Source organism: Thalassophryne amazonica, chromosome 11 (assembly GCF_902500255.1).
Source record: "Thalassophryne amazonica chromosome 11, fThaAma1.1, whole genome shotgun sequence".
NCBI lineage: Eukaryota > Metazoa > Chordata > Actinopteri > Batrachoidiformes > Batrachoididae > Thalassophryne > Thalassophryne amazonica.
In genome coordinates this window covers 78,256,368-78,378,263 of record NC_047113.1, presented here as the reverse complement: position 1 = coordinate 78,378,263, position 121,896 = coordinate 78,256,368, and the positions used below count along the sequence as shown (strand labels likewise).

Below are 121,896 nucleotides of genomic sequence, written 5' to 3'. Positions count from 1 at the left end.
GCAGGAGCGGCAGCTAGTAAAAAGGAAAAAAGTCACAGAAAGCCCGCCTGTCCATGCTCAAACTTTACCTCATGCAACTTTAAATACACCTTTGAAAGCAAGAGCTGAAAGTTCAATATGTATTTTGGTTACTTTATAAGTTTTATAGGCTCTCATTTATAAATTGTTTTGTGAATGTGTTGTTACCAGGAATTAGCCACATCCCAGCTTGTTCAGCTTAGAGCACTGAGTATTAGCATAGCAATGCTGCTAATGTTCTAATCAACATGAAAAGATCGTAAAAATTGCTGTTTGTTATTGGCGGCAGCTAATGGCCCAGTCACACGGCACACGAGGATTCCTGAATGAAGGGAAAAAGTAAAAAAACGTCACAATTCCTTGACAAAAGGTGGACGAAAGAGCTTTTACCACCGAACAGTCTGTGAAGCAAGAGCGCAAAATGGACGAAAGAGGAACCTAACAAAACCGAAGCTCACGATCTCGACGCTTTAAGGAAACACGCCTGGAGCCACAGATGGAGCAGTGTGTGTCCGCATCTCTGCGTTCCAGGACTCGGCACTGGGACGGAGCTCATAGCGCCCAAGTCCTGGAGAAACTGCAAACAGAAGCTGTGGAGATTTGTGCGCACGTCAGTGGACCACCTGCTCTGGTTCCTTGTCCAGAACAAAAGAGGAATCATTTCCATCATCATCAGAATCCTCACGGTCTGTCGGCACGCTGCGCGCTCCGTCTGGCTCCAATTAAAAAAAAAGTGCCCCGTGGTCACCGCTGTATCACAGTATTATGTTCTAAGTCATATACATTGATTTATAACAGAAAACTGTCAAAAGGGAGAATAAATATAAGTGTAAAGATGATTGAATATATCAGAGCAGTAAATTAATCAGTGCGCGTGAACGCGTGCATTGACTCACATATGCGGTTATTCCATCAGCTGATCACTGATCCACACCATGAATTCTGCCTTCCAGAACAGCTCTTATATCATCATTTTGGTTCATCTACCCATTGCCACATGTACAGAAGGACTGGATTGTCCATTCCTACACTCATATTGTTACATTTAATACAAAATAAAAAGTGCACGCAGGAGCTGCTGCTGCTGCTAATGCTGCATTCATGTAACGTCGGAACATACACAACTTTTTTGTTGTTTCAAATTCAACAGTTGCTTGTGGCAAAATAATAATTATATCCACACAAAAGATTAATTCTGGCCTATGTACGTACCTGAGCCCATTGAAGCTGCCCCCCCACACAGATAAAAAAAAATCCAAGCAAGCAGGCTGAGTTTGCCCTGTAATTTCCAACGGTACATGAAGCAGCAGCAGCCTCAGTGCTCACAAACCGGCTTCTGCACTGTGTGAAACATTCAGCCGGTCAAACGAAGTTAAATTAAACAATAATGTTACAAAACAACACAAACGATTAAAAAACGTCAAGAACGACAGCAAAATGAAACAGACGAATTGAGGTTTTCGTTGCCCTTCGTTCAAATTTTTAAACAGTTTTAAAAATCCTGGCGAAGTGCCCGCTGCAGGAACAAAGCTGCACGAAGGTTAAACGATGCCAACGAAAGTCAACGAAAGTCCAGATTTCTTGTTTCGTCAGGGCTTCGTCACCCTTTGGTAAGTGCCGTGTGACTTGACCTTAGGTTGACTTTGCATTAACGTTCTGACCATTTTGTAAGCAAAGAGCTGATGCAGTTTTTTCCCTTTCTTAATTTCAGTTTCACTCATGCTTTTCATTGAGCTTCTCAAGACACAATACTGAAAATTGTAAGCTGTGAAGAGGACCGTAATAAAGGAGCAAGACGCTCAGCTTCCTGGCTCATGAGAAACGAGTTTGGCTTGCTGTTGATCTGCGTTGACATATATGGTGTACCGAACACATAGGGATAACAGTATACAGCGCCTCTATGGCGATTCATTTTTAGCAAATATGATTTGTGTGATTACTATTAACAGAAAATGCTAATTTTGAAAATAAAAATATTAGGGTTTTTTTTTTTTTTACTACCACTTAGAATAACACTATTATACCAAAAATTTACAAGAGGTCCCATTTAAAACAAACTGAGTGAAAAATAACTGAACAAGAACTGTGACTTCATAAAAATTAAATATTCTTATTTCAGACAGATGTTGACTGTAGTTGTCCTGAACTGTTTATCCTGTGCTGTTTTAATAGGCGTTGGAGTTAGCGGGGTTAGCGGGGTCACGGTGACCTCACCTGCTCCTCCTCCTGTTTCTTCATCAGAGGCTTGTGCTGCTCCTCCCCAGCCATCCTCACAGACTCCTCCTCCTCCTTCCTGTTGATGGGGTCCTTCTGCTTGGCCGTCAGCTCCTCCTGATCTGAAACGTGTTCAAACGTCAACCCCGCTCTGGTTATGGATCTAGGTTGTCACCTGAAGCAGCATCTTGCTCGCACGCACGCACGCACGCACACGAGTGTCGTTTTTATACCGTGTTGAGTTGAGATCAGTCTGTGCTGGTGCTTTTCCCTCTTTCTGCTTAGCTGTTGCTTCTTGGACTTTTCTCTACGACAGCCAGAACAGCGTCTCCGTCTTCCCCGACAACACCATCCTTAGGTGACCTGTGGGTATTGATCAGTTTTGACAGACAGCTCCTTGGTTGCAGCGGTTCAGGATCAGGATTCTTTGACTCAAGTGTCAAACTTCTCTACAGTCTCAGTTTTGACCAGTTTAAAACGAGACCGCCTCACTGATGAGTTAAAAACGGGCCCGCCTCACTGACGGTTTTAAAACGAGACCGCCTCACTGACGGTTTTAAACGAGACCAGCCTCACTGACGGGTTTAAAATGAGACCGCCTCGACTTCCAGTGCAGCGACTCATGGAGTAGGACGCGTTTTTCTTAGCTCCTGCAAACTACTTCTACAAAACCAATCTTAGGCACACTTTCCTTCATCTTTTTAATCTTTTTCCTTTTTTTTGTTTTTTGGTGTGTGTTTGCTTCGCCACCATATCTTCAATTTACCGCCAACCTCTTCCCGGTAAAGATGCCTCCAAAACAAGCTAAGCTAAATATACAGCCGTCGCAGCCTTCTCCTCCCGCTCCATCCTCGGCTGGTGGTGGCTCGTGCTCCCCCTCCTGCTCGTTCGAAGCCGCAAACGGCGGCTCTCTTCCCCATGACTTCAAGGCCGAATTGCTCTCGTCAGTCAGCACCGAGATGTCGGTTATTTTTAAATCTGAGCTACAAGCGGCCCTGACTCAAAATTTATCAAGCATCAAGGATGAGCTCCAGGCTGTGAAGTCCGAGCTATCTGCTACCATTACAAACATCCAGTCTGATGTCCGCACTCTGAAGGGCACCATAGGTGAAATGGAAACGTCGCTCTCCTCCTGCACTGACATCTCTATACTACAAGCTAAGGTGGATTACCTGTCAACGGAACTGACAAGACTGGACACTAAATGCGAGGACTTGGAGGCAAGATCTCGGTGTAACAATATACGGTTAGTGGGGATCCCTGAGGATTTTTTCACCTCTTCTATCAATACGGCCGTCTCCTCTCTGCTAAAGGAGGCATTTCAGCTTGAGAAAGAGCCCCTCGTTGACCGCTCTCACCGCACTTTCCAGCCGAAACCGGGACCCGGAGGGCGCCCCCGCCCCATCGTTGCTCGTCTGCATTATCATATGGACTGTGTGGACATACTGCGCAGAGCCAGGGCCCAGCAACCGATCAAGATCGGCGACATGAACTTTTCCATCTTCCCCGACCACACTCAGAAGACGGCTCGCGCCCAAGCTGCCTTTAATGATGTCCGACCCCAGCTCCGTGAGATACCGGGGATTCGCTTCCCAGCGCGCCTCTGTGTTACACACAACGGTGCAGTGAGAGAGTTTAAATCACCAGAAGAGGCCACCGCATTCATCAGGTCACTAGGCACGAAAGAACACTGAGAAAATATGCACAACACGGAAGTGGTGAACTGATATTATTTTGCCGATTCATACACGGTCGTTTTCATGCCTTTGCAGGTGCTTGCTCTCCCCCCCCCCACACCCCCCTTTTTTAAATTTATTCATTTTCTTTATTTATTTATTCATTATTATTATCATTATTATGTTTTCTCTTTCCTCTTTTTTCTCACTTTTCCATTTTCATGTTAATTTCAGTTCAATTGGACTTGCATTAGTTGTGCCTTGTGGTAAATTGTTGCTAGGTTTGTAGGAGCTCAAACCGAAATCTGACTTAACCATTAGTCAAAAAACCATAAGTATTTGTCTTAGAGATTCAACTCCTTGTGGAGTTAGCACTGGGTACTCCATCGTTTGGGGATGGGGTCATTGTAGGTGCTGTGGGGGTGGGTGGGAGGTGGGTTGTTCTATCTTTGAGTGTGTGTGTTGTGTGTATTTTTTTTTTTATATACTCCTTTCCTTTGGGTGGGTCCACATTCAGTCTATGTCTATGTCCAGGTAAATAATGTCTACCAAAGCTAATACTTATGGTACTGGGTCTTCTGTGAGATTTTTGAGCTGGAATATTAAAGGTATGGGGAAGTCCAGTTAAGAGATCTAGGATATTTACTCATATGAAACGTCTTAAAGCTGATCTAGTGTTTCTACAAGAAACCCACATGCGTATCAAAGACCAGGTCAGACGTAATGTCCCTGGGTTTCTGAGGTGTTTCACTCAAATTTCAATTCTAAAGCCAGAGGGGTCGCTATTTAATTGGTAAGTCAATTCAGTTCTCAGCTTCTAAGGTTATATCAGACAAAGATGGTAGATACTTGATTATTGTAGGCACACTATTCCATGTTCCCATCCTATTATTTAATATATATGCCCCCAATTCTGATGATCCACATTTTATGAATAGGCTTTTTTGAACGTCTTCCCTCTTGAATAATAATCTCCTTATATTTGGTGGGGACATGAATTGTGTAATTGACCCCAATCTAGATCGTTCTAACCCACGAACCCTAACCCTATCTTTAATGTCAAGATCTCTTTCTGATTCATGTCTAGAAATGGTTGCATGATCCTTGGAGATTTTACAACCCCCAGACCAAAGAATTCTCTTTCTTTTCACAGATGCATCAATCTTTCTCTCGGATTGATTACTATTTTAGTGATGCCAATTAATTCCCATGTACTTAATGTTAATTACCACCCTATCGTATTTCCGATCATTCTCCTCTTTCTTTAGATATTCAGTTTTCCTCACAACCTCGCTACTCAACACCTTGGAGGTTCAATTCATTACTTCTTTCAGATGATGAATTCAATAAATTTATTGCAGCTAAAATTGATGATTTATTGCTATTAATCAAATGACACAGAACCAATCACATGTTACCTCCTATGAGAATCATTAAAAGCATACTTACGGGGACAAATAATCTCCTACTCCGCCCATTCTAACAAATCTCGAAAAGCCAAACTACAAGACTTCTATCAATATCACTAAAATAGACCAACAACTCGCCACTTGTTCCTCCCCAATTTACTTAACAACGTGTTGACCTACAGACTGAATTTATCACCACTAATGATGCAGAGATGGCTTCTTCCTACGCTCACGCTCCATATATTATGAACATGGTGATAGGGCACGCCGGCTTTTAGCTCACCACTACGACGCCAGGCAGCCTCACGTATGAGTCCCCAGATAAAGGATTCAGCGGGCACACTGCACAGTGATCCCACCACCATTAATTCTGTTTTCACTCATTTTACTCCTTTTAATTTAAATCTGAATCTCCACCTGATACTACAGAAATGAATCTATCCTAGATAGTCTTAATTTCCCAGTGATAAACCCAGTTTCTCTTAAAGAACTTGACTCACCATTGACGGTAGAAGAAATAAATTTCGCTATGAGATGCATGCAAAACAACAAGGCTCCCGGCCCAGACGGTTTTCAGTTGAGTTTTTAAAAAATTTCAGGATAAATTGTCCCCATTATTGCATGCTGTGTATATGGAATCACTTCAATTGGGAACTCTTCCACCCACTTTAAGACAAGCATCCATAAGTCTCCTCTTAAAAAAATAAGGATCCGGATCTCTGTGCTCCTACAGACCTCTGTCATTGATAAATGTGGATGCTAAGATCCTGGCTAAAGTCTTGGCCAATCGCCTGGAAAATATTGTACCATCTATTGTTTCACCTGAGCAAACTGGATTTGTTAAGGGGCGGCAGCTCTTCTTTAATGTTCCTACACTTTTAAATATTATCTATTCCAGAACTACTGCAGTAATACCCGAAGTAGTGATCTCTACACTGAAAAAGCGTTCGACAGGGTTGAATGGGACTACTTGTTCGCTGTTCTAAAGAAATTTGAGCTGGGTGACGGGTTCATTTCGTGGATCCGTCTCCTTTACACATCTCCACAGCTAATATTTCCACCAATAATATCCAATCAAATTTTTTCTCTCTTGCCCGTGGCACCAGACAGGGTGTCCTTTATCTCCCCTATTGTTCGCAATAGCCATAGAGCCTTTGTCAATCTTTTTGCGCTTGTCCTCCATTTTTACTGGGATTACTCGACTGGGCACAGAGTTTAAGCTATCACTCTATGCCGATGATTTATTGTTATGTCTCTGATCCGTCTATCCATTCCAAAAATTTTATCTGTTTTTCGGAGATTTGGATCATTTTCGGGCTACAAGGTGAATAGCTCTAAAACTGAATGCTATCCTATTAACGCTTCAGCATTACAACTCAAACAATCCGATATTCCTTTAAATTGAGCATGTCTGGCTTTAGGTATCTAGGGATCAATGTAACCAGACATTAAATTCCCTTTTTTCTGCCAACTTCTTGCCTTAATGTCTAAAGTTAAATCTGATTTCCAAAGATGGGGAGCTTACCTCTTTCTTTAATTGGAAGAATTAATGCATTCAAAATTAACATCTTGCCCAAGTTTTTATTTTTAATTCCACTGTCTCCCACCTTTTTTTTTTTGCCTAAACAGTTCTTTAATACAATTGATCAAACTATTTGTCACTTCTTATGGGGTGGAAGGTACCCAGGATCCGCAAATCCACACTTCCAGAGATGTAAATTCAATGGCGGATTGTCTCTTCCAAATTTCCAATTATATTATTGGGCTGCACTATTCACAAGACCTCATTTTGGTTCAGATCAAGTAGATTTGCCATGGTGCAATTTAGAGGCACAGTCTTGTGATTCATCCTCCCTTATCGCTTTGCTTACCTCTTCTATTCCAATCCAATCTCTCTCTCTTTACAAATAACCAAGTTGGTTCATTCCACACTCAAAATTTGGTATCAATTTAGGAGGCATTTCAATCAAGTCTACCTCTACTTAACTCCTCTATTAAGGAATCATTTTATTTCAACCTGCGATTACAGATTCAACCTTTTTTGCTTGGCACAACAAAGGACTGAAACGTTTTAAAGATCTTTACAAGGATGGTATTTTTCGGCAGCTTCTCAGATCTCTCAGTAGATTTAATCTTCCACCATCTCATCTTTTCGTTATTTTCAAATTAGACAATGTGCTAGGACTTGTTTTCCAGATTTTCCCTCTACCACAAGTCTACACTGGGAAGATCTTCTAAGCCATGGACCCACTCCAGAAGTTACTCATATCTAAAGTTTATAATCAGATTTTGTCCTTTGATTACACACCAGTCACCAAAGTCAAGGCTGCCTGGGAACAAGAACTGGGCTTGAATTTGGAAGATAACTGGTGGGACATTGCTCTTAAAAAAATTTATACAAGCTCAGCTTGTGCTCGTCTCACCCTTATACAGTTTAAAGTACTGTTCAGAGTCCATTATTCCAAAGCTCGACTCTCACAAATCTATTCCACTGTCACTGACAGTTGCGACAAATGTCAAGCTCCATTTTGCAATTTAACTCATATGTTTTACTCCTGTTCCTTGCTGTCTCGCTTCTGGCAGAACTACTTTGATACCATGTCAAAAATATTTTCAAAGACCATAAAAATATCACCCCATGTTGCCATATTCGGGCTCCCTGTTGGGAAAGTGTAGGAACACGGACCCACAACAGGGGCGCAAATGAACGGACAATGGAGAAAGTCAAATCACAAAGTTTTACTGTTGTGAATTCACACAACAAACACAACAGATTACAAATACAGCAGTAACCGAATTCCAATGGTGTCGTGTGGGCAGGCTCGACGATAGGAGACGTCTGTCCGAGTCGAACCGGAACCACCCGATTTCCTCTGCCACCGAACCCCGGGGATACTGGAGCCGCCAAGTCCCGAACCCCAGGTGGCCACTGCCTCCGCTCGTCGGATCCGGTACTGCTGGCAAGGAACAGAAACAGTCAGGTGTGGGTGCGGCTGCACCCAGCAACACACAGGGTGGAAACACCACCTCCACCTCTTGTCAGGAAAATATTGGTAAGTGCAGGAGTGTGAGTACTTATCAAAGAAGTCCAATACAGTCTCCCGCTGTACTACTCACTGTCTGCTATCCAACACACAAGCAACAAAGTATTATCGTCAAGAATACAATTGGCTGAGTACGTTACCTCCTTAGTAGAGCGATATCTCGGCAATGAGGTGGAGATGCCGTCCTGCTGATATACCTCCCTGTTGATTGATATCAGCTGTCTCAGGTGATGGGTGACAGCTGTCACCCTGGCTGCTCCTGTGAGGCGGCAGCGCCCTCCAGTGCCTGGAGCCCGCACTCCAGGCAGGGCGCCCTCTGGTGGTGGTGGGCCAGCAGTACCTCCTCTTCAGCGGCCCACACAACAGGACCCCCCCCCTCAACGGGCGCCTCCTGGCGCACGACCAGGCTTGTCCGGGTGGCGACGGCAGAAGTCGGCCAGGAGGGCCGGGTCCAGGATGAAGCTCTTCTTTCACCCAGGGAGCGTTATCGGGGCCGTACCTTCCCAGTCCACCCATATACTGAAAACCCCGGCCCATTCATGTCGGACGTCTAGAGCGCGGGCGCACAGTCCAAGGCCGGCTCGCCGTCGGATGATACCGGGCCGGAGGTGGTGCAGGACCCGGAGTGCAGAGGGGTGAGGTGTGATGAGGTTGATCTGGAAACATGGAATACTGGATGAAATCCGCAGTGAGGCCCGGAAGCTGAAGCCCTCACTGCTGCGGGATGATGACTTGAGAATTTTAAACGGACCATGTATCGTCCCTGTAGTTGCGGGGAGTCCACTTGTAGGGGAATGTCCTTGGTGGACAACCACACTTCCTGCCACAGGACGATACCGATGGGAGCCGGGGTCCGCCGCCGGTCTGCATGGGTCTTCAACAAAGCAGAACGGCGGCACACGCCACACCCGACGGCACTTCCGTAGGTGGGCCTGGACCGAGGGGCACACCGACCTCTCCCTCAACCACCGGAAACAACGGGGGCTGATACCCCAAACACACCTCAAAAGGGGAGAGGCCGGTGGCTGATGATACTTGACTGTTGTGGGCGTACTCGATCCAGGCCAGGTGGGTACTCCAGGCCGTCGGGGTGCGCGGCTGTCACACAACGAAGGGTCTGCTCCATCTCTTGGTTGGCCCGTTCTGCTTGCCCGTTGGTCTGGGGGGTGATACCCGGGACGAGAGACTGACCGTGGCCCCCAGTTCCCGGCAGAAAGCTCCTCCAGACGTGCGAGGAGAACTGGGGACCGCGATCGGAGACGATGTCTGATGGTATCCCATGCAGATTGACGACATGGTGGACCAGGAGGTCCGCTGTCTCCTGGGCCGTTGGTAGCTTCGGGAGGGCCACGAAGTGGGCCGCCTTGGAGAATCGGTCCACTATCGTGAGGATGACGGTGTTTCCCTGGGACGGCGGAAGGCCCGTGACAAAATCCAGGCCGATGTGAGACCAGGGGCGATAAGGCACGGGCAGCGGCTGTAGCAATCCCGATGTCTTGCGGTGGTCGGCCTTGCCCCTGGCGCAGGTGGTACAGGCCTGGATGTAACCCCGGACGTCGGCCTCCAGGGACGCCCACCAGAAGCGCTGCCGGACGACTGCCACGGTTCTTCGCACCCCAGGATGACAGGAGAGCTTAGAACCGTGACAGAAGTCCAGAACTGCAGCCCTAGCTTCTGGTGGGACGTAGAGTTTGTTCTTCGGTCCGGTTCCGGGGTCCGGGTCTCGTGTCAGGGCCTCCCGGACGGTCTTCTCCACGTCCCAGGTGAGGGCGGCCACGATAGTGGACTCCGGGATGATGGGATCCGGGGGATCCGACGACTCCGTTCTGACTTCATCTTCATGTACCCGGGACAAAGCATCCGATCTTTGATTCTTGGTCCCGGGACGGTAGGTGATCCGGAAGTCAAAACGGCCGAAGAACAGTGACCAGCGGGCTTGCCTGGGATTCAGCCGCTTGGCGGGTCCTGATATACCTCCAGGTTCCGGTGGTCAGTGAAAACCGTGAATGGCACGGACGTTCCCCTCCAACAGATGTCTCCACTCCTCAAGAGCCTCTTTCACCGCAAGGAGTTCTCGATTGCCGACGTCATAGTTCCGTTCGGCTGGGGGTCAACCTGCGGGAAAAATAGGCACACGGTGAAGGACCTTATCGGTCTTCCCGCTCTGGGACAGCACGGCTCCTATCCCTGAGTCCGAGGCGTCCACTTCAACCACTAACTGGCGACTAGGATCGGGCTGCACCAGAACGGGTGCAGACGAGAAGCGCCGTTTCAACTCCTTGAACGCAGCATCGCAACGATCCGACCAGGTGAAGCGAACTTTTGGCGAGGTCAGGGCTGTCAGGGGCTAACTACCTGACTGTAGCCCTTAATGAACCTCCTGTAGAAATTAGCAAAGCCGAGGAACTGTTGCAACTTCCTACGGCTCGTGGGTTGGGGCCAGTCTCTCACCGCCGCAACCTTGGCCGGATCAGGAGCGACGGAGTTGGAGGAGATGATGAACCCCAGGAAGGACAAAGACGTGCGGTGGAACTCACACTTCTCGCCCTTCACAAACAGCCGGTTCTCCAACAACCGCTGCAGGACCTGACGTACATGCTTGACATGGGTCTCAGGGTCCGGAGAAAAGATGAGTATATCGTCTAGGTATACGAAGACGAACCGGTGCAGGAAATCCCGCAAGACATCATTAACCAACGCTTGGAAAGTCGCGGGAGCGTTTGTGAGACCGAACGGCATGACCAGGGTACTCAAAGTGACCTAAGGGGTGTTGAATGCCGTCTTCCACTCGTCTCCCTTCCGGATCCGAACCAGGTGATACGCATTTCTAAGATCGAGCTTGGTGAAAATTCGGGCTCCATGCAGGGGCGTGAACATCGAATCCAACAGGGGCAACGGTATCGATTGCGAACCGTGATTTCGTTCAGTCCCCTGTAATCAATGCATGTGCGAAGTCCGCCGTCTTTTTACCCACAAAAAAGAAACCTGCCACCCATCGGGGAGGTGGAATTCCGGATCAACCCGGCGGCTAACGAGTCCCGGATGTAGGTCTCCATTGATTCGCGCTCAGGCCGTGAGAGTTGTACAGCCTACTGGACGGGAAACTCACTGCCCGGAATCAAATCAATGGCACAATCATACGGACGGTGGTGGGGAAGAGTGAGCGCCAGATCCTTGCTGAACACGTCGACAAGGTCATGGTACTCCACCGGCACCGTCTCCAGATTGGGCGGGACTCTGACCTCCTCCTTAGCCTGGGAGCCGGGAGGAACCGAGGAACCTAGACACACCCGATGGCAGGTCTCGCTCCACTGAACCACTACCCCGGACGGCCAATCAATCCGGGGATTGTGCTTCAACATCCAGGGAAATCCTAAAACCACACGGGAGGTGGCAGGAGTCACAAAAAACTCGATCTCCTCCCGGTGATTCCCTGACACCACCAGAGTTACAGGTGGTGTCTTGTGCGTGATTGGAGGGAGTAGGGAGCCATCTAGTGCCATAGGGAGCCCTATCTCCCTGGCCCATCTGCTGTCTAACAGATTCCCTTCAGAGCCCGTGTCCACCAGTGCTGGGGCCTTCAGGGTTGATTCCTCATAAAGGATCGTAACTGGGAGTCGTGTGGCAATGTGGGTGTGTCCCACGTGAATGTCTCGGCCCACCCCTAGCCCAGTCTCTAGGGGCGGGCGTTGGTGTTAACCGCTCGGGGCAGTCTCTCACGTGGTGCTCTATCGAGCCACAAAACAAAACATACTCCGCGGGCCCGCCTCCTCTGTGCATCTGGTGCCCTAAATGTTGCCCTGCTCGTGTCACATAGCTTCGTCAGCAGGGGGAGCTGTAGCCACACGGAGCGCGGGGGCCGTGGAGCGTGGGGAAGGCGGAGCGCGGTCGAACCGGAAGGGGAGAGGGACGGCGCGTGCCGGCCACGCCCTTCGTCTCGTTCCCGACGACGTTCTTCTAACCGGTTGTCTAGTCGTATGACAAGATCGATGAGCCCATCTAAATCCCGCGGTTCGTCCTTAGCCACCAGGTGCTCCTTGAGAACCAAAGACAGTCCGTTTACGAAGGGCGGCGCGGAGGGCAGTGCTATTCCAGCCGGACCTCGCAGCCGCGATGCGGAAGTCGACTGCATAAGCAGCTGCACTCCGGCGCCCGTCTCATTGACAGCAGCCACGGCTGAAGCGGTTTCTCCTCTATTAGGGTGATCGAACACTGTTCTGAACTCCCTCACAAACCCATCATATGTCTGAAGGAGCCGTGAGTTCTGCTCCCAGAGCGCTGTAGCCCAAGCGCGTGCCTCACCGCGAAGCAGGTTTATTACATAAGCTACCTTGCTAGCATCAGTTGCGTACATGACGGGACGCTGTGCGAAGACGAGCGAACACTGCATAAGAAAATCCGCGCACGTCTCCACACAGCCTCCGTACGGCTCTGGGGGGCTTATGTAAGCTTCAGGGGAAGGTGGGAGGGGTCGTTGAACGACCAGTGGAACGTCACTGTTACGCACAGGGTCGACGGGAGGGAGCCTCCTGAGGACGCCTGCGCGCCCTGTTCTTCCATTGGCCGTTCAACAGCCGGTTGACGCCCCTCGGGATCCATGACGCTGGCCGAGATATCCTGTTGGGAAAGTGTAGGAACATGGACCCACAACAGGGGGCGCAAATGAACGGACAATGGAGAAAGTCAAATCACAAAGTTTTACTGTTGTGAATTCACACAACAAACACAACAGATTACAAATACAGCAGTAACCGAATTCCAATGGTGTCGTGTGGGCAGGCTCGACGATAGGAGACGTCTGTCCGAGTCGAACCGGAACCACCCGATTTCCTCTGCCACCGAACCCCGGGATACTGGAGCCGCCAAGTCCCGAACCCCAGGTGGCCACTGCCTCCGCTCGTCGGATCCGGTACTGCTGGCAAGGAACAGAAACAGTCAGGTGTGGGTGCGGCTGCACCCAGCAACACACAGGGTGGAAACACCACCTCCACCTCTTGTCAGGAAAATATTGGTAAGTGCAGGAGTGTGAGTACTTATCAAAGAAGTCCAATACAGTCTCCCGCTGTACTACTCACTGTCTGCTATCCAACACACAAGCAACAAAGTATTATCGTCAAGAATACAATTGGCTGAGTACGTTACCTCCTTAGTAGAGCGATATCTCGGCAATGAGGTGGAGATGCCGTCCTGCTGATATACCTCCTGTTGATTGATATCAGCTGTCTCAGGTGATGGGTGACAGCTGTCACCCTGGCTGCTCCTGTGAGGCGGCAGCGCCCTCCGGTGCCTGGAGCCCGCACTCCAGGCAGGGCGCCCTCTGGTGGTGGTGGGCCAGCAGTACCTCCTCTTCAGCAGCCCACACAACACTCCCAGAAGACCATACCAGGTTTACCTCAATCCAATTAGATATTTTAGCTTACACTTCTCTATTGGCAAGACGGCATCTTCTTCTTCACTGGAAGTCAACTAAAGAGCCCTCTAGTGCTCAGTGGCTCAATGACACCATGTCTTTTTTAAAGCTGGAGAAGATTAGATATTCAGTGAAAGGTAACTCTGATAAATTTTATAACAAATGGCTTCCCTTTTTAACATTCTTTCGCTCTCTCAACTCTTTCTCTCATGATTAATGGACCCCCTCTCCTCCCCTCCCTCCCTGTTAAAAATATTTTTAGTATTCTCATAATTTCTTGATTATTATTATTATTATTTTTATTTAATTTAATTTTTTTTTTTTTTTTACTTCACTTGTTTTGTCTTTTCATGTTCCGGTTCCTGTTCAAACAGAAAACCTTAGGAGGCAGATTATCATATGCATTATTTTTCATTCAATGTGATGCACAGTATTTCTACTATACTGATTGTGCTTATTGACAGCTGCATTGCAGATGTGATCTGATCATTATAATTTGGACATCAGTTCCTGTGCCTTACCTCCTAATAAAAAAATATATATATAAAAAAATAAAATAAAATGAGACCGCCTCACTGACGGGTTTAAAACGAGGCCGCCTCACTGACAGGTTTAAACGAGACTGCTTCACTGACGGGTTTAAAACAAGACCGCTTCACTGATGGGCTTAAAACGAGACCGCCTCACTGATGGGTTTAAAACGAGACCGCTTCACTGACGGGTTTAAAACGAGATCGCTTCACTGACGGGTTTAAAACGAGACAGCTTCACTAAAGGCAGTGGTGGGCACAGCTAACCAAAACGTTAGCTTCGATAAGCGTTAATCAGCTAACTGACACATTATCTTTTATAATGCTAAACCAATAAACTACCTAAAAATTTATCGGAAGCTACAGCTAACCGCTAACTTTCAATTTTGTCTCCCGTACACTCTCAGCTACTAACAAGCCGATTTTGAGTTTAAACACCGCCAAAGCTTCTAACAGAATCAAAGGCGATCACAAACCCAAACACAGCCAATGAGTCAGCGCTTCTGTCCTTGCGAACCCTGCCCCTGCTGTAGGGAAGCATCATTTACCTTGACAGCATACAGTGGTCCAGCCGCGAGGCAGACATCTTGAAAAGGAAAGCAGGTTTGACTTATGGTTTTGATTTATAAATCAAATTAATCCGGATAGATTAACTACATTAATCTCAACTCTTAAAATGTACAAAATATAACACACATCGGTTAATTTAAAAATAATGGATGGATGGATGGATGGGATTTATTGTCATTGTCATTATAAGTGCAACAACGAGATTACGTCCACACTCAAATTGCCACAGACAAGATACAGCAATTAATCCACAATTATTACTTGTTTACCGTAATAATGGCACACATCAGAATTAAGACAACACATATACATTTGACATTGTTTATGTGCACTAAACTTGAAACAGTCCGTTTTCCGAATTGAGGCAATGTGAGTGTGTGGTAGCCGCGACAACATGTAGTCGTGCCGCCGCCAACTAAGGGGGAATGGGACCTACCACAGCTAAAACTGCGCAGCCCCTGGAGGGGAAAAAGAGTGGTGTGAGTGGGGGCCGGGATGGGGTGTGTGATAGGGACAGGAGGAGGGTAGGGGGGAGGTGGAGCATGCTTTCAGTCTCTGTCCATGTGTGAGACAGTTTCTGTCCGGGTTGTACTGGAGTTAGAGAAGATAAAAGGCAGACAAACGTTCACCAAGGCCGTAGAAATTCTTCTGGAGGAAAACACGGGGCATTTTGTCTTTCAGAGGCTGATAAGCCTGCCATGTTTATGGCTGAGCAGTGAAAAACACTTTAACAGCTTCACATGAACAACCAGAACCAAATTATGAATACGAGGTCTATTAGAAAAGAAACCGACCTTTTTATTTTTTTTCAAAAACTATATGGATTTGAATCACGTGCGATTACATCAGACAAGCTTGAACCCTCGTGCGCATGCGTGAGTTTTTTCACGCCTGTCGGTTGCATCATTCGCCTATGAGCAGGCTTTGAGTGAGCACTGGTCCACCCCTCCCATCGGAATCCTTTGTCTGACTACTTGCTGTTATATATTCACTTTGTACATTTTAAGAGTTTACATTAAGTGTAGTTATTCTATCCGGAATAATTGATTTATAAATCAAAACCATAAGTCAACCTACTTTCAATTTCAAGACCTCTGGCTCATGGCTGGACAACTGTATGGTGTTAAGCAGTAATGACTTTTCTTTCTTTATGGCAGTCTGGTGGCCAGGCCCCTTCTGCTGGGGCAGAGCTGAGCTCAGCTACACTTAGCTACCTCACCTGCTGCAAAATACATAGCAGACAGGAGCAAAAGGGATTACAAATGTTTTTCAACGTGACTAGCTATGTAAAAAAAACAACGTTAGCAGTCTAAAAGTTATTGGAACTAAATTTACCAGAAGATAATTGGTCTGCTGATGGTTTTTCAAAGTTATCTGGAAAGCTAATCAGCTAATGAAAATGTCAGCTTCATAATTAACGGTTAGAGGATTAGGGGAACTGTGCCACCACTGACCAACGGGTTTAAAACGAGACTGCTTCACTAACAGGTTAAAATATCAACAGGTCCCTCAATTATCGGTTATATGTCATCTGTTAAATCTTAATACAAACAAAACTTTCATTATTTAAACCTGTCACACAAATAAATGGACTTGTCTCATCATTAATTGGGGGGGGGGTCAGTTGCTTTTTTGGCTTTTATGAATTTATTTTAAAAACTGCCTTCTCAATATCATTGAAATGAAAATGAATAAGTAAAAATATGTGCATACAAGTAAACTAGATTCTAAACTGTTAAAACTAATTCGACAACCCCGCCCCACTTCCTTCAGGCTACGCCTCCAAACACAAGGGGAAGGCACACACATGTTTGTCTGAGGGACAGTGGTGTCCCAGAATAAAACAGTTTTTTCTTCCTGTTTCTAGCTGTCTTGTCTCTGTCTGATCTGCGGCTGTGCTCTGAAATGTGAACCTTGCGCCTCTAGGGAGGAGCCAAAGCATGTGGGTACACTTATAGAACGCTCACCACTAAACAGAAGACAGAGCACAATATGAAACAATGGACATTTTTCTATCATAAAACAAACACAAAATCAATGTCTGCTGGTGCAACGCTTCGAGTGGACAAACCAACCCAAATGAACAAACAGGAAGCAACTTTTGTCAACCAACAAAATGCGTGAAAAACAAACTCACCCTTTCTGCATGCCGGGCGGTGTTTTGTCAGCTCTGGAACCATCCTTTTCTGAGGAGATGAGCAAACATTAGTTCTTAGTTTTGATGAAGGGACTAGAAGCAGGACTGGCTGTCATGGACTCAGACAGTTTACAATATGTTTTTGCTGCAACGTCTTATTTTACTTTATTCCCTTCCATCTCCTCCTATCAAAGCAGTTTTTTTTGCTTGTGTCAGATGTAGATGTTCAGCAAACATTTCTTTTTGGGTAATAATTTAAAAGTGAAATGGGCTGTGCTGAACCTGGCCAAGGCGTGCACGCTACCGATTGCTCTATCTATAACTGGTACCGCTAACCGAGATGGTAATCCTCTTAACTTGACACTACTTTACTTCCAATAAGCTAATATAAAACTTTTCCAGATGTTTGGTGACCACATCTGGAAATCTGAACAGACATAAACAAACTTAAACATACAATTATAACAAAACAGTTCCCACTGTTACGTGAAACCACATGACCTACTGTATCCACCATCAGGTGGGCAGATCCCTTCCCAGCACCTACTTAGCCACAGAGAGGGCCATTCACACATATTCATACAGACAATTTTGGTTCTGAGAGTCTACATTTGAGTTGCAAGTCTCTGAAATATAAAAAGAAATCTGGATCGAACCCTTGTAACAGTGGAGAGGTATTTGGACTCCAGAGATCCTGTGTTGTCACGAGCATCAGCTCTGGGTAGGGCCATCCTTGGTAAATTGGTCTCAGGTGAGAAGAAAGACAAAGAGTGATTCACAAAAAAGACCCTCGATCAACACAACAATCTAAACAGTCACCATGCCTGGATTAGTGAAACCAGGGCCTGGGGGCGACACCTGGTAGCCGGGTCAGTAGCCATGGGGGTCAGCACCCTGTGGGCTCACCATCCACAGGGAGAGAGAGTAAAGCAACCATTTGCTCAGTGAGGCCATACCAAATGGTACTTGACTCTTGGAACGTCACCTCTCTGGTGGGGAAAGAGCCCAAGCTAGTGCTGAGTGATACCAAGTAGAAATAGTTTAGCTCACCTCTACACACAGCACTGGCTCTGGGACCAAACTCCTGGAGAGCAGCTGGAGTTTCTCCTTTCTCTTGTACAGGATGAGAGGTACCAGGTGGGTCTGGGGATAGCCATACGTCCCAGCTCAGAGCTGTTATTTTTGAATTTCCACCAGTGAACAAAAGGGCTGCCTCAATGTGAGAGAGAACTCTGGCCTTTGTTTCTACATCTGCACCAAACAGCAGTTCAGAGTATCTAGCCTTCTTGGAGAGCCTTAGTGGGATCCTGGGGAAAAAGTCCCTGCTAGGGAGTCCTTACTTCGACTGGGGGACTTACACTGGCAACTACCGGTATGTAGAAATTTGGAGTGGAGTGACTGGGATAAACGACACTCCTGATCTGAACCAGAGTGTTGTATTGTTCGTGGATGTCTATGCTGGTCACAGATTGTCCATCACAAACACCTTGTTCAAGGGCGTTCAGAAGTACACTTGGTACCAGAGCACCCTAGGTCAAAGGTCAATGATCAATTTTATAATCAGACTGTCTTGGACACACTTGGGTGAAAAGAGAGGCGGAGCTGTCAACTGGTCACCACCTGGTGATGAGTCAGGTCAGATGGCAGGAAAAACGTTGTGTGTGTGGAGTTGGGAGATGACATGAAGAATTACTTTTGGTCAGTCTCAAAGTGGCTCTGGCAAACAATCAGACAACTCACGAAAGTGAGGCCATTCTGACCTACTTACGGGGACAGGGCATGTAGTCGGATTTGCTCAACCCTCACACCAATGTTTCGGTGGCGAGGAAGATGGTCTCTTGATCTTGAGATGGTGGATGCGGAAAGGGCTGTACAGACCCAGTCTTGATGTGCACCATTTCTGACAGACCCTGCACTTGGTTGCTGAGATGCCCTCTTGGAGGGGGTCGGGATGGAAGACTCGGGCAGATGTGGTGCCATCTTCCTGACAGAAGTCACTGAAGTAGTCAAAAAATTCCTCAGTGGCGAGTGACTGAGAACAGATGAGATCTGCCCTGAGATGTTGAAGTTTCTGGATGTGACTTTGTAATGGTGCCCATACACCATCACATGGAACGGTACCTGTGAAATGGCAAACTGTGGTGATAGTTCCCATCTTTATAAAAAGGGAATGGAGAGTGCGTTCCAATTAGAGAGGAATCACACTTTTCAGCCTCCCTGGGAATGCTTACACAAAAGTACTAGAGAAGAGATTTAGACCATTAGTCAAACCTTGGATTCAGGAGGACCAATGCAAGTTCCACTCTGGAAGCGGCTCTTTACCCTCACATGGATGCTAGAGGGGGATTGGGAGTATACCCAACCAACCTATATGTATTTTATGGACAGGAACCCGGGAGGTGTCTTGGGGGGGGGGGGTACGGTGCACTGGGACCACTGTAGCCACAATATGGTTTCTATGGGATCAAAGTAGAAGCTGTGGCCGCATTCTTGCCTTCAAATTCACATCAGACCTGTTCTTCCTGGTGGGTGTTATTCCACCAGGGCTCCCCTTTGCCACCAGTACTGTTCGTGATGTTCAAGGACTGGATTTCAAGGCGCAGTCAAGGGACTGGAGGGTGCCCACTTTGGTGACCTCAGAACTACATCTCTGCTTTTTGTGGACGATGTGGTTCTGTTGGCTTCATCAGACAGTGAACTCTGATGTGCACTGAGCAAATATGTGATCGAGTGTGAAGTGACTGGGATCAGGATCAGCACCTCCAAATCTGAGACGACAGTGCTCTGTCAGAACAGGGTAGACTGGTGGTCAGGGGAGAGTTTTTGCCCCAAATGGAAGAAGTGAAGTATCTCAGGCCTTGTTCATGAGTAGGGATAAGAAGGAGTGTGAGATAAATGGACTGGGGCTGTGTCTGAGGTCCCACAGAGGCTGTACTGGACTGCTGTGGTGAAGAAAGAGCTGAGCCAGAAAGCAAGATCCATTATTACCAGGTAATTTACCCTCACATATGGTCATGTGAGGATGCCCCCTGGCTGCTTCCCTGGGAAGGTCTTCCAGACATGATCAAAGGGTAGGAGGAACACCCAAGACATGTTAAAGGGATTATGATGCATGATGCACTGAGTGTTTCTTTCTCTTTTTGCTCTGTATGCACCACTCTGCATTTAATCATTAGTGATTGATCTCTGCTCCCATCCACAGCATGTCTTTTTCCTGGTTCTCTCCCTCAGCCCCAACCAGTCCCAGCAGAGGACTGCCCCTCCCTGGGCCTGGTTCTGCTGGAGGTTTCTTCCTGTTAAAAGGGGGTTTTTCCTTCCCACTGTCGCCGGGTGCTTGCTCACAGGGGGTCATTTTGACCGTTTTTACGTAATTATTGTATGGCCTTGCCTTACAATATAGGGTGCCTTGGGGCAACTGTTTGTTGTGATTTGGTGCTATATAAATAAAATTGATTGAATTGATTGATTATATTCCCCAGCTGGCCTGGGTATGCATCAGGATCCTCCACAAAGATAGGACTTGACCAAGGAAAAGGAAGGGTGGGCTGAGCTGGTGGATCTGCATCCACAACAATCTGGACCCATATAAGCGGCAGAAAATGAGTGAAGTAATCAGAACAATGAACACAGAAACAGGCAAACCAAAACCAGCAAATTCAGCAATTCCTGGCAAGGCTGCGGCACCGAAAACACTTCTGGAGAGTCTTTTCCTTCTACAGCAGATGTTCTACACCAGATTTGTGTTTTCTTACCCGTTTTCTGTATCATGACACATTCCCCGGACGTGTTCTCTGTTGAGGATTTGCTGCTGGATTTATCACTGGACCCAGACCTGCTCTCCCTCTTCAGCTTGTCTCTGTCTTTCTCCACCGTGTCTTTGGAGGACACAGTGCTGGGTTTGTCTTCTAATCCAGATGTTCTTTCTTTGCCAGACTTACTGTCCTCTTTCTTCTTGCCCTCCTCTTTAGAGGAAATGCTGCTAGACTTTTCTCTGGACATGGACCTCTCTTCTTTCTGCTTGTCCTCATTCTTGGATGACTTTTCTTCAGGCTTGGACCTCTCTTTGCTGCACATTTCCTCTTTCTGCTTGTCCTCTTTAAGTGAACTGCTGCTGGACTTATCTTTGGACATTTCCTCTGTGTTCTTGGTGAGGTTTTTAGAGGAACTACTGCTGGACCTTTCTTTGGACCTGGACCTCTCCTCATCTTTCTTCTTGTCCTCTTCTTTTGATAAACTGTTCTGGACTTTTCTTTAACTTGGACCTCTGTTCCTCTTTCTTCTTGTCTTCATCCTTTGACAGAGTACTGTTGGTCTTTTCTTTAGACCTGGACCTCTGTTCCTCTTTCTTCTTGTCTTCATCCTTTGACAGAGTACTGCTGGTCTTTTCTTTAGACCTGGACCTCTGTTCCTCTTTCTTCTTGTTGTCATCCTTTGCCGAACTGCTGCTGGTCTTTTCTTTAGACCTGGACCTCTCTTTGCTTGACTTTTCATCTGTCTTGTTGTTCTTCTCTTTACCTGAATTGTTGCTGGATTTATCCTTGGACTTTTTCTCGGTGTTCTTGTCATGGGCTTTGGAGTAACTGCTGCTGGACCTATCTTTGGACCTGGATGCCTGCTCCACTGTCTTTTTCTCCTTTGAGGAATTGCTGCTAGTCTTTTCTTTGGATGTAGATGTTCTCTCTCTGTTGGATTTCTCTTCCTCTTTTTTATTGTCTTTGTCTTTGAAGGAACTGCTGCTGGACCTATCCTTGGACCTAGACCTCATTTCTTTGCTGGACTTTCCGTCCTCTTTCTGTTTGTCTTTGTTGTCACTGGATTTACTGCTGCTCCTCCTCCGCTTGTCTCCTTTCTCCCGACTGAGGCTCCTTGTCCTCTTTGCTGAAGTGGTTTCTTCTTCACAACTCTTGGCTGATGGGACACGTCTGCAGAACAGAAGGAATATTCGTATCAATTGTCTACCTATTAATGTAGCAGCATAATAAGACCTCAGACAGCTCTTAGTTCAACGAGACAAAGGGACAGAAGATCACCCAACAAATCTTCAATTCACTGAACCCGACACTCTCGTGTATTGACTGGTCAAGAATGCATGCCACACTTGATCATCATTCATTTACCCTCATCCATCCATCCATCCATTTTCTTCCGCTTCATCCGAGGTCGGGTTGCGGGGGCAGCACATCAAGCAAAGCCGCCCAGACCTCCCAATCCACACACATCTCCCCCAGCTCCTCCAGGGGAACCCCGAGGCTTTCCCAAGCCAGCTACGAGACGTAACCCCTCCAGCGTGTCCTGGGTCTTCCCCGGGGCCTCCTCCCAATTGGACGTGCCCGGAACATGTGCAAATACAATTTGAACTGAAACCCCAGGACTCTGCTTCCATAGTGCCGGGAAACCCAGAGATACTTGAATGTAGAGAATGAATGAGAATCCAACATCAGAAACTGTAACCAAAACCAAGGGAGCTCAAAGAGAAACTGGCAGCTAACAGAGGTAGAGAAGAGTAAGGTCAAGTCCTGGCAGAAGAAAAAGTACGACAAAATGTGCAAAGGTGAAGCCTTGGAGGGGCTACTGGTCCTGATGGCTGCTGGTTTTTCAAAGAACCATCCAAAAGTACAATCAGGCTGGTGGAACTAAAAGAAAACCAGGGCAATTTCCCAGGACAAGATCAACTCACCATCAGCGTGGCAGATGTCTACTCTAGATGTCAGATGTCTTTCATCTTCTTGTTTCAATGGTAAGCCATCAAGTGCCTAATGCTAACATCAGGCTAAAGCCGAGCATTCGATTCATCTTTTTTATTGTTCGATGACATGATGATAATGTGAGCTGCAGCCTGACATCGTAGTGAAGGTAAAAGCAGGTGTGATCACAGAGGAGAGGAGATGGAACTTACGCCAGGGTTCTGTATTCTCCCGAGAAAGCCACCTTAATGAATTTATTGTTTATCCTCAGATTGGTCGGTGAATAATAATCAACCACGTTTTGAGCATCTGCAGCCTTTTTCATTTCTACAAACGCCTGAAAAAAAAAAACACAAACAAAAACAAGATGTCAGAGCATAATAATGGTTATATGTATTAATTTGTTCACAACAAAACAATCAGCACAGAGGCAAACGTAAACATAAAACAAGTGAGGAGAATGAGCAGGACAGAAAACCCAGACCTGTCCAATGCTGGTTTCAGATCAGCACCAAAACATACAAGAGCGAGGACACGCCCACATTTCCCCCGGTCGCAGCAGGTATGTGGTTACTGTGGACCCGGAGCAACCAGGTGCACCTAAAAACCCCACCAAACGTATTCAGTCAACACCATCCAATAGCGGGAAATCAGCATTTAACATCCGCATGCCAAACACATGGCGGCGGCTGAAAATGAATGAAATTGAATTAAATGGCACCCTTCGAGGATCAGGGAGCTGCACAGACAGACATCACCGTTATGAGTGTGATGAGTCCTGCAGCACGAACCAACTCCTTCAACATCAACAATTAACACCTGATGAAGAAAAGCAGAAGAAAACTTATACTGTCAAGAACTAAAACATCAGGAGGTCACTGCTGTTCATCTCTCACACTGCAGTGATATTTTCACCACGTCAGCTCATCCTCTCAAAGTGTGACTGACGCATCACAAGACTGGACATAAAGTACCAAGTCCCAGTAAGTCCCAGCACGGTGGCTTAGTGGTTAGCACTGGTGCCTCACCGCAAGGTTGTGGGGTCACTGCCCAGCCTTTCTGTGTGGAGTTTGTATGTTCTCCCCGTGTCTTTGTGGGTTTCCTCCCACAATCAAAAACATTTAAGGTCTGCTCCTGACCAAGGCAGCGTCTCTACATCTGGAGTTGGTTCCCGGGTGCCGGACTGTGGCTGTCCACTGCCCCTAGTGGTTGGATTGTGTCTCACTGTAATTAGGACAGTTAAATGCAGAGGATCAATTTTGTTGTATTTACAGTTGTGCTCAAAAGTTTACATTATTTTTGTTTGTTTTTTTTGCCATTGCTCAGAGAATATAAATGATAACACAGTAACTTTTTTCCACTCATGGTTAGTGGCTGTTTGAAGCCATTTATTGTCAAACAGCCGTGTTTTTTCTTTTTAAATCATAATGACAACAGAAACGACCGAAATGACCCTGATCAAAAGTTTCCATCCCCCTGTTCTTCATAAAGGTTTAACATCAGTGACAGCTTGGAGTCTTTTGTGGTGGTTGTGGTTGAGGCTCTCTGATGGTGAAGCTGTCACTGAATATGTCTCGGACTTTATTTACATCAGTTATGAAGAAATACAACCAGTATGACACTCTGTGGTAAATCTGTGTGGAGTAGAGAGTTCTCCAGAACTGAAGAAGAAGAGCGAGGAAAGCCACCAAGACCCCCAGACAACCCAGAAAAAGTTACAGGCTTCTGTGGCTGTGATTGGAGAAATTGTGCACAGTGCGTTTTGAGTTTTCTATCTCCAGTTATCCAGCTTCATGATGAAGTGGTACAGAAGAGGATTTTCTTAAAAGAACACCTGAAAGCTCAGCTACAAATTAACAGGTCTATCTGAGATGCAAGCCTAGATTCGATCTGTTTTGTTCTCTGCTCCATGGTGAAGCTATATGACGGTGATACAAAATGGAAAACATGCACAGTGCACAATTTCTCCAATCACAGCCACAGAAGCCTACAACTTTTCTGGGTTGTCTGGGTGTCTTTCCTCACTCTTCTTCTTGCACAGTCACTCAGTATTTCAGTCACTCCCACTTTAGACTCATCAATTCCAATACTTCTGTTCCTACAAAAATTATATGTTGCATGTTGTTTATCATATTTACATATAAACATCAGGAAATAAAAGCCAACATTTTCAGAGTTTGGTATCAAACCCATCTAAAGCATTGCGTTCGTAGAGCACAAACATCCACCAACACAAGTTTTCAATTCCACAAATTTTCAAGGTCAAAGTGCTGTTAGAAGTAGGGCAGTCACAATTATTACAATATTCGCCAATTGTGATTATTTTTCATATTCGCAAATATTTTTCATAATCGCGATTACCGTGAATTACTTTTTTTATACACAAAGTTGCATAAAAACACTCAGAATCTGACGTCATCGTGTTGCAGTGGCAGCACGCAGCCTCGCTGCCTCACTCACAAAGTTTCCTCTCGTCTTGGTCGGATGGTTAGCGAGGCTCGGATAATAACACAGAGCATGAGGAGGTTCTGGTTCCAAAGCCACGTACCACGGCACCACTGTGGATGCATTTCGGTTTTAAGTAGGGCTGCCACGACTAGTCGACTAGTTACGACTACGTTGACGACTGAAATCGTTAACAACTACTCGTAATTTAGTAGTTGACCAGTCATTTATTTTATTTAAGTCTTTGATTTTCTCTCAATTCATAGTTTTAGGCAGCCGTCCTGCCGTCATTTGGACGTTCAAATTTTGAATAAGACAGCTGATTAAAACAGTGGCCGTCTTATTCAAAGCCGTTTAAAATGGGTAGTTTACCGAAGGAGCTGTGTGTGTGTGCAAGCGCGCAGAGTCAACTCGCTATAGACTGCAAGGGAGGGAGGGAGATTCCTGAAGGGAGGCATGAGATGTTACGCTCTGCTGTGAACCATCAGTGCACTTAAGACAGCGAGCGCGGAGCAGAGAGAGAGGATTTTAACAAACAAGCCTTGTTTGTTGCAGTAATTCTGGGGGAAACAGTAACGTGCACCAAGAACATATATCTAACAGCCCCCAGGTACTGGACCCAATGCTCATTTGGTGGGACTCACCACAGATGGCAGAAACAGCATATAGAGGGGAGGGCCAAAGCGTTTGACGATTCTGATGAGATCTGATTGGCCATTGGGTCCTCCTGGAGCCGGAGTGAAGCTCAGCACCCGCAAGTCCTGCAGACACACAAACGCCGCCTCCTTCAGCAACACTGAACCCCAGCGTGGTTTTATAACTTCTGACATCCACTGCCGCGGTTAAAAATCAGAGTGTGCGCGCTCACACACACACACACACACACACACACACACACACACACACACACACACACACACACACACAGCTCAGGTTTAATCAACACAATGAAGCCGTTAACTTGCGTGAATGTGTGTATCAGTGTGTCTGTGTCAGCGTCCTCGCTGATTCTGTCCGTTTGTCGGATGGTTCTTCATTTGCTGTTGAAGAGAGACTCTGAACCAGCTGTGACTGACTGAGACACGTTTAAAATCTGCTGCATGCCTGCACAGCCGCCTTGACCGTCACCATGGACAGGCCTCAAACGCAGATGTTCAAACATCGCTGCTGTCACGGGCTACAACTTAAGCTCAAACGGACGCGAAAGTCAACGTGCAGCCTTGGCACCATCACAGCTTGAATGTAAAACAAGTAAGCTGTCGCCAAAAGGTAACTTCTCAAGTGAACATTTGGGAAGCTTTTGTCGCCATCTAGTAGGCAATGTGAGCATTTCAGGGTTTCTGGTACATTTTTCCACTTGAAACCCAAAATTCAGTAAAAAGGCATTTCTAAATGTCAGCAATACATGATTTTTTTTAACTTTGCAGTATTAATGTATAAAAATTCTGATTGAGAGTTTTATGGTTCTTGAGTTTTAAGATACAATAGTTTGCCAAAGGACGGAATTTCTCCTGACAAGAACAACTTAAGCCTGATTTATGGTCCTCTGTGTCCCCTGTGTGTCTCTGCAGAGTCTTCCATGTCTCCTCTGTGTCTCTGCAGAGTCCTCTGTGTCTCTGCATCCCCTCTGTGTCTCTGCAGTCCCCTGTGTGTCTCTGCAGAGTCTTCCATGTCTCCTCTGTGTCTCTGCAGAGTCCTCTGTGTCTCTGCATCCCCTCTGTGTCTCTGCAGAGTCCTCTGTCTCTGCGTCCCCTCTGTGTCTCTGCGTCCCCTCTGTGTCTCTACAGAGTCCTCTGTGTCTCTGCAGAGTCCTCTGTGTCTCTGGAGAGTCCTCTGTGTCTCTGGAGAGTCCTCAGTGCCTCTGCAGAGTCTTCTGTGTCTCGGCATCCCCTCTGTGTCTCTACAGAGACCTCTGTGTCTCTGCATTCCCTCTGTGTCTCTACAGACCTCTGTGTCTCTGCGTCCCCTCTGTGTCTCTGCCTTCCCCTCTGTGACTCTGCATCCCCTCTGTGTCTCTGCAGAGTCCTCTGCGTCCCATGTGTGTCCCCTCTGTATCCCTGCATCTCCTCTGTGTCTCTGCAGAGTCCTCTGTGTTTCCTCTGTGTCTCTGCAGAGTCCTCTGTGCCTCTGCAGAGTCTTCCGTGTCTCTGCGTCCCCTGTGTGTCTCTGCAGTCTTCCGTGTCTCTGCCTCCCCTCTGTGTCTCTGCATCTCCTGTGTCTCTGCAGAGTCCTCTGCGTCTCTGCGTCCCCTCTGTGATGCTGCATCCCCTCTGTGTCTCTGCATCCCTCTGTGTCTCTGCAGAGTCCTCCGTGTCACTGCATTCCCTCTGTGTCTCTGAAGAGTCCGCTGTGTCTCTGCGTCCCTTGTCTGTGCATCTCCCTTGTGTCTCCGCAGAGTCCTCTGTGTCTCTGCATCCCTTCTGTCTCTGCAGAGTCCTCTGTGTCTCTGCATCCCCTCTGTGTCTCTGCAGAGTCCTCTGTGTTTCTGTGTCCCCGGTGTATCTCTGCATCTCCTCTGTGTCTCTGCAGAGTCCTCTGTGTTTCTGCGTCCTCTCTATATCTCTGCGTCTCCTCTATGTCTCTACATCCCCTGTGTCTCTACAGAGTCCTCTGTGTCTCTGCGTCTCCTGTGTGTCTCTGCAGTCCCGTCTGTGTCTCTGCAGAGTCCTCTGTGTCTCTACCTCCCCTCTGTGTCTCTGCAGAGTCCTCTGTGTCTCTACGTCTCCTCTGTGTCTCTGCAGAGTCTTCCGTGTCTCTGCAGTCTTCCGTGTCTCTGCAGAGTCTTCCATGTCTCTGCGTCCCTTCTGTCTCTGCAGAGTCCTCTGTGTCTCTACATCCCCTGTCTCTACAGTGTCCTCTGTGTCTCTGCAGTGCCCTCTGTGTCTCTGCAGTGCCCTCTGTGTCTCTGCCTCCCCTCTGTGTCTCTACAGTGTCCTCTGTGTCTCTACAGTGTCCTCTGTGTCTGTGCATCCCCTCTGTGTCTCTGCAGAGTCCTCCGTGTTTGTGTCCCCCCTGTATCTCTGCGTCTCCTGTGTCTCTGCAGACACCTCTGTGTCTCTGCGTCGCTTGTGTATCTCTGCAGAGTCCTCTGTGTCTCTACATCCCATCTCTACAGAGTCCTCTGTGTCTCTGCGTCTCCTCTGTCTCTGCAGTGCCCTCTGTGTCTCCGCCTCCCCTCTGTGTCTCTGCATCCCCTCTGTGTCTCTGCAGAGTCCTCCGTGTTTGTGTCCCCCCTGTATCTCTGCGTCTCCTGTGTCTCTGCAGAGACCTCTGTGTCTCTGCATCTCCTGTGTCTCTGCATCCCGTCTGTGTCTGTGCCTTCCCCTCTGTGACTCTGCATCCCCTGTGTCTCTGCAGAGTCTTCCGTGTCTCTGCCTCCCCTCTGTGTCTCTACGTCTCCCCTGTGTCTCTAGAGTCCTCTGTGTCTCTGCAGAGTCTTCCGTGTCTCTGCAGAGTGTTGCGTGTCTCTGCGTCCCTTCTGTCTCTGCAGAGTCCTCTGTGTCTCTACATCCACTGTCTCTAGAGTCCTGTGTCTCTGCGTCTCCTCTGTGTCTCTGCAGTGCCCTCTGTGTCTCTGCCTCCCCTCTGTCTCTGCAGAGTCCTCTGTGTCTCTGCCTCCCCTGTGTCTCTGCATCCCCTCTGTGTCTCTGCAGACTCCTCTGTGTTTGTGTCCGCCCTGTATCTCTGCGTCTCCTGTGTCTCTGCAGAGTTCATTGTGTCTCTGCAGACTCCTCTGTGTCTCTGCATCCCCTCTGTGTCCCTGCAGAGTCCGCTGAGTCTTTGCGTCCCTTGTCTGTGCATGTCCCTTGTGTCTCCGCAGAGTCCACTGTGTCTCTGTGTCCCTTCTGTCTCTGCAGAGTCCTCTGTATCTCTGCATCCCCTCTGTGTCTCTGCAGAGTCCTCTGTGTCTCTGCGTCCCTTCTGTGTCTGTGTGTTCCCTCTGTGTCTGTGCAGTGCCCTCTGTGATTCTGCGTCCCCTCTGTGTCTCTGCGTCCCTTCTGTGTCCCTTCTGTGTCTCTGCATAACCTCTCCGTAGCCTAATGTGCACCTCCCAAAAACTGAAATCACAAGGGCTGTGATTGGTCACTTTTCCGGTTTCACTCCTTCCTCTCCTGTCATATTGCAGTATGCACGCTGATTACATTTCAATCATGGATCAAATGGATGAGTGTTTGGCAGAAAAATTCATGAATATGACCAACTTTTCAACATGGAGTCTAAAAACTACAAATATTCTCAAATGACCGACAATTCATGGAGGGAAATTACACGTAATGTTGGTTTGGTGATTTATGATGGTATAAAGACGTGGAGCTTGTTGAGACAAAATGGTCCATAAAAAGGAAAATAAAAAACAAAAAGCAAAAATAAAAAAAGACGAGGAACATTGGTGGTAAAGCAGGAAAAGAAAGTCTGTGCCTTGTTGTGCCGACTATTCCGGCTGAAAATTGGATGACGGCACACCCCCCAACTTGACAGAGAACTTCAAAAGGGTCACGCCCACATCAGTCATTGTGTGGCCACAGAGTTGCAGAGTTGTAGGAGCAGAATTTGGGCTTCACAGTTCAGGGAATAAAAACAAACCACACACACTAAACCAGGAGAACTGTTGAAGTTTTCGGGCGTGGCTGATGTGCACAAAAACCTGCCACAGGTTAATCTACCACAAGCGGCCTGACAGGCATGACTGTCCACAGACTTACATGCTGCAGGTTTTTTTTTGTTTGTTTGTTTCATACAATGCCCTCCAAAAGTAATGCAACACATAGTATTTCACAGATTTTTACAATTTAATGACTGGAGAAATTGTGCACAGTGCATGTATTGCATTTCTATCTCCCGTTATCCAGCTTCATGATGAAGTGGTACACAGGAGGACTTTCTAAAAAAAAAAAAACAGAAGGTTCAGCTATAATTTGCCAGAAGGTACATCTGGGATGCAAGTTTAGATCTGATCTGTTTTGTTCTCTGCTCCATGGTGAAGCTGTATGACGGTGATGTAAATCATGCACAGTGCACAATTTCTCCAATCACAACCACAGAAGCCTGTAACATCTTCTGGACTGTCTGGGTGTCTTGGTGGCTTTCCTCACTCTTCTCCTTCTTGCACAGTCACTCGGTTTTGAGAACGGTCTACTCCACACAGATTTACCACAGAGTGCCAGACTGTTTGTATTTCTTCATAAATGATGTAAATAAACTTCAAGATATATTCAATGACTTGGAAATGTTCATGTATCCATCCCCTGACTATAAAAACTGGCTATAAAACTGATTATTTGCAGGTATTATACCAAAGGGGCTGATTACTTATGCAACCCATCATCTTGGCTTTTATATTTTTAATTAATTTATGTCAAGTTGTAGAGATTTGCTTTAAGTTTGACTTTAAGGAGGATCATTTTTATTTTTTGAATTTGACATGGCATAAACAAATTAAAATGTGTGAAATACCAAGTGTTCCAGTACTTTTGGAGGGCACTGTAGTTGTACACTCAGTGTGCTGACTGCTGGATGAGTTTTTACCTGAATGAAGTTGAAGGTGGAGGAGACACTGAATTCAATCTTTTGGTCACCAACAGTTGTAGAGTACTTATTGTGGAAGTTCACCATGTCCATGGCCTGGTCACTGGTTGCCAGTTCCACATATGCCTGGACAAGAAGAGGAGACAAATTATTTGGAAACTAATGGAATATTCCCCTTTATCACTGACCCGACAACATCACTGAAAATGCAGCTAATGTTGTCATTTCTACAGAGTGCTGACTGAATAATAATAATATAAATTATTATTATTATTATTATTAGTAGTAGTAGTAATAACAATAGCAATAAATTATTATTATATTAGTAGCAATAGGAGTAGTAGTAATAATAATAATAATAAATCATTTGTAGTAGCAGTAGTAGTAAGAATAAATCATTATTATTAGTAGTAATAATAATAATAAATCATTGTTAATAGTAGTAGTAATAATACTAAAAAATCATTAGTAGTAGCAGTAGTAGTAAGAATAAAACATTATTATTAATACTATTAGTAGTAATAACAAATCATTATTATTAGTAGTAGTAGTCGTAATAATAATAATACAACCCCAATTCCAATGAAGTTAGGATGTTGTGTAAAATGTAAATAAAAACAGAATACAATGATTGGCAAATCCTCTTCAACCTATATTCAATTGAATATACCACAAAGACAAGATATTTAATGTTCACACCGATAAACTTTATTGTTTTTGTGCAAGTATTTGCTCATTTTGAAATGGATGCTTGCAACACGTTTAAAAAAAGCTGGGACAGTGGTATGTTTACCACTGTGTTACATCACCTCTCCTTCTAACAACACTCAATAAGCGTTTGAGAACTGAGGACACTAACTGTTGAAAGTTTGTAGGTGTAATTCTTTCTCATTCTTGCTTGATGTACAACTTCAGTTGTTCAACAGTCCGGGGTCTCCGTTGTGGTATTTTGAGCTTCATAATGCGCCACACATTTTCAATAGGCGACAGGTTTGTTCTGCAGACAGGCCAGTCTCGTACCCGCACTTGAACGTTGCACTGGTAACAATCTGGATGTTGTTTTTCCTCTTTTGACTGGAGGGCATGACGTCCATGATTTCCAAAAACAATTTGAAATGTGGACTCATCAGACCACAGCACACTTTTCCACTTTGCGTCCACCCATTTCAAATGAGCTCGGGCCCAGAGAAGGCGGCGGCGTTTGATGTTGTCGATGTATGGCTTTTGCTTTGCATGGTAGAGTTTTAACTTGATGTAGCGACGAACTGTGTTAACTGACAATGGTTTTCTGAAGTGTTCCTGAGCCTACGCGGTAAGATCCTTTACACAATGATGTTGGTTTTTAATGCAGTGCCGCTTGAGGGATCAAAGGTCACGGGCGTTCAGTGTTAGTTTTCGGCCTTGCCGCTTATGTGTAGAAAGTTCTCCAGATTCTCTGACTCTTCTGATTATATTATGGACTGTAGATGATGGAGTCCCTAAATTGCAACTGAACATTGAGAAACATTGTTCTTAAACTGTTGGACTATTTTTTCATGCAGTTGTTCACTAAGTGGTGATCCTGGCCCCACCTTTGCTTGTGAACAGCTGAGACTTTTGGCGATGCCCTTTTATACCCAAATCTTAACACTGACAATTAGTGTCCTCAGTTCCCAAACGCTTATTGAGTGTTGTTAGAAGGAAAGGTGATGTAACACAGTGGTAAACATACCACTGTCCCAGCTTTTTTGAAACATGTTGCAAGCATCCATTTCAAAATGAGCAAATATTTGCACAAAAACAAAGTTTATCAGTTTGAACATTAAATAGCTTGTCTTTGTGGTGTATTCAATTGAATATAGGTTGAAGAGGATTTGCAAATCATTGTATTCTGTTTTTATTTACATTTTACACAACATCCCAACTTCATTGGAATTGGAGTTGTAATAATAATAATAATAATAATTAGGACTGCAAGCAGTAATATATGGGCCCTCGTGTCCACGCCACCATGTCCCCTTGTGACCAGATGTGGGCAGGTGCGTACAGGGGCACACACTCATCACACAGTTCAAGTTTCAAGTTAATCAGTTATGTCATTCAGCTTGGAACTCCGACAAGGGCGGTCGCATCTCCTCCACTCTCCCTTATCTCTGTTCTCTCCCTTTAACCTTCAAGTCCCTACTTCACCAGACTGTGAATTCCTCAAATTATATTGGATTCTAGATCTATTGGACTACTATTGGATTAACCATGGTCTCTGAACACTATTGACACCATTTTTTCTACAAGAAGGTCAGGACCGGGGGATCCTACCTGCCCAGATGGAACATATCCTGCGGGCTATGTCCTCGACTCCTGGGGGTTTTGGCGTGTTGCATGCTTGGCGCCTTTCTCCGTTGAGGACGTCGAGGATTTATTTTGGGCTGGTACTTTTTGGCTTATGTGCTGCCCTGATCTACCGGAAAATTGGCAAGACGGCGGCATCAAGAACCATGGCCCCTCGCTTGTCCATCATGATTAACGAGGTTGGCAAGGCAGTGCATTCTCAGACTGCGATGACTCAAACTCAGACACAAATTGAATGACATCTGGGAGCAGATGCATGCCTTGTAGTTGAAGCTGAAGATTTCAGAGGCCAGTGAATATTCTTAATTCATAACTGGGAATATTCTTAATTCATAATTGGGATTTGGTTGTGCACGTGGAACTGTTAAAAAGTGTTTTTCACTGCTGTAACCATAATATTACAGGCTCATCAAGCCTGAAGGTCAAACTGCCTGACTGTTTTTCCTCCAGAGGGATTTGTTTCGGCCTGGGGAACATTAGCTGTTTCTTATCTCCTCTCACAAAGACAATAAACTGCTTTTCACAGGACTGAAGCATGTCCATTCCCTTCCCCCACCCCCTTCCCTCCCCATCAACACCTCCCCTTTCCGGCGTCTGCTAACGTCATTCCTTCCGCCTTCGGCGGGGGCGGTGCAGTTTTCGCTGCAGCCCTCGACTCCCCCCAAGCTGATGGTGGCGCATCTTAGGGTTGCTGTGTGGCCTTCACCCACTTGCCTCAATTGGGATAACGGACTTCTTCAAACTAGGAGCACATAAACAATGTCAAATGTGTATGTGTTGCCTTTAATTCTGATGTGTGCCATTATTACGGTAAACAAGTAATAATTGTGGACTAATTGCTGTCTGAGGTAACTGGAGTATAAACGTAATTTCTCCACTGTGAGATCAATAAAGTATATCTAATCTAATCAGGCAAGCATGAAGGAGTTATCATGACTTGATGTTCCATGGCGAAGGGTCAACATTGCGGAGCTATAGCGGCAACACCCTTTCACATAGAATAAAGCTTTCGATAACTTTTGATCAGTATCATCTCTGGATGATCTGAAAGAAATTTGAAGTGCATTGGACAAAATCCCTAGGAGGAGTTGGTTCAAATAGAACGTGTGGAAATCATGCCAAAATGACACAAATATTCAAAACTGCTGAATTCCTGTGTGGAGTAGACCAATGTTTCAAGAGACTTTTGTATATCTATGCAAGTCACACGTACCAATTTTCACCTCCCTACTCCAAAAAAAAAAAACCCTCTACGTGGAGGGGTTTTTAAAAGATGCAATCGATGCAATGCTATCGAGGCATTTTGCCCCGCTCATAGGTGATGCCCCATCACATGTAAGAGGTTTCCGTGCTTGACCTGTGTATCAATTTTCATGATAATATGACAAAATTAAAGCCATCAAAATGAAGAACGTAATTTCATGGCAAAGGATCGATATTCGGCATGCCGCCACACGGACGCCATTACTCATAGCTTCACCATGATCATCATGCACCGGTCACCAACTTCTTTTGCATGCTTAGAAGTGGAATGAAATTGTTGGGGTTAACAATGTGACATCAGTACCTATGAAAGTATAAATGGGACATTTCCTATACACCGGGGGGTGCTATGACTTAGGTGGACGTTAATATATGGCGATGTTCAGGGAGGAGCCCTCATTATGGTCGGCAAGTTTGGATGATCTATACAATTGAAAATACTCAAAATGGAAACTTAAAATCAAAATGGAAACTTCAAATCAAAATGGGCCGACTTCCTGTCGACATTCACCACAACCTTAAGACTTTTTGTGTGTCCCAGCATGGTAAATATGTGTACCGAATTTCGTGAGGCTACAACAACAACAACCAAAAACCCAAAGGGAGGGGTGTTTTGAAAATTTGCAGGGGGCGCCATTTCACTGCTAGCATGTGCACTACCCCCAAAATATTGAATTTCGGATCCGGCCAGACGACTTTGTAAAGTATGATGACTTTTTGAATATGGGAAAGGGCAGAAATTGTGGCTTGAAAAATGTCAATAATAATAATTATAAATAATAATAATAATAAACAGCACAATTACAACAGGGTCCTCGTAGGACTTTGTCCTACTCGGGCCCTAATAATAAACAGCATAATTACAACAGGGTCCCTCGTAGGACTCTGTCCTACTCGGGCCCTAATAATAAATAATAATAAACAGCGCAATTACAATAAGGACTTTGTCCTACTCGGGCCCTGATAATAAATAATAATAATAATAATAAACAGCGCAATTACAATAGGGGTCTCATAGACTTTGTCCTACTCGGGCCCTAATAAATCATTATTAGTAATAGTACTAGCAATAATAATTTATAATAATAATAATAATAATAATAAGCATTATTATTACTATTACTAGTAATAATAATATACATCATTATTATTCATTATAATACTAAAAGCATTAGTATTACTATTAGTAATAATATAATTATTATTATACATCATCATTATTATTCATTATAATAATTATAAAGCATCATCATTATTAGAGATGTAATAATAATAATAATAATAATATAATAACAACAACAACAACAGGGCATCACAGTGGCTCAGAAGCTCCCATGACCAGTATGAAATCAAGGATCAAGACGTTGCCCGGTCCGGCGGAGCCGGAGCGTCACCCTGAAGCCAGGCCTGGGGTTGGGGATTGCGTGCGAGCAACTGGTGGTCGGGCCTTAGCCCACGGGGCCTGGCCGGACCCAGCCCAAAAGAGCGACGTGGCCCACCCTCCTGTTGGGTTCACCACCTGCAGAGGGGGCCATGGGGGTCGGGTGCATCAAGGACTGGGTGGTGGTCGAGGGTTGGTGGCCCGGCGGCCCTGTCCGTGCTCACAGCCTCTGGCTGTCAGGATGTGGAATGTCACCTCACTGGGGGGGAAGGAGCCTGAGCTTGTGAGGGAGGTTGAGAGGTACCATATCGTGAGGGTCTGCTGGGAATGATTGGCGGAACCTCTGTCAGCGAGGTCTTCAACTCCCACCTACACGGGAGAGCTTCTCCCAGATACCGGGGGGACGTTGGAGAATGGAGTCCGAGTGGACCATGTTTCTCCACCTCCATGATCGATGCAGGGCCGCTCGTACCCGTGGTCGCAGGGGTCTCTGTACCTGTCACGGTGGCAATCCCCGAACCCGGTGGTGGACGCCGGAAGTAAGGGATGCCGTCAAGCTGAAGAGGGAGTCCTATTTGTCTTTGTTGGCAGGTGGGACTCCGGAGGCAGCTGACAGGTACCGGCAGGCCAAGCGTGCTGCAGCCTGTGCGGTCACAGAGGCAAAAACCCGGGTCTGGGAGGAGTTCGGGGAGGCCAAACCATCTGACGCCTCCGGAGGCAGAAGCAGCTCCCCACCAACACTGTCTACGGTGCGGGTGGGGAGCTGTTGACCCTGCCAGGGGATGTTGTCGGGCGGTGGAAGGAATACTTCGAGGATCTCCTCAATCCCATCCTCACGTCTTCCGAAGAGGAAGCAGAGACGGGGGACTTAGGGGCGGATTCATCCATTACCCATGCGAAGTCACCGAGGTGTTCAGAAAGCTCCTCGGTGGAAAGGCTCCTGTGGTGGATGAAATCTGTCCGGAGTACCTTAAGTCTCTGGATGTTGTGGGACTGTCTTGGTTGACACGTCTCTGCAACATCACGTGGCGGTTGGGGACAATGCCTCTGTATTGGCAGACCGGGGTGGTGGTCCCTCTGTTTAAGAAGGGGGATCAGAGGGTGTGTTCCAACTACAGGGGGAATCACACTCTTCAGCCCCCCCCCCCGTAAGGTCTATTCCAGAGTACTGGAGAGGAGAATTCGACCGATAGTCGAACCTCGGATTCAGGAGGAGCAGTGTGGTTTTCATCCTGGTCGCAGCACACTGGACCAGCTCTACACCCTCCATCGGGTGCTTGAGGGTTCATGGGAGTTCGCCCAACCAGTCCACATGTTTTGTGGATCTGGAGAAGGCGTTTGACCGTGTCCCTCGAGGCGCCCTGTGGGGGGGTGCTCCGGGAGTACGGGGTCCAGGGTCCTTTGCTAAGGGCTATCGGTCCCTGTAGGACTGCAGCAGGCGCTTGGTCCGCATTGCCGGTAGTAAGTCAAGCCTGTTTCCAGTGCACGTTGGCCTCCGCCAGGGCTGCCCTTTGTCACCGGTTCTGTTCATTACCTTTATGGACAGAATTTCTAGGCGCAGTCAGGGTGTAGAGGGGGTCCAGTTTGGGGACCACAGAATCTCGTCTCTGCTGTTTGCAGACGATGTGGTTCTGTTGGCTTCGTCAAATCAGGACCTTCAGTGTGCACTGGAGCGGTTTGCAGCCGAGTGTGAAGTGTCCGGGATGAAAATCAGCACCTCCAAGTCCGAGGCCATGGTTCTCGACCTCTTCAGCTCATTGGAGTGTCCTTACCTCAAGTGGAGGATTTTAAGTATCTCGGAGTCTTGTTCACGAGAAAGGGACGGATGGAACATGAGATTGACAGACGGATCGGTGCAGCGTCTGCAGTGATGCGCTGTCGTGGTGAAGAGAGAGCTGAGCAGGGGGCAAAGCTCTTAATTTACCAATCGTTCTACGTTGCGACCCTCACCTATGGTCATGAGATTTGGCTCATGACCGAAAGAACAAGATCGCGAGTACAAGCGGCCAAGATGAGTTTCCTCCGCAGGGTGGCCGGGCATTCCCTTAGTGATAGGGTGAGGAGCTCAGTCACTCGGGAGGAGCTCGGAGTCGAGCCGCTCCTCCTCCACTTCGAAAGGAGCCAGCTGAGGTGGCTCGGGCATCTTCTTCGGATGCCCCCTGGACGCCTCGCTGGAGAGGTGTTCCGAGCACATCCCATCAGGGGGAGGCCCCGGGGAAGACCCAGGACTCGCTGGAGGGACTACGTCTCACAGCTGGCTTGGGAACGCCTCGGGGTTCCCCCGGAGGAGCTGGGGGAGGTGTGTGTGGATCGGGAGGTCTGGGCGGCTTTGCATGAGCTGCTGCCCCCACGACCCGACCTCGGATGAAGCGGAAGAAAATGGATGGATGGATGGCAGCACAGTGGATTAGTGGTTAGCACTGTTGCCTCACAGCAAGAAGGCCATGGGTTTAATTCCCACCTGTGGTCTTTCTGTGTGGAGTTTGCATGTTCTCCAGACTGGTGTTCTGTCCAGGGATAGATGGATAACAATAATAATAATACTACATTACCAGCAGTTTAAACCTCCATGCCATTTGTAAACAGCTCTCAATCCATATTTAAAGCACTTATAATGGATGGAATCTGGCTAAATTTAAAAGGCCCACTTTAAGTCTGGTAAAGTGTGGGCGCATCCACATCCACCACACCACTGAACCACCTTGGATCCTGGATGGCAACCACCCAGTCCCTTCCAACCTCTCCAAAGTGCCCATCTATTTGCTGCAGTCAGTTGAAATCTGGGCATGCCCTTGACCAGGTGGAAATGTGGGCATGTCCTTGACCTTCTCCAGTCTCTGGGGTCCCCCACACTGAGACACCTGTGTCCTGGATCATGTCCAGAACATTTGCCAGAAAAGATATCAGCACCACCAAACCCTTCTGATCTTTGATATCATGACTCTGTAAGATGTTCACAGGCATCTCAAAGGTAACATGAAGGTCAGACTGATCTGATGGAGTCTTTTCCACTCAAACCTGTTTTTTTCTGCATCTCATGTTCCTTTCTGTCTGAACAGCCAACAGAAAATGAGTCCTGCAATGTTTTGTCACTGATTACTAATGGACAACCTTTGACCTATGATGTCAGTGCAGGCAGTGAGATAAAGAGTGCAGTGACAGCAGCTCAGACGTGAGCTCTGAAACAGTATTTTAAAAAGGCAGCTGACAGAGTCAGGTGGAATTTTAGTCACATGGTGCAGATTAAAGATGAATGGGTGTAGAGTGACTACAATAAGATCGAAGGATCTTTGAAAAGATGCTGCATTAAGACAATCCAAATGTTCCTTAGAAGACGATGGAATGCCAAATAAAGGGGTGAAGACCAAAAAGCCGTCTGGAATACCAGTGGAAGTGTTTTAGAGAATAGGGGTTGTTGTGGGATCTGGATTGAGTAAATCTAGTTGTCTGACCAGTTGTTTTCCTTGGTGGTTGCTATCCAGGACACAAGGCAGTTCTGTGGTGTTGAGGATGCGGTGAAGCTCGGGATCAGTGCACGCTCCCAGATTGGAGTAAAAGACCTTCTGAGCGGAAGGTTTGTTTTTTTAATGCAGGTCTTATTTTGGTAGTTTGGCGAGTTGTGTGGCTGCATCTCCAACTTCATCTGCCCAACCATTGAGCACGTCATAACTAGCAGAGTTAACCAGGTTCAACCCTGACACTGAAATATGCAGGAATTCTAAAGGTTTGTGCCATAAATGAAATGGACTCACAACAGATGGAAACATGACGATTTTAACGAGCTCCCCAAAGGGCTCCACCAGCTTCCTCAGGTACTGCTCATCCACCGAATTAGTGGGAAATTTAATGCAAACCACACTGCGCTTTTCTGAAGAATGCTGGGAAAGAAAACAAGAAAAAAAATTAAAGATGTCTGTTGGGTGATGTGTCTGTGGGAATATAAAACAGTCTGGCTCAGGTTTACCTTTTTAGAGGACTTATTGCTCTGTGAATCTGTTGAAGATAAACATGTATGTTAGGATAAAAGCACCCATTAGAACAGCCTAGACAACAAGACAGTGTGGTGGACTGACTGGTATTCTGTTGGACAGATGCTTCTTTGTCCTTCTGCTGCTCCAGAGCCCTGAAATGACAGAATAGGTTATTACAGAGACACGTGATTCGTCTTCACAGGTCCAATCAGGCCTGAATGTCCAAAACATGATTCTGCCCAGATTTCGGTCTAATAAATCCAACGTCTCTGGACCGTGTGTCAATATGTCCAACAACAGCGCTGATCCAAATTATTCACTGGCTGTCGAAATGCACCAAACAGGAACAGGCCATCCCAATGTCCTTGTATGCAGAGCTACAGAATGACAGAAAAGACTTTGTCTTCTTTCCCACATGCTCCCATCATAATCATCATCCCAAGAAGAAAACGGTGTTTTGATCATTTTCATAATCATAGCATACAGCTCCACATATCAGAATACTTCAAGTTTGATTAAGTCCCTATTTCTGCTGAGTAAATCCCATGAATCTGTCAGTCTGGTTCAGACGGCTGTCCAGGAGACACTTACTGACAGCCTCCACATGGAGGGCAAGACACATACACAGAAATGTTTCTGAGAGAAGGAAACAACATTTTTACATCATGTGTATCAAGAACACGATGTGAGCGTTGCCTGTGGATGAAGTGACTAGGATGGAGACCATCTCTCACCTGGTGACCGTCTCCATGCGGCAGTCCCAGTTGGGAAACCTGGAAGAAAGAGAACGAGCAAGCACTCAACACATATCTGTAACTTTAAACTTGGGCTCTTCTCAAAATAAAGAAATACACAAGCGTGTTGTCCGGGTCGTGTTTATTAAATAGGTCACTGGCATTTTTCAAGGGTAGTAATAAATGAAGCAAAGTTTGTATAATGATTTGGAATGGTGTGTGAGTCTGGAATGTTTTTAGAACCTTGTGGCCCAGTCACACGGCACACGATTCCTGAATGAAGGCAAAAAGTAAAAAAAAGTCACAATTCGTTGAGAAAAGGTGGACGAAAGAGCTTTATCACCAAACAGCCTGTGAAGCAAGAGCGCAAAAGGGACGAAAGAAAAACTTAACAAAACCGAAGCTAACGATCTCAGTGCTTTAAATGAAATGCACCTGGAGCCATTGCTGGGGCAGCGTGTGTCTGCATTTCTGAGTTCAGCGCTGGGATGGAGCTCATAGCGCCTGAGTCCTGGAGAAACTGCAAACAGAAGCTGTGGAGATCTGTGTGCATGTCGGTGGACCACCTGCTCTGGTTCCTCGTCCAGAACAAAAGAAGGATCATTTCCTTCATCTTCAGAATCCACACTGTCTGACAACACGCTGCGCGCTCCATCTTGCTCCAATTAAAAAATAAATAAATAAAACCTCTGGTGTTCCGTGGTCACTGCTGTCACTCGTGAACAAGACCCTGAATTGCTTGAACTCCTTCACTTGGAGCAAGACCATATTCCTGACCTGTCGTAGGTAATACATCAGTTTCCTGCTGAGAACCATGGCCTCAGATTTAGAGGTGCTGATCCTCATCCCAGCCGCTTCACACTCTGCTGTGAACCAATCCAGTGGGTGTTGGAGGTCACAGACTGATGAAGGCAACAGGACCACATCACTGCAAAAAGCAATGATGAGACCTTGAGCCCACCAACCTGGGAACCCCCCCGACTATGTCTTGATAACCTGTCCATGAATATCACAAATGGGATTAGTGACAAGGCACAGCTCTGGCGAAGGCCAACCCCCACCGGAAACGAGGCCGACTTACTGCCAAGCACCCAACACAGCTCCTGCTTTGTGAGTACAGAGATTGGATGGTCCTGAGAAGGGACCCCCCTCACTCCATACTCCTGCAGCACCTCCCACCCGATCATATGCCTTTGAGAAGGCATATGATCGGCATATGATCTTCTCTACAAGAGTCAAGACAGAAGTCAGACTACCAGAGCAAGAATTTTAGCTGAGGAAGCTTCTGCAATTAGTAGCGAAACGTCCTCACGTCAAGCAATCCAGTCCAGTCGAAGATTTAAACTTCTCTACTTCTCCAAGTCCACTAAACACATGTAGACTGGATGGGCATACTCCCAGGCACCCTCCAGGATCCTTGTGAGAGTGAGGAGCTGGTCGGTTGTTCCACGACGAGGATGGAACCCGCATTGTTCTTCAATTTGAGGTTTGACTATCAGCCAAACCCTCCTTACCAGCACACCGAAGTAGACTTTACCAGGGAAGCTGAGTAGTGTGATGCCCCTGTAATTGGCACATACTCTCTGGTCACCCTTTTTTAAATATGGGGACCACCACCCCAGTTTGCCACTCCTTAGGCACTGTCCCAGACCTCAACACAATGTTGAAGAGACGTCTCATCCAAGACAGACCCTTCACACCCAGAGCCTTCAGCGTTTCTGGACGGATCTCAACCCCCGGGGCCTTGCCTCTGTGGAGTTGTTTGACTACCTCAGTGACTTACATCAGGGAAATTGATGAAAATCCTCCATCAGCTTCCAGCTCTGCCCCTAATATAGAAGGCACTCTGGTCTGATGCAAGAGTTCCTCAAAGTGTTCCTTCCAGCACCGGATTACATCCTCAGTTGAGGCCAACAGAGTCCAATCCTTACTGTAGACAGCTTGGATGGTTCCTTGTTTTCCCCTCCTGAGGTGCCTCACAGTCCGCCAGAAGCACCTTTGTGCCGACCAAAAGTCCTTCTCCGTGGTTGTTCCAAACTCCTCCTACACACGCTGCTTTGTCTCCCCTACAGCAGAGGCTGCTACCCTTCGGGCCTGTCAGTACCTTGCCACTGCCTCTGGAGTCCTCAGAGATAACATATCCTAGACAGACTCCACCCAACTTCAGTCGGATGGCTTCCCTGACCACCAGTGTGGACCACGGTGTTCGAGGGTTGCCGCCCCTTGAGGCACCTAAGACCTCTCCAGGAACCATCACCTTATCGTGGTGCAGAGTTTTGTGTGCCGCTATGAACCTGAGAGCTGTGTTGTCTGGAGGCTTTGTGCTCCTGGTAGGGTATCCCATAGCCAACTGGTCTCAGGCGAGAGGCCAGACTAAGAATGGTTCACAAGATACCATGACAAAATGAGGCAGAGGAAATGTGACCCGGCCTGTAGTAAGCCCGGAGCCACCAATCTGGAGCAAGGCCTGGATGGAGGGCCGGTCAGTGAGCGCCTGGTGGCTGGGCTTGCCACAGAGCGCAGTGGGGCACAGTCCGAAAAGGCAATGTGGACCTTCCATCTCCACCCTGTGGGCTCACCACCTGTAGGGGGAACCGCTGTGCGCTGTCCCATGGATGGCAGTGAAAGTCGAGGGCCTTGGTAGACCAGATCCGGGTGGCAGAGGCTAGCTCTGAGGGTGTGGAATGTCACCTTGCTGTGGGGGAATGAGCTGGAGCTTGTGTGGGAGGTGGAGCGATACCAGCTGGATCTGCTGGGCCTCACCTCCACGCACAGTCTCAGCACCAGAACCACTCTCCTTCATGTGGTTGGACCTTATTCTTCTCTGGAGCTGCCCAGGGTGTGAGGCGCTGGGCGAATGTGGGGATACTCACGAGTATCCCCACACTTCTAATTAAAACAAAGGCTCTTCAAACAGCAACTATTTCATTATTAAAAAAAAAAACCTTGTAACATTAAATGAAGGAATCAATCATCATGGTTTTAATTTATAAGCAAAGATAAAAATTGCTAAAGAATCTTTTTTAAACTTATAACTATTTTAATTACAAGTTATTTAATGTAAGAAAAAACATAAGGATTTTCTTGAATAAACTGTATAAATGAGCAGTTCTGATGTTCCTGACACACATCTACACTGTTCTGTATTTGGGCCTGATGCCTTCTTTCTTTTGGCTTTAAAGTAAGGCTGTAACAAAGATAAAAAAAAATAAAAACTATGGCTTTACTTCACACAATTTCGTGCTCAAAATGCAAGCAATAGTGTTTCAGAGTGTTATAAATTTAAAAATCTAGCAGCAGAAGCTGGCTCCGGTCTCCCCTATTTTGTAGCACTTGGCACACGGCTCGCTGTGAGGAGAACTTTAGCAGCTGTAACAGAACTTTCCGCTCAGCGTTCGGTGCGATGCACATTGCAAGAGAACTTTAGTGGCTGTAAGACAACTTTCATTTCAGCACTCGGTGCAATGCATACTGCAGGAGAACTTCAGCAGTTGTAAGATGTTCACAGGCATCTCGATCCTACGTTGTCCTTTGACCTCCACATTAGAAATATTACGAGGACTGCTTTCTTCCACCTGCGAAATATAGCGAAGATTCGTCCCATCCTGTCTATGGCTGATGCTGAGACCCTGATCCATGCGTTTATCTCTTCTAGATTGGACTACTGCAATGTTCTATTTTCTGGTTTACCGCAGTCCAGCATTAGGGGTCTTCAATTGGTTCAAAATGCTGCAGCCAGACTTTTGACACAAAGCAGAAAGTTCGACCACATTACACCCATTTTGGCATCCCTTCACTGGCTTCCTGTCCCAGTGAGATCAGATTTTAAGGTTCTGCTACTAGTCTATAAAATTGCTCACAGACTGACACCTCCCTACTTAGCTGACCTAATTAAACCTTACGTACCGGCCCAGGCTTTGCGTTCTCAGGGTGCAGGACTATTTTGTGTCCCTAGGGTGAATAAGAAGTCTGCGGGTCATAGAGCTTTCTCTTATCGTGTCTCTGTTCTGTGGAATGATCCCCCTGCGCCAATAAAACAGTCAGATTATGTGGAGACTTTCAAGTCCAGACTTAAAATGCACTTATTTTCTCTTTCCTCTGCAGCTTCAACTTCAAATTGGTAGCATACTGGCATAGTATAGTTTTACGCTTTTTACTCTTTTAATTCATTTTTTTAGGAAACGGAGCGTGCCACAGCCTTAATTTTACCTAAATTCTTGGTCTTTTAGTGAAGCTTAGGGCTAGTGGCCGACGATCACCTTTCCTGTTTTTCTTGTTGTTTAATGCTGGCAAATTATACTGTATTTCTTGACTTTCTGATGCCTGATTGTTTTTTTCTCTCTGTTTAAGGTGCAGCTCCACCCAGAGATGGGTGTGGTATTTGTGCTGAAACCCTCCTGTCCTGTGCACCAACAGCATTTCCTGTTATTTGTTTTGTGAACTGTTTTGTAATTTGTGTCTGTAGCATGGCCCAAGCAGAGGGTCACCCCTTTGAGTCTGGTCTGCTTGAGGTTTCTTCCTCAGAGGGAGTTTTTCCTTACCACTGCTGCTCTGGGGGTTAGTAAGGTTAGACCTTACTTGTGTGAACTGCCTTGAGGCAACTCTGTTGTGATTTGGTGCTATATAAACGAAAATAAATTGAAATTGAATTGAAATTAAGAGAACTTTCCCCTCAGCGCTCAGTGCGATGCACATTGCAGGAGAACTTTAGCGACTGTAAGAGAACTTTCCCCTCAGCGCTCTGTGCGATGCACATTGCAGGAGAACTTTTGCACTCGGTGCGATGCACATTGCAGGAGAACTTTAGTGACTGTAAGAGAACTTTCCCCTCAGCGCTCGGTGCGATGCACATTGCAGGAGAACTTTAGCAGCTGTAAGAGAACTTTCCCCTCAGCGCTCAGTGCAATGCACATTGCAGGAGAGCTTTAGTGGCTGTACGAGAACTTTCCCCCCAAGAACTTTTCCCATACATGCAATGATCCACACCAGAGAACCTTTGTGCGCTGTCCCATGGAAAATGCAAATCATGAAGAACAGGAAAAAAAAATCTTCTGTGTGAAACGTGGATGATTTTCTTTTCTTGACCACAGTAACAAACGATAGTCCAGTAGTGACTTTAATCAGCAGAAAAGTGAGTCACGATTGACATCTTTAAATGGGTTTGACCGAGGTTGATGAAAAAAAAAGATAATATCTGTAGGTTGATTTTGGACCTGCTGCGGGTCCAAAATCAGTAATGATCATCATTTTGACGATCATTTCTGATCATCATAAATTATTATTTTCCCATTACACACCCTTGGAAACAGCATAACGGCCCAACTGCAGCGTAATTTTTTTCATGCAGCAGCGTAACAGCCTGTTACGCTGTTATAATGCTGTGAGAACCCTGCATAGATAGAAAAAAAAAAATCTGTAGTTTTTGTCAAAAGCATTTCCTTTCAGACATTAACGGCATGGATGTCACTCCATACATCTGAGATGAACTCAGCTGACTGCTGGAGTCTGCAGGTCTGCAGCCATACAGACTGAATGTCAGCCAGGACGTCTCATTTTGGGGGGGGGACAAATTTTATCAATTGCAGTTTGTTTGTATTACAACGTTTGGAAAGAGGTGTCCTTTGATTTAAATGGTGATTTGCTTTAAAGTTATTAATTCCGAGCAGACTCGACTCAGCGAGCGGCGCAGCGTTTGGATGGATGGAACGAAGGATGAATCTCTTTCTTTCTCCCAATAAGACAGAAGTCCCAGTTAGTCACTTTAATCCGCACAAAAGTGACTCACGATTGACATACTTTAATGGCTTTGAGAGGGGATAAGAAGTGGAGTTGCCGCTTCTGAAGAGGAGAGAAGCAAAAATCCAATAGTTTTAATAGTCGACGTAGTTGTGACTAGTCGATTATTCATGGCAGCCCTAATGGAGTCCTGTATGGGGCTCTGGTGGGGGACTCCATTGTTCTGCTGGGGGACATGGGTACATGTGTGTGTATACGATCCCAATTCCAATGAGATTGGGAGATTGTGTAAAATGTAAATATAAACAGAATACAATGATTTGCAAATCCTCTATAACCTATATTTAACCTAATACACCACAAAGACAACATATTTAATGTTCAAACTGATAAACTTTATTGTTTTGTTTTTTTTGCAAATATTTGCTCATTTTGAAATGGATGCCTGCAACACGTCTCAAAGTTGGGACGGGGCAACAAAAGACTGGGAAAGTTGATGAATGCTCAAAGAACACCTAATTGGAAACAGGTGAGTGTCATGATTGGGTATAAAAGAAGCATCCCCAAAAGGCTCAGCAGTTCACAAGCAAAGATGAGGCGAGGATCACCACTTTGTGAATAACTGCGTGAAGAAATAGTCCAACAGTTTAAGAACAATGTTTGTCAATGTTCAATTTAAGGAATTTAGGGATTCCATCATCTACAGTCCATAATATAATCAGAAGATTCAGAGAATCTGGAAAACTTTCTACACATAAGCTGCAAGGCTGAAAACCAACATTGAATGCCCGTGACCTTCGATCCCTCAGGTGGCACTGCATTAACCGACATCATTGTGTAAAGGATCTTACCGTGTGGGTTCAGGAACACTTCAGAAAACCATTGTTAGTTAACACAGTTCGTCGTTACATCTACAAGTGCAAGCTAAAACTCTACCATGCAAAGCGAAAGCCATACATCAACAACATCCAGAAACGCAGCCGCCTTCTCTGGGCCCAAGCTCATTTGAAATGGACAGATGCAAAGTGGAAAAGTGTGCTGTGGTCTGATGAGTCCACGTTTCAAATTGTTTTTGGAAATCATGGACAACGTGTCCTCCAGACAAAAGAGGAAAAACACCATCCAGACTGTTACCAACATAAAGTTCAAAAGCTAGCATCTGTGATGGTATGAGGGTGTGTTAGTGTCCATGGCATGGGCAACTAACACATCTGTGATGGACTCATCAATGTTAAAAGGTACATCCAGGTTTTGGAGCAACACATGCTGCCATCCAAGCAACGTCTTTTTCAGGGATGTCCCTGCTTATTTCAGCAAGACGATGCCAAGCCACATTCTACAAGTGTTACAACAGCGTGGCTTCGTAGTAAAAGAGTGAGGGTAATAGACTGACCTGCCTGCAGTCCAGACCTGTCGCCCACTGAAAATGTGTTGTGCATTATGAAGCGCAAAATACGACAACGGAGACCCCGGACTGTTGAAGAACTGAAGTTGTACATCAAGCAAGAATGGGAAAGAATTCCACCTACAAAGCTTCAACAATTAGTGTCCTCAGTTCCCAAACGCTTACTGAGTGTTGTTAGAAGGAAAGGTGATGTAACACAGTGGTAAACATACCACTGTCCCAGCTTTTTTGAAACGTGTTACAGGCATCCATTTCAAAATCAGCAAATACTTGCACAAAAACAATAAGGTTTATCAGTTTGAACATTAAATAGCTTGTCTTTGTGGTGTATTCAAATGAATATAGGTTGAAGAGGATTTGCAAATCATTGTATTCTGTTTTTATTGACATTTTACACAACGTCCCAACTTCACTGGAATTGGGCTTGTATATGTGTGAATGTGTGTGTGTATGTAGATATGTACAAGTAAGGTGTGTATTTTCCATCAGCACCTCAACCACGATCAAGACAGCGCAGAAGTGCCTGCATGTCTGGAGGAGCTGAACTGCATCATCAAATTCTGGTGAGTTTTTCCCAATGGAAAACTAAACTCACTCTACATAAGTGTGTCTTTAGCCACTTTCACTCATGTGGAACATGCCAGGGCCATCCGGTGCAAAAGCCCAGTTCAACACTTGTTTGTTATCAGTTAGTTTTTAAGACTTGTGTTGGTAGTAAACTGTGCCCATCCTGGAGAACATAAGCAAGACAATTCTCTTTGTGTCTCTGAAGCACAAGTTGGCAGAATAAGAACAAAATTGAGGATTTTTGACAACTTGTGCCAATTCAACATGCAGATCCACCTTGGATTTGCTGTGGCGACCCCAAGTGCAAACAAGGGAGCAGCCGAAGGGACTTACTTTACATCAAATCATCAATAAACAGAGATATACCCTGCACTGAAATATGATATACAACAACCCCTGGCAAAAATTATGGAATCACCGGCCTCGCAGGATGTTCATTCAGTTGTTTAATTTTGTAGAAAAAAAAAGCAGATCACAGACATGACACAAAACTAAAGTCATTTCAAATGGCAACTTTCTGGCTTTAAGAAACACTATAAGAAATCAGGAAAAAAAATTGTGGCAGTCAGTAACGGTTACTTTTTTAGACCAAGCAGAGGGAAAAAAATATTGACTCACTCAATTCTGAGGAAAAAAATTATGGAATCATGAAAAACAAAAGAACGCTCCAACACATCACTAGTATTTTGTTGCACCACCTCTAACAGCTTGCAGTCTCTGAGGCATGGACTTAATGAGTGACAAACAGTACTCTTCATCAATCTGGCTCCAACTTTCTCTGATTGCTGTTGCCAGATCAGCTTTGCAGGTTGGAGCCTTGTCATGGACCATTTTCTTCAACTTCCACCAAAGATTTTCAACTGGATTAAGTTCCGGACTATTTGCAGGCCACGACATTGACCCTATGTGTCTTTTTGCAAGGAATGTTTTCAGTTTTTGCTCTATGACAAGATGCATTACCATCTTGAAAAATGACTTCATCATCCCCAAACATCCTTCCAATTGATGGGATAAGAAAAGTGTCCAAAATATCAACGTAAACTTGTGCATTTATTGATGATGTAATGACAGCCATCTCCCCAGTGCCTTTACCTGACATGCAGCCCCATATCATCAATGACTGTGGAAATTTACATGTTCTCTTCAGGCAGTCATCTTTATAAATCTCATTGGAACGGCACCAAACAAAAGCTCCAGCATCATCACCTTGCCCAATGCAGATTCGAGATTCATCACTGAATATGACTTTCATCCAGTCATCCACAGTCCACGATTGCTTTTCCTTAGCCCATTGTAACCTTGTTTTTTTCTGTTTAGGTGTTAATGATGGCTTTTGTTAAGCTTTTCTGTATGTAAATCCTATTTCCTTTAGGCGGTTTCTTACAGTTCGGTCACAGACGTTGATTCCAGTTTCCTCCCATTCTTTCCTCATTTGTTATGTTGTGCATTTTCAATTTTTGAGACATATTGCTTTAAGTTTTCTGTCTTGACACTTTGATGTCTTCCTTGGTCTACCAGTATGTTTGCCTTTAACAACCTTCCCATGTTGTTTGTATTTGGTCCAGAGTTTAGACACAGCTGACTGTGAACAACCAACATCTTTTGCAACATTGCGTGATGATTTACCCTCTTTTAAGAGTTTGATAATCCTCTCCTTTGTTTCAATTGACATCTCTCATGTTGGAGCCATGATTCATGTCAGTCGACTTGGTGCAACAGCTCTCCAAGGTGTGATCACTCGTTTTTAGATGCAGACTAACGAGCAGATCTGATTTGATGCAGGTGTTAGTTTTGGGGATGAAAATTTACAAGGTGATTCCATAATTTATTCCTCAGAATTGAGTGATTCCATATAATTCCAAATATGCCAATCATGAGTCACTTTTGCGTGGATTAAAGTCACTAACTGGGACTCCTGTCTTTTTGGGAGTAAGAAACGAGAATCGTCCTCCGTTCCGTTGCTCCAAACGCTGCGCCACTCTCTGCTGAGTCGAGTCCACTCTGAATTTATAACTTTGAAGCGAATCGCCGCTTTAAATAAAATGATACCTCTTTCCAAACGCTGTAATACAGACAACAAACTACAATCGACTATAACGTTTTTTTCCTCCCAAAATGAGACGTCCTACATTCTTTATGAATTACATCCTGACGTGCAGCACAGTGCTGCAAGAGCTCTGCTCAGATGTATGGAAAGACGATCATGTCAATAATGCCTGAAAGGAAAGGCTTTTCACAAAAACTACAGATTTTGTTTATTTCTATTTATGTCCAGAGATCAAGGATACACCATGTAGAGAGTATTATGTTCAGAGTTTAAAGATCCAGTGACCAATTTCATATTTATTTACTTTAAGACTCAATAAAATGATGTTGACATAGAAAACCTGTAAAGCCTACTTTTAGTACACAGAAAATTCACAAGAGGTACTGATAAGGGAATCGATAAGGAATCAGATCAATAGGCAGAATAGATAATGGTATCGATAGATAAAATCTCATCAATACCCATCCCTAATGACAACATGCATACATTGGTTGGTTGTTGTACTATTTATCGTTACTTATAATAAAGCTCATGTTTAAGCTGTAAAACATCAAGACATCAATTACATTTCTTGGTCATAAGGCTTTGATCAGGAAATTTTTTATGTATATCAGCAGAGAAATTAAGATTGTAAATTTTATAGTCCCCAATATCAGTATTCTATCTGCCTCCAAAGAATCCATATCGGTCGTGCTCTAGTGAGAATTCCTGGGTCCTACGTTGTGCTTCCTGATACTGTCTGTAGCATTGCTCACAGTGGAGAACAAAATGTGAGAACACATGCAACTGTTTGCATATGACCATCAAGACAGTGTCAACATTGTGTGATATGATTAGTAACATGGCAGAAACAGCACGCTAACAACTTACCGCTGCAGCAGGGTGAGTTGTCCATCAGCATGGTTTGCACCGTTGATGTGTTTGAGCCAACCCTGAATGACAAGAAGAAGAAGAATGACACAAACCCTGAACTCATGAATGACAGGAATCATGTCTGTGGCATCCATTGCTGCTGCCGCCGCCCTACCTTCCCTCCTACCCACCTATCTAAGGAAAGTCTCTCTCTATGGCAAAATTCAATTCGAGAAATAAAACTGGAGGTACTTACCATCTCTGACAGCACAGTGATATCACACAGACAGCACGTGTACGGGTACACCTCTGGAGTTGTTCCATGGAAGTCGAGTGCCTGTTTTTTCGAGGGTATTTTGGCGGCTCCAATGGGCTGGCTGCTGCCACCGTGGCTTTGGCGCTTGCGGGAAGAAGCTTCCAACTGCTGAGTTTTCGGCCGGTAGTTGTCTAGAAGCAGCGCTGGATTATTGTCGTGTGACTCAGAATGAGAGAAAAGGGAAGAGTGACCCCTCCCTCCCAGAGAGCGCTGACCACCCCCCGGGATATATCCAAAGGAGCTTGAGTCTTCTTCCTTGTCCATACCATACTCAGGACGCCGCACCTGGTGGTTGTATTCCACCATGTAGGAACTCGATGGCGGTGATACTACTGGGTCTGCCCTGGAGGAAGGCGTGTAGATGGCTGAAGTGGTGCATCTGGGATTCTCCCAGCGGTCCTGCCAGCGGTCATCCCGCTCAGATACAAGGGGCCCAGACATCATTCCAGGAGGATCCACTGGTAAATTCATCACTGGGCTTCGGAGACGATCCCAGTCATCACTGGGAGGGCTGGGAGGCCGTCGGGCTAAGCTGGCAGGAAAAGGGGCAGGGGTTCCTGGAGCGATGGGTTGGCGTGGTTTACTCGTCACCCTCTTTCCTTTGATCTCTCTAAGAACATGTGGAAGGGACTCCACTGTGAGGACGTCTTCTGGAAGCTCAGCTAACACAGAAAGGTCACTTGGCTCTAGACCGCAGCTGCTGAGTATATTGAGGCCACTGTCGGCTGACCACTGCTCTCTGGAAGAAGACAACGATGAGGAATGAGACGGCGGGAACGACGATGACAACAAACGAGCTGGCGGCTCCTCGTGCTGGATGCAAAAGTCATGGTCTGGTGTAGCATGGCGGTGATCTGCAGAGCTGTAAGGTCCCAGGTCAGCGCGGCGAGCTCCAAGCGACATGAGAGGCGGTGGTTGTCTTCTAAACGGGTAGTTGTGAGACATGTTGGAAGGCAGCTGTGGAGAGATGCACCGGGAATGTGCCGGGAAGAGAGGAGATGTAAAAACGGACTTAAAGAAATGACGGTTGCTGGGTTCATCCTTAAGACCTGGTTCATGATTACGATAAGTACAATTCAGATTTTGGGTATAACCGCAGCCACAGCTGGCTCTGTGCCGGTGCTATTAAGGCCAGTTTACATTGTGGGAAACTGCAAACACCTCAACCAACCACAAGTCACACAAAGAAGACAAGTGGGCGTGAAGCTTCTTTCACCAGTGTCTGATGATTTGGCAGTGTGAAAAAAAAAAAAAAAAAAAAAAAATGGCAACACATTTCACTGAGAGACTGGCAGAGGTGAGAAAGTATCGGACTTTCTGCTTCTACCATTTCTGGGTGAGTTTCAGGTCAGCTTCAGCCCACAACACAGACAGGGTGCAGCTCGCGAATATCCAGACACGCGCAGTCAGCTTCCAAGCCAATTACATCCACGCAAATCATGAACCAGATTTAAGACAAAAGGATTTCAACTGAGAGAATTCTTCCTCTGCAGAACAAAGAGGATGTGTGGACGTCACAGAAATAATCCAAACATGATGCAGAAATATAATGAAGTGAAAACACAAAGAACTAGCAAGAACCACAATGCACCTACCAACCTCCTATTTTAAGTGTGTCATCTTTCACCAAAATGCTGATTTAATTACAAGAGTCAGGTGAAAAATGAATAGGTCTACTGCTGGTGCTACAGGGAGGAAAGTTAAATATGATCTCAGATAGCTCACATTTCTAAACTTCATGATAAAATCACTTTAACATCAATGCAGGGCCAGCATCACCGCAAAGACTTTTAATGTGAAAGTCACAGTGCCAGTGTTCCTGCGCTTAGCTGACGTTAGCTAAAATCCTGTGTTTGCTCACTGAAAAACAAGCAGTCATGAACCTCTGAAGTGAACACGCAGAAACCTTCCACAGTTTGGATCATGTTTCAGTGTAGTTAAAGTGAATGAAGTCTCATCTTCTCTGTAACTGCCGATCTTAAAGGGCAGACAGACCCACAAACTTTGCTCAGGCTTTATATCCTTATCACAAAAAATACCATGAAATATTGTGACATCACTTTAGGTCAGCATCTTCCATCCTATCAGCACTACTCCTTTGCAGCCTGCGTTGAGTTTCGCAGTGTTTAATTGGTCTGACCTATCTGCTTTCTGGGACACCCTTAGAATTCAATAGATCCCCAAGAAGTTGCTGGACATCACAGCCAGCCTACACAAAATTACTGTGCATTCTGTGTGGGGTGGCAGCACTTCTCGCATGGACTAAGTATTGAGGTGGGTTCTGGAAACCAGTGTCTTAGGCACTTTTTTCATTGAGGAAATGTTCACTGGCCTTGACAATGGCCTGATCTCTTTGGAATCAATGGACACTCTGATCACAGCACTTGAGAAGCTGAATGAGGAATCAGAGTGTCTGGGCTTGTGATGGTCCTGGATCCAAACCAAGATTCAAGTTTTCACCAACTTCCTGGACTCACCCATCAGAAGTGTATCTGTATGTGGTGAAAGTATTAAACTTGTAGAGACATTCAGTGATCTAAGCAGTGACGTTCATGTCTCTGAGTCCTCCTCCTGTGAGATCCAGAGACACCTGGGAAGATCTTATGGGGTTATGAGGTCAAAGGTCAGAGGTGTTTAGTGCCGCTGATATTTCTGCAGGAGAAAGAAGGTCCAACTCTTTAAGGTCCTGGTGCTTCCTGTTTTACTGTCTGGATGTCAGACTTGAACTCTAAGCAGTGACCTAAGATGAGGACAGGATGTCTTTGGTCCCAGGTCTCTGTGTAGGATCCTTGGGTCTAACTGGAATTACTCAATGTCAAATGAACGGTTACTTAGTGAGACTCAGATGAGGAGGATCACTGACACTGTGAGGGAAGATCAGACACCACAATATAGTCCATGTGGGTGTTTCTCTGGATATGATCCAGGACACAGGTGTCTCAGTGTGGAGAACCCAGAGACTGGAGGCAAAGGACATGACCACATTTCCACCTAGCCAAGCACACGCCCGTATTTCACCTGGCCAAGCACACGCCCGTGTTTCACCTGGCCAAGCACACGCCCGTATTTCACCTGGCCAAGCACACGCTCACGTTGCACCTGTATAACTGTACTGTTTAGGACTATACTAACAGCAGATACAGTTGAGGACAAAATTATAAACCCCCTATGAAAGTAAACATTTTAATTTCATTTAAGGTCTTCCAAAATATCCCAAGTGATTTTTTGTTTTATTATTTTGTAAACACAGTAAGGAAATTTCAAACACATTTCTAAAGTTTTGTTCTATTTCATTCCTCCTGACCGCCAGAGGGCGGTGCTTTAGCACCTGGATAACTACATGTGCGCAGCACAGAGGTCGAGAATATATACCAACAAAGTCACACCATTGAATGTGACCTGGGTGACGTCACTGGTTGTCTTTATATACCAGACGCACCCAGCGCTCGCTTCTTTTCTACATTCTCGCATTCTTAGAGGTTGAGAATGCATTTAGCTGCGACTGCCGCTCTCGCTTGTAGCCTCGCAACCCACCTTCGGTTGGAGCTACGTGCACTGCACACGTCCTCCAGAGGCTGCGAGACACGGCTTCACCGTTTTTTGTATTCTTTGATGCCTGTCGTGAGTACACCTTCCTAAACGCCGGGTGCGCGCCTTGCCGCTGCCCTGCTGGATATTTTCCTCTGTGCACATTAGCTGTGTTGTTTTGATGAAAGCTGGCTATTTGTTTAGGTGTGTCGCTAACCCCGTTAACTACGTGGTAGTGTGTGTATCAGAACCAGTATAGTGTACTGTGTTGGGCTTGCCGTGAGTGTTTTCCACTCCTTGAAGTACTTTGTCTGCACTGCCGCCATTTGCTAAGTTTAACAGCTCCGCTAGCAGTTAGTGTTGTCGTCGTTGCTCTAAGTGACTTAGCACTTGGGCTGTGAGTTTTTTCGGCTGTGTGCATCGTGTTATTACTGTGGCTGTGAGTGTTTCACGCTCCGGGCCTTGTATTAGCTTTTACACTGTGAGTGCTTCACACTCCGTGCCTCGTGTCAAGTCGACGGCTGTGAGTGCTTCACGCTCCGTGCCTCGTGTCGAGTCTGCGGCTGTGAGTGCTTCATGCTCCGTAGCCTTGTGTCAAGTCGACGGCTGTGAGTGCTTCACGCTCCGTGCCTCGTGTCAAGCCGACGGCTGTGAGTGCTTCACGCTCCGTGCCTCGTGTTACTATTTACACTGCGTGTGATTCACGTTTTGTCTTTCCATTTGTAACCATCAGGGCTTGCGTTAGCCATCTGCACGCAGTCCACAATGTTGACAGGGCCTTTGTTGAATGGCTGTAGTACCTGTTTGGCTCCCTTGAGCCCAGATGATGGACATATGTTTTGCCCCTCGTGTCTTGGGATCGGACACCTGAGGGAAGCCCTGACTGGCGATGCCTGCCTTAATTGTGCCAGCATGACACTGGCAGAGAGATCTGCTAGACTTGCGGCATTGGAAAGTGGAATATCTAGTGCGACTTTGGCCTCCAGCCCCAGGAAGGACCCAAAGCGCCGTAAACGCCCACATGCAGGAGCCCCTTCTGCTAAGAAGGTTACTCATGACCATGCTTTGGCTGAAAAGGTCGAAACGTTGACTTCTGAGTTTGCTCAGATTAAGTCCTTGCTTCTGAATCTACAGCCTAAGGATGCAGTGACAGTTCCTGCTGTCCCTAATGAGGCTGATCAGACCAATGTAGTTACTCAGCAGGAGGACGATGTCGTGTCTATTGCTGCAACTGATTCCTTGTACATGACAAGTGATATAAACTGTGTGGAGGATGAGGATGAGAGGAGTCTTTCTCCAAGCCATTCATTAGTGGGCTCTCATACCTCCGAGGCAGAGTCCATGCCGCAAACCGAACCTGGACTATCCTTTGTCAAGCAAGCTGTTCAGTTGGCTTTATCCAGGCTTGGGGTCGACAATCCCCCTGCGGAAACCACCGCTTCAAGTGCCTTTTTCAAAGTCACTCAGAAGCCTGAGTTCAACGTTCCAGTTTCACAACCATATATCGAGGAGCTCCACCGATGTTGGGCGGACCCCAAATCATTGACCCATCTATCACAGGACTGCAGAGCCCTTAGCTCTATGTGTGATTCAGCGCAGTATGGTCTGAACCGTATGCCCACCGTTGACAGCATTATTGCGAACCTGGTTGTGGCTCCAGCTGATGCTGCTCGGCCAGATGCCCGCTGCCCACGCCCTCAGTGTAGGGTCACTGATGACCTCCTCACCAAAAGCTATGACATAGCTGCTCGCATTGGTCGCCTAGGCAACTCACTGTCCCATTTAGCTCTTGCCCTCTCAAAGTCTTTGAGGGAGGCAGAGGTTGATGATGCTACGCAAAGTCTTAGTGATGCCTCACTCCAAACCTTTGCTTATATGTCCAGAGAGCTTGGCAGACTGATGTTAACCCTTACCATCACTAGACGTCAGGTGTGGCTTGCGCAGTCCCCCCTTTCCGAATCCTGCAGAGGCACACTCCGTTCGCTGCCGGTTCTTCCAGGCCAAGTATTTGGACCTGCGGCCCAACAAACTTTAGAGCGTGCTGTCGAGGCTAGTAAATCTCGGCAACAGTTTGTTGACCTACACCGGTCTTCCAGACCTCAGCCAGTCAGACATGCTACAGCTTTTCACTCTACATCCAGGCTTCCGCCGACTCCCAGAGCTGCACGTGCTTTTGCAGTTGAGGGCAAGCTCTCCCAGCTGCCTGCCTTTCGTGAGCCTACGGGCAGACCCCCGAGAACTGAACGGTTTTGCAGAGCTTCCAGTAATCGCACCCAGAGGTCCTCAGGGATGCGAGGCAGAGGTGGTCGGGTCTGACTGCCAATGTTTGGCCCCCAGCCGTTTTTCACGAAATCAACTCAGCCACTGGGAGGCTCAAGTTCAAGACCCATAGGTCATTTCAACCTTGTTCGAAGGTTACAGAATTCAGTTCGGATGTCGTCCTCCAAAGTTCAATGGGGTGAGGATGACTGTTGTTTCCAACTCGGTGCAGTCTGCTGCCCTACAACGGGAGATTTTGGAACTCCTGGAGAAGGGGGCCATAGGTTCAGGGTGCTTCCTTTCGGCCTCTCTCTTGCCCCTCGTACATTTACCAGATGTATGGCTGCAGCACTAGCCCCACTGCAAGCTCTTGGATTAAGAATCCTACCCTACTTAGACGATTGGCTTGTCTGTGCTCCGACTCCGGAGCAGGCGCACAACGACACAGCTCTTCTACTGAACCATGTCTCTCATTTAGGACTCACAGTGAACTTTGCAAAGAGTTCTCTTGTTCCCAGTCAACAAACGACCTTCATCGGTGTTGCCATCAACTCCCTGACTATGACTGCATCGCCATCCCCGCAGAGAGTGGATGATGTAATTCGTCTCGTCTCACACATTCAACGGGTTGTGACGCTGCCTTTTGGTTTGCTGCTCCGGTTGATGGGTAAATTGACTGCAATGTCGCTAGTGGTACCTTTGGGACTTCTGTTCTTACGTCCCCTACAGATTTGGATCAACAACCTAGGCCTCAACTCAAAGTTGCATCAGCACAGGCTTGTATGACTCTCCAACCAGTGCCTTCTGCACCTCAAACCCTGGGGGAACGTGGACTTCATCTGCAAGGGTGTCCCTCTAGGCTCTGTTCCTTCTCGCCGAGAGGTGGTTGTTACAGATGCATCACTCAATGGTTGGGGGGCCGTGTGGAGTCACAGGATGGTGAGGGGTGTCTGGAGTCCCCAGGAGAGACTCCAACACATAAACGTACTGGAGCTTCGCGCTGTGCGACTGGCTCTCAAGCATTTCCTCCCGGCCCTGAGAGGAAGACATGTTCTTGTCCGGTCGGACAACACGTCAACAGTCTATCACATAAACCATCAGGGGGGCACCAGGTCCAATCACTCATTGGCAGAAACTCGGAAGCTTCTCTTATGGGCGTTGCCTCGCCTTCAGAGTGTCAGAGCAGTTCATCTGACCGGTGTATAGAACAGCGCAGCGGATTTACTCTCCAGACAGAAACCACCACCGGGAGAGTGGAGACTGAACCCGATTGTGGTCCAAATGATCTGGCAGAAATATGGTGCAGCGGAAATGGACCTTTTCGCTTCAAGCACCTCGACACATTGCCCACGATGGTACTCCCTCTTGGAACCAGACAGCCTGCTGGGGCAGGATGCATTGGCTCACCCGTGGCCGGATTGCCTCCTTTATGCCTTCCCTCCTCTCCTGCTGCTGATGTTGACACTGCACAGGATAGATCAGAGCAGCCACAGGGTGCTGCTGGTTGCTCCATTCTGGCCTGGGAGGATTTGGTTTCCCATGATTTACAAACTCCTCGAGGGAGAACCTTGGGCTCTCCCGGAGAGGAAGGATTTGTTGTCACAGCTACAGGGGAGGATTTGGCACCCTCACCCAGAACGCCTTCAACTGTATGTGTGGCCGTTGAGGGGCCAGACTCCTTGTTAAGTTCTTGTAACCAGGCTGTTGTTCATACTATCCTTAATTCACGTGCTGCTTCTACCAGGGCTTTGTATGACAACAGATGGAAGCTGTTTGCGCAGTGGTGTGAGAAACAAAAGTTAGACCCTGTGCCTATTCTCCTCACATATTTACAAGAACTGCTGGAGAAAGGACTTTCTGTCGCTACCTTGAAGGTTTATGTTGCTGCAATCTCTGCCCGGCACGTCTACGTTGATGGCCAGTCAGTGGGTTCACACCTCTTAGTGTGTCGTTTTTTGAAAGGTGCTCCACGTTTGCGGCCTCCAAGGCTTGCACGCGTACCTTCATGGGACCTTCTTCTAGTCCTGGAAGGTTTAAGCTTATCCCCTTTCGAACCAGTTGAAAGTGCTGATCTTAAATGGGTGTCAGTGAAGACTGCCTTTCTACTTGCACTGTCTTCGGCTAAGCGGGTGGGAGAGCTCCATGCCCTCTCAGTCGCTGGGGACTGTTTGCGATGGAATTCTGACAGATCTGGGGTTACGCTGTGGCCTAATCTGTCCTTTTTACCCAAGAGAATTTCAACTTTTCATGTTAATCAGCCAGTTTCCTTGGCTGTGTATGTCCCGCATTCTGATCCAGGATTATCTGTTTTAGGTTCCCTGTGTCCTGTCCGAATGTTGAAGCAGTACATTAGTGTGACTGCCGGGATCCGGAAAACGGATGCCCTGTTTGTGTGTTACGGTGATCACAAAAGAGGCTGTGCTGTCTCAAAGCAGCGACTCTCGCATTGGGTCGTGGATGCCATTTTACAAGTATACAGGTCCAGAGGTCTTCAGCCTCCTAAGGTTACGTGCCATTTCACCAGAGGGGTGTCCACCTCCTGGGCTGCACTGAGAGGTGTCCCTTTGAGTGATATTTGTGCTGCTGCTACGTGGGCTTCGTCCTGTACCTTCGCCCGCTATTACAGACTGAAGGTGGCCGCTCCTCCTGTGGTGACTTGGCGTGTGGTCTGCCTCCACTCCCCACTGCTGATGCGAGGTGAGTGTGACTCTTCGTGACCTTGTGGTATTAAGTCATCCAGGTGCTAAAGCACCGCCCTCTGGTGGCAGGAGGAATGAAATAGAACAAGAGTTACGAATGTAACTACGGTTCTATGAATTCCGGATGACCGCCAGAGTTGCTTGTCACTCAGAGTCTTGCGAAGTTCATTCCGAAAGAAGCGAGCGCTGGTGCGTCTGGTATATAAAGACAACCAGTGACTTCACCCAGGTCACATCAGGATGTGACTTGTTGGTATATATTCTCGACCTCTGTGCTGCGACACATGTATTTATCCAGGTGCTAAAGCACCGCCCTCTGGCAGTCATCCGGAATTCATAGACCGTAGTTACATTCGTAACTCTCGTTTTGGATGCTTACTGCACATACAGAAACATTATTTCACAAAGGCGCAAAATCTTAAGGGTCAAAATTAATAATATATTTTACACTGCCTGCACACTGGAAGATAACACTCAGTTTATATCTTAATTTTATGGCCCAGTCACACAGTACACGATGATTCCTGAATGAAGGGAAAAAGTAAAAAAAAAAAAATAAATAAAAAAAAAAAAAATCACAATTTGTTGAGAAAAGGTAGACGAAAGAGCTTTCTCACCGAACAGCCTGCGAATCAAGAGCACAAAGGGGACGAAAGAGGAAATTAACAAAACCGAAGCTAACGATCTCGAGGCTTTAAATGAAACGCACCTGGAGCCACAGCTGGATCAGTCTGTGTCTGCATGTCTGAGTTCCAGGACTCAACGCTGGGATGGAGCTCACAGCGCCTGAATCCTGGAGAAACTGCAAACAGAAACTGTGGAGATCTGTGTGCACGTCCATGGACCACTTGCTCTGGTTCCTCGTCCAAAACAAAAGAGGGATCATCTCCATCATCATCAGAATCCACATTGTCTGCTGCGCGCTCCGTCTTGCTCCAATTAAAAAAAAATCTCTGGTGTGCAGTGGTCACTGCTATATCACTGTATTACGTTACTAAGCCATATATATTGATTTATAACAGAAAACTGTCCAAACAGGGAATATATATATGTATATAAGTGTAAAGATGACTGAATATACCAGAGCAGTAAACTGATCAGTGCGTGTGAACGCCTCGCACTGACTCACATGTGCGGTTATTTCACCAGCTGCAGCTGATCCACAACATGAATTCTGCCTTCCAGAACAGCTCTTTATATATTTTTTTTAATTATTGATGGAGATTTTATGAGTTATCATTTATTTAATTAATCATTGCCTGCTTACATGATATTCAATGTAATCAAAAGTAGTCTGAGTTAAGTTTCTGTTTCTTGTGAAATGAACTGTATCAACTATTTGTTATCTGTGTGATGTGGGAGTGAAACCAGCCACAAGACTGAAAGAATATGTGTCTTAGCTGACTTGTTAAAGGATTCTACATTTATTATTGTCTGAATTATATTCTTTTATACTTCATTGACTCATTTAATCATAATAATTATGTACCCATTCATATATGCTGCATTTAAGCTAAATGACTGCTCAGCCACAGTGATGAACGAAAGATTGCTTCAGGACTCTGTTGACATCGAAACTTAACTGCTTACTCCCTTCTTTCGGTGAAAGAAACAAGCATGTTTCACAGGAAACCGTAACTCACAAGCAACCGTTCACCCCTCCCTTCCCCAAACACAATGTACCCTGATGCTACGTTGCATTGTTTATGATTTTTTTCTTTTCTAATAAAAGGGCAGAGCGCCGGAGGGGCGGCGGAGAGGAGCAGGGAAAGCAAGGTTGGTCTTAGGTTTGTACGCTCTCTCCAAAGCTTCTCCCCTTTGCGCAAAGCTCACAAAAGAGATCTCTGTCTAATGTTGTCTCTTTTTATGTGATTGTGCTTTGAGAAACTGTGTTTTGCAGGATACGATCTCAGGAACAGTTTAAGTGCCAGGTCCAGTTAGGGCAACGGACCTGACAATTATCTACCTGTTGCCACATGTACATAAGGGCTGGACTGTCATTCCTACATTCATACTGTTATATTTAATGCAAAAATAATAAGTGCACGCAGAAGCTGCTGCTCTCGCTACCACTGCGTTCAGGTACCGCCGGAAAATACACAACTTTTTTGCTGTTTCGAATTCAGCAGTTTCTTGTGGCAAAATAATTCATTGTATCCACACAAAAGATTAATTCTTCCCTATATAAGGTGCCTGACCCTTTGAACCTGACTCCCCACCCAGATAAAAAAAAAAATCCGAGCAAGCAGGATGAGTTTGCTCTGTAATTTCCAACAGTACATAAACACAGCAGCAGCCTCAGCGCTCACAAACCGGCTTCTGCACGGTGTGAAAACATTCAGCTGCTCCAACGAAGTCAAATTAAACAATAACGTTACAAAAACTAAACAAACGATTAAAAAACGTCAAGAATGACAGCAAAACGAAACACGGAAGAATTGAGGTTTTCGTTGCCCTTCGTTCAAATTTTTCAAGTTTAAAAATCCTGATGAAGCGCCAGCTGCAGGAACGAAGCTGCGTGAAGGTTAAACGATGCCAACGAAAGTCCAGATTTCTTGTTTCATCAGGGCTTCGTTGCCCTTCATTAAGTGCCGTGTGACTGGGCCATTACAAGCTTTGACGGTGACTGTGCCAGTCAATACCTCTTTGATGTTGTGGGCTTTACATATTTAGTCTTGGAAATCATTCTGTAAGTGGGTGAGTGCCCTGTTCAGTATTTTTCCTTTGCTGGTAGGCTTTGTTCATTTTATTTTAATTTGAGAGTCTGTCGGATTTTGTATCTCGATGTGTGTGGAGTCTGCTGTCTGAAACAGCATCACACTGTTTTAACCCCATTATAGGGGAGGTGATGGTCTAGTGCAGGGGTGGGCAACGAGGGCCGAGACACTGCAGGTTTTCCTTGCAACCAATCACCTCAGCAGGTGGGTTGCTGATGAGCTTCTACCTTGAACATAAACACCTGGTCGTCTTGAAATTACCTGCTGAAACACCTGATCATTAATGAAATCACCTGCTGAGGTGACTGGTAGCAAGGAAAACCTGCAGTGCTTTGGCCCTTCATGGCACATGATCGCCCACCCCTGGTCTAGTGGTTAAGACGTTAGGCTTGAAACCAGAAGATCCTTGGTTCAAATCCCAGCCTGACTGGAAAATCACTAAGGGCCCTTGGGCAAGGTTTTTAATCCCCTATTGCTCCTGGTGTGTAGTGAGTGCCTTGTTTGGCAGCACCCTCACATCGGGGTGAATGTGAGGCATTATTAGCAAAGCGCCTTGAGCGTATGATGCAGATGGAAAAGCGCTATATAAATGCAGTCCATTTACCATTTATAGGACCCGCCATGAACAAGTATGCAAAACTGTCAGCTGTTTTTAAAGCTGCCTGATCACACAGATGTATTTCTTAGATTTTATACAGTTATATCGAAGACAACAATTACAAGCATGCACAAAACTGAGCGTCTAGCAGAGACTGTTTTTAACAGGCTGTGTTCATGACTAACAAGCATGCACGCACACACACCGTCTTCTCAAAGTGGAACGGCTGCTGCTTTTACCAAGACTGCATCAAAATGAACAGTTATCACTTAAAAATGAGTCACTGTAACATGACATCACAATTCTGTAAACTTTGCAATTAATCTTCTCTCTGTGGTTTTGCACAGAAGCAAACATGGCGACTCAGAGCTATCTCTCCCCTGTGCAAAAACTGCCAGGAACTGTCATTCCATTTTGAAATTTCTAACAGTTACTGAATAAAAGTAGAGAGAGAACAAAAACAATAAAAATCTAAGGTTAAAGTATTTAATCAAAATTACTTTATTCCAAGCCTCATTTTAATTTGGTTAAGAATAAACCATCTCCATAATCTAGGTTGTGTAAAAACAACATAAAATTAATTCTGCTTGCCTCAATGATTCGAATGAGTTAAATTAAACCATATGTTGTGTGGGCCGCTGAAGAGGAGGTACTGCTGGCCCACCACCACCAGAGGGCACCCTGCCTGGAGTGCGGGCTCCAGGCACCAGAGGGCGCTGCCGCCTCACAGGAGCAGCCGGGGTGACAGCTGTCACTTATCACCTATGTCAGCTGTCACCAATCATCTGATCATCAGTGGTATATCAGCAAGACGACATCTCCACCTCTTTGCCGAGATATCGCTCTACCGAGGAGGTAACGTTCTCAGCCGACTATATTGTCTTCCTGACAGGGATACCTGTTGCTTTGTGTGTTTGGATAACAGATATTGTGTTGTTTTCTTCCGACGAGAGGTGGAGGTGGTTTCCCACCATACGTGTTGCTGGGTGCAAACGCACCCACACCTAACTGTTTTTGTTCCTCGCCAGCAGTACCAGATCCGACAAGCGGAGGCAGTGGCCACCTGGGAGTTCGGGACTTGGCGGCTCCAGTATTCCCGGGGTTCGGTGGCGGAGGAAATCGTGTGGTTCCGGTTCTGCTTTGGACAGACGTCTCTTATCTTCGAGCCTGCCCACGTGACACATTTTGTGAATTGACTTCTTTTCTATTATTGTAATTCGCCGTGTTTGTTGTGCTTATTCACAACAGTAAAGAGTTGTTATTTGACTTCCTCCATTGTCCGTTCATTTGCGCCTCCTGTTGTGGGTCCGTGTTCCTACACTTTCACAACACCATAGTCAGGCTGACTTTTGTCTCAGTCAAACTGTGAGAGTAAAGACATAGTTTCAGTTTAATTTTTTAATTTAACCTTTATTTAACAAGGTGAGTTCCATTTAGGTCAAGATCTCTTTTATAAGGGAGACCTGGACAATAATAAAGTTTCCAATCCACCTAACCTGCATGTCTTTAAATGTGGGAAGAAGCTGGAGCACCCAAAGGAAACCCACTCAAACACGGGGAGAACATACAAACTTCACACAGAAAGGCCACAGGTGGGAATCAATCCCATGACCTTCTTGCTGTGAGACAACAGTGCTAACCACTAAGCCACCGTGATGCCCAGAGCTTACTGCTGTGCACATTCTATTAATCAGGACTGAAACAGCTGGAAGTCAATTTATAATTTAAAGCTACAGCAAAACGCCAGAATGAATCATTTGGAAGCTCAAAAAAATTGAATCTTCCGCTAAATTTCAAGTTATGATCATTATATAGTTTGACATGCACCTCAACAGCGATAAAATTATTTTTTATTAATGCCTCATACTAACATTGCGACCACACCCCCAAAATTATTTAAAAAAAAAAAACGAAAGAGGGACAGCTGAGCAGTGGTGCGCCCCCTGCTTTCAAGGCGGAGTACTGCAGCCGATGGAAAAGATCGGTCACATTACCGTTTCTTTCGAACCTAATGTTCTCGACGTGATCAAACGATTTTATGTTCCTCCAACTCAGGTTCAGGACTCTTTAATCCGACCGACATGTTCGTCAGTACGAAAAATTAATGATGGCAGATTATCGATGACGTGCTTCATCATTCAAACAACGATTCTTATTGCTGCAGTCATCAAATACAAATATAAATACAGTTCACGGTAAACGTGTATGTTAACATCAGCTGAAGTAGAAAGCACATAATAATTATCGTATGCAGCTAACAAAGCTAATCTAGCCGCTCATCTGAAAAAAAATCATGTCTGCCGACACAACACGCCCAAAAAACAGCAAATAAACCTTGTAATGGCAAAGAAAACGGAGAATACTGCTGTTATTAATAATAATAACAAAACGACTTAATACTCACAAAGAAAAAAACGTCGTTTTCAAGCTTCGAAACACTTCCGTTGGGGTTAATGGCGGAAGCTAACAACAAGAAAAGAGTGACTACTGCTCCCTGCAGGCCCGGAGGAAAACTATCTATTTATCTATCTATTTATTTCTGGATTTATTTGATTGTTTTCTGTCCTGTGTTTGTTGACTTTGTCTTTAAAGTAGTTTCCTGTCATATGACCTTCTTGGTGAAACGCATCTTGGCCTCTGTTGATTTTTGGTCCGGTGGACACGGCTGCTCTCTGGGACATCTTGTGCATCTGCCGGATCCCCTTCAAGGTGTTGGACATCATATCCAGCCTGGACATGGATACAGTGAGCGCCAGGAACCAGTTCTGGAAACCAGAGACTTCAGCGTCTAGTCGGTGAGAAAACACTTACTGTCCTGGCTTTCAGGGACAATGTCTGTGATCTTTGTGGATCTTTCTGGATCCAGACTAGGATCCAGGGCACGTATCCATGAAGCAGCCTAAGGCTAAAAATAGCTCCTAGTAAATGGAATTCTGTATTTCTTCGCCTAACATAAACATGGCAGCCTTATCATCTCCTGAAGTCAAATGCCCTGCTCTTCCCCCAGAAGGATCAACAGCCTTGGTGAAGGAATTTGGCTCCCCATTCTTATCTATCTACCCCCCCCCCACCCCCCAGCCTGCTGCTGCCTAGCAATGTCAGACTTTACGTACACATGGACAGAAACTGACACAAACTTAACTCATCTGCACATGACGCACTTCTCCCTCCCTCCATTCCTATTACACCCACCCCCTTGTGTCTCTACACTCCCCTCACCCTGGCTTCCTCCCTGCCACCCTGGAGGCAGAGTGGTTTTTACTGCTGCAGCCTTCAACTCCCCAAGCTGGGCGGTGCAGGCCCTCCTGCTACAGCCTTCACCCTCTTTGCCTCCGTTCAGATGACGGACTGCTTCAGGTTTAGTGCACATAAACAATGTCAAATGTATATGTGTTGTCTTTAATTCTGATGTGTGCCATTATTACGTTCAACTAGTAATAATTGTGGCTTAATTGCTGTATTTTGTCTTAGGTAATTGGAGTGTAAACGTAATTTCGTTGTTGTTGCACTTGTGTAATGACAATGACAATAAATCTGTCATCTCATCTCTAGTGACGTTATTCGAAGAAAAATCTTAGAATTCCTCAAATTCTTAGACATTTCTTAGAATTTTCCCTTGGTAAGATGAAAGTTGTCCACAAAGCACCTTAAGCCTTAAGAGATCTCCAAAGCTGCCAAACTGTTAACAGGAGGAAGAAGGACTTTTAAGAAGCCTAAGAGTGTCTTAAACAGAGGAGATGGTGGAAGAGACAGAAAGGAAGGAGAGATATTCTCCATATGTAGGATGACAGTGAGTCAGTAACATGCTACCTGCTTGATCTATGTAATTATTTTATGTAAATTTACTGTCTTAATGTATTTATGTATGTATTTATAAATTGTTTAGGTTGTTGTTATCATATTTACAATCACACATTAATATTAGCATTATTTTTATTATTATTATCAGTATTATTGCTATTATTTTATTTTATTATTACTTATATTATGTTGTCATTTGATTTTTAAGTGGACAATGGAAATAAGTGTTTTCACTTTCTTGTGTCATGCATGTAATTTTAACTTATTTACAATTATATTATGTACTTACATTGAACTTAATAAACTCACACACCCACGCACACTTTTAATATGTAGATAATCAGCATGTGAATGGGATATGGTCAAACATCTTCAAGCTGTTTAACAATTAATTTTGTGGTGAACTGCGTGGAACAATGAAAAACAGGAGATAGCTTTTGTCTTTTTGGCACACTGCCACTAGGAGGCGCTCTTATGTTTCAGATAAAACAATACAGGGACTTTTCACTTATGATGACAACATGGTGACACTTAACTCACTAAACCAAGTGAACTACAAAAACACAATACATCGATAACACTAACAACACTGTCAAACTAACATGAGCCACAATAGCAACATTTAAAACACCAAACCCCCAAACTCTCATAATGCATTGCAACACAACAATTTACAGGTTTAGCGGCCGGCCCCGCGATCGCTCCAATTTAATTTTGCTGAGTATCATCATCATGACAATAAATTATTTTCACAATTACACATTTCTTCATGCAGTTATATGATCTGTTGATTTTATTGTTCATTCATATGTAGGAGCTCAGAGCACATTTTTTTTATTTCCTTCCCTTTCTGTGACAACCAATCACAGCTCTTACAGGGCCACGTCATACCTAGCAACGTGGTCAACCCCGCCTCCTCACTAAGATACAAGTTTCTTTCAACTCCATGCCCAAAGTTGTTCTCAGATACCTCTTGGGTCTCTCTGAGGCTGGGAGTCCTTGTCAGGATAGTTTAGGCTCAGTTAGGAGCTCTTTGAGAGGGCTTTGAGATGCACCGAGGATACGGGCCCTGGTTTTCAGTGACTTCCTGGAGGTAGATGACAACATCGTCCACTCCGATGCCAGGCTGGTACACAAAAGTCAAAGTCAAAGTGAACCTTATTGTCAATCAAATCAAGTCATGCAACAATACATTACACAGAAGACTGAAATTGCATTTCCTCAAACTCCAAATGTGCAGCAGAGGTGTCAAGTAACGAAGTACAAATACTTCGTTACTGTACTTAAGTACACTTTTTAGGTATCTATACTTTACTTCTTTACTTATTTTTCTGCCTACTTCTGACTTCTACTCATTACATTTTCACACAGGTATCTGTACTTTCTATTCCTTACATTTTTAAAACAAACAGCCTCGTTACTCTTGGCTTCAGTTTAATGTTTATATATATATTTCACGTCATGTGCGCCTGTAATCAACTTTTCTGCAGCACGGCTTTGCTGTGAACCAATCCAAGCAGTGGTTCGCAGATTGAAGCAATGCTTCGACCTATTGCTTCGTTTCTTATTGCTTCTTTCTTTCTTTCGCTTAATTTTCCCCCGCTAAAACCCTAAAGAGCATACTTCTGTGAGTATTATTTACCTTTTGTATGTTAAACCGACCTGTTATGGTCTTCTGAAACAGTTGATAGACGTATTTTATAACTTAAAAACGGGAGCGACGCTAACGCGTTAGCATGTCTATGGCATTTTCAATGTTAAAAGTTAGCATTAAGCAGCTCTCATCACGTTCGGGTGCATTTGTTTTCAAAATGTAATATTTCTTAAATTTATTTTTGTTTATATATTAATAATCTAATGATTATTATATACAATTTTAGAGAAAGAGGGAAAAAGAACCTGAATAGAAACACCCCTTACCAAAAAGTAGTACTGATAAGTATATAAAAAGTAAACTGGAAGTATACTTGAAACATACTTGCATGTACTACTTTTTGGTAAGGGACAACAGATCAGTGGCCGACCAGTGGAGGCATGCTGAGGGAGTTTGGATCCCCAAAGAGGAGAACTCACGAGACATCAGTCAGTTTCGATCCATCTCACTGCTGAGCGTGGAAGGGAAGGTGTTTTTTAGCATCGTCTCACGAAGACTGACCGAGTTCCTCCTCAATAACAGCTATATTGACCCATCAGTACAGAAGGGAGGGATCTCTGCTCCTGGCTGCTTGGAACACACTGGGGTCATCACGCAACTCATCAGAGAGGCCCATGAGAACAAAGGCGACCTAGCTGTGTTGTGGTTGGACCTGGCCAACGCCTACGGGTCCATACCACACAAGCTGGTTGAGCTCGCTCTCCACCTCCACCATGTTCCCAGTAAGATCAAGGACCTCATCCTGGATTATTATAATAACTTCAGGATGAGAGTTACTTCTGGGTCAGAGACATCGGACTGGCATCGCATTGGGAAAGGGATAATTACAGGCTGCACCATCTCTGTCCTCTTCTCCCTAGCCATGAACATGGTGGTCAAGTCAGCTGAGGTGGAATGCAGAGGGCCCCTGACCAAGTCAGGTGTACGACAGCCCCCCATCAGAGCCTATATGGATGACCTCACCGTAACAACCATGTCGGTCCCGGGGTGCAGGTGGATCCTGCAAGGGCTTGAAAAGGTCATCACCTGGGCAAGGATGAGCTTCAAGCCCTCCAAATCACGATCCATGCTGCTGAAGAAGGGGAAGGTGAGTGACAAGTTCCGCTTTTCCATCTCAGGAACTATCATCCCAACCATCACGGAGCAACCCATGAAGAGTTTGGGGAAACTCTTCGACTCCACCCTGAAGGACTCAGCAGCCATCCAGAAGGCCAGCTTAGAACTTGGAACCTGGCTCACCAAGGTAGACAAGTCTGGCCTGCCTGGTAGGTTTAAAGCCTGGATCTACCAGCATTCAATCCTGCCCCGCATCTTGTGGCCCCTGTTGATTTATGCAGTCCCAGTAACAGCAGTTGAGTCCCTAGAGAGGAAGATCAGTGGCTTTTTTCGAAAGTGGCTGGGACTTCCTCGCAGCCTTACCAGTGCTGCCCTGTACGGAACGAGTAACATCCTGCAGCTTCCTCTCAGTGGTCTCACAGAAGAGTTCATGGTGGCACGCACCAGAGAAGTTCTACAGTACAGGGACTCAAAGGACTGCAAAGTGTCAGCAGCCGGCATCGAGGTGAGGACAGGAAGGAAGTGGAAGGCATGGGAAGCAGTGGAGTTGGCAGAGTCACGCCTAAGACAGAAGGCATTGGTGGGCACTGTGGCAACAGGCAGAGCAGGCTTGGGTTACTTCCCAAAGATCCTCATCAGCCAGGCCCATGGGAAGGAAAGGCACCACCTGATCCAGGAAGAAGTCAGAGCGGGTGTGGAGGAAGAGCGGGTGAGCAGGGCAGTAGGACTACAGCAACAGGGAGCATGGACAAGGTGGGAGAGCGCACTACAGCGCAGGATCACCTGGACAAACATCTTGCAGCCAGATTTTCAGCGGGTCCGCTTCCTGGTGCAAGCTGTCTACGATGCTCTGCCAAGTCCAGCGAACCTCCATGTGTGGGGGAAAAGTGAGACACCTTCCTGCCCACTGTGCTCTGGTAGAGGCTCTTTAGAACACCTCCTCAGTGGCTGCCCAAAGGCTCTGGCAGATGGTCACTATCGCTGGCACCATAACCAGGTGCTTAAGGCAGTCGCTGAGAGCGTAGCCTCAGCCATCAGCTCCAGCAAGAACCATCATGCTCCAAAGAAGGCAATCTCCTTTGTTAAAGCTGGAGAAAAACCCAGAGCAAACCAACATGCGACATCAGGACTACTCTACACAGCAGCTGACTGGCACTTGCAGGTTGACCTGGATAGGCAGCTGAGGTTCCCCCAGCACATCGCAACAACATTCCTTCGCCCAGATATAATCATGACCTCTCAGTCTTCGAAACAGCTGATCATACTGGAGTTGACAGTGCCCTGGGAAGAAAACATCGAGGAGGCCAATGAGAGGAAGAGGGCTAAGTACCAGGAACTGGTGGAGGAGTGCAGGGAGGGAGGCTGGAAGATGGTCTACGAGCCCATAGAGGTAGGTTGCAGGGGATTTGCAGGGCGGTCTCTGTGCAAGGTCCTCAGCCGCCTGGGCATCGTAGGAGTGGCAAAGAAAAGGGCCATCAAGTCCGCAAGCGAAGCCGCTGAAAAGGCCACCAGGTGGCTTTGGATGAAGAGGGCAGATCCGTGGGCTGCTACTGGGATGCAAGTCGGGGCTTGATCACCCCCGGCTGGGTCGCCTGGGTGAGGGTGTATGATGTTGCAAGACCCGAAACACCTGATGACCCCAGGATACATCACTGATGATGCATCCCAGTGCATCCATGAGGTGTATTTTGAATATTGTCTGGAATAGTCCCAGACATTTTCGTGCAGGTGGTGTTGGGGGGTAATTTGGGGTTTTGGGTCTTGGGCCACATGTAGAACGAATCATTTTTTAAATTAAGCTTTCAATTCATATAGTGGCATCTACCTTTTTTTTCTCTTTTTTTTTAAAGGTTACTTTATACTTTTATACTTTAAGTAGGTTTTGGAGTACATACTTTTTCACTTTTACTTGAGTAAAGAGGTCAAGTTGATACTTCAACTTTTACCAGAGTGTTTTTAAACTGCAGTATCTATACTTCTACTTAAGTAACAAATGTGTGTACTTTTGACACCACTGATGTGCAGTAACAGAGGCTAAATTAAAAGTGACAAAGTGAAAGTGACAAAGTTTTTATTCAGCACACAAAATATACAAATAGAAAAAAATGAACAATTCCACAAACAAACACAGACAAAACTAGTGAGTCCGAAAGGGTGTGGGCTGAAGCAAAGCTTATTAGTGCCCACCCCTGCTCGTACAAGTCCAACAATTTTTATCAGTCATATTTACATAAATACAAATTCACTACTACATGTCGACACACAGACATACACATCAATATACTATTCACTTATAATTATATTTATATAGTACCAGATCACAAGAAAGTCGACTCAAGGCACTTTACGCCAGTAAGGACTAACCTTACCAACCGCCAGAGCGAGCACTAGGCAACTGTGGTGAGGAAAAACTCCCTATATGTTGTGTGTGGGCTGCCAGAAGAGGAGGTACTGCTGGCCCACCACCAGTGGGCGCTCTGCCTGAAGTGCGGGCTTCAGGCACGAGAGAGCGCTGCCGCCATGGACACAGCCGGGGGTGACAGCTGTCGCTCATTACCTCTTGACAGCTGTCACCCATCTACTCAACATCATCTCACTCCATAAAGACCAGACGTCATCTCCACCTCGTTGCCGAGATATCATACTTCATTGGAGGTAATATCCTCAGCCTTTTGTAAATCTGTTTATTGTGAGTGTTTGCAGGAGAACCGGTCATTTTTGAGGAGGCTGTGCAAGACGGCGCTCCTTTTCAGCTGAGACCGCTGCAACGCGCTGAGTGTGAGGTGGAGGTGGCATTCCCACCGTTATTGTTACTGGGTGTACACACACCCACACTTGACTGTCTTTGTTCTTCGCCAGCAGTACCAGATCCGACAGTCGGGGACGGTGATCACCTGGGAATTCGGGACTTGGCGGCTCCAGTATTCACCAGGTTCTGGGGCGGCGGAAATTGTGTGGTTCCGGCTCTCCTCAGGACAGACGTCTTCTATCCTCGAGCCTGCCCACACGTCACCTTTGTGTATTGACTGTTGTGATATTCTGAGATTGTCTGTATGTTCGTTGTGCACATTCACAACATTAAATTGTTATATTTTGGCTCATCTATTGACCGTTCATTTGCGCCCCCTGTTGTGGGTCCGTGTCACTACACTTTCCCAACACTATAAGGAAGAAACCTCAAGCAGACCAGGCTCTTGGGGGTGACCCTCTGCTTGGGCTGTGCCATATATACCTATATACATACTTATATACTTTACAAACATAAATATATACATACATACATATACACAGTCACTTATATACATATACATATACACCTACCCATATCTATATATCTACATACGCATATACATACCCACACATTCAAATATACAATGAGTCCCACTTATAAATTGAACATTCCATATAAATCAAATTATATTTGCTTCTTTATGATACTTAGACATGATGTTCTTTTTGAGTAGTTTCTTAAATCTTACTAAGTTACTACTCATTCTAACCTCTGTTGAACATTTGTTCCATTTCCTCACCCAATTAGACATACAACTAAATATAAACTGGACATGAGACATCACTGGGACATAAAGTGCAAATAATATCAGTAACAGAACAACAATCAACACGACATATAGACAACAGTGAGCATACATTTCCAAGACTGTCACAGTGTTTCAGAATGTAGTCAGCTGAGGTATGTTACAGGAGTGCAATAGTACTGAATACAGCAATATAGGTGCAATGTGGCAAAAGTGCAGAGTAGCAGCATGGAGATGAATAAGTTTTTAAACTTTTTGTTTTTTGTGCAAAGTAATGTGCATAAAAGTAGTTTAGTCTGTAGTGTGTGTGTGTGTGTGTGTGTGGTGGGGGGGGTAATGCTCTTGCTTTTGGGAGTGAGTATAGCAGTCTGATGGCCTGTGGGGAAAATGCTGTTGCTGAGTCTGGTGGTCCTGCAGCGCATACTGCTGTAGTGCTTGCCAGATGGTAGGAGGGTAAACAGTTTGTTTGAGGGGTGGGTAGGGTCTTTGATGATGTTGATGGCTCTTCTGTGGCAGCGGGATGAGTACAGGTCCTATATGGATGGTTGGGCTGACCTTGTGATCTTCTCTGCTGTTCTCACCACTCTCTGTGGCGCTTTCTGGTCAGCAACATGGCAGCTGCCATACCAGACTGAGAGACTGCTGGTGAGGATGCTCTCAATGGCACCCCTGTAGTAGGTGGTGAGTGCTGAAGGGGGGAGACTGGCTCTCCTCATCCTGCGTAGGAACTGGAGGCGTTGCTGTGCTTTCTTGACAAGGGAGGTGGTGTTGGTTGTCCATGTCAGGTCATCAGTGATGTGCATCCCCAGGAACTTGGTGCTTTTCACTGATTCCACAGCACTGCTATTGATGGTGAGAGGTGTGTGAGGCTTGTGATTCCTCCCGAAGTCCACCGTTATTTCCTTTGTTTTGTTGACATTGAGGTGCCTGTTGTTGATGTCACACCAGTTGATGAGATGGTGTACCTCCTCTCTGTAGGCTGAGTCATCATTGTTGCTGATGAGGCCCCCTACTGTTGTGTCATCTGCAAACTTGATGATGTGGTTTGAGTTGTGTCTGGCACAACAGCAATGGGTCATCAGGGTGAACAGCAGAGGGCTCAACACACATCCCTAGGGGAGCCCTGTGTTCATGATGGTGGTCTGTGAGGAGTTTTTGCCAACTCATACTGTCTGTGGTCTGTTGGTGAGAAAGTCCAGTAGCCAGTTGCAGAGTGAGGTGCTGATGCCTATAGCACTCAGTTTGTTCACCAGGTGTTGTGGGATGACTGTGTTGAAGGCAGAGCTGAAGTCAATGAACAGCATCCGCATGCAGCTGTCTTTGTTCTCCAGATGAGCCAGGCTGAGGTGAAGTGCTGCTGCTATGGCATCATCAGTGGAGCGCTTGGGACGGTACACAAACTGGAATGGGTCAAGAGTGGCAGGTAGGCTGAATGTTATGTGAGCCTTGACCAGCCACAAACTGAAGTGGATCTATTGATGATTTCACAAAGGGGCGGAGATGTCCAAGGACCAGCCTCTCTAGGATCTTCTTCAGATGCGATGTCAGTGCCACCGACCTGAAGCTGCTGAAGTCATCCAGGTGTGGTGACCTTTTCTTCTGAACCGGTACCACACAGGCAGTCTTCCACAGCTTAAGCACTCTCCCATGTCTCAGGCTCATGTGCTCCACTATCCTACATAGCTGGCCAGCACAGGATTTGAGGAGCATGGAGATGGTGCTGTCAGGGCCAGCTGCCTTCTTCACCTTGATCTTTCTGAGCTCATTTTTCACTCACTCACTCACTCATTCACTCATCTTGAACTGCATATCCAGGATCGGGTCGCGGGGGTAACAGCTCCAGCAGGGGACCCCAGACTTCCCTTACCCAGGCCACATTGATCACCTCTGACTGGTGGATCCCTAGGCATTCCCAGGTCAGTGTGGAGGTCAGTGTGGAGATATAATCTCTCCACCTAGTCCTGGGTCTTCCCCCGATGCCCGAATCACCTCAGCTGGCTCCTTTCAATGTGACAGAGCAGCGGATCTACTCTGACCTCCCCGCAGATAACCGAACTTCTCACCCTCTCTCTAAGGGAGACACCAGCCACCCTCCTAAGGAAACTCGTTTTGGCTGTTTGTACCCGCAATCACCACAGGTGAGAGTAGGAACAAAGATTGACCAGTAGATCGAGAGCTTCACCTATTGGCTCAGCTCCCTTTTTGTCACAACAGTACGATACAGTGCAATGCAACACCGCCCGTGCTGCGCCCATTCCCTGGTCAATCTCACGCTCCATTGTCCCCTCACTCATGAACAAGACCCAGAAGTACTTGAACTCCTTCACTTGGGGCAAGACCTCATTCCCTACCTGGAGTAGGCAATCCATCGGTTTCCTGCTGAGAACCATGGCCTCAGATTTAGAGGTGCTGATCCTCATCCCAGCCGCTTCACACTCGGCTGTGAACCGATCCAGTTATTGTTGGAGGTCACAGGCCGATGAAGCCAACAGGACCACAACATCTGCAAAAAGCAGTGATGAGACCCTGAGCCCACCAAACTGGAAACCCTCCTCCCCCCAACTACGCCTTGATATCCTGTCCATGAATATCACAAGTGGAATTAGTGACAAGGTGCAGCCCCAATAAGCGTTTGGGAACTGAGGACACTAATTGTGAGTGTCATGATTGGGTATAAAAGGAGCATCCCCAAAAGTCTCAGCCGTTCACAAGCAAAGATGGGGCAAGGATCACCACTTTGTGAAGAACTGCATGAAAAAAATAGTCCAACAGTTTAAGAACAATGTTTTTCAACATTTAATTGCAAGGAATTTAGGGATTCCATCATCTACAGTCCATAATATAATCAAAAGATTCAGAGAATCTGGAGAACTTTTTACACGTAAGCGGCAAGGCCGAAAACCCACATTGAATGCCCGTGACCTTCGATCCCTCAGGCAGCACTGCATTAAAAACCGACATCATTGTGTAAAGGATCTTATCGCGTGGGCTCAGGAACACTTCAGAAAACCATTATCAGTTAATACAGTTCATCACTGCATCTACAAGGGCAAGTTAAAACTCTGCCATGCAAAGCGAAAGCCATACGTCAACAACTTCCAGAAACACCGCTGCCTTCTCTGGGCCTGAGCTCATTTGAAATGGACAGATGCAAAGTGTAAAAGTGTGCTGTGGTCTGATGAGTCCACATTTCAAATTGTTTTTGGAAATCATGGATGCTGTGTCCTCCAGACAAAACAGAAAAAAACCATCCAGATTGTTACCAGCGCAAAGTTCAAAAGCCAGCATCTGTGATGGTATGGGGGTGTGTTAGTGCCCATGGCATGGACAACTTACACATCTGTGATGGCACCATCAATGCTGAAAGGTACATCCAGGTTTTGGAGCAACACATGCTGCCATCCAAGCAACATCTTTTTCAGGGACGTTCCTGCTTATTTCAGCAAGACAATACCAAGCCACATTCTGCACGTGTTACAACAGCGTGGCTTCGTAGTAAAAGAGTGCGGGTGCTAGACTGACCTGCCTGTAGTCCAGACCTGTCACCCATTGAAAATGTGTGGCACATTATGAAGCGCAAAATACGACAACAGAGACCCCGGACTGTTGAACAGCTGAAGTCGTACATCAAGCAAGAATGGGAAAGAATTCCACCTACAAAGCTTCAACAATTAGTGTCCTCAGTTCCCAAATGCTTATTGAGTGTTGTTAGAAGGAAAGGTGATGTAACACAGTGGTAAACATACCACTGTCCCAGCTTTTTTGAAACGTGTTGCAGACATCCATTTCAAAATGAGCAAATATTTGCACAAAAACAATAAATTTTATCAGTTTATCAGCTCTCTGAGGGAGTCTTCCCAAGGGATTAATAAAGTTCTGTCTAATCAAATCTAATCTAATCTCTCTGACACCTCCACCACAGACTCCAGTTCTACCCCCAGGACAGAGCCAGCCCTCCTGATGAGCTTGTTGAGTTTGTTCGTGTCAGCTGCCTTCAGCCTGCTGCCCCAGCATACTACAGCGCAGAAGATGATGCTGGAGACCACTGTGTAATAAAATGTCTGCAACATATTTCTGCAGACATTGAAAGATCTAAGCCTCCTGAGGAAGTGCAGTGAGCTCTGACTTTTCTTATACACAGTATCTGTGTTTACAGTCCAGTCCAGTTTGTTGTCTATGTGGACACCTAGGTACTTGTAGTAGTCCACAGTGTCTACCTCAGTTCCATTAATGGTAACTGGGTTTGGACGGGTCTTACGTAGTCCACCACCAGCTCCTTCATCTTAGATACATTGAGCTGCAGGTGGTTGAGTCCACACCACTCCACAAACCTGTCCATTGCACTCCTGTACTCAGCCTCCTGGTCACTGCCGATGCAGCCCACAATGGCAGAATCCTCCGAGAATTTCTGCAGGTGACAGGACTGTGAAAACAACCTGAAGTTTTAGATGTAGAGTTGAACAGACAGAGAGGACCGTTCCCTGTGGTGCCACCGTGCTGCTCTTGATGGTGTCAGAAGTAACGTCCTGAAGCCTCACATACTGTGGGCGGCCTGTGAGGTAGTTGGTAATCCAGGCCACCAGTGGATCCTCCCCCTTCATGTCACATAGCTTATCGCTGAGCAGGTCAGGCCGGATGGTGTTGAATGCACTGGAGAAGTCAAAGAACATGACTCTCACAGTGCTGCCTGCCTCCTCCAGGTGAGAATAAGCTCTGTGCAGCATGAAGATGATGGTGTCCTCCACTCCCCTGTTGGGCTGGCACGCAAACTGCAGGAGGTCCAGCGATGGTTCCGCGGAGGTGACTCAGGACGAGCCTCTCAAGTGACTTCATAACATGTGATGTTAGGGCCACAGGTCTGTAGTCATTAAGTGTGTTGGGGTTCTTCTTCTTGGGCACAGAAACCAGACTGATCTAAAAACATTCTGGACTCACACATCATTCCAACTCGTTAGAGAAATTTTGCTTAATTTATTACCACCTTGAAAAATGTCAGCTATCTATTTTCAACTCAACTCAGTTAGAAAACAGAATAATCCCTTCAGATGCTCCCTGGGCTTCAGGGCAAAACTAGACGACGCTTTGAAATGACTGACACTTTCTGAAAGCATCAGCTAGCAGCTTGTGTAGCCGTGGCGCTCTGATCGCTTCCTGCGTCTTTTATGATGAAATAATGCTGAATTTATGTGGAAATGATTGTTTTACAAAAGCTTCAGATATCTGCCATTGAGATAGATGAGGCAGTTTGAAGCAGAAACGCTTAGAAATGCCGCATGTGCAGTGGAAGCAGGGGGACCAATTTTTTTTGGGGACCTTTTGGTCGCCGACACCAGGAACTTTCCACACAGATGGCAAGCATACAAACCACGTGGCCACCACACCCTGTGCAAAGGGACACAAGTAAATGAAATGGAACAGTTAAAAAAACAGAAAAAAGGAACATTGGACAGGAGAGGTGATGGTCTCGTGGTTAAAGCTTTGGGCTCCAGACCAGAGGATCATCGGCTCAAATCCCAACCTGACCTTAAAATCACCACTTGGGCAATGTAACTGACGCCAAAATGAATTGTATATAGGTTACCACGACAACAGGAATATGATACAAAATTTCCTTTGTTCATTTTGGTGAATAATTGCACGATTATTTAAGGCTATGTGTAACATGGCTTTACAGCTTAAGATGTTTATTTTATTTTGAAATTACCTGTGCTGAAGAGGAAATAAGCCACGTAATTGCACGACCCGGAAGGGCATATGTGTAGAGCGGGAGAGAAAAAGGACAAGGAAAGTCAGAGCAGCACGTAAAACTCAGATAAGACACAGAATCTGCTTATGGTGTCATTCTACTGCTGGTCAAACAGGCGCACACGGTAAAAGTTATTTTATAATGCTGTTTTGTCTTGTTACAGCCGAAATGTGTAATTTAGGGTTAATGTCTATGAATATGAGTTTAAATGTAGCATTTTGTCTTTTTAGTTTTCACAGTGTTCCACGGGTGTTACCCACGGTTGTTCCATGGCTGTTACACGAGCTGAATAAAGAAATAAATGTCTGTGGACATCAGTAAGGAGCGTGAAGTCCTTTTTGAGCAGACCAGCGTAGCTACAGGCAAGGCCCCCCCTATTTGCTCCAGGTGTGTAGTGGGTGCCTTGCATGGCAGCAGCCTGACATCGGGGTGAATGTGAAGCATTATTGTAAAGCGCTTTGAGCATCTGATGCAGATGGAAAAGCGCAATATAAATGCAGTCCATTTACCATTTACCATCTCGGTAAAAATACGAGATATGAGGCAGACAAAAACAAAGAAAATATTTTAGTGTCCATAAAATGTGCTTTGAACATGATACTAAAGGCCGATTCTAAATCTCCACACTCTCACGAGCGCCACTAGCTAAAGTGGATGCTCTCGTTTTGGCCGAACAACTTTCCACAGTTTCTGGGGATTCTGTGTTAGTACGCGCCTGCGGCCGATGTGCTTGATGAATTCCTGCGCAAAAGTAGTTCCTAGATCTAAATTCATTCTAAAATTTACCAGTAATAAAATTATAAAGAGAACTGAAGTTTTAAGAGTGGCCATAATAAATATTTAAGAAACTTAAAAGTTTATGAGCATTGTAAATATTGACGATGGAGTTTGATGCGGAAGAGTTCAGAAAGATACGATTGGAATGGTTTGATTACCATTTACAGTTGGCGATGAAAGACTTGGTTGTTAACTTCGTGTTAAAGTCAGAACAAGAAGCTGCACTGAAAGAGATTTATCTGGGACAAAGACACACATTCTGTGTGTTGTCGCTCCAACGAGAGCGGCACTCTGAGCAGGGTGCTAAATCTCATCAACGTGTGTGGTAGCAGCCAATTGTCACCAGAGGGCGCTCCTTCGGGGGAAACGAAAGAGTTTAACAGCTTTTATTATTTACTCAAAGCTTCAAACGAGATCATGTTAAAACTGTAAAAAGAAAAAAAGAAGACACGTTTGGTCATTTTAGTAATAAATTTTGTACTTAACATTTCACAGAAGATTGACCCTGGATAGATTTGGTGGTAAATTAAGGAAAAATAATCTCAGATGATGTTTCTTATGCATGGAATAATAAAATGAGCTGATGATATGTTTATTCTCTGAAGTTCGTCATGTTTTCTACACAGTTCTGATGTCGTTGTCTTTTAATGGTTTCAGACCAAACTGTAGAAATGAATAATTTTTTATTTATTCAAACACATTCTGATAATACAGGGAAAATTCAAAGTGTGGTTTTATGACGTTTTTTAACACTAAAATGCTTTAATTGTAATCCGTAATTAAGATCAGTATTTATTCCCCAGAAGAGACTTTTTACGTTATTAAATTGCTACATTAAATAGTCTCAAATATTTCTGATTGCTTTAAAAACAAGCAAGTAACACAACAAAACTGCACCAAAAAACACAAATAAGTTTCAGTTGAATTTTACACTACAATTCAGAAACCAGTCGAAATAATATATTATTATTGTTGTTTTTGCATCAGTTTTCCTGCTGACTGAAATAAACCTTTTTCACGACTTGATTTGAATTTTTAAAATAACAATGTGATCATTTTTTAAAATTTTGGTTAAAGGCTTCATGAATGTAAACAGTAAATATTAAAGAATGTTTCATCGTGTTCATCTGTTTATTAAAACAAAACACACGATCTCCCCATTCTTGTTTTTTATCACCCACTAGGGGGCACCAAAGACCAAAGGTTTGTTCTCCTGGTTCAGACTGCTTTTGTCGGTTCACTGTGAGCACGTGACCTTTGACCTTCATCAGTGAGTCTCTTTCTCAGTTCTCACAATGTATGGATTTGAATGATCGATTAGTTAATCAGTTTGGGTCAATCGAGTAGATCATTGAATAATGAAGCTAAAACAATCAGCGGATGAATGCATTGGATAGTGTGTGTGTGTGTGTGTGTGTGTGTGTGTGTGTGTGTGTGTGTGTGTGTGTGTGTGTGTGTGTGTGTGTGTGTGTGTGTGTGTGTGTGTGTGTGTGTGTGTGTGTGTGCGCGCGAAAAAGGAGGATCTGAGGTGGATCTGTATGTTAAATCGGCACTTCCTGATGCAGCTCCACATTACATGGAGAAATGTGGCAGGGGTGGGATTTTAACGAGAAACCTTCCACACTGAAACCAAACGAATTTAACTGATGATGTTGTTGTGTTAAAAGCAGAACAAAAATCCGAGTTTTTGTGTCTTTTTGCAGATTCTTTGTTCCGTATGAGATGAACGTGCTCTCTGTCACACTTTTACATGGGTTTAAAACCAAATGTGGTTCGAAACACTTATGAAGACTTTAAACTGGATTGAATGTGGTTTTATATTTGTTTTAATCCTGAAATGTTGATGTAAATTTAAAAAGTATGACAATTTCTAGACTAAGATAAACATCTTTTAAAAAAACAGAGGAAAACAATTATGAAAATCATCCTTCTGTATCGATCTTTAAAGTTTTCTTTATTTTTAATTTAAATGTTTTTATTATTATGATTATTTTTTAGGATTTGGTAAAACACAGACCTGAAAATATAATCTGTTCTGTAGAACCACAAAGCTACTTCCGAGGACCAAATAAAAAAACAGAAACATTTCATTAAACTATCATATGATTTTGTTATTATTATAATTTTTTATGATTGTGGTAGCTTAATTTTTAACAAACAACTGATTTGTGTGTTTATAGTGATTAAATTAATCAGTAAATTATGAAACAGGTTTTACAGAAAAAACCTCATCATCCATTCGTCATTGTAATTCAACGAGGAAAAATGTTTAAATTTAGCTGAAGCCTTTGAAATTAATAAATGAAATGAGATGAAAAATAAATAAACTGAAATATGATGTCAGGTTTTTTCAGTTTGGTGTCACTATAGAAAAATAATTTCAGTTTTATCAAACATTTTATTTTAATTCAATTAATATTTACAAAGTAACAAACCACATGAAGACTGAAATGAGTAATTTAATGCTTCACTAATTACAATTATTTTGGTTTTTACAAACATTTAAGTAAAATACTAAAATACAGAAAAGTAACAAACACACATCAACAGGACTAAATTTAAAAAAATGTACAAATGACATCAGCAATAACAGTAACAGAACCAGAGATCCTCAGACAGGAATCATTTTCAGTTTATTGATGAATGAGTCCTGGGATAAATTTATCAGCAACAAGGAACAAAAAAAAAAAAAAAAAAGGGGGGGGGGGGATTTTAATCAAAGTCAAACAGGTTCATTAAAGAACCAAAAGCCAAAAAATAAAATAAAATAAACAGTGTAACTGTGAGTTAAGAAATCCCCAAATTAATCAACAATTACTTAATTAATGTCCAAAAGATTGTGATTATTTCTAATGCAACAATTAATAAATCAGACAAAAAAACTTAAAAAAATCCAAAATAACTGATCATCTGTGATCTACAGGAAATCAGAATTTCTACAAAAAACAAAGCTTTGAAGATATTTTAAAATCCGTATAATTACAATCACAGTATTTATTTCAAAGGTTATCACACAGTATTTATTTCAAAGGTTATTTCAACGCAATATTTTTTGTGCCATTTTAAATTCAGCTAAGCCGTTATTGATAACAACAGTCAATGTGTCAAAACACACACACACACACACACACAGAGGCCATTTGGCTATTATAATATAGATGTTATTTCTAATGTGGATTTTATTGACTGATCGACTTTAATCCAATTTAAAGTTGATCTGATCTGTTTTGAGCAGTTCTGTATGTTTAAATAACTAAAATATTCCACTTCAGCCTTTTATTGAATTTTAAACTAATGATTGACAGATGTTTGTGAATTTTTTTAAAAAAATCACCAGTTTTAGATTATTGATAATCACATGAATCTATCGGTGCAAAAACTCTGATGATGCGGATGATGAGAGTTTATCAAGCGCAGGAGGAGGAGGAGCAGGAGTCAGCCGGAGAACTCTTTATTGTTCTTATACAAACAGAAGGAAATTCATCCTCTGCATTCAGTTTACAGTTACACCCAATCCAGCCACTAGGGGTTGTGTGCAGCCACAGTCAGGCACCGGAGACTAACTCCAGATGCAGAGATGCTGCCTTGCTCAAGGGCAGAGAAAGGAGCAGACTCTAATAGACCACGGATGGGAAGAAGTGATCCAATTTTGCAAGGACTGGTCGATGCTGAAAGGTCAGAGTTCAGGGGCGGAGGCTGCAGTGTGAAGCCGATGGGAGTCGAACTCCTTCACCACAGAGACAAGGTTCATTTTATAGAAATGAGCTGAGAGATTTTATTGTTCGTGAACATGTTTGATTCATTTTGTGATACTGTGAGAAGTGGGCGGGCACTTTTGACTGTTCGGACGTTCGACTGGTTTAAGAGAAATTCATGTGAAATTTTAAAAAATGAAGAAAAAAAGACATGGAGACAGATGTTTTAGTTTGACCATCTCTGAGGGGAAAACTGCTTCACTGTGTGGAAGATGAACTGTGTGAGCTTGTGGGCCACGCCCTCATGATGATGTCATGACCAGTCTTGTTTAAAGTACACAAAAAAAAAAATTACTCACTGGATGAACTCAATTCAAGTAGCCCCAAAAAGCACATCCATGTAAGATCACTTAATTTAATTTAGTTGGGACTGCATATATTTATTAAATGGAAATCCAATCCAATGAGTCAGTTTTTTGAGTGTACCTCAAAGTGGTACTTGTGTGAAAGTACAAGTATCTTACTCTGACTTTGTCCAACGCCTTCCAGCGGAGCTGCAGCCATGAGCCGGGTGGACCAAGGCCAAGTACTCGTCTGGCGCCCTGTGATCTGTCTCTGCTGTCAGGTAAAATCCAAAATGAGCGCAGAGTGAAATGGCGGAAACGGACTGAAAGTTAGCAGAAGTAAATTTAGCGGAAGCTAATTGGTCCGCTGATGGTCTTCAAAGTTAGCTGAAAAGCTAATCCGCTCATGAAAAGGTTAGTTTCGCTAATTAGCAGTTAGTGGATTAGCCCACCACTGCACATTAGACATACTTAAATATCCTCAGCTGTCTGTCTGTACACATCAAAACACTCCCGATAAAGTTTAGAAATGTCGCTCTCAAACAACTAGTTTTCAACTTTGGTGACATATGTCACAAATGGTCCCAATCAAGATAGAGGGGGGCGTGGCTACTAAAGCATTCATTCATTCACCTTCTTAGTCCAATTAAGGGTCGTGGGGGGCTGGAGCCTATCCCAGCAGTCATAGAGCACGAGGCGGGGTACACCCAGGACAGGATGCCAGTCTGTCGCAGGGCCACAAACAGACAAACAAGCACAGACACACCCACACACACACACCTACAGACAATTCAAAGACTCCAATCCACCTAACCCGCATGTCTTTGGATGTGGGAGGAAACCAGAGCACCCAGAGGGAAACCCATGCACACACGGGGAGAACATGCAAACTCCACACAGAAAGGCCACGGGAATTGAACCCACGACCTTCTCGCTGTGAGGCAACAGTGCTAACCACTAAGCCACCGTGCTGCTCACTAAAGGATTCTTTCCATTTAAATACAGAAGAACAGAATCAGGAAGTTCCTTCAATTCATTGAAGCTCCCAGTTTGAAACTTTGTCCTCACGTCAGAAAACTGTTCAGGGTCCAGGATCTGTGAACGTGAACACATCTGATTCAGACATGTGACATTCAACGCATCACCTCAGTGAGTGTGTGAGATTTCTGACAACAAAACATTTCTGAAAGTTCTTCAACACAAAATTTAACATCATGACGCCTTTAATAATGTTTTCATCCAGTAGTGACAGAATTAATGGTTTCATCCAACAGGGACAGGGTTAACAAGAGCATTCAGGGATTTCTGATGTCCCCAATCCGGATCTGGAAAACTTTCAAAATTTAATGGGTTCTTCCATGGCCTAATATCTATCTCTGGTGCAAATTTGGTGAGAATCTGTGAAGTAGTTTTGACATAATCCTGCTAAAAGACAGACAGACAAAAAAATAAACACTGGGGATTTTATTACATCCTTGGTGGATGTAATAATGGTTTCATACAGCAGTGACAGGGTTAATAATGGTTTCATATGACATTGACAGGGTTAATAAGGGTTTCATATTGCAGCAAAAGTGTTAATGGTTTCATAGAGCAGTGACAAGGTTAATAATGGTTTCATATGACATTGACAGGGTTTCATATTGCAGTGACAAGGTTAATAATGGTTTCATATGACATTGACAGGGTTTCATATTGCAGTGACAAGGTTAATAATGGTTTCATATGACATTGACAGGGTTTCATATTGCGGCGACAGGGTTAATAACAGTTTCATATTGCAGCAGAAGTGTTAATAATGGTTTCATAGAGCAGTGACAGAGTTAATAATGGTTTCATATAACATTGACAGGATTTCATATTGCAGTGACAGGGTTAATACTGGTTTCATATTGTGGTGACAGGATTAATAACGGTTTCATATTGCAGCACAAGTGTTAATAATGGTTTAATAGAGCAGTGACAAGGTTAATAATGGTTTCATTTTGCAGTTACAGGGTTAATAATGGTTTCATAGAGCAGTGACAGGGTTAATAACAGTTTCATATTGCAGCAGAAGTGTTAATAATGGTTTCATAGAGCAGTGACAGAGTTAATAATGGTTTCATATGACATTGACAGGGTTTCATATTGCAGTGACAGGGTTAATACTGGTTTCATATGGTGGTGACAGGATTAATAACGGTTTCATATTGCAGCAGAAGTGTTAATAATGGTTTAATAGAGCAGTGACAAGGTTAATAATGGTTTCATTTTGCAGTTATAGGGTTAATAATGGTTTCATAGAGCAGTGACAGGGTTAATAATGGTTTCATATGACATTGACAGGGTTTCATATTGCAGTGACAGGGTTAATACTGGTTTCATATGGCAGTTACAGGGTTAATAACGGTTTCATATTGCAGCAAAAGTGTTAATAATGGTTTCATGTCGCAGTGACAGGGTTAATAATGGTTTCATATTGCAGTGACAGGGTTAATAATGGTTTCATATTGTTGTGACAGGGTTAATAATAGTTTCATACGGCAATGACATGGTTAATAATGGTTTCATCATGCAGTGTCAGGGTTAATAATGGTTCACAATTTACCCTCACATTGGGGTGAATGTGAGGCGTTATTTGTAAAACGCTTTGAGTGTCTGATGCAGATGGAAAAGCACCATATAAATGCAGCCCATTTACCATTTTGCCATTTAATAATGGTTTTATATAGCAGTGACAGAATTAATAATGGTTTCATAGAGCAGTGACAGGGTTAATAATGGTTTAATTTTGCAGTTACAGGGTTAATAATGGTATCATATAGCAGTGACAGAGGTAATTATTGGTTTCATAGAGCAGTGACAGAATTAATATTGGATTCATAGAGCAGTGACAGGGTTAATAATGGTTTAATTTTGTAGTTACAGGGTTAATAATGGTATCATATAGCAGTGACAGAGGTAATTATGGTTTCATAGCAGTGACAGAACTATATTTTTTCATAGAACAGTGGCAGGGTTAATAATGGTTTCATGTCACAGTGACAGGGTTAATAATGGTTTCATACAGCAAGGACATGTTTAATAATGGTTTCATCATGCAGTAACAGGGTTAATAATGGTTTCATATGGCAATGACAGGGTAATAATGGTTTTATCATGCAGTGACATGGTTAATAATGGTTTCATATCACAGTGACGGGGTTAATAATGGTTTCATAAAGCAGGAAAAAGGTTTAATAATGGTTTCATATCACAGTGGCAGGGCTAATAATGATTTCATATCGCAGTGACAGGGTTAATAATGGTTTCACATTGTAGTGACAGGGTTAATAATAGTTTCATACGGCAACAACATGGTTAATACTGGTTTCATCATGCAGTGACAGGGTTAATGATTTTATATCACAGTGACAGGGTTAATAATGGTTTCATAAAGCAGTGAAAGGTTTATTAATGGTTTCATATGCAGTGACAGGGTTAATAATGGTTTCATATGGCAGTGACAGGGTTAGTAATGGCTTCATATTGCAGTGACAGAACTAACATTTTTTTCTTAGAACAGTGACAGGGTTAATGATGGCTTCATATCACAGTGACAGGGTTAATAATGGTAATGACAAGGATAACAATGGTTTCATTTCTTAGTTGTTGACCCTAATAACCTGTTAATAATCAGAATCATTGATGGTGATTGGAAATGTCTCATTTAGACTTTATAATTAGAAATCTGATCAGATTGACAGCAGTGGTCCAATTCTTTTATTACAACTGTAATAAAGGGTTATTAGCTGAACGGGAGGTCTGTACAGGAAAATATCAGACCGAAAATCAGCCAATCAGAGCACACGTAGCATCAAAGCCATATAACAATACAGGATATTAGTCATTTAAACTGCCAATCAAATTATTCTCACTTGCATCATGATGAGAGATCGCTGATATATACGTTTCAGATGTTTGAGAACAGCCAAACACCCCAGCCCACAACATTTATCCATCGGAAAACTCTTCAGTCATTTCCCTGTGAAGGGATGAGGGAAGTGATGACAGAGACTCTAAAAAGTAAAAAAAAAAAAAAAAAAATCTTTAACTGAACCAGAAGTTACGGTTGTGTTTGGTCCAACTGTGAGAAAAAGGTGGAAGTAAAAAGCAGACAACATGCTGTGATTCTGCTGCTCTCTTTATGAAGAGAAACTCTGGGGGGGTCAACAGAAGCTGCACGCATAAAGATCATCTAATTCCTTTCAGCAGCATCTAAACACATTTCTCACATACCTGATTTGTGTTGATTCATCAATGTCATTGATTTCTTTCTGATCAAACTCCATCATATCAATCCAACATTAGTTTGAACTCAAAGAGAAACTTTACTGCATTTTTGAAGCAATAATCAATGATAATCTGTTTAGATGCTCCGAGGATGCACTTAGAATCTCTTGTAAAATACTTTTAACATGCATGGAGTCATGACTGAAGGACAGGTTGCTGATGTTGAAACAGGACCAGTTTGCAAGATTTTGAAAATACACAGTGCAAAAAGTTGAAGTCCTTTTATTTCAGACCTCCTTCCGAAGAACGTGTAGACAACCGGACACAATCTTCCGGGATTACAAAACTCTAACATCAGCAACATGACTGACTGACAAGTCCAGTAGGACCAGGACCACCATGGCCTCACTTTGCATGTCTGTGTGGTCCACAGCGCTGCTACACAGTGAGGTCCACTTTTACAGGGAAAAAGGCACAGACATGAAAATATATATATATATAAATGTGACTGTAGGATCTTTGTGGCCAGGACGGCGGTGGGATCGAACCCACGGATGGCTCGCACTAAAGACCATTCCTCTACCAGGTCAGCCAAAGGGGAATTCCCTGTTAGCCAAGCTAGCGGGAATGTCTTTTCAATCAGGACCCGGGACCTTCATCCTGCTACATAAATGTAATTTGAAAACCATTTCAGTGATTGAAAAAAGTCACATGACTGCTGTCTTGATACAAGAAGTCATTTTCTGCTCTTCAGTTGTCAGTGGTGGAGACCTGTGAGTCCCAGGAACCAGATTATGAAGATACAAAAAAGAATGAATGAATGAATGCACAGGCTCACCATCAGGGCGAGCCTGTGCATTCATGTTTTGAAGTTCATGTATGACAAAACGTTTGACATGTGGCGTGTTCTCAGGCGGCCGAGTGGAGGTTATTTAACAGCAAACAAAATCACAAAACTAACGTGCAACCGCTGGCGAGCTTGAGTGGTTTGACCACATTACACCCATTTTGGCATCTCTTCACTGGCTTCCTGTTCCTGTGAGATCAGATTTCAAGGTTCTGCTACTAACCTATAAAATTGTTCACAGACTGGCACCTCCCTACTTAGCTGACCTACTTAAACCCTACGTACCGGCTTTGCGTTCTCAGGGTGCAGGACTACTTTGTGTCTCTAGGGTAAATAAAAAGTCTGTGGGTCATAGAGCTTTCTCTTATCGTGCCCCTGTTCTGTGGAATGATCTCCCTGCATCAATAAAACAGATTCTGTGGAGATTTTCAAGTTCAGACTTAAGATGTACTTATATGCTTTTTACTCTTTTAAATTAATTTTATTAGGAAACGGAACGGGACGCAACCTCAACTTTGAAGCTTAGGGTTAGTGGCCGGTGATCACCTTAGTATTTCTGTTTTTCTTGTTACTTAATGCTGACAAATTATATTGTATTTGTTGTCTTCCTGATGCCTGATTCTGTTTTTTCTCTCTGTTTGAGGTGCAGCTCCATCCAGAGATGGGAGTGGTGTCTGTTTCTGAAACCCTTCCGTCCTGTGCACCGGCAACATTTCCTGTATATTCATTTTGTGAATTGTTTTGTAATTTGTGTCTGTAGTATGGCCCAAGCAGAGGGTCACCCCTTTGAGTCTGATCTGCTTGAGGTTTCTTCCTCAAATCATCAGTTGCTCTGGGGGTTGGTAAGGTTAGACCTTACTTGTGTGAAGCACTTTGAGGCAACTTTGTTGTGATTTGGCGCTATATAAATGAAAATAGTTTGAATTGAACAATGCTGCGACCCCGACTCTGGTCACATGCAGCGGGTGCGTGAAATTCTCTGCTACGAGCTCGACAGTGAATGGACCAATGACTGACCACACGTGATTGGACGAGCTTTTAACAGGCCCGAGGCTTCCACAGGCGACAATTATTTTTTAACTTTTATGTCAAAGTGTTTCATTTTTCACGATCAAAGTGTAAAGAGGATTTTAAATATTACAAAAAAGTCACAGAGACAATGTCCCATGTTTCTAATGATGTTAGAAACAAAAATGTTAAATGTGCATCAGATCAATGATCAGATCAGCGATTGATCAATGGGGGACAAAAACCGTTTGATTGGCTCCTTGAACCCACAGAAGCAAGCGGTGATGTCCTTCTAAAACTCCACGTGTCTCCTTTGTAAAGTCGTGGTGACCGCTGCGGGGCCCCGACCCTCAGGTTGGACTCCTGTCCTGTGTCTGCAGCCTGATGGCTCCCAGTGGACGGATTCAACATCACGCTGCTCCTGAACGCAGCGCTGTCATTTAAATTGCTAATTATGATGGTGATTGAACAAATAAATAAAACATGACCTTAGCGGGTTTTATGTCTCTCGGTAAAAACTTTGGGCCGGCGGTAAATCAGCTCTCGTCGCTCGCTGATGGCGCTTGTTGCCGGGTAAACGCTGGTGTCTTTAATGTGAAAACGCGCTCAGTAAATGTCAGAGGACATTTAATGGTTTTTATTTGAGATTTGACTTCATGATTTTTAACAGTACAACAGGCCGCAAGTGGGAGGGGCTAACGCGACCAGCAGAAACCATGTTTGTCCTGAACTCATCTTTTCATATAAAGTCTGGTTCCACTTAAGGTTCTGGAACAAAATCACGTAATGATACCGGATCTGGATCCGGATACTAAACGTGTTTCAGAACCTCTTATTGGTCTCCGGGGAGGTGCTGTGAGGAGGTCAAAGGTCACTGGAACCGATGCCCTGAGAGGTCGCGAATGACGGAGATGAGATTCATTCTCACTCACAGTCATCTTCAACCGCTTAGTCCAATTAAGGGTCGGGGAGGAGTGTGGAGCCTATCCCAGCAGACATGGAGCGAGGCGCGGTGTTCACCCTGAACAGTACGCCAGTCTGTCACAGGGCCACAAACAAACACAGTCACACCTACACGCACACCTACGGACAATTTAAAGTTTCCAGCCCATCTAATCTGTATGTCTTTGGATATGGGAGGAAGCCGGAGCACCTGGAGGAAACACATACAAACACGGGGAGAACAGAGATGAATTTTTCCTGAACAAAATAAACATTTAAAACGGAAACATGTTGTGAGGTCACGCTGGAGTTCTGGGTCCAGAGACACAAAGGGATGTCACAAGTGGACAAAAACTGACATGATGCTTTATTAGAAACCACATTTTGTTTGGACGTCATTCTTTCTTGTAGAGCAGGTGGCTGAGTGGGTCAGGAGCCAAAATGTAGACCTGGGTTTGAATCCAGCTCATGCTGGCCATCTGTGTCCTTGGACAAGATGCTGAAGTCCACTTGTCCACACTCAGTCCACCCAACTGTCAGCGGGCACCGGCCTCGGCTGGGACGTAACCTGCGTCTGACCGGCATGTCCTCCAGGGGGAGTTGTAGACTCTTATCCACTTGATGCCACAGAATCTGGAGCAAAGCGCCAACATGCCTCACGTCCAACTTCTTCTTGTTCGAGGTCACTGGACTTGCTGTCTTTCACCTTCTTCACATCCAGGACAAAGACTTCTTCTCTCCACATTAAATGACTCCTTCTTTGTCCTGAGCTCAGGATCAGTTAACTTGGTTTGAAACTGATGTTACTTAGAAAAAAAAGGGCCATGAGATTATCGGAATGTGACGCGGTAAACGTGTGTTTGTTTGTGGTGTGGATACTGACCATCAGAACCTCACAAATTTAGAGGCTGAAATAAAAGTATAAAAGTGTGTCAGCAAGACTGAGGAAGCTGCGATGCCACAAAACATATTTTATGAACAAAGTGTCCACATTAAAAATAAAAAAAATCTAATTAAATAAGAGGAAAAAAACTGGAAATTATGACACAGTTTGAAACTGGCTGCTGGCAGGTTAAAAACAAACTGCAGAAAATGTGTGGAAAACAGATGAGTAGAAAAGAGGCTGAAAGCTGAGAATCTCAGGAGCAGGCTGCGTTGCTCATGGGCAGCGGCAGTAATGTGTTTTCAATGGTGGAAAACTGGGGCAGAGTGAGGAATCAAACCTCCAACCTTCTGCCTGTGAGGCAGGAAAATGACCCACTGCTTGTTTGGAATACTGAACAGACAACTGGAATAACAGTTTTGGGAGAAAAGTTCCAGAAATTTTCAAGAAAAAGAAACAAAGAGCAAAGAACCGAGCGATGGAATATTGATGAGCCGCTGACGACCTCGCGCTCACTCCCGCTCATGGCTCATGTTTTATCAACTATTCATGAAGTCACTCCCATCGCTCTGATCCCAGAATGCATCGGTAATGTTCTGTCAGCTGAGGCATGATGGGAGAACTGATGACGCCTTTGTGACCCTTGTGGCTTTGTCCCACCCTGGGCTCAAGCTCACAGCTCTCCAGATGGGAGGCAGGTGCTCTAACCACTGTTGCTAGTGTTTTTTGGTCTTGGGGTGTGAGATTTAACTTCTACACAGCACCACCTGCTGGCTTCTGTTACACCTTCACAGGCCGTCTGAACTTTCTCTTTATAATTGTTTGGAAAAGTTGCAGAACGTTGAAACTGATGGAAGCACAACATGGAGCCCTGAGAAACGCCAACCTCATCCTCACAACCCCATTTTGCTCTGAACAGCAGGGCAACCATCGAACCTCACGAAGGATCAAGATCACACCTCAAACAGGAAGTGTTTAAAAGAGGAAATGTGTTTTTTCTGAGATTAACTGATCTGACGTGACCCCACTGGTCATGTGACTCCATTTAGGCCTCAGTGAGAAGAAGCCTGGAGGCTCGAATTATACCTCACATGGCCAAACAGCTAAGATGGACATGAGCAAAGGACGAGATGCTGGAGTGGAGGTTAGACCACAGGGTCCTCGCTTTGATAGACAGCAGAGGTGCCATTGAGCAACGGACACATGTGCACGTGTGCATGTTTTACAGGATCTGGTCCAGGTGTCTCTGCAGTCTTTGTCATATTCATTGCTTCTCTTGCATCCTTCCTCTTGATTCTGGTTGTCCTGCTGACGTGTCTGCTGATGACGGTCTCCGTCTCCGTCCACTCTCAGAATGACGCTACCGTTCTTCTCCTGTCATCCCTCCACATTCCAAACCTTCTCCTTGAACCAGTTCTTCGGAGCGTCCTCTTTGTCCTCCGGGCTGGTTGTCTGGTTTACATCATAACCACTTTATGCCGTGCTGACAAACGTCCACCTGAAAATGTCGGATTTCTCCTGAACCTCCATCCGTCTGGTTCCATCTCCTCTCTGGGAAAATCAAAAAGCTTTTCTTTCTGACTGATGTCAAATTAAAGGTCGTCAGTTCTCGTCCTGCTGTCAGTCACTGACTCCTCCCCCCGGACCTGTTTACATCCTCATCCTAACCTACAAAAATCCAGGAAACAGCCAAACTTCTAAATTAAAACCAATATCAGAGATTGAAAGTTTAAATATTATAAATGCCATGAAGGAGTCCAAAGCTAAAGACCACGTGGCTTTGATGTTGGATTCCTTAAAACACATAAAATGGCCCTAGCACATCCAATTACGCATTTAATACATTTGTCTGTTGAGCACACCACTGTACCACAGACGTGGAAGATGGCCACAGTTACCCCGATCTTTAAGGCGAGTGATAAAAATAATATAAACAACTATAGACCAATTAGCATACTGTCAGTCTTTTCAAAAGTCCTTGAGAAATGCGCTGCAAAGCAATTACAGTGAGGAAAATAAGTATTTAAACACCCTGCGGTTTTGCAAGTTGTCCCACTTAGAAATCATGGAGGGGTCTGAAATTTTCATCTTAGGTGCATGTCCACTGTGAGAGACATAATCTAAAAAAAAAAAAAAAAATCCGGAAATCACAATGTATGATTTTTTAAAATAATTTATTTGTATGTTACTGCTGCAAATAAGTATTTGAACATCTACCAACCAGCAAGAATTCTGGCTCACACAGACGTTAATGTTTCTTTAAGAAGCCCTCTTATTCTGCACTCTTACTTGTATTAATTGCACCTGTTTGAACTTGTTACCTGTATAAAAGACACCTGTTCACACAATCAATCACACTCCAACCTGTCCACCATAGCCAAGACCAAAGAGCTGTCTAAGGACACCAAGGACAAAACTGTAGACCTGCACAAGGCTGGGATGGACTACAGGACAACAGGCAAGCACCTTGGTAGAAGACAACAACTGTTATGATTACTTATTAGAAAGTGGAAGAAACACAAGATGACTGTCAATCTCCCTCGGTCTGGGATTCCATGCAAGATCTCACTTTGTGGGGTAAGGATGATTCTGAGAAAGCTCTGAACTACACAGGAGGACCTGGTCAATGACCTGAAGAGAGCTGGGACCACAGTCACAAAGACTACATTAGCAACACATGATGCTGTCATGGTTTAAAATCCTGCAGGGCAGCAAGGTCCCCCTGCTCAAGCCAGCACATGTCCAGGCCCGTTTGAAGTTCACCAGTGACCATCTGGAGGATCCAGAGGAGGCATGGGAGAAGGTCATGTGGTCAGATGAGACCAGAATAGAGCTTTTTGGCATCAACTCCACTTACCATGTTTAGAGGATGAGAACAACCCCAAGAAAACCATCCCAACTGTGAAGCATGGGGGTGGAAACATCATACTCTTGGGGTGCTCGTCTGCAAAGGGGACAGGACGACTGCACCGTATTGAAGGGAGGATGGATGGGGTCATGTATTGTGAGATTTGCTGCTGCCCTCCCCACTCCCCCTGTTGCCCTCTCGGTCCAAGAGGAGGACGTGAGGAGACATTTCAAAAGGCTGAATCCACGTAAGGCCCCGGGCCCAGACTGTGTCTCCCCTGCCACCCTGAGACACTGCGCTGATGAGCTGGCCCTAGTCTTCACGGGGATCTTCAACACCTCCCTGGAGTCATGCCATGTTCCATTCTGTTTCAAGTCCTCAATCACAGTTCCAGTCCCCAAGAAACCACGCGTCACTGGACTTAATGACTACAGGCCTGTGGCTCTCACGTCTGTAGTCATGAAGACCTTCGAACGCCTGGTTTTATCCCACCTGAATTCCATCACCAACCCCCTCCTGGACCCCCTGCAGTTTGCCTACAGAGCCAACAGGTCTGTAGATGACGCCATAAACCTGGCCCTGCAGTCCATCCTGTAGCACCTGGACTCCCCAGGAACCTACGCTAGGATCCTGTTTGTGGACTTCAGCTCTGCATTCAACACCATCCTTCCAGCTTTGCTCCAGGACAAGCTTTCTCTGCTCCACTTGCCCAACTCCACCTGCAGGTGGATCACAGACTTCCTGACGGACAGGAGTCAGCGTGTGAGGCTGGGAAAAAATGTCTCGAACACTCGGGCTCTCAGCACAGGATCTCCACAGGGCTGTGTCCTTTCCCGTCTGCTCTTCTCCCTCTACACTAACTGCTGCACCTCCAGCCACGACTCTGTAAAGCTCATCAAGTTTGCGGACGACACCACCCTCATCTGACTCATTTCGGATGGGGATGAGTCTGCCTACAGGAGGGAGGTGGACCGGCTGGTGACCTGGTGCAGCAGCAACTACTTGGAGCTCAACGCCCAGAAAACAGTGGAGATGATCGTGGACTTCAGGAAAGCCACAGCCCCCCCGCCCTCCCTCGCCCTCACCAACAGCCCCATCACTACTGTGGTCTGTCACCGCTTCCTCGGCACCACCATCACCCAGGACCTCAAGTGGGAGTCAACCATCAGCTCCCTCATCAAGAAGGCCCAGCAGAGGATGTACTTCCTGCGGCAGCTGAAGAAGGCCAAGCTGCCTGTCCAGCTGATGGTGCAGTTCTACACGGCCATCATCGAGTCCATCCTCTGCTCCTCCATCATGGTGTGGTACGCCGGGGCCACAGCCAGGGACAGACACAGACTGCAGTGCATTGTGGCCTCTGCTGAGAAGGTGATCGGCTGTAGCCTTCCATCTCTCCATGACCTGCACGTCTCCAGGACTCTGGGCCGAGCAGGTCGGATCACAGCTGACCCTTCTCACCCTGCACACGGTCTGTTCAAACCACTCCCCTCGGGCAGGAGGCTACGGTCCATCCGGACCAGAACCTCCCGCCATAAGAACAGTTTCTTCCCCTCTGCCGTTAGACTCATGAACTCCTCATAACGCAGTCACCTTAACCTTAACTCTGTCACTTTATCATTTTATCACGGGTCACTTTAGACAATGTACTTTGGTTTTTAATTGCACTCCTCCCACTGCACTGTTTTTTCTGTTTCTCTGTTTTTCTGTTGCACACAGCCTTTCATATTTCATATTTCTTTTTTTTAATCTTATATTTTATGTTATTTTGACACATATATTTTATCTTAGCATTTTATCTCTTCTTAATGTTGCACCATTGTACCGAAGCAAATTCCTAGTCTGTGAATCCTGTTCACTGGCAATGGCAATAAACTTCTTCTGATTCTGATTTTGGCAAACAATGTCCTTCCCTCAGAAAAAGCATTGAAGATGGGTCATGGCTGGGTCTTCCAGCATGACAATGACCCCAAAAACACAGCCAGGGCAACTAAGGAGGGGCTCTGTAAGAAGCATTTCAAGGTCCTGGACTGGCCAGACTCCAGACCAGAACTCAATAAAAAAAATCTATGGAGGGAGCTGAAACTCCAAACCTGAAAGATCTAGAGAAGATCTGTATGGAGGAGTGGACCAAAATCCCTGCTGCAATGTGTGCAAACCTGGTGAAAAACTACAGAAAATGTTTGACCTCTGTAATTGCAAACAAAGGCTACTGTACCAAATATTAACATTGATTTTCACAGGTGTTCAAATACTTATTTGCAGCAGTAACATACAAATAAATTATTTAAAAAATCATACATTGTGATTTCCGGATTTTTATTTTTTTTAGATTATGTCTCTCACAGTGGACATGCACCTAAGATGAAAATTTCAGACCCCTCCATGATTTCTAAGTGGGAGAACTTGCAAAATCGCAGGGTGTTTAAATACTTATTTTCCTCACTGTAATTCAACATCTACAAAGTGGCCAAGCTACTCTGCATCCCATGCAATTTGGCTTTCATACATATCATTCAGCTGAGACTGCTATAACAATGTTCAAGGAAAAAGTGAAAAGTCATCTGGATAAAAATAATTACGTAGGAACAGGTTTTTTTTAGATTTGCGAAAAATGTTCGATCTAGTGACTCATAATATTCTATTATCAAAGTTGCAATCCTTTAATTTGTTTGAGCATACCATAAAATGGATGGCATCCTATTTATCACACAGAAAACAAGTCACCATGGTCAATGGAATTAAATCCCCTTATTTAGATTGTGCACTAGGAGTCCCCCAAGGATCCATCTTGTGGCCCATCCTATTTCCATTATTCATTAATGACCTACCAAATGTTTGCAATGGTGTGGACATACAACTATATGCTGATGATGCAGTGATCTACACAAATGCAAAATCACCTGAGGCAGCAGCTCAAATTCTTATGTCAGCCCTAACTTCTATTCAAAATTTGCTTAATAGATCGTGTCTGCAGTTAAACATACAGAAAACTATGTATTTTTCAAAAAAGGTTTCAGCTCGAATGTGCACTTTGGAGATGATGAACTGCAGTTAGTCAAAGAGTTTAAATATTTGGGAGTGTTGCTGGACTCAACACTCTCCTTCAGAAGTCATGTTAAGTGATAACTAAAATAATCAAATATAATGTGTCTAATTTCAGTCAAATAAGAGAGTCAATGACAGATCAGGCTGCTATGATGTTTTTGCACTGTATGATCTTTTCTCATGTAGGTTACTGCATAACCAGCTGGTCTTTGACTGGTGTGATGATTCTAAAACCAATCGAGAGGCTTTACAAGAGCTTTGAAAATTTTTGATAAAAGGCCATACTCATATCACCACTGTAAAATCCTAACAAAGTATAACCTATTTAGCTTTGAAAATTTTATAAAATTTAAAAATGCTTGTCTAATATACAAAAACTTACATGGGTCAGCTCCTCCACCTCTTACAAACTATATTAAATATAGAACAACTGGTCTGATGGTTACCAGGACTGTGAGTAGAGGGGACTGTGAGGTGACTGCGAAAAACAGCTTTTGCATAAAATGTCCTGTCCTACAAAGGCAGTGTCCAATGGAACGCTTTGCCAGCTACAGTGAGGGAGGCCCCAAGCTTTAAAGCTTTCAAAACTCACTTAAAGGAGGGGCTCAGATTAAATAAAACATGTGAATATTCAATTGTAGAAACTAAGAAGAACCTTAGGGAAATGTGCAATGGCTCACAGCACTTTATAAGTTATTATTTTAAATTGTACAAATGCATGAATTTAGATTTGTAAATGAATTAACTTATTCAAATTGTATTGTAGTGAATTTGTAGTTTTGTGATCTGTCTGCCTGTATTGACTGAGTTTGTGTAAGAGAAACACTTGTCCTTTCTACTTCTCCTCGGTTCTTTTTTCCTCTTGTCTCGTCTCGTATCTTGTTGCCATAGTAGTTAGTGACCCCTGTGTACTGTAGGTTTCTGTGACGTCCGTGTGCTTTTATTGTTACGATATGATACACTTTATTGTCCCTTCCGGGAAATTTGTCTTGGACTCCAAGAGCTGCACAGATAAAACTGCCATGGCATAGTTACATAACATGCAAATTGCACATAACTTAACACACACACCAATATTGCACATACCCCTTTTGCACAACAGTCTTGCACAGATGGTTAAAAGGAAAATGCTGACAATATAGTGAATGACAATGAATAAATAACACTGAATAGCAATGCCCCCACAACATTAATGCACAATCCTACTACCTATCCCAGGAACCATTATTTAAAACTAACTGACATGGGCACGAATGAGTTCTTAAAGCGATTCAGTCCAACACTGAGGGACTCTGTATCGCCTACCAGACGGTAGGAGTTCATACTCGGGGTAGATGATGTGGGAAGGATCCGACAAAGCTCACTGTGCTTGTTTGTTAATTGTTTGTTAATTTTTACATCAGCCTTTCACAGACTACAAATGGAAATTAGCCTATGGCTAAAATCTGACATATTTACATATTGTATATGTTCATTAATATGTACTGTGCCTTTTAAATAAATAAATAAGAAAATTGTACCACAACAGGTCAACAACAACCTGAAGCCCCAAGAACAGGAGAAGAGGAAACACAAACGCCGCCGTTGCACAATGACAGAACTCTCAGAGTGTGTGTGTGTTCAAAAAACACTTCAACTGGAATAACTGGAATTTTCTATATCAGTCATTGTGGCAAATCATGTTGAAGTGAGAGAAACTTTATTGACAAGACACTAACGTAGCTCTGCTAGACAATTACGACGACGAAACCAAAAACCTTCAGCAGACGCTTCACCATCCATCACACACGAGTAACGGACGAGAGACACACAGAGGATTACAGACTCGTATGAAGAACGACTTCCATCTGGACTGAAGGAGGCGTGTGATCGCCGGAAAACATCTGGAGAAACAATCTGCTGGAAATAAACAGATGCTCGAAGCCACCCAATAAATAACAAGTAGAGGAGAAGATACACAACAAACACACACGGAGACACACACAAAGACACAGACACACACACAAAGACACAGAGACACACAAAGACACAGACGCAGAGACATATGGAGAGACACACAGAGACAGAAACACACACAAAGACAGACACACACACAGAGACACAGATGCAGAGACATATGGAGAGACACACAGAGACAGACACACACACAAAGACAGACACACACACAGAGACACAGATGCAGAGACATATGGAGAGACACAGAGACAGACACACACAAAGACAGACTCAGAGACATATGGAGAGACACACACAAAGACAGAGACACACAAAGACACAGACGCAGAGACATATGGAGAGACAGAGACAGACACACACAAAGACACAGACACACACACAGAGACACAGACGCAGAGACATATGGAGAGACAGACACACACAAAGACAGACACACACAGAGACACAGACGCAGAGACATATGGAGAGACAGAGACATACAGAGAGACACAGAGACATACGAGACACACACACAGACATATAGAGACATACGGACACACACACACAGCGATGGACACACAGAGACAGGGCTAACATGCTGGGCTAATTCTGTGTTCTATTGCATGTCTGAAGTGGACAGAGTTTTCTGATCTAAATGAGTTCCAGAGCATCTGCACTCGGAAAAGGACATTGAGTTCGTGCCAGAGTTTTGACACGAAGCAGAAAGTTTGACTACATTACACCCATTTTAGCATCCCTTCACTGGCTTCCTGTCCCAGTGAGATCAGATTTTAAGGTTCTGCTACTAAAATTGTTCATGGACTGGCACCTCCCTATTTAGCTGACCTAATTAAACCCTATGTACTGGCCCAGGCTTTGTGTTCTCAGGGTGCAGGACTGCTTTGTGTCCCTAGGGTGAATAAACAGTCTACGGGTCACAGAGCTTTCTCTTATCGTGCCCCTGTTCTGTGGAATGATCTCCTTGTGTCAATATTCTGTAGAGACTTTCAAGTCCAGACTTAAGACACACTTATTTTCCCTTTTCTATGGCTAGCATACTGGCATAGTATGTTACTATGCTTTTTACTCTCTTAAATTCATTTTATTAGTAAATGGAGCAGGCCACGGCCTCAACTTTATCTGAATTCTGGGTCTTTTAGTGAAGCTTAGGGCTACTGGCTGGCGATCACCTTAGTATTTCTTTTTTTTTTTTTTTTTTTCTTGTTGCTTAATGCTAACAAATTATACTGTAGTTATCTTTCTGATGCTTGATTCTGCTTTTTTTTCCCTCTCTGTTTGAGGTGCGGCTTCATCCAGAGATGGGTGTGGTGTCTGTTCTGGAAACTGTCCTGTGCACCGGCAACATTTCCTGTATGTTTGTTTCTGTGAAATGTTCTGTAATTTATGTCTGTGGCATGGCCTAAGCAGAGGGTCACCCCTTTGGGTCTGGTCTGCTTGAGGTTTCTTCCTCAGAGGGAGTTTTTCCTTACCACTGTTGCTCTGGGGGTTGGTAAGGTTAGACCTTACTTGTGTGAAGTGCCTTGAGGCAACCTTGTTGTGATTAGGCGCTATATAAATGAATTAAACTGAAATTGAAATTGAGTTCCTTTCTGTGTTTTTATTCTCCATCTTGGAAGGGGGTGGTGCCATGAGTTTGCGACCCACCGGCACACTGAGAGCAACACCAACATCCAGGAAAAGCTGATTTGGTTTCATGCTCACAATGTGCCGCCATATTGCCGTAACATCAGATCGTGACCTTGATCTTCACAGATACTGCCAAAACTTCCACCTTGGAATAACAATTTTAATTTGTCATTTGATTTTTAAATGGTCCACAAAGGGAATAAGTGTTTTCACGTTCTTGTGTCATTTATATATAATTTATAACATATTTGGGTCAGTAAAAACACAACAGCTCTCTGTATAGGAAAAAAATATATACGTAAAATGATTCTCTCTCTATACAGTAGTGTGCAGAATAATAGTAGTGCTATGTGACTAAAAAGATTAATCCAGGTTTTGAGTATATTTCTTATTGTTACATGGGAAACAAGGTACCAGTAGATTCAGTAGATTCTCACAAATCCAACAAGACCAAGCATTCATGATATGCACACTCTTAAGGCTATGACATTGGGCTATTAGTAAAAAAAAAAAGTAGAAAAGGGGGTGTTCACAATAATAGTAGTGTGGCATTCAGTCAGTGAGTTCGTCAATTCTGTGGAACAAACAGGTGTGAATCAGGTGTCCCCTATTTAAGGATGAAGCCAGCACCTGTTGAACATGCTTTTCTCTTTGAAAGCCTGAGGAAAATGGGACGTTCAAGACATTGTTCAGAAGAACAGCGTAGTTTGATTAAAAAGTTGATTGGAGAGGGGAAAACTTATACGCAGGTGCAACAAATTATAGGCTGTTCATCTACAATGATCTCCAATGCTTTAAAATGGACAAAAAACCAGAGACGCGTGGAAGAAAACGGAAAACAACCATCAAAATGGATAGAAGAATAACCAGAATGGCAAAGGCTCACCCATTGATCAGCTCCAGGATGATCAAAGTCAGTCTGGAGTTACCTGTAAGTGCTGTGACAGTTAGAAGATGCCTGTGTGAAGCTAATTTATTTGCAAGAATCCCCCGCAAAGTCCCTCTGTTAAATAAAAGACGTGCAGAAGAGGTTACAATTTGCCAAAGAAAACATCAACTGGCCTAAAGAGAAATGGAGGAATATTTTGTGGACTGATGAGAGTAAAATTGTTCTTTTTGGGTCCAAGGGCCGCAGACAGTTTGTGAGACGACCCCCAAACTCTGAATTCAAGCCACAGTTCACAGTGAAGACAGTGAAGCATGGTGGTGCAAGCATCATGATATGGGCATGTTTCCCCTACTATGGTGTTGGGCCTATATATCACATACCAGGTATCATGGATCAGTTTGGATATGTCAAAATACTTGAAGAGGTCATGTTGCCTTATGCTGAAGAAGACATGCCCTTGAAATGGGTGTTTCAACAAGACAATGACCCCAAGTACACTAGTAAACAAGCAAAATCTTGGTTCCAACCAACAAAACTAATGCCTCGCAGATGTGAAGAAATCATGAAAAACTGTGGTCACTAAACTAAATACTAGTTTAGTGATTCACAGGATTGCTAAAAAACCAGTTTGAACATAATAGTTTTGAGTTTGTAGCATCAACAGCAGAATCTACTGGTACCTTGTTTCCCATGTAACAATAAGAAATATACTCAAAACCTGGATTAATCTTTTTAGTCACATAGCACTACTATTATTCTGAATGCTACTGTATATTGATTAAATAAATGTGATAACATAATACTCTTGGAATTTTTCTTTTTTGATTTTTTTTAAAAAAAAATTCTGAAAACGGGGGCACCAAACCCCACCAACCAGCACCTAAGTATTGTTTTAGTAAAAATAAACAAAAATCACTTCAACTAATGTATCTGAATTTACTTCTGATTTGATAGGCACACGGCAAAATGAATTTCCCCCGCACAGACCAGTGTTTTTAATCACTCAGTACAACTGCAGAGAGCATGCCAAAAATGTGGTGTTGAATGTCCTGGTTTGTTACATTTAAAACACGTGTGTAAGTAAGTCCCTTCGGCTGCTCCCTTGTTTGCACTTGGGGTCGCCACAGCAAATCCAATGTGGATCTGCATGTTGAATTGGCACAAGTTGTGTGTAAACTGCTAATTTATTAAATTAATAAAACTCCAGTTGTGTTGTTTGAAAGCACCACTCTTGACAGCCTTAAACCCATGGGGAGATGGAATTTAGTTGAACAATAAAGTAACAGTCATCAATTATTTGCTTTATGTTTATTTCGTATCCTGGTTCGACCGGTTAGGCTCAAGTCCTAATGAAGCTGGCAAAAATAGCACCCTGGGGCTCTGAGCCCACCCACCCACTCCCCCCCAAAAGAAAAACCAAACAAAAACGCATATCATGACTTATCTCAATAGTAGATTTTATGTATCCCCCATGGTCCGTATACTCATATCTTACAGTCTATATCACCTTGGTAGGAAATTAAAAGATTGATCCTCATGTCATATATTCATGGGCACAATTTGGTGGGGGATAGGGGGACATGTCCCCCCCCCCACCTTTTCAACCAGGGGAGACAGAATATGGTATGTCTCCCCCACCTTCTGACATATATGTGTGTACTTGAAACATGCTATGCCAGTCTTATGTGCAAACCATGTCAGAATAGTGTCTTTGTTTCTGCAAGTTTGTATTTTTAGCAGCATTGACTTGTTTACAACACCTGTTTCTTGTTTGTCACATTCGGAATTTTCTGGGACTGCATTTGCCCAGATTTGAAACCAAAAATAGTTGCCTCTAGGGACTAGTGTCTACACATAAGTATCAATGGACCATATGCTAATTTACTAAATTCTGAAAGTTAGAAAAGGAAATCAGAAAAGCTATCTGGGACCTCAGAAAGCCCATCTCCAAAATCAGTCTATGCAAGCGAAATTATGTTCAGTATGAGTGTTGTCATTAGTGCCACTTCGAAAATTAAATTCATGATAAGTAATTTATTCTAAACTTCTGATCTGTTGTTTTTTCAAACTTATACAAAAATCTTGAGAAAAAAATACAGTATGCGATAGTTAATAATTATTAAGAGCCTGTTCTTTCATATTTATGAATACATTTTACCACATTGAAATTGTTTTTTAATGAGAACTCAACCTATCATTCGTTTTGAGTTCTACACATGTGGTGATACCTTATTTACACCAGGATGTTAATAAAATCAATGCTGGCTATTCTCAGAATAAAGTACTTATATCCACAGTTTCATATTGTATAAGTCAAATGGTGTCCACTTTATGATCTTTTCAAAACATTAAAATTACCTATGGGCTTATGGGCTTCGGCCCTGTGGGCGTCACACTTTGTCCCCCCCAATTTCTAGTTCTAAATTGCGTCCTTGCATATATTGGTGACCCCTTTTCATGAAGTGACCCATTTACAATTATATTATGTCTTACACTGAACTTACATGTGTGTGAATAAAATCACAAATACCGCCCCCTGCTGGAAAGGTGTGTGAGTCCATAATGTAGTTATCAATGTCCATTGTTGAGTGTTATCCGTAGCTTGTCTAGAAATATTTGTCCTATCAAAGTTCCGTTTTGGTGCCTTTCATCCTTGACCCAAAATACAGAAACATACCAAACAGCAAATGTTACACACACACACAACTTGGCTATTATTATATTATTATTATAATATAGATAAATAATGAGGACTAATCGCATGTTCGTTATCATGCCTGAAAGTTTTAGACAAACTCTGCACGTGCACAATGGACTCATGACACCTCATCAACATCATCATCAGTTGTATTTATATAGCGCCAAATCACAACAAACAGTTGCCCCAAGGCGCTTTATATTGTAAGGCAAGGCCATACAATAATTACGTAAAAACCCCAACGGTCAAAACGACCCCCTGTGAGCAAGCACTTGGCGACAGTGGGAAGGAAGAACTCCCTTTTAACAGGAAGAAACCTCCAGCAGAACCAGGCTCAGGGAGGGGCAGTCTTCTGCTGGGACTGGTTGGGGCTGAGGGAGAGAACCAGGAAAAAGACATGCTGTGGAGGGGAGCAGAGATCAATCACTAATGATTAAATGCAGAGTGGTGCATACAGAGCAAAAAGAGAAAGAAACACTCAGTGCATCATGGGAACCCCCCAGCAGTCTAAGTCTATAGCAGCATAACTAAGGAATGGTTCAGGGTCACCTGATCCAGCCCTAACTATAAGCTTTAGCAAAAAGGAAAGTTTTAAGCTTAATCTTAAAAGTAGAGAGGGTGTCTGTCTCCCTGATCCGAATTGGGAGCTGGTTCCAGAGGAGAGGAGCCTGAAAGCTGAAGGCTCTGCCTCCCATTCTACTCTTACAAACCCTAGGAACTACAAGTAAGCCTGCAGTCTGAGAGCGAACCGCTCTATTGGGATGATATGGTACTATGAGGTCCCTAAGATAAGATGGGACCTGATTATTCAAAACCTTATAAGTAAGAAGAAGAATTTTAAATTCTATTCTAGAATTAACAGGAAGCCAATGAAGAGAAGCCAATATGGGTGAGATATGCTCTCTCCTTCTAGTCCCCGTCAGTACTCTAGCTGCAGCATTTTGAATTAACTGAAGGCTTTTCAGGGAACTTTTAGGACAACCTGATAATAATGAATTACAATAGTCCAGCCTAGAGGAAATAAATGCATGAATTAGTTTTTCAGCATCACTCTGAGACAAGACCTTTCTAATTTTAGAGATATTGCGTAAATGCAAAAAAGCAGTCCTACATATTTGTTTAATATGCGCTTTGAATGACATATGCTGATCAAAAATGACTCCAAGATTTCTCACAGTATTACTAGAGGTCAGGGTAATGCAATTCAGAGTAAGGATCTGGTTAGACACCATGTTTCTAAGATTTGTGGGGCCAAGTACAACCCCTGGCAAAAATTATGGAATCACCGGCCTCAGAGGATGTTCATTCAGTTGTTTAATTTTGTAGAAAAAAAAGCAGATCACAGACATGACACAAAACTAAAGTCATTTCAAATGGCAACTTTCTGGCTTTAAGAAACACTATAAGAAATCAAGAAAAAAGATTGTCAGTCAGTCAGTAACGGTTACTTTTTTAGACCAAGCAGAGGAAAAAAATATGGAATCACTCAATTCTGAGGAAAAAATTATGGAATCACCCTGTAAATTTTTATCCCCCAAATTAACACCTGCATCAAATCAGATCTGCTCATTGACACTGACCCTATGCCATGACATTGACCCTATGTGTCTTTTTGCAAGGAATGTTTTTGCAGTTTTTGCTCTATGGCAAGATGCATTATCATCTTGAAAAATGATTTCATCATCCCCAAACATCCTTTCAATTGTCCAAAATATCAACATAAACTTGTGCATTTATTGATGATGTAATGACAGCCATCTCCCCAGTGCCTTTACTTGACATGCAGCCCCATATCATCAATGACTGTGGAAATTTACACGTTCTCTTCAGGCAGTCATCTTTATAAATCTCATTCGAAAGGCACCAAACAAAAGTTCCAGCATCACCACCTTGCCCAATGCAGATTCGAGATTCATCACTGAATATGACTTTCATCCAGTCATCCACAGTCCACAATTGCTTTTCCTTAGCTCATTGTAACCTTGTTTTTTTCTGTTTAGGTGTTAATGATGCCTTTCGTTTAGCTTTTCTGTATGTAAATCCCATTTCCTTTAGGCAGTTTCTTACAGTTCGGTCACAGACGTTGACTCCAGTTTCCTCCCATTCGTTCCTCATTTGTTTTGTTGTACATTTTTCGATTTTTGAGACATATTGCTTTAAGTTTTCTGTCTTTGTCTTTGGTCCAGAGTTTAGACACAGCTGACTGTGAACAACCAACATCTTTTGCAACATTGCGTGATGATTTACTCTCTTTTAAGAGTTTGATAATCCTCTCCTTTGTTTCAATTGACATCTCTCGTGTTGGAGCCATGATTCATGTCAGTCCACTTGGTGCAACAGCTCTCCAAGGTGTGATCACTCCTTTTTAGATGCAGACTAACGAGCAGATCTGATATGATGCAGGTGTTAGTTTTGGGGATGAAAATTTACAGGGTGATTCCATAATTTTTTCCTCAGAATTGAGTGATTCCATATTTTTTTCCTCTGCTTGGTCTAAAAAAGTAACCGTTACTGACTGCCACAATCTTTTTTTCTTGATTTATTATAGTGTTTCTTAAAGCCAGAAAGTTGCCATTTGAAATGACTTTAGTTTTGTGTCATGTCTGTGATCTGCTTTTTTTCTACAAAATTAAACAACTGAATGAACATGCTCCGAGGCCGGTGATTCCATAATTTTTGCCAGGGGTTGTACAATAACTTCAGTTTTATCTGAGTTTAAAAGCCCGAAATTAGAGGTCATCCATGTCTTTATGTCTGTAAGACAATCCTGCAGTTTAGCTAATTGGTGTGTGTCCTCTGGCTTCATGGATACATAAAGCTGGGTATCATCTGTGTAACAATGAAAATTTAAGCAATGCCGTCTAATAATACTGCCTAAGGGAAGCATGTATAAAGTGAATAAAATTGGTCCTAGCACAGAACCTTGTGGAACATAATAATTAATAATTAACCTTAGTCTGTGAAGAAGATTCCCCATTTACATGAACAAATTGTAATCGATTAGATAAATATGATTCAAACCACCGCAGCGCAGTGCCTTTAATACCTATGGCACGCTCTAATCTCTGTAATAAAATTTTATGGTCAACAGTATCAAAAGCAGCACTGAGGTCTAACAGAACAAACACAGAGATTGTTATGTGCAGATGCGAGTTGAGGAGCGGACCAACGTCTGACTGAACCCAGCGCTAAATAACCAGAAAGCGGTTCCAAAAACAAAACAATTTTATTTTTCTCCCGTGCAATAATTGGTGTACAACATAAATGTGCGTTTGTCTGGCGAGGTGAAGGACGGCGCGCTCTCCAGCGCCGAAATGGATTAAAGCTCGGCGCTTCTGGACCCAGACTCACCGCCGAACGCAGGGAAATAAAAAACAACAAAACAAAACGACCCAATCCCAAACAGAAAATACCTAAGTTCAACTAATAAAAACCAACGATTGGCTGAGTCCAGCCGAGCTCCGAATCGCCAGTCGTTCACTCCACCAGAACCGCCTCTAAAACCCCAAACAATTTATAACCCCTTACAAAAAAAACAAAAACAGCCCAAATAATTTTATTTTTTTTTTGTCTCCATTATAATGCCTGTCCAAGAACACCTGGAGATATCCTTAAAGGATCCTAACAATGGAGAGTTATTACTCCACCACGCAGTGACCCAAGCTAAGACGTCACCTCGGAGCAGATTTGTCACATATGAGACACGGCTACCATCAAAAGAGAAGGAAGCCGGTCGCTGAGCAAAAACCAGAGAACATTGCATCAAAAACGGAGCACAGGCTTCGACGTTTCCCGCATAAGGCTCCGAATGACCAATAATTGGTTCGGAAACCGACTCTCTGGGTGACGGAATTATCTGCACCGGTATCGATGGTGCCGCAGCTGGAGCAGCAGGAAGCGGAATGGCTTGCACTGCAAGCTCCGTAATGCGAGCATCTGTTTGTTTAATTTGATTTGCGAGAGGCCGTAATTGCTCCCATATCTTCTCCAAGTTTTCTTGAACTTTTTCGGCAAATGGAACCGCTTCTGCTGCTGGGTCCATTTTAGAATGGCCGGGAACTACTGTTGAGTGCAGACGCGAGTTGAGGAGCGGACCTGCGTCTGACTGAACCCAGCGCTAAATAACCAGAAAGCGGTTCCAAAAACAAAACATTTATTTCCCTTTTGTGCAATAATTGGTGTACAACATAAATGTGCGTTTGTCTGGCGAGGTGAAGGATGGCGCGCTCTCCAGCGCCGAAATGGATTAAAGCTCAGCACTTCTGGATCCAGACTCACCGCCGAACACCCCCCAGGTGGATACGACAAACTGACTCTGTGAAGGATGGAAAAGGTAAGTCAACAGCTACAACAAATATCCTTCAAAGGCACACACTATCAGCAACACATTCAGGTCTGAATTTAAGCTTTATGTAAATGAGCAGCTTCTCACAACAGGTGGAGGATCATCAGTCCGTATGCCACGGCCGTGAGAAGCGAGCTGCACAATTCTCATCAATGTTCAAATATACTGCGTAACAAAATACCAAATTACTGTTAACACTTATTCAGACAATCAATCACCTCTGATGTGTGCTGACAGCATGTGTCTCTCACCCGTCCTCCTTCACCCAGGCGCGGTCCTCAGCGTCTCACAAACGAACGTCACAAGGTCGAGTTCCCGGCAATTCTGCTTGAATCACTCATGGCTTAAATGCAGAACGCCATCTCATTATCCGCTTCAGCTGAAAGTCTTTAAGTTTGCACGTGAGCATCATCCACAGGTGCTGCGAGTCATTAGGCCTGCACATGAACATCCTCCACAAGTGCAGCCAATAATGTTGATGAGGGTGAAGGATTCTTCTGTCAGCACCTTCTCCACAGACAAAAACCAGTTTGCATACCACCTGGAGAGCAAAGAAAAGAAAACAACACAAAAACATCCAGCCAAACCCCCCAACACACAACAGAGATGAGTCCACTGTCTGAGGCCATAAGAAGATCATTTGTAACCTTCACTAATGCTGTTTCTGTACTATGATGAATTCTAAAACCTGACTGAAACTCTTCAAATAGACCATTCCTCTGCAGATGATCAGTTAGCTGTTTTACAACTACCCTTTCAAGAATTATTGAGAGAAAAGGAAGGTTGGAGATTGGCCTATAATTAGCTAAGATAGCTGGGTCAAGTGATGGCTTTTTAAGTAATGGTTTAATTACTGCCACCTTAAAAGCCTGTGGTACATAGCCAACTAATAAAGATAGATTGATCATATTTAAGATCGAAGCATTAAATAATGGTAGGGCTTCCTTGAGCAGCCTGGTAGGAATGGGGTCTAATAGACATGTTGATGGTTTGGATGAAGTAACTAATGAAAATAACTCAGACAGAACAATCTGAGAGAAAGAGGCTAACCAAATACCGGCATCACTGAAAGCAGCCAAAGACAACGATACGTCTTTGGGATGGTTATGAGTAATTTTTTCTCTAATAGTTAAAATTTTATTAGCAAATAAAGTCATGAAGTCATTACTAGCTAAAGTTAAAGGAATACTCAGCTCAATAGAGCTCTGACTCTTTGTCAGCCTGGCTACAGTGCTGAAAAGAAACCTGGGGTTGTTCTTATTTTCTTCAATTAGTGATGAGTAGTAAGATGTCCTAGCTTTACGGAGGGCTTTTTTATAGAGCAACAGACTCTTTTTCCAGGCTAAGTGAAGATCTTCTAAATTAGTGAGACGCCATTTCCTCTCCAACTTATGGGTTATCTGCTTTAAGCTGCGAGTTTGTGAGTTATACCACGGAGTCAGGCACTTCTGATTTAAAGCTCTCTTTTTCAGAGGAGCTACAGCATCCAAAGTTGTCTTCAATGAGGATCTAAAACTATTGACGAGATACTCTATCTCACTTAGAGTTTAGGTAGCTACTCTGCACTGTGTTGGTATATGGCATTAGAGAACATACAGAAGGATCATATCCTTAAACCTAGTTACAGCGCTTTCTGAAAGACTTCTAGTGTAATGAAACTTATTCCCCACTGCTGGGTAGTCCATCAGAGTAAATGTAAATGTTATTAAGAAATGATCAGACAGAAGGGAGTTTTCAGGGAATACTGTTAAGTCTTCAATTTCCATACCATAAGTCAGAACAAGATCTAAGATATGATTAAAGTGGTGGGTGGACTCATTTACATTTTGAGCAAAGCGAATTTAGTCTAATAATAGATTAAATGCAGTGTTGAGGCTGTCATTCTCAGCATCTGTGTGGATGTTAAAATCGCCCACTATAATTATCTTATCTGAGCTAAGCACTAAGTCAGACAAAAGGTCTGAAAATTCACAGAGAAACTCACAGTAACGACCAGGAGGACGATAGATAACAACAAATAAAACTGTTTTTTGGGACTTCCAATTTGGATGGACAAGACTAAGAGTCAAGCTTTCAAATTAATTAAAGCTCTGTCTGGGTTTTTGATTAATTAATAAGCTGGAATGGAAGATTGCTGCTAATCCTCCGCCTCGGCCCGTGCTACGAGCATTCTGGCAGTTAGTGTGACTTGGGGGTGTTGACTCATTTAAACTAACATATTCATCCTGCTGTAACCAGGTTTCTGTAAGGCAGAATAAATCAATATGTTGATCAATTATTATATCATTTACTAACAGGGACTTAGAAGAGAGAGACCTAATGTTTAATAGACCACATTTAACTGTTTTAGTCTGTGGTGCAGTTGAAGGTGCTATATTATTTTTTCTTTTTGAATTTTTATGCTTACAGAGCACGGAGCTTACAGTGCAGCTTCCACTCTACGGCCACATTCCAGATATTCGTCAGCGCATATTTTAAAACATGCACACACGAGTGCGCTCATCCCGCCGGGCCTCTCTTGGCATGATCTCCTATAATTCCTCTTGTCCACAGCACAAAGAGGCATCCCTCCCTCAGATTGAAGCACGATAAGCTGCTGCCATTATGACGACGCGCCACGGCCTCGGGGGAGCGCGGCACCGGTGCGCTGCCTCTGAAGCAGGAATATGGAGTTGTTTATGTTCTTGTTGCTGTTGTTTGCTTTTCGAGCGTTGACACAAACAGTGTTTGGGCTGCGCGTTCTGGCAGAGATGCCGGCTGTTAATTATGATTTCCATGCCAAGCATAGTATCACACAGTAATTGGAGTTGGAGCAGACGACTGTGGGAGTGCAGCGAATGATAATGACTGCATGCTCGTCATCATCATCATCATCATCACCACCATCAGTTGAACAAAACTGTTTGCTGTCAACTTAATATTATTTCATACCGAGATCTTTAAAAGCCCTCAACACCAGATTTATCTCAAACTTAGAAATTTTCCAGAACAATTTCAGCTGAAAACTCTGACCATCACCCCAACATTTAGGTTTTTGTCTTGATAATGTCCTGGTGTTCATCCGACATCTCGTCTCCTCTCTGTTCTTCTCGCCATCAGCCTCTCGTCTCTGTGTTCTTCTCACCATCAGCCTCTTGTTGTTGGCATCTTGTCTGTGTTCTTCTCACAGACGGCCTCTCGTCTCTGTGTTCTTCTCACCGACGGCCTCTCGTTGTTGGCGTCTCGTCTCAGTGTTCTTCTCACCGACGGCGTCTCGTCTCAGTGTTCTTCTCACCGACAGCCTCTCGTCTCTGTGTTCCTCTCACCAACAGCCTCTCGTCTCTGTGTTCTTCTCACCGACGGCCTCTCGTCTGTGTTCTTCTCACCGATGGCCTCTCGTCTCAGTGTTCTTCTCACCGACGGCCTCTCGTCTCAGTGTTCTTCTCACTGACGGCCTCTCGTGGTTAGCCTCTCGTCTCAGTGTTCTTCTCACCGACAGCCTCTCGTCTCAGTGTTCTTCTCACCGACAGCCTCTCATCTCAGTGTTCTTCTCACCGACGGCCTCTCGTCTCTGTGTTCTTCTCACCGATGGCCTCTCATTGTTGGCCTCTTGTCTGTGTTCTTCTCACTGTTGGCCTCTTGTCTTGGTGTTTGTCTTCTTTTCATGTTCATCTCCACCTTGCGTCAGTCGGTGACTGCATCAGCTTTCGTATTAGCTCTGCCCTCCACACATAAAGCAATATTAAACTAGAGTAGAACTCGCATATAATGGATTCAGGTGGCCCAGTGAATTTTGTCCATTATAATGAAATCTGCTATACATATAAAACAGACAGAATCTGTTATATGTATAAAATGGACAAAATCCATTATACATACGTACCAGATTTGTTACAGTTAATGATCTACAGGGAATCCCCAGCACCAGTTAGTTTTACATATTTCCTTGATTAAAAGCCTGACCTTGAATCAGGACCTGCCACATTTAATGACCGGGTCAAAACTTCATCTGAAAAAATAAACACCTGCTTTAAATAAGCACCAGGCATTATGTGCATTAAAAAGATTACATCTGGTCGAGTCCCTCTTTTTTCTAAGTTCTCTGCGGAGTGGTACCTTAAAATCCTAAAGCCTGATTCATGCTTCTACAGCTACATAACTCTGTGGCCATGCAATGATGTCGACATGAAAGTTCTCCGTCGCATTGGTGGGAACAGTGGCTTTTTCTGGATCAATCTGTCCCTCAATGAACTCCACTTCTTTATACAATTGTCAACCTCTGTACGGTACGTACATTTTCCTTCATGAATTGCAGGTCATTTGAGCATCTTTTTCTGACTTTCTGTTCTAAAGTTGGTCATATTTGTGACCTTTTCTGCCAAAAGTATTTGATCCATGATCAAAATGAAATCGCGTGCACACTGCAAAACTGTTAAAATATGATGGGAGAGGAAGGAGTGAAACCGGAAAACTGACCAATCACAGCCTTTACGGTCTCTTGTCATTTATCAGGTGCACGTCATGGGGAGGGTTCACAGCCCCGCAGAGGGCTCTGATCTAAAGCGGTTTGGTTCGTCAAACCCAGGGATATGTGTGAAACTTATCATATTACAGTGCAGGCAGCAAGCAGCATTTTGTTAATAATCACTGGCCTTGAATTACGTCCTGCCTCGTTTAGGTGCCGGGTCTGAGCACGGTTTGAAAAAAATAAATGCCCAGCTTTTAAGCAAGGAAATACGGTGCCCAGTTTCCTCGAATTGGCAAGTGTCAGCGCTGAACTTCCATTTTGTACCTCTGTTACTGAACATGTCCAGACTGTACAAGTGAGGGGTTTTTAATGGAAATACATTACAATGGGACGGGACGTTTTGTCTGATGTGAGAGAAAATCTGTGATACAAAATCCGCCATATACTGTGTTTATTACATTGAAAACCAAACAAAAACACTGGGACTTTTGTTTTTGTCCAGTGATTGCAAATATCCGGTTTATACAATGACGGTTTAGGCAAGTTTTACTGTATTTAATAAAAAAAAGTAGGAACCATTCTTTGTTCTCTGCTTTAAAAATCAGTTCATCTGCAGACAGATGAGCAAATGGTCACTTTTGAGAAGCCAGAAAGCAGTAACTTTATTGTCTTGAGAATTTAATCAAACACTGAGCATTATTTTTCTTAGATTTGAGGAGTTGTCTGAGTCCGGCTGAGCGTCACTACAGGACACGATGGACTCTGGACGGGGATTCTGGCGGATGAATGCTGGCGGCTCACAGGGAGTTTATTCACTCAGAAACAAAAGACAACTTTGATATTCAATTTTTGTGGAGACAAAAAGGCATTAGATGTGTAACAAAGAGCTGTGATAATATTCCCACAGCTTTTACTGAACAAAACATTCCCTTATTCCACTTCATCTGGACTCCGGTGAGATTCCCCCCAAACAAGAGCTGATTTAAAAGAAGTACAAGAAAAGACATCAGGAAGCTTTGTTCTGTGTGTGGGCGAGAGGGAGGTGGAGGACCAACAAAATAACAACTCATCCCCCAAAAAGGAAATGGCAGATTGATGAAAAGCCAGAGTGGTCCCAGGATGACCCGTTCTTCTTCTCTCCACAATATTAAAAACTCCCACGTTTGAAGACGGGGCCGAATTAGCAGCTACGCTGCCGTAATGACTCATTTGTTTCACGGTGATGGATGGCTCTCCTGATGGAGGAGGATCAGGCGGAAACGACAGACATCACGACCGCCATCGAAGGTCTACAAACACTCAAAATGCACCAGATCACTGTGGTAACAAAACCAAGTCCCTCAGTTAAAACCTTTGTGTGACTGATGAATAACTCTCAGAAATATATTTTCATTCTTTAATAGTTGGTGGGCGAATTGTGCTCATGGACTGCGCATTTTCCTTGATACCGACGGGATGGTGGGAACTGGATGTACGTCACCTTCTTAAAGCCAGTCAATCACACTGCAGCAAATGGAGAGACAAAATATTATTTTTGGGTGTTTCAGTCGTCATGGACACAATGAACAACCGTAATGTACGAGAACCTGAAAGCTGCAATGGGTTTGAGTCGATATTCAGAAGCGTCACAGTGCACAGCTCCGGGAAACAGCTACCAAACCGGCAGTCCGTACATTTACCACGGTATCTCCAAGTCCTTTGAGCCCAGGCTGGCCAAATGTCACTGTGTAGGTCACAAGGTCATCCAGTGCAGAATTTTACCTGCACAAGGAACCACCGCAGCTGGTTCAGCCATCTGGTGAGGTTGCCCCCTGGTGGTCTCATTAGGGAGGCCTTCCAGGCATGTCCAACTGGGACGAGGCCCTGAGGAAGACCCAGGACATGCTGGAGGGATTATATTCCCCAGATGGCTTGGAAACACCTCAGAATTCCCTGGGAAGAGTTATAGGACTTGGTCGAAGATAGGGCAATGTGGGAGGAGCTGCTTGTTCTACTGCCACAACCCTGAAAGCGGCAGAAAATGAATGAATGAATGAACTGTACATACAAAGTGCTGCACAAAATAAAATAAAACACTAACCATAACAAGTGATTTTAAAAAAATGAAACACTAAAAATTTAAACACGAAAGATTAAAGTTTACAGATTTACAGACTGTAGGAAGTCTTAAAACGACTCTGACGCGGCTCAGATTTAATCTCAACACCCAGAAACGCTGCTGCATTAAAAATTCCACATTCACAAGAAATTCATTAATGACTAATTAGACTCATGATGTAAACAGCAACCAGGAACTGTGGTTAATCCAGACCTGAATCCAGGCACAGGTCCGACTGTGTGATTCTGGATACATTCAGTTTTCAACATGTGAGGTCACTTTGACATCCAATCCACCCCAATGGTGCTGACTATATTAGCTAACAGTCTAACGTAGCGTTGGGGTGCAGGTTTTACTCGCCTGTCCCAGCAGCAAGAGGTGTCTTGCGCAGCGAGAGGCTGAACTTGACCATTGGAAACCTTTGATCCGTGTCTTTCCTTTGATGAGTGTACCAAAGCACTAACCACCTTCACAGGCTGCGGTTTAGATGATTTCATTCTAATGTTTTCTTTAAAAGTCTTCAGATGGTTCATGATACAGCTGCTTGAATGCTGATGAAAACTAAGAAATTTGACAACATTATGGTAGCTCTGTTTTTTTTTTTTTTTTTTTTTTTTTACACAGGCTACCTGCTTGCACAAGAGCAGAGTTTCAGGATTTGTTGTTATTAAACTGTGAATGGCAGAGTGCCCCCCCTCCCCCCCTTATTCAGTGGTTAGAACAGTTTGGCTAATTAGCCAACAGCTAATGAGTATAGCTCAGTTTTTTGTGAGCAGATTTGGTTTCAACTAATGTTGAAAACCATTACCTTCCACTAATTGTTGTTCTACTAACTTTAGGTTTCCTAACATGTTAAAGTTCAATAGTCAAAAATGTTTTAAACCCTAAAAAGTGACCTGGCAATTTTCTCCCAGACAGAGTGCTGGCTTGAGCGACGCTCTTCTAATTAACTGACTCGGTCGCACATCCAGGAAGCGCTCAGCAACGCCGGCTGGTGTGTAAACAATCCATAGCGGGCAATGTAAGTTGATGCGAGTTTTTTCATTTTCACTACTGTTTTGTTTTTTTAATGCCTCAGCAATACGGGCCAGAAAGAACATTATAATCCGTCATGAAACACCAAGAGGATTATACGTCACATCGATCGTGCGTCACTTTTAGGGAAATAATCAGCAGCTTGCCCCTCCTGGAGCAGACCAGCAATTCACAATGCATACATGACATAAATGATATAAAATACAAAAATAGCTGGTGTGTCTATGAGGTAGGAAAAAATAATCAGGATATTCATTGAACATCTGGTCATTGTGTGGGATCATTTTTCCATCGTCCAGCTTCATGTTGGTACAGATGAGATGTCAGTCCTGCTGTTGCTAATTTGGTTTATATCGCTCCTGGGCGATATTATCCAAACCCTTTAAATAATTGAAGGCCACACTAAGGTCCCAACAACAGAAATATAACAAAATTTAAACAAATAATGACTTCAATCTGCAATTCAAGAGCACTTACACAATGTATCTCTACGGTAACATGCGCCGACAGATTTTCATACCAGCGACGGCGCTGACGCAGAAGTAAACTGACGTGGCCGTGACCAAATCAATACAAGGTTGTAATTGTTTCTCTTATTTTTATTATCTATCTAAAGGTGCCCTGACACGAGCATGTTTCTGATTCATGCAACAGCACAACCTGTGTTGTGCTGGAGATTAAACTCATCTTTAACTGGTGCAGACAGCACGCCAGAGGGGTGCCGGTGCCTGCTATTGCGCACACAGAATTTTGAAATATTCAAAAAATCTTTCACGCACAAATGTCGTGCTATGTGGCACGATCTAATCTCCAACACGACGTGCAGCTCATCAAGTGGAGTAAAGAAGAAGTGAACAGAGCGAGTGGTGATGTCAGCGGATCGCATCAGAGCGCAGCTTGTCTGAAGGATTATAACAAGATAACAGCTGCACACAAGAAGGAAAGAACACAAGTGTTTTATCAAGCCATGACAATGTAAACATGACAAATAATTACCTTTTTAGACAGCTCCAAATACTTTCTGCAGCTTGTTAGGTGCACTCGTGCGTGCAAACAGCTCCGGCTGCAGCCTCCTCTGTGATTCAGAAGTGATTAGAGCCATTTCCAATGGCCAGTTTGCAGAAAAAAGATTCATCCGCCACGAAATAATTATTTTATATATGCAGCGTCCAGCGCAGAGCATGTGGCAGCTGGTAGAACAAAGAACGCCATCCAGCTGTGAACACAGCGGGTGGGATCGTCACAACACAGGTCATGCTATTGCGCGAGTCTCAGGCATGCTCGTGTCAGTGTACGAGGGCTGTCAATAAAGTAACGGTCCTTTTTATTTTTTTCAAAAACTATATGGATTTCATTCATATGTTTTTACGTCAGACATGCTTGAACCCTCGTGCGCATGCGTGAGTTTTTCCACGCCTGTCGGTGACATCATTCGCCTGTGTGCACTCCTTGTGGGAGGAGTCGTCCAGCCCCTCGTCGGAATTCCTTTGTCTGAGAAGTTGCTGAGAGACTGGCGCGTTGTTTGATCAAAATTTTTTCTAAACCTGTGAGACACATCGAAGTGGACACGGTTCGAAAAATTAAGCTGGTTTTCAGTGAAAATTTTAACGGCTGATGAGAGATTTTGAGGTGATTCTGTCGCTTTAAGGACTTCCCACGGTGCGAGACGTCGCTCGGCGCTCTCAGCCGCCGTCGTCAGCCTGTTTCAAGCTGAAAACCTCCACATTTCAGGCTCTATTGATCCAGGACGTCGTGAGAGAACAGAGAAGTTTCAGAAGAAGTCGGTTTCAGCATTTTATCCGGATATTCCACTGTTAAGGAGATTTTTTTAATGAAAGACGTGCGGACGGGTCCGCGCGTCGGGACGCAGCCGACGCGGTGCGGCGGCACAGGAAAAACACCTCCGTGTTGATAACCATTTGTAAAATCCAGGCGGCTTTTGATGGCTTTCAGTGGAGTGAGCATATGAGAAATTGTTTAACAGCAGGACATGTTCCAACTTGTCCTTAAGGCTTTCAACAGAGGTGTTTTTCCTGTGGCGTAGCGTCGCGGCGGCTGCGAGCCGACGCGCGGACCCGTCCGCACGTCTTTCATTAAAAAAATCTCCTTTAACAGTGGAATATCCGGATAAAATGCTGAAACCGACTTCTTCTGAAACTTCTCTGTTCTCTCACGACGTCCTGGATCAATAGAGCCTGAAATGTGGAGGTTTTCAGCTTGAACAGGCTGACGACGGCGGCTGAGAGCGCTGCGCGACGTCTCGCACCGTGGGAAGTCCTTAAAGCGACAGAATCACCTCAAAATCTCTCAGCCGTTAAAATTTTCACAGAAAACCAGCTTAATTTTTCGAACCATGTCCACTTCGATGTGTCTCACAGGTTTAGAAAAAATTTTGATCAAACGCGCCAGTCTCTCAGCAACTTCTCAGACAAAGGAATTCCGACACGGGGCTGGACGACTCCTCCCACAAGGAGTGCTCACAGGCGAATGACATCACCGACAGGCGTGGAAAAACTCACGCATGCGCACGAGGGTTCAAGCATGTCTGACGTAAAAACATATGAATGAAATCCATATAGTTTTTGAAAAAAATAAAAAGGACCGTTGCTTTATTGACAGACCGCGTATCTTAACACTTCTGTTAAGCCCTGGTCCCACCAAATAATGAAGGACAAATAATGAGCAATGCAGCATGTTTTATTTTTGTTAAGAGGGGGTTTCTTCAACTATTGTGGGAGAATAGTGGCTCTTCAGTTAACAAGCCTCCTCTCTGAGCATGGCGCTAATTTCAAGATGTTAAAAATTTAGCAACAACAGCGGCAGTTTGTGTACAAGGTACTATGAGGACTAAGGAGGGTTTTAGAGGCATGTGCGTGGTGCTTACAAGGCTGCTAAAAGCCCATTATCTGTGCACCTGGCAGTTCCACAGGACCTGAGAGGCTGTTTTGGTGCAGCTGCCCTCAATTCCACCTGCTCTGTGCGCTGGACGCTGTATATAAAATAATTATTTTGTAGCAGATTAATCATTTTCTGTCAAACCTTGGATGCTGAAAACATCTCTGATCGCTTCTGGAATCACAGAGGACTGTTTCATCTGGATTCTTTTTTCCTCTCTTTCCTGCTCCATGAGGAAACAAGTGTGGAAGGGGCAGAGGGTAGGATCAAACGTGCGTTCGTGCACCAATGTCACGCTACACGGTACTGCGTGGCTCATACGTGGCTTAGTGTGGCTGATACGAGCCATTCGAGGCTCTAATGACAGGTCGGTCGTGGCTCACGAGAGGCTGCTACATGGTACTCGCGGGGTACAGAGAGGCACAAAGATGCACCTTAGTAGTGGATAAGTGATAGATAAAAACGTGGGTCATTCTTTGAATAATCACTACACACCCATGTGTGGCTCATTATTCATGGCTTATTATTCGGTGGGACCAAGGCTTTAGTTTTTAAGTGCAACAGCTGTGAATTTTAGCTCATTATTTTACTCCTGTGTGAATCATAGGAGTGGTTAGTGTTTTCGTTAGCATTTAGCTTACGTTAGCTTGGCTACATGCTCGGATTTTCTGATGCACAAATTACATTACATTACTCTACATTAATCTTGCATGATGCTGACAGAAAGGGTGGCTCTTTCGGAGAGCCGTGTCCGTAAGCTACAGAAGCTTGCTAGTTCAGTGAAATTAGATCCTATGGGCATTCCAGATAAGCTTAGTGTCAGGCCGGCGAACATGTTCGTTAGCACTAGCTTAGCAAGTCAGTTTTTTGTCTCTGTCTGAGATGCGGCTGGGTCCATGTACTGGATAAGATGATTTTGGTAATGGATGCGGAACAGGCTCTGCTGTAGGAACAGGTCCAACGAGTGGCTCGATGACCCTCCCCCAAACCCCTCCCCTCTGATAATGGATTGGACCTGCATGGGCTCTCCAATTGTTGTTGTGTTGTGTTCTGTATTGTAAACCTTTTTGGTAGAATGGGGTCATGATGATGTGTACCAAATTTGAAAACGACTGGATGAAATCCCTAGGACGAGTTTGTTCAAATGTAAGCAGTGGAAATGGCCAAAAACTGCAAAAAATTACCTCAAAATTTAAACTTGTTGATATTTCACCGCAATGTTAAGAGACTTTTTGTGCGTCCCAGCATGGTAAATATGTATACTGAATTTTGTGAGGCTATGACAAAAAAACCCCAATGGGGAGGGAATATTCATAGGGGGTGCTATTTCACCATTTTGCTACGAGCATGTGCGCAACCCCCAAAATATCGAATTTCAGATCCGGCTGAACGACTTTGCAAAGTTTGGTGAGTGTTTGAGCATGGGAAAGGGGCTTGAAAAGTGTAAAGAATAATAAATTATAAATAAATAATAATAATAAAAAAACAGTGCAATTACAATAGGGTCCTCGTAGGACTTTGTCCTACTCGGGCCCTAATTATAAATTATTACCTTTGAGATTATCCCAAATGCTTTCTCCACCCCAAGAAATGCACAAAAAAAGCTGTAGAAAATTCCTGTGTTTCCAGAGCGATAGATGATTTTATCAGCCAATCTCTGAGAGCAAATTATTAATCTGCTACGAAATAATTATTTTATATAACAGCGTCAGCAGCACACAGCGTGGCAGTGCCATTGGGTCATGCCGCTCTTATCATCCAGACAGCCAGAGTTAAGTTCGGATATCGGGTCGGGGAATGATTTGGAGTCGTCATCTTTTCAAAGGGTAGCGTAATCTGTCGTCGCTTTGTTGTGATACGGATCAGTGCGTTTTATCCCACCTGTGTTCAGTATTCATTGATCCAAATCACAGACACATGTGCCTACAAGCCTAATAAATGACCCAAATAATTTCACACTCTCGGAAATACAGTAGTGTTCAGAATAATAGTAGTGCCATGTGACTAAAAAGATTAATCCAGGTTTTGAGTACATTTCTTATTGTTACATGGGAAACAAGGTACCAGTAGATTCAATAGATTCTCACAAATCCAACAAGACCAAGCATTCATGATATGCACACTCTTAAGGCTATGAAATCGGGCTATTAGTAAAAACAAGTAGAAAAGGGGGTGTTCACAATAATAGTAGTGTGGCATTCAGTCAGTGAGTTCGTCAATTTTGTGGAACAAACAGATGTGAATCATGTGTCCCCTATTTAAGGATGAAGCCAGCACCTGTTGAACATGCTTTTCTCTTTGAAAGCATGAGGAAAATGGGACGTTCAAGACATTGTTCAGAAGAACAGCGTAGTTTGATTAAAAAGTTGATTGGAGAGGGGAAAACTTATACACAGGTGCAAAAAAT

At 44.3% G+C, this 121,896-nt stretch overlaps 1 protein-coding gene across 1 annotated transcript; it reads right to left on the bottom strand.

The window, feature by feature from the left end:
* Positions 1–2,232: 2,232 nt before the first annotated feature.
* On the bottom strand, positions 2,233–65,540 carry matr3l1.1 (matrin 3-like 1.1). The gene is made up of 15 exons (XM_034182248.1): positions 65,469–65,540; positions 51,204–52,220; positions 50,966–51,027; positions 40,341–40,379; positions 39,709–39,758; positions 39,600–39,628; positions 39,388–39,513; positions 30,664–30,789; positions 25,782–25,898; positions 22,905–23,029; positions 21,325–21,930; positions 20,761–21,161; positions 17,009–17,057; positions 2,466–2,595; positions 2,233–2,354 (listed from the first exon to the last, which is right to left on the bottom strand). The coding sequence occupies exons 2-14, from the start codon at positions 52,206–52,208 to the stop codon at positions 2,514–2,516; spliced, it is 2,817 nt and encodes a 938-aa protein (XP_034038139.1). The 5' UTR covers positions 52,209–52,220; positions 65,469–65,540; the 3' UTR covers positions 2,233–2,354; positions 2,466–2,513.
* Between the last annotated feature and the right edge of the window lie 56,356 nt (positions 65,541–121,896).

Bases quoted from the DNA above. Each gene is read 5' to 3' on its own strand.
- matr3l1.1 (XM_034182248.1), bottom strand. From the start codon at position 52,208: ATGTCTCACAACTACCCGTTTAGAAGACAACCACCGCCTCTCATGTCG. The intron at 39,629-39,708 runs GTCAGTCCACCA...TATCTTCAACAG, and splicing joins ATCTGTCCAACAGAATACCA to ATTCACAGAGCAATAAGTCC. The intron at 23,030-25,781 runs GTGAGTCCCACC...TTTTTTTTTCAG, and splicing joins TGCTGTTTCTGCCATCTGTG to GCGTTTGTAGAAATGAAAAA.